The sequence below is a fragment of the Hibiscus syriacus genome, unplaced genomic scaffold (assembly GCF_006381635.1).
Source record: "Hibiscus syriacus cultivar Baekdansim isolate YM2019G1 unplaced genomic scaffold, ASM638163v2 tig00110607_pilon, whole genome shotgun sequence".
Taxonomy (NCBI): Eukaryota; Viridiplantae; Streptophyta; class Magnoliopsida; order Malvales; family Malvaceae; genus Hibiscus; species Hibiscus syriacus.
Window position 1 is genome coordinate 146,123 of NW_024062799.1, and position 142,020 is coordinate 288,142.

The following is a 142,020-nucleotide window of genomic DNA, read 5'->3' on the forward strand; positions in this document are numbered from 1 at the left end:
ATCGAACTTCAGGTTGAGCAGAGAATTCAGACGGGTTCCTTCCTCTGCCTCTTCCTCGTCCTCTTTGTGAGGAAGAACCAACTCTTTCAGATGGTGCAGGCTCACCAACAATCAATGGACAATCCCGGATAAAATGTCCGGCATCTCCGCATCGAAAACAAGTCCCAGCAGCCATCCGACAAGCCCCAGAATGGTTTTTCCCACAGTGCTGACACTGTCTCGCTTGACTCGGAGTAGATCTCTCAGCACCAGATCCCACTGACTGCGTCTGTCTAGGTCTTGCCTGACTTGCTCCCCTAGCAGACGATGCAACTGATTCTGATCTAGCTTGTGATCGAAATCCTGAGTCTCTTCCTCTTTTTGATGGTACTGAGCTAGAAGAAGCACCTATTCTCTTTGATATCTGAACTCTAAAATCCCCGAATCTCTCATTCTGAGCTCTTTCAAGAGCCTTGGCGCGATTGATCACCTCTTGGAACGAGGACAAATTCAACACTATCAGCATCTCTTTCAATCTAGGGCGTAAGCCCTCCACAAACCATTCGCAAGCCTCTTTTTCGGTAGGCACAAGCTCGGATGCAAACCTACTCAGCTTGTTGAACTCACATTCATACTCATATACAGAGCAGTTCATCTGTTTCAAATTCAAAAACTCCTGCTTCATCTGCCGAATGAACTGTTCTCCTATGTACTTGTTTTTAAATTCATCTAAGAATAAAGACCAAGTCAATTGGTCACTGGGCATCCTCATGGTGACGTTCGTCCACCATATTCTCGCCTGACCCCTCAACAATGAGACAGCTCCATCTAACTTCTCCACTTCAGAACAGTGGAGACCATCCAACATGATTTTTAAATCATTTAACCAAAGATCTGCCGCAACCGGACCTTCTTCGATTTCTCCCTTAAATTCGGGAGCTCCTAAACCTCTCAACTCTTTTGCTACATTCATCCTTTGAGTTGGTGGAGCAGGAGATTGAAGACGCGTTAGAATAGCATCTAACGTTCTGAAGAACATATCTTGATCTTGCACAGGCACTCCTTGAGATGCTTGTTCTTCACCTTACCTGGCCAGGGCAGGTGAATTACTGCTTTCAGTATGCCTATCTTCTCCCGCTTCACTTCGGGAGCTATTATGTCTGGACATCTAATAAGAATAAACACATTGTTCTATTAGCAAAACAGCATACTCATACTATACCAGATCAGAAGTTCTCACTATTTGTTGGCATGTATTCCATTTAAAGACTCTATAGACTCTGGTTTATGCCTAGAATCGGCTAAACCATAGCTCTGATACCATTAAATGTAACACCCCCAACCCGTATCCGACCCGGATACTAGTCCGAGGTGTCACATTATTTTTTTTAAAACACTTTTCTTACCAAAATCATAACATTTGAACTTATATTACGAAAAAACGATTATATACATATATTAATACACTTTACTAAAATACTCAGAGCATACACAACTTAACACTTTAATTACATGTCAACATCCATTTTTATAACAAAATGACCTACTGATTAAGTTGCTTCTGATCTGATAGTTGCAGGAGTAATGTTGTCCAGCTGCTTAACCTCGATCGTCTACTTTATCGGATCCTACGTGTGAAACACTCACACGCTAACTCATCGACTTAGTGAGGCAATAATATAATAATAATATCAATAAATATAAAGTAATTACCAAAATAAGAGGGGTTGCAGTAATAAGATGTATGTAAACAATGCAATAACCAAAACCATGTTTCTTACATATATACTTATCAAATTCACATTCATAAATTCGCCTTAGTAAGTTCATTAGCCCATGGTACTATACAGAGAACCTAAGGTATGTGAGTATTGTGAGGTTGTGCACTATGTTGTCACCACAGCTCATATAATTGCACCTAAGTACCACGTAGAATTGCACCGGAGTACCGCGTAGAATTGTACTGTAGTGCCATATAATAATGTCCATAAGGACCACATATCATTCCTTAATAATCATATACATATGCCAAGGATCAAGTATGTGTCTCACCAGACTTCAATCACGTTCCAAAGAATACATATATGTCCCGAAGGACCACATATCATTCCTTAAGAATCATATACATATACCAAGGATCAAGTATGTGTCTCACCAGACCTCACACATGTTCCAAAGAATACATATATGTCCCGAAGGACCACATATCATTCCTTAAGAATCATATACATATGCCAAGGATCAAGTATGTGTCTCACCAGACTTCACACATGTTCCAAAGAATACATATATGTCCCGAAGGACCACATAGACCCTCTACCCTTGGCATGCCAACTATACCTATAGTTCTCATTTACATAACATGGGCTTTCACAATTTATCTAATTCATATCACGTAGACATATTATTTCCATACCTTTATCATATAACTCATATAACTTTTCTTTCATATTCATGTCCCATAATGCATATGGTATGAATTCATGTCATATATCATCATATGAACTACGATCATGTATCAAAATATTGAATCTAGACTTATCACAAGTCTAGAACTGAATAAAATACATATTCATGCTATGCATATGCACTCACCTAGATTTCTTTGTCTTTCCCTCGATTGATCCTACTTGTCGATGGTTCCGGAACTCGATTAGGCTCAATATCTACATAAGCAAAATTTTCAAGATGATTATCAGATGCCTAAGTCTTGAAATTAACCTCTAATAGCCTACCAATTTAAGAAATTGATAGTTTAGTCTCTCTTCTTTCTTTTTTTTTTTTATTATGGGGGAATCGGTTCCCCCCTGGGGTATCGATTCCCCTCTAGCATTCTGGAAATTCATATTCGTTTGAGGGGGTATCGATTCCCCTTGAATGGGTATCGATTCCCCTAGCCCATAAATCCTATTTTGAGCTCGAAAATCACTTCATTTCAGCTTAAACCTTCATATTTTACTTCCTTTAATATTCCTAACTTCCATATATATATTTAAACTCATTTCTATTCCATAATCACTTCTTTAAACCCAAAATTCCATCATTTACATGGCATTCAAGAATCACACTAAATTTTCAAGGTGTTCTAATTCCAATTCTAACACTTCATATCCATTAATTAACTTGATGACAAGTCAAATCTCACTTCCAATTCTTATTATGAACTCTAATCTAAGATTTCACTTTTCTACTTCATTTCTTTAATTCTTCATATACTTCTCCTCTTGAGGTTTTAAAACAATTTAAACCTCCTTTAAGCTTAACTATTGCCTAATGGTCATGAATCAACCATAAATTCATCAAGAAATTCACTAACAAGAAAATCTTACCTTAGCTTGGGTCTCACGTATGAAGAAGAAGAAAGAAGAAGATGACTCTGGAAGCTTGTTTTAATTTCCTACTCTTCCACGTGCTTAATATAATACTAACCCCAAAATTATATTACTATAAAAAGACCATTCTGTCCTTCTAATATTTCTTCTTTATAATTCAATCCTACACAAAATAACTCAAATAAGTCATTGAACTCTTCCATCATTCTACTTAAATCATCAAATACTGAAACTTTACAAATTGATCACTAACCCGACATGGAGGATGTTACAATATATATCCCTTGTGTCCCCTTATGAGCCTATAGTATTTTTCTTCTGATTCAACCCTAACCAAGGATCACCCTCCAAACTGGGGGGCAAGGTGAAAGAAATCTGCTCACATGAGTGAAGACATCAATCCAAGAAGATGCCAAAAGGTGAACCAAGTGTCAAGTGCGAAGATCCAATCAAGAACAAAAAAGAAGAAGAAAAAAGAGAAAAACAAAGAAAAAAGCAAAAAGAAAATAAAAAACAAAAAGAAAATAAAAAAGCAAAAATAAAGAAAAAAGAAAACAAGACGCTTATACAAAGATTCTCTTGATTCAAATGACGCATCGAGATTCAAATTATGAGATTGATCAAGCATAATCATTCAGAATCACTTCACTCGAAGTTCATGTAGCATCTAGAGAAAATCAAGAGAAACACATATGAGCATATTCAAATTGAGCAAGACATGATTGAAGGCATCAGAATGAATTGATCCTTGGTTCAATACCCTGAAACACTTGTTTGGGCCTATTTATCATTTTCTTTCATAACCATGAACCATGGCCTACGTTACGTGCCTTAAAAGTCCCTTCTAATCATATATGGACTTCTAAACAGAAGACACTATCTTCAGATTTCATCTCGCCCATCAGGATTAATCTTTATTTGCAAAAAGTTTTCTAAAATCTTTAATGCATGATAGAGAAAAAACAAAGGAGGGTTCAAGACGTAGATTCTGATTACGCCTTGAAACCAAAAGAGGATTCGAGTTGAAAACCTAAAAAGGCAGCTTGAATATACAAATTCCTTGAGAAGGCATCACACAATCTGAGTGTGACCATGAAAGCTGGGAGTCGGAGAACACTTCCAGTAAAGGAGCATGCGAGCTACCCCATGAAACCATTGAGAATCAAATAAACAAAAATGTCAAACCGTTGACCAAACATAATAACCTGAGACTTTTTTTTCCTTGTTTAACCATTTCCCAAAGATAGCTTTGATCTTGGCACTTGTCAAATAACTATAATTTATTGAAGGATTAACAATGTAATTAATTTTTTGATATCCAATGAACTCTAGTTTTATGATTCGTCTCAATTATAAAATCGTGAAAGGGGCAATATTTTCAAAACTTTTGATTAAACATTTTTCGAAACTCTTTTAATTGATATTTTCAGAACTTTAAAAATAAAAGAGAAAGAAAAACATTTTTTTCTTCAAAAAGGACAACCTCTCTAGAGTGGATCTTAGTAAATGACACGTGACTCTCAGACACAAAACTCATGCTTAGAATCAATGATGAAGCAAGAAATGAGGAGCAATTGGGGCATCTTTGAAGATTCAATATTGAATATTGGGGCATCTTTGGAGATTCGACATCCTGATGCGAATTATCAGATCTTCTGAAGGCCTTTCCTCCACATGCAGACACAAGCAGACAAAGAATGAGGCTACATCCAGGAGATAAAAAAGAATTAATTCATGTTGCATGCATCTTAGACATCATATTTATCATTTTTAACATACATAATTTGTTTTGCAGTTTTTTGAGTCAAGTGTCAACTTCAAGACGAAAGATATTCGATTCAAAAGCACATTCAAAAGTTGATGGTGGTTGCTCGACCTCACAGCGAAGGGGTGACTGTCTGACGACAAAACAACTTTTCGAGTCTCGTTCAGAGTCAATTTCAACTTCACAACGAAGGATATTGAACTCGAAGCGACACAATTTGTTTGAAATTGAATTTCAACTCCACAACGGAGGACATCCAACTCAAAATCAACTTTCTCAAGATTGGATTTCAAGTTCACGGCCCAACTTCACGACGAAGGGGCCATCCACGATTTCAACTCCACGAATGAGGATATCGTGCCCACAAATCCACGATTTCAACTTCACGGCGAATGATATCATGCCCATCTACACAAGATTGGATTTTAACTCCACGACGAAGGATATCCAATTCAAAGCACAACTTCACGGCGAAGGGGCTTCCCAATTTCATTCAGAGCCAATTTCAACTTCACGGCGAAGGATATTGGACTCGAAACAATACAAGCTTGGATTTCAACTTCACGATGAAGGATATTTAAGTCAAGGCTCAACTTCACAACGAAGGGGCCATTCACGATTTCAACTTCACAAATAAGGATATTGTGCCCGATGAAGTGATTTAGCGTCTCAACAAACATGCCATCCACAGATTTGACTTCCTTAAGTCAACGATTAGAGCTTCTGAAAGGATTTCTTTAACATGCAGGAGCAAATAGATTATCGATCGCCTTTGAGATTTTTTCTCTCGAAACAAGGGGTCGTCTCGCTTGAGACTAATTTACTCAAAATAAAGTTTTGTCTCTCTTGAGACAGTTTCTATTGAAAAAATTTTGTCTCTCTTGAGACAGTTTCCCTTGAAACAAAATCTTTGAATATGTTTTCTTTGAAACAAATTTCGTCTCCATTAAGACAATTTCTTTTGGAACTAAGCTTTGTCTCTATTGAGACAGTTTCTCTTGAAACATATTTTGTCTCTCTTGAGACAGTTTCCCTTGAAACAAAGTTTTGTCTCTCTTGAGACAGTTTCTCTTGAAACACCAACCTTTGAATATGTTTCTCTTTAAACAAAATTTTGCCTCCCTGTGGACAGTTTCTCTTGTAACACAAAAAACCTTTGTAATAGTTTCTCTTGAAACAAACAAAAACCTTTGAAAATGTTTCTCTTGAAATACAAAAGACCTTCGAGTTCGACTACGCTAAGCTCCAAGGCACATTATTTGCAGCATAGCTTAAGGCGAGAAGGATTATCTGCCAACCAAAGACCTTCGAGTTCGATTATATTCAACTCAGAGGTAAATCAAATTTACAACATAGCTCGAGGCGAGAAAGACTATCTGTCAACAAAAACTGACGAGTTCGATTTCATTCAGCTCGATGACAGTGAGGAACTAATTTCTGGAAGAATTTTCAAGCCGAAATCTTTAAACCGAGAAGAAGACAAAGGCCTAATTCCAAGAAGCACCGGACAAAAATTGATTGTCTTTTTTCGTCTTTGTTCTATTCTTGTTAACACAAAAATATGCAAAGAGGGACAGCTGTAGATCATAATTTTTATTCGGGCCCAGCACCCAACACCCATTAAAGAAAAAATAAAAAAAACAAATCAACCCACCACCTCATTTCCACATTTCTCACAAACACTACTCAATAACCCACTACCCCACTAACTAAAAAACAAATTCCTATTTTATTTTTTCCTTTTTAAGTGGGCCATCAGGAAGCAAAAAAGGGGGAAAGGATACTCATTCATCTCTCTCTAACATGCGCACCCATCCATCCTCTCCAGGAACTCAAAAACAAACATACTCATCTTCTGTGTTTGCAGTTTCAGGTTTAGCTATGCTTTAGCTGGAAGGGAAGCATGGATTCGATTGAAGAGAGTGGCGATTTCAGATGTTGGACGAATTGATTCCATATGCTTTAGGGCTGGTTTTCAAGAATCTTTCGCTCCAGGAAATATTTATTGTTGTCCCGATGGTGTGTAATCGTGGGGGGGGTTCTTCATTGATAAATTAATTGGGGGTCCTTCACGGCAGTGTGAGGTTTTCAATCAAGCTCAGTCCAAGTACAAGTGCCCTTCTTGTCTTCTTCCTTATTGTTCTCTTCCATGTCTCAAGACACGTAAAGAAACTTGTGTGAAACCGGAATCCACGCAAGACAAATCAGGAATGTCTAGCGTGAACTCAGGTTCCGATGATGTTGCAACAAGTAGTGTCAAGCCGGAGTCCACCATCGACGCTGTGACCCCCAGTGTCAAGCCAGAATTATCTGAAGGAAGAGGCAGTGCTAATCCAGAATTTCAATTGGAAAGGAAACTAGAAGTTGATGACCCAAGTGAAGTGCTACAAATAATGCAGATGCATGCTATTGTAGCTTCTTCCGATGAAGTCCGTGAAGCCTTGAAGGTGATAAGATTTCATCTGCGATCAATCCGTGACCGCGTACGATGAGGAACTGGCCTGCTGTTTTAGCTCGGTCAGCGATTGATGCTTCTACTTGTTCCATCATTTCGGCAACCCCATGACGGGATTCGAGGCCCCAGAGTTTTACGGATCTGCAACCTTGGTGGCCGGCTGTGTAAAGAAGGCCAATTTGCTTTATGAAAACACGCTCAAATATGATCACAGTTTGATTTTATTGATTCTTCTGGGTAAGTTTCCCCCCATAGTCCTTCAAATATTTTAGTTAAATTCTTCTTCTGATCCCTATTTTTGATGTACCACATAACATAGTTCATTTATTTATAATTTAATTTTGATGTTTAACTTTGATTATTGTCAATCTGATCTCTAATTCATTTTTATTTATGATTTGATTTAATATTTTGATTTAATTATTATTCTATTTCCACTAACATTTTTTTCCTTTCGCAGGTTTTTTTTCGGTTTATTTTATTATTTATTATTTTATTATTTTCTTGTGATTTGTTTAATATTTCTTATTTCTTATCTAACATTTTTTACTTTTCAGAGAATTGTTTTTAATCGATCAAAGGTAAGCAATTTAAATTAAATTTTAAATTTTAAATTTAAATTATAATTTTTGCAATTAAAAACAAATGATAAATTAATTGGTACCGAAAGGGCGGCTCAAGGGTTCTAATCCTTCATTGACCGTAATCGACTCCCGAACCCGACATTTCTGGTAAAACGCAGATCAGGTAAAATAGTGTCTGACCTACCTAAATGTTTTTAAAATGGTCGGTGGCGACTCTAAGACAATCAATTTAAGTCGAAGTCTAATTTCGGAACCCAACCGAAAGACGGCCGCGACACGCACAATTCATGTTAGGTCAGCATATTATTGAATTACTGTTCTGGTTATAGATATTAAATGTGATTTATTTTTTAAAAGTAATTTTGATTTTAAATTATGGTGTCAAGATTATCTTAAGAAAGATTACGATATGATCGTTATATTTACGATGAATATATATGCTGGCTGCTGGATCGATAGCCTAGATGCCGACCACCTATGTCATGGCACAATTAAAGTAATAATATCCAACTTTGGGCACCAGCTTTACTTTTTCTGTTGGTTTTACTTACACATATTCCTTTAATGCTTCCAGTCAGTTGCCTTCAATGCACCCCCAACTTCCTCCTTTATTCCAACGTCCACTCCATTAACTATCCCCCACCTTTTTTAACCTCTCCATAATTCACTCTTTTTTAAACCCTTTTCAACAAGTCTTTCTATACCCCCATGACCCTTCTCCTCAAGTTTTCTTTGTTTTGAAACCAAGGGAGAAAGGGATTAACATGGATGGACTTGGGAGCAACTTGAAGGTGCTAGAGACTTCAAGGAGAATTAGATACTTCGATGGATTGTTAAGGCTTATGGGGTTAATCCTTACGTTGGTAGCAGCAATTTTGACGGGCGTGGATGAGGAGACTAAGACTTTTCCTGTAAGTATCACAAAGACCTTGCCCACTTTGCATGTCCCCGTGACTGCCAAGTGGCACTACATGTCTGCCTTTGTGTGAGTTTTCTCAGTTTCAGTTGGATTGGTGATGTATCATGCATTCATGTATGTATGTCCTGCTTACGTAGATACTCACCTATATATCTTTTTGTTAGGTATTTCCTCGTATCAAATGCAATAGCATTTTCATACGCAGCGGCATCTCTGGTAGCATCGGTGGCGGTTCAGACATCGAAAGACAAGACCGGAACCGTTCTGGTGGTTCTAGACATGACCATAATGGGGTTGCTCTTCTCTGCTAACGGTGCAGCAATTGCTGTTGGGGTGTTAGGCCAATATGGAAACTCGCATGTGCAGTGGAGGAGGGTATGCAATATGTTGGGTGGATTCTGTCACCAAATGACTTCTGCTATAATCTTACCTTTGGTTGCATCATTGATTTTCTTTTGGCTGACAGCTCTCGCCATTCTCAACCTTCACAAGAAATCAAGGTAGATGATGGGAATGAAGAAGGTGGATGGGGAGCCGTTGGTGGTATTAATGTTTAGCATCTATTTGTAGCTTTAGTACATGCGCAATTTAATTAGCTTTTGGATGGTATTAAATTTGAAGCCAGTCGGGTTGGTGTATCTAATTTGTCTTTACAGCGAACAATGAATATTCTAGTTGCAAATCTAGAATTAGGGTTTGGTTATATCAATATTGGAACAATGTGCCTGGTAATCCTATGGTTAAAGGCAGCCAAAATACAGATGTAGGCCATTTTCAAAAGAAAAATCAGAACAAATACAAAACTAGAGGTATAGTTGTGAATAGCTATACACTAACCAGTTGAATCCTAAGGAGCATGTTTGTGGATCAAAGAATAATGCACCCGCATCGGTTCAGCTTCTGCATGTCCTCTATGCTCTTAACTGCTGTTCATGAAAAGACAAGAAGAGTGATGAAAATAAAGAAATGTTGTGGTTTCAAGAAAGAGAAGTCCACGAAACTGTCCTTCGTTTAGATCTAGAAGGCTTCACTAGCACGTGCATGGTGATAACATCATCCGGGAGGTCACCCATTGTTATGGTGCAATCAGCCAGGGTCTGGTTGTTTTCCAGAACTTTACCAGCATGTATGAGTTTCAAATCGTTTAATGATCTTGGTGTGACCGTATTGCCTGAAAATAAATGATCAGAGCAGGATCAGCCATGAGCCATTACGAACCTTCAAAAATGACTTACCCCATACATATTTTCATATCAAACTGATGAGCACTTAAGATCTTTAATCCAGTTAAGGAGAAAGAAAAGAGAAAGAATATAGAACCTTGGGGCCAGTCTGCAACAATCTTTTGCTTAAGAGTTGAAACAGTCATAGACGACTTGTAAGTACCGTGCGCTATATCTTTCCCGTCATACAACCGGAATCTAAGCTCAATAAACTCCTCGCCCTCGCCCATTCTACAACTTATTGCTCTCCGTTCCCTAGCTTGCAGTGCAACGTCATTAAAAATTATAATAACATCAACATTCAGAATCATGCATTTTCAAATATAAGAAGATGAAATATATATTCATATTCGATCACTTGTTCAATTACAACACAGAAAATCATTCACAAAGAAAGACACATACACCAATTCAGAATGTATTATATTAAACTAACCTCATTTAATTCTGAACCTGATCAGAAAGCCATTGATGGGAAAATCGGTGAGAAAAAAATGAATCAGGAAAAAAGAAAGAAAAAGGAAAAACTTTTTTCGAGTGTCACGTCGTTGTTCGATAGAAAAACAATTTCGTCTTTTCAGTTCATTGTTTGATAGTTAACAACGGTTTTCTTTTCCCGAAATTCTGTTATAAGTTGCCAAAATCAAAATAGATAGAGACACCGAGCGAAGCTCCTGAAAGTTTCCCATGTCAAACCAACGGATGCGACGGAATGACCAATGTACCCCTATACATATGACGTTTTATGGGTGGTTTTTCGTATAGTTGAAGTAGTTGGCAACTACTAGAGACAAAGGAGGAGGTTGTTGCTTTGAACAAAAAGGGATCAAGGAAGAGGTCGTCGCTGATAAATACTCCTTTGCTTCTAACACGGTTTTCTTTCATTGAAAATAACTTTTAGAAAACCAACCGGGATTGGTTCATGTGGTAAGAAACTTGATTCTGCTTAAGCAAAATCTCAAGTTCGAGTCGTTGTGTATACAGAAAATCTTTGCTGTGAGACTTACCTACCAAAGTCAGGTGTGTGACGCAGGGTCGGTTCAGATTAGTCAAGGCAAAGCCTTGTGTCACGAGGCTAGATTGTCGGCTAGCTGGTCGTTGCGGGCCTTAGATGCCTCGCTCGGTCGATCCTCAGTGCACCCTCGGTGTGCGTAGGCCTCGACACTATGTGCCCTCGATGTGTACTGCCCTCGCCCCCAAATGGTCCCCTTTGTGCGTTCATCTCGGTTCTAGGCGCACACCCGATGTGTGTTAGCCCTACCCCGAGTGCGTCCCGTTGCTTGTTAGCTAGAGCCCTCGGCTGAGCTACAAGTAAAACCCTTTACTTTAGTTGAAACTCTACTATTTGAGTCCTATTCAAACAAGAACTATGCTACTTGACTTTATTTTCCAAGTAATGGTCGGCCTTGCTAGGTGGACAGGCCCTAATTCGGTGCTGACCTCGACCCTCAGTGCACCTTGGTGTGCACAGGCCTCGGCCCTATGTGCCCCCGATATGTGATGCCCTTGCCCCCAAGTGGACCACTTTGTGTGTTCATCTTAGTTTTAGGCTCACACTTGGTGTGCGTTGGCTCTGACCTTGAGTATGTCCCATTGCTTGTTGGCTAGAGCCCTCGGATGACCTTGTCGTGCGTTGGTCTCAGCTCTAGGTTCACCTTGGTGTGTGGTGGTCACAACCCTAGGTGACCCTTGCTGTTTGATGGTCGTGCTTGTGGGTAGTTTTGGGCGAGCATGTGTGTTCGGCGCTATATGTGCCTTGTCTTGGCGTGGCCCTTATGGGCTGCTTGGGCGGTGTCTGTCGCATCATGGTGGGTGTTGGTCTCGACACCACAGTGGGAGAAGCCTACTTTGTTTTGGTTGAGGTCCCACATATAGTCTGTTTTGGGCCGACCTCGCCTATAAGTTCTCGTCTTATGACATTCTCCCCTCTTGTTCTAGTGAAGCCTTCGTCGCTAGGTTTTCTTTGGTTTGCTTTGTGACTTTAAAAGTAGTTCCCAAAGTGGTGTTCACCTTTTTTAGAGCATTCTCGGCATATTGAATAACTGTTAAGGTCTTGGTCTCTTCTTGATCACTTTGTATCAATGAGACACTGCCTTGCCATCGGGAATCCATGATGCTCATGACAATTTCATAGGAAATGATAGAGGCTTTGATCTGGATAAGGAAGTTCAACCCGATGACAAAATCGAAGTGATCCATGGAGATTATCATGAAGTCTACGTTGTCCTTCCATCCTCCAATCTTCAATTCTACATTCTGCGTTATTCCAACAATTGGGACTTCGTCAGTGTTGACATCTTGATTGATCCCTTTGATGGTTCAATTTTGAGTCTAAGATCGTCGGTGACCCTTTTTTATATGAATAAATCAGTTGCCCCTGTATCCACGAGGGCAACTCCAGATTGTCCAACAAGATTGATGTTCACGTACATTAACCATTACTTTCGGCTTTAATGTTGTGTGACTTGGAGTGGGTAATTTTGTACCCTTTGTGGTCTCCTCCCTCGGTGATCTTTTCGTCGCTTGTAATTTACCTTTGGCTTAACACTTGTAATTGAGCTAAGTTTACATACTTTTTCCTCTGAATTTTCTTCTTCTTCGGAAACAGGTGCGAGTTTCAATGTAGGGTCAATCTCTTGCAAAGTGTCATTGCTCATGGCAATTGAAACAACAGATTGATTGGATGTCCCATTCTCTTTTGACTTGTTGCGTCGATATATTCTGCCTTTTGTAGGCTCCTCATCATCACTTGATAGGGTTTGTTTTTTGCCTTTATCTTGGTTTACTTTACTAGGACCCTCGGCTTTTGATTTGGGAGGCTTGGGTTTCTTAACACGAAGTTCGATGAGGGATTCAGTGGTTGTCAAGGCTTTAGACAGTTTTTAGCACCCCTTCTTTCCAACTCGTTTTTGGCACATGGCTTTAATCTGTCCATGAAGGTGAAGAACCTGTCCTCTTCGGTTAGACTTGGGACTTGTAAGATTAACTCGACAAATTGTTGAACATGCTCCTTTAGAGATCCTTCTTACCTAAGAAACCTTAGTTTTGATCGTGCCTCATTCTCAGCATGGTAAGGGTAAAATTGCTCTTTGAACTCAGCTTGGAATTCTGCCCAGGTTCCAATGGTAGTGTCATCTTGTTTCATCTCAGTGCATTTACGTCGCCACCATAAGAGTATTAAATCAGTTAGGTAAACAGAAGTAATGTTTACTTTCTCAATATCATTCTCAATTCCCATGGCTCGAAAGTATTGATCCATGTTCCATATAAAATTTTCAAAGTCTTTGGCCAACCTAGTCCCTTTAAACATTTCTGGTTTAGGAACTTCGGCCTGACCTTTGAGGGCGTTGGTTAGGATGCCACCAGCCACGATAGCCTTGCACAAGGCCACCTCGATCTTAAGTTGCTCGATCTTCTTCTTTAGGTTTTCAACCTCGGTTCCAAAACCCTGATTTTTAAGTTCTTTGACCTCTTGTGTTAAGGCCAGGATTTGGGCTTCTAATGCATCATCTTGTTGGGAACTCTTTGCATCTAATACGTTGAGTGCAGTCTGCACATCCTCTTGGATGTTCTCCAAGGCTTCAAGCTTCTTGAGATCTAGTGATCCCAGCTTCTCAAGATCGATGGTTTGTAACTGTAACACCCCCAACCCGTATCTGACCTGTATCTGGGTCTGAGGTGTCACATTTACTTATCAAAACATTTTTCCTCATAAATTAGTAAAATCTAAATCCAAAATTCAAGAAAGTAAATGATTTTCATTAGCTATAACCTTTAGTCTTACAAAGCCCACCAGAACATATTCAATACAATTGATTGAGTACATGCCAACTACAATTAATATAACAATATACGTAGATTTCCATATACATTTCTGATCTGAACTTCGTAAAGGAGATACTGACCTGTCTTGCCCTCTTAACTTTTTTTTAGCTTTCCGGAACCTACGTGTGAAACACTCACACGCTAAGTCAATGACTTAGTGAGGCAATAAACATATAATGTAAACATTAACTAGTAATCATACATAAACAATTACTACTATCATTCCATACAACTCATATACTTTTACATGTAACAAATACATACCTACACATATATGTCATTATTATTCATATCTCTTATCTCATGTTCCTATGATTTCTTATATATATATTATATGTCTTATAGACTTGTTATTTTATCATCATGTTATGTAAAACATATATCCTATTATAAAACCCATACACACAAGAAACTATATCATCATCATTATTCTTATCACTATCATTGATTCCTTTTTATCATATGATCTTATAATTACCATTTGAAAAATCATATCTCACACATATCATTTCACAAGAGAATAAACATATCATCATATCAAGTTTATTAATATTATCTCTTATTTAGCCCATGTACATTATTGAGAACTATGGATATGTGAGTCTATAGATGTTGTGCACTAATGCTGTCACCACAGCTCGTATAAATGCACTAAAGTGCCACGTAGAATTACACCGAAGTACCGCGTAGAATTGCACCGGAGTGCCATATAAAATGTCCCTAAGGACCACGTAGAAAATTCCTTAAGAATCATATACATATACAAAGGATCAAATATGTGTCTCAAAAGACATCACACATGTTCCAAGGAATACATATATGTCCCGAAGGACCGCGTAGACCCTCGACTCTTGGCATGCCAACTATACCTCTAGCTCTTAAGACACCTAACATGGATATTGTCATTTATGTCATTTCACATATTCATATATACACATAGTTCACTTACACGTACAACATTTTCATATGATTCACATTTACATGTCACATAGCTTATATACTTTCTCACGTAGTCACATAGATCCATGTCATATAACATATATCCAAAGTGCATATAATCACGTATATCATATCGTATAGCTTAGATCATTTCTCAGGTATTCATGTAAACATACATATCATATCTTGTTCACATATGATCATATATACTTCATATAACACATAGAAACACCTAGAACACTTTCACATAGCTTATATCAATTTTCAGAGTCCTTTCATATTACTTGATAACATATATCATATATGTATATAATAACTTATATCATATCATCTACCTTATGCTCCATTTCTTTGTATTCCCTTAGATTATATAAATTATGTTGTATTTCTAAACATATATCATTTAATATTATTTTTATTTATGTATTAATTTAATCTATTTACTTAATTCAATTTCATATATTCATTATAATCTTTTCATATAACTCCATAGATATTTAGCATATAACTTATCTTACATATTCGTATCGTCCCTTTATATTCAAGTTTCCTAATTGATATATTATTCACATTTCATTCTATAATTCAATCTTATTTAGTTCCCTTAACTCTCATTAAATCAAAAAGCTCTATTATACAAATTCTCATAATGGATCATACCACTATGTACTTGTCCAACTCATGTTTCCATTATGCATTTATTGTTACCCATGTTTACCTAGTTCCTATCACTTCTCATGAACTCACTTTCATCATATTTCCTATTATTACATATTTTATCTCATAACCATGTATTCGCATAGTCTTATATTTCATTATCATATGACTTATATTTGTTCTTCTATGACTCTTCATAAACATCTATTTCCATTTCCATACATCTCTTGATTTATCTTTTATATTCCTATAATTTCATAACTTATTTTATATTTTATCATTAACACTTAATAGTGTTTTTACATAAACCACATAGCACATACAAAAACATATCAATTCATATAATCAAACATACATACACTTCATATTGTTAATATACTTATAATCAAGACTTAATGAGCTATTATTATAGGAAATAGACTTTTCACAAGTCCAATTTCCATATAATCTTATACAAATAAGATTCACTCACCTTGGTCTCACTAAGTTCCAATCCACTTTTAAGATTTCATCTCTTTCGATCGAATCTTAACTCGATAATCGTTTAGGAACTTGTTCATGTTCGATATCTACATAATCAAACATTGATACATATCAGTATCCCATTGATATACTCAAATCTATCATTTCTTAGACCAAAAGAAATGTTTATTTCAATTTCCCCTTGAAGTGCATCGATACTTTCTACAGTGCATCGATGCATTCTTTAACATGTACATCGATGCACTACCCATGCATCGATACACAAATCACCTTCGATGTTTTCATTTTAAGGGGGTGCATCGATGCACTCCTTATGTATCGATGCACTAACTGCATTCGATGTTTCCATTTTAATGGGTGCATCGATGCACTTCCTGTGCATCGATACACACTGAACAATTTCTGGAAATACCCTTGATGCATCGACACACATAGCCCATAATTCATTTTTATGCCGAAAATCCACTATTTTTAGCTTAATAACTTCATATATCATCCCCTTTCTTATTCTTAACTTACATACTCATATTCAAACTCATCTCTATTCATTAATCACCTCTTTAACATCAAAATCCTATTCTCCATATGTAATTCAAGAATTACACTAAATTTTCAACATGTTCCAAATTCAATTCTATTGCTTCTAACTTCTTAATTAGACCCTTGACAAGTCAAATCCATCTTTAGAACTTCAAAAACCTTTCTATAACAAAAGTTCATTTCTACACCCTTCATATAATTTCCTTTTTAATTCCCTATTCTTGATGTTTAAAGCTTATATAAGCTTTCCTTAAGCTTATATAATACTCAAAGAATCAAAATCAACTTATAAATCCAAGAATTAAACAGCTGAAATTAAACTCACCTTTAACAGAGGCTTATGGGGAGAAGAAGAAGCTGAAGAAAAAGACTCTGGATACATCACGTTTTTATATCCCTTAAAAAGGGAATAAAAATCTTCTATTAGAAAAGACCATAATACCCTTGTTACTTTCCAACTTTACTATTAAATCCAACATCAAAATTCTTCAATTAAATCCATGAACTTTTAACTTATTTTGAAATTGAGCACATAGTTTTCAAAATTTGCAATTTAGTCACTGACCCTGATTTGGGATATTACAAATCTCTCATCCTTTAAAGAAAATTCGTCCTCGAATTTTCACTGAACATATCAATAAGAACATATCTTCTAATGTTCTCATGCTACCTCCTTTACTTAATCTTTCCTTCCTTTATTTCTTCAATTGTCTTTTTTCCTTTATACATTCATCTAATGTCACTTATCATATAAACAGTAACTAGTAACTTTAATCCATTTCTGTCTTTTCCCTCCTTCTATTATGCATTTTCCTTCGACTATTTCTGAAATTTCATATAATGTCACTAATCACGTAGACAGTAACATTTATCTCTAATTACCTTATTACCATAACCAAACTCTTTTTTTAAATATGATTCAACATACACTTTAAAGAATCTTTTCACATCACCTTGAACACTTTTCTTACTTCCATATCAAAATTATCATCTACACTTCCATATAACCTTTATCATATCTGATCCTTTAACTCATCCCTTTCATTTCTTTATTCCATTATTCCTTTATTTATTCCTTATACCCAAATCATATATTTCCTTTCATGTTCACATACTCTTTTTCCTATCACTTATACTCATCTCTGATTACCGATCTTTATCATATATTCCTCAGCGATATCTTACTCAACTTTTCGAACTCATAATCTTACTCATACACAGTACTACTCCATTGTTCCAAACTTAAACGTTATAACTTCCTTTATCTTATAAACTGATCGCCGATATAGTCATTCTTAAATTTTGTATTACTCTGTAACTTCCCTTAAACATACGAATCCTTGCCTCTTTCGCTATATCACATAATCTTGTTAGCCAACACTAACTCTTACCATCTGAAATGCAACCTCTTATCATATCCACACTTTTGCTTATACATAACACTATCCCTTCGTTTCAAACTCATAAGCTATAACTTTATACATATCTTATACGCTTGCCACTGATACACTTATTCTTGAACTCTTTTACCAATTCTCACTGCATCCTTTGATCTTTTAACGCTCTTATGATGACACTTATTCACCATATTCTATATTATCCACAAAATAACAAAACTACTCCGTATCACTTCTCTGATTCAAAACAATAAAGATCTCCTATCACTATTATAATATGATTTCAACTTTCTAAAATCAGCCTTTGATCTTACGAGGCATTTCCTGAGGTATCCGCTCTTCATCCTGCCTGGCCAGGGCAGGTGAATTGTTATCACCATCAGGTCTACCTCTCACTTTTCTTCAAAATTTTCACAACCGAATTTATACTATATCATACAAATCTTATTCTATTAGCAAGACAGCATACTCCTTACACTATCATATCAGAAATTTTTCATTCTATATTGGCATGTACATATTTTTAAAACTCTTTTACCTTCGGTTTAAGCCTAGAATTGGCTAAACTTTAGCTCTGATACCATTAAATGTAACACCCCTAACTCGTATCCGACCCAGATCTGGGTCCGAGGTATCGCATTTACTTATCAAAATAGTTTTCCTCATAAATTAGTAAAATCTAAATCCAAAATTCAAGAAAGTAAATGATTTTCATTAGCTATAACCTTTAGTCTTACAAAGCCCACCAGAGCATATTCAATACAATTGATTGAGTACATGCCAACTACAATTAATATAACAATATACGTAGATTTCCATATACTTTTCTAATATAAACTTCATAAAGGAGATACTGACATGTCTTGCCCTCTTAACTTTTCTTTTAGCTTTCTGGAACCTACGTGTGAAACACTCACACGCTAAGTCAATGAATTAGTGAGGCAATAAACATATAATGTAAACATTAACTAGTAATCATACATAAACAATTACTACTATCATTCCATACAACTTATATAATTTTACATGTAACAAATACATACATACACATATGTCATTATTATTCATATCTCTTATCTCATGTTCCTATGATTTCTTATGTCTATATTATATCTCTTATAGACTTGTTATTATATCATCATGTTATGTAAAACATATATCCTATTATAAAACCCATACACACAAGCAACTATATCATCATCAATTTCTTATCACTATCATTGATTCATTTTTATCATATGATCTTATAATTACCATTTGAAAAATCATATATCACAGATATCATTTCACAAGAGAACAAACATATCATCATATCAAGTTTATTAATATTATCTCTTATTTTGCCCATGTACATTATTGAGAACTATGGATATGTGAGTCTATAGTAGTTGTGCACTAATGTTGTCACCACAGCTCGTATAAATACACCGAAGTGCCACGTAGAATTGCACCGAAGTGCCACGTAGAATTGCACCGAAGTGCCGCGTAGAATTGCACCGAAGTGCCATATAAAATGTCCCTAAGGACCACGTAGAAAATTCCTTAAAAATCATATACATATACAAAGGATCAAGTATGTGTCTCAAACGACATCACACATGTTCCAAGGAATACATATATGTCCCGAAGGACCGCGTAGACCCTCGACTCTTGTCATGCCAACTATACCTCTAGCTCTCAAGACACATAACATGGCCATTGTCATTTATGTCATTTCACATATTTATATATACACATAGTTCACTTACGCGTAGAACATTTTCATATGATTCACATTTACATGTCACATAGCTTATATACTTTCTCACGTAGTCACATAGATACATGTTATATAACATATATCCAAAGTGCATATAATCACGTATATCATATCATATAACTTAGATCATTTCTCAGGTATTCATGTAAACATACATATCATATCTTGTTCACATATGATCATATATACTTCATATAACACATAGAAACACCTAGAACACTTTCACATAGCTTATATAAATTTTCAGAGTCCTTTCATATTACTTGATAACATATATCATATATGTATATAATAACTTATATCATATCATCTACCTTATGCTCCATTTTTTTGTATTCCCTTAGATTATATAAATTATATCGTATTTCTAAACATATATCATTTAATAGTATTTTTATTTATGTATCAATTTAATCTATTTACTTAATTCAATTTCATATATTCATTATAATTGATATACTTTTCCCATTTCATTCTATAATTCAATCTTATTTAGTTCCCTTAACTCTCATTAAATCAAAAAGCTCTATTATACTAATTCTCATAATGGATCATACCACTATGTACTTGTCCAACTCATGTTTCCATTATGCATATACTGTTACCCATGTTTACCTAGTTCCTATCACTTCTCATGAACTCACTTTCATCATATTTTCCTATTATTACATATTTTATCTCATAACCATGTATTCACATAGTCTTATATTTCATTATCACATTACTTATATTGTTATCCTATGACTCTTAATAAACATCTATTTTATTTCCATACATCTCTTTACTTATCTTCTATATTCCTATAATTTCATAACTTAGTTTATATTTTCTCATTAACACTTAATAGTGTTTTTACATAAACCACATAGCACATACAAAAACATATCAATTCATATAATCAAACATACATACACTTATTGTTAACATACTTATAATCAAGACTTAATGAGCTATTACTATAGGAAATAGACTTATCACAAGTCCAATTTCCATATATCTTATACAAATAAGATGCACTCACCTTGGCCTCACTAAGTTCCAATCCACTTTTATGATTTCATCTCTTTCGATCAAATCTTAACTCGATAATCATTCCGGAACTTGTTCATGTTCGATATCTACATAATCAGATAATAATACATATCAGTATCCCATTGATATACTCTAATCTATCATTTCTTAGACCAAAAGAAATGTCTATTTCAATTTCCCCTTGAAGTGCATCGATACATTCTACAGTGCATCGATGCATTCTGTAACATGTGCATTGATGCACTACCCATGCATCGATACACAAATCACCTTCGATGTTTTCATTTTAAGGGGGTGCATCGATGCATTCCTTATGCATCGATGCACTAACTGCATTCGATGTTTCCATTTTTAATGGGTCACTGAACAATTTCTGGAAATACCCTTGATGCATCGGTACACATTGAATGTGCATCGATGCACATAGCCTAGAATTCATTTTTATGCCTAAAATCCACTCTTTTCAGCTTAATAACTTCATATATCATCCCCTTTCTTATTATTAACTTACATACTCATATTCAAACTCATTTCTATTCATTAATAACCTCTTTAACATTAAAATCCTATCTCTATATGTAATTCAAGAATTACACTAAATTTTCAACATGTTCCAAATTCAATTATATTGCTTCTAAATTCTTAATTAGACCCTGATAAGTCAAATCCATCTTTAGAACTTCAAAAACTTTTCTATAACAAAAGTTCATTTCTACACCCTTCATATAATTTACTTTTTAATTCTCTATTCTTGATGTTTAAAGCTTATATAAGCTTTCCTTAAGCTTATATAATACTCAAAGAATCAAAATCAGCTTATAAATCCAAGAATTAAACAGTTGAAATTAAACTCACCTTTAACAGAGGCTTACGGGGAGAAGAAGAAGCTGATGAAGAAGACTCTGGATACATTTCCTCATTTCCCACGTTTTTATATCCCTTAAAAAGAGAATAAAAATCTTCTGTTAGAAAAGACCATAATACCCTTGTTACTTTCCAAATTTACTATTAAATCCAACATCAAAATCCTTCAATTAAATCCATGAACTTTTAACTTATTTTGAAATCGAGAACATAGTTTTCAAAATTTGTAATTTAGTCACTGACCCTGATTTGGGATATTACAGTAACAGATCAAAAACCTCCTTGGTCTCTCTCGTAGAGTCCTCAAGTCTAATGATCTTACTTTGGAGCGATGCGAGCATGTCCTTTGATGTTCCTCGCTTCTTCTCTGTGTTGCAAGTCTTGATACCCTCGGATATTGCTGCCTCATCACGTTGTGAAGCCATCTCGTCTAGTCACAAACTTGGCTCTGATACCACTTGTCACGGGGCTATACTGTAGGCTAGCTGGTCCATGCGACCTTTAGATGCCTCGCTCGATTGCTCGACGTTTAAGTAAATCTAAACTCCTCGGTTAATGTTGGTATAGCGATAAGCACGATGGAAAATCATAAAAAAACATAAGTAAGCGTGTGTGGGGAAATATTTGGCATGAATACCTGAGTTTATTCACACAAAACTCTCTATGTCCAATGGAGGTGAGGATGCCTCCTTTTATAATTAAGTCCACTTGCATCTCATGACTACTCCTAGTCTAACTACAAGTAAAACTCTTTACTTTAGTTGAAACTCTAATATTTGAGTCCTATTCAAACAAGGATTATACTACTTGGCTTTATTTTCCAAGTAATGGTCGGCCTTGCCAGGTGGACAGACCCTAAGTCGATACTGACCTCAATCCTCAGTGCACCCCTCGGTGTACGCAGGACTCGACTCTGTGTGCACCGATGTGTATTGCCCTCGCCCCCAAATGGTCCCCTTTGTGCGTTTATCTCTGTTCTAGACACACACCCGGTGTGCGTTAGCCCCTACCCCGAGTGCGTCCCGTTGCTTGTTAGCTAGAGCCCTCGGCTGACCTTGTCATGTGTTGGCCTAGGCTCTAGGTGCACCTTGGTGTGAGGTGGTCACGACCCTAGGTGACCCTTGATGTTTGATGGTCGTGTTCTAGTTGCGGTCCCATGAGTAGTTTGTTGTGGGCAGACCTCGCCCCCAAATTCGCGGCCCGTGACACTTGAAATCGGGAGGGCAATAAAAAATATATATTTTAGAAAAGAATTTATGAAAATAATATCTTGAAAAAACTGAATACGGTATTTTTATAATGTTTGGATGGTTGTAAAATATTTTCTGTTAATAAATATTCTTTAAAATATTTTCAAAAGTTGCTTTCAATGAAATAAATACACGTCAATAATTTTTTATTTAGTTTATTTTATTGTTATAAAATAGTATTTAACAAAAAAATGAAGTGTATCTAACAATTTTTTTGAATAATTTTATAACATTTTATTTTTTATAATTGCATCATATTAAAATTTAATATATGAAAAGACCTTGTTCTTATGTTATAAATACATATTTTATTAATTACCGCTATGATTATTTTTATTGATATTTTTAATATCTTATAGTTTAAATTTTATTGTAAAATAAGTATTTAAATTATACTTTTTTTATTTTAGGTGTCTAACATTTTCTTTTATTAAATTATATATCTAATGGTTTATTATGTTTTCATTTCTAGGTGGCCTGTTAAGAAAATTCCTCCTCCTCCATTGAAGTGTTTTGGAATTAGTTTTTTGATTCCACTTTTGAATAGAAAACTTTTCATAAACGAAAAGTTTGAGACTATCTTTTTTGAGACTTAGGGTTTTTTATTTTTATAAAAAAATTGAGAATAAAAAATGCGTAAATCAAATTTGATGCATCCGGAATAGACGAATTTTTAAAATTGAAGCGTTTGACAGTTAATAATTTCTGTTTTCTAAAAAAAAAAATTCATAATTTTCCGTTTCTTTTCTATTTGTTACTCTTGAAATTTCTGATTTTAAAATTTTGAAAGTTTCAATCCCATCTCAAATTATAATTATCATTTTAAATTATTCATTATAATTTTCAATATTCTAATTTCATCCTCAAATTATGAATTTCTTTTTAAATTAATTATTAAATTTTTAAATAATATAATTTCATCTCAGACTATTGATATATACTAATCACATCATGTATATCCTTTTAACTCTTAAAAATAGTAGGTACTTAGCAAAATGAAGCGTGACGATAGTAGAGAGAAGTGAAGGGGTCCATCCTCTCTTCTGTATGAGACTCCATAGAGACTGAATATTAAAGGGGTGATGATGAGTTCCAATAAATACATGTATTCCAATCCTTTCCACCGCCACTGATTCTGTCGTCTGCCTTGGTTGACACCACCATTCATATGCTTGTCTCCATAAACAATGGAGGAATCTATTCAACACACCATATCCCCTCCTCTCCTGCTGGACCGATACGATAGTGCAATATCTATAACATTTATAGCCTGTAAATAGTCTGTTCAATATTATTCCATTTATCATGCCAAGTTTATCTTACCATCATTCCCTCTTTATATAGAAGCAAACTTTGTTTACATCGTGTATAACTTTTTAAGTTTATTTTTTTAAGATTGTTGGTGGAATAAAAATATATGATTGAGATTAACAATGATAAGATATTAACAGAAAAAAGTAAAATAGTATCGATTATCTATTTTCACTCAGACTGCCGGAAGTCTTCCACGGAAGCTACTCTCAACCTGACGTTGGGGGCAACCTACTACCCTACCTCCCCTTACCCCATTGCATATGAAAATTGGGTTTTGTTGTTGTTGTAACTATTTTCACTCATTCAAAAATATTAAAAGAGTATAAAACTAAAAAACTTACACTAAGTAAAAATATATCCTAACATGTTGTACGCATCAATTTTTTTAACCTGAGAATAAAAATTTTAAGTTTCATACTTTTAAAAAAATGTTAGGGGAGTCTTTGAAAAGATTTGTGAAATGTTAGGAGTCGCCACCAATCATTTTTAAGGTGTGATTAGAACACCTAAAATCGGAGAATTTTAATAAAACATTTTAAAAATACCATATTTGGGTCTGCGAAAACCAGAAATCAAGTTCGGGGGCATAATTACATATGAGGAAGGATTATCTCGACTTATGCATGCACTTAATGAACTTTTAGGTTAATAAGGAAATTTTAAATTCTCAAGAATAACTTTGAATTCTATAATGGCTAAGAGAATTAAAATTATGCTCTAAAATCCTAAAAATTCACAAATTAATCTATATAAAAGTTCGAAGGGGAAGTCTTTCATGGGTGATTTCAAATATTCCTCAATGTATAGAAGAATATTAAAATTTGAACCATTCAAGAAGACACCTCGATTTTCATGAATCATGTCAAAACTCGAAACTTACAACTCTTTAAAATATCTCGAAATTTTATAACGTCTAAGAAAATTTAGAAATGTTCTTCAAAGTCCGAAAATTCCTATGATATCGTTTTTTTATGAAAAAAATCAAAGATACATTCTCATTAAATGGCATCGTAATCTTCCAAAGTCTAAAAAGATAGTGAATGCCCAATTACTTTGAGAAGATATAATGTGATGAGGATATAAAAAATGTGTGACATGTTTCTTTAATCTTGGTGTAACAAAATAACCGTGCACCACACACAAAGGGTTCACTAACCCGTTCTAAATTCTAGAAACTTATGTTCTCTAGTCCTAACATTGAGTACTAAATATTCTAACTAAGTTTCATTCTAGTGCCTAAAATAAAGTAAACAGGAAGGTACAAACTAAAAATAAATTTAAAAGCTCTAACTCATTCAACATCTAGAACAAGAAAGACCCTCTTTTTTATATTTAAATTTTATTGAGTAAAAATATTAATAATAGGACGATTTTTAGTATATGTATCAACAAACTCGAAAAGATCAATTTGCCTAACATCTAAGGCAAATCGAGTTCCCTTTGAATGCTGTTTTTTTTTATAGAAAATAATATGAAATGTATGATGTAAAAAAAACAAAATCGAGAGAGTTTAGTTTACTTAATGTCCAAGACAAAAGAAATTCTACTAGACTCACTCTTGTTTTCACCTCAAATCAAAGAAAATGTAAATCGGCTTATTCATTTTTCAAACATAAAAATATATATATTAATAACGGTATATACGTAGAAAATAGAGTCATGGTTTTAAAATACAAAAAAAAAATATTAATTATAGATACAAAATGAAAACTAAATTAAAGCTTCGAATTCAATATAGATACATGCACATACTACAAATAATGCTGACATAAATGGAATGTTTATGCAACATAATCACCATATATAAATGAATAAACAAATCATTTATTGGGCATATTTATGCTTTCACCACTCATTTAAAATTTATGAAGTCAAACAACCATTTAATAAATATTTTAAGTGCACAAGCACCATTGAAGGCATGTAATATATATGAAGAAAAAAATATATTCATAATAGGCTTACCAAACCAACAAGGAATATACCATTTATACATATCATATATATACAAATTAACCAACTCTATAAGGAAATATTAAACTATCATAAGCAACGAACGTACATTTAGGAACTAATAACTACCAAAAAGGGAAAATAGCAAGATTAGATATATGTTTAAAATAAATAAAAAAAAACCAAAATAGGTGACTAAAATATAATTTTATGCAAAAGTTAGAGTGACCCTGATGTAGTTTTCTACTCTTAACCAAGCCTATCAAGAAACAAAAGAAACAGGTCAATTTGCACAATGACGACGCTAAATCTAAAATAATTCAAACGACCGGAAATTTGGGGATTATTTTGTGAAAGTTGAGCGACTTAAAAGGGGTTAGACCCTAAACTCTTACTATATAACCTAACCTCTCTTTTTTTATTCATTGTCAACTTGAAACCTCTGTTTTGAAAATCGGACCGGATCGATCGGTTTAATCGGGAACCGTTGCTTAGTCCGGTTTAATCTAAACTGATTGAACCGTTATTAGTGAATCGGTCAGAACCGTTGAACCGTTCGAACCGAACCGACTGAAAACCAGAAAAAATCAAGAAAAACCGGGATTTTTGTTTTTTTTTAAAAAAAAAAATTAAATCAAACAACGTCGTTTGTTAAACGAGCCAAGTCAAACTCGAGTATTGCTGAGCTCGACTCGAATTTGAAAACTTTAAAAGTAAGCTCAACTCAAACTCACAAGCTAAAAATTATCAAGTTCAACTCAAACTCGAAATATAATATTAAAACTTGAACTCAAAAAAAAAAAATAGAAGCTCGATTGAAACTTAAAATTCGAGCTTGATTGAAGTGAAAGAATAGTTATATAATTATAGTTATATAATTTTGTTATGATTTTTTTAACCCCAATTTTTTTTTATTATAGTTATATAATTATATTTATTATTTAATATATTTTATCTTAAATATTATATTGTAGTTAATTTGAATCATTTTGTTTCACTTGATTTTGTGATTTTTAACTTATATATATTATGACTTACTTTGAATATAACTTGTGATATAAAAAATTATTTTTTATTAAATATTTTTGATATTTTTATTTAATTTTTTAAATAATTATGAAGTCGTCCGATTCTTTCGACCGATCGAACCGGTTGAATCAATGAACCGGTAGCATGATCGGTTCGCTAACCGATCCGGTTCTGAAAATCATGCCTGAAACACAAAAAAATCTCTTCTTCTCTCAACCTCTCTTTTGCTGTGAGTCACTGTGACTCAAAACCAGACGCCGGCCACCATTCCCTGGTGGCCGTAGACCCTCCGATCGCCACCTACAGTGGCCATATCGACCGAAACTCAACCAAAAGAACCTAAAAGCTTCGATTTAACTCCTTAATCTCATATCTAAAGCCAAAATCAAGAAATAAAATCCCTAAACCCTCTAAATCCTGACGAACGTTTCAAATTCTAGACATCCGAAGACGGACACAAGACAAAAAGGTAAACGGTCTATCTCTTTTTCTTCCTCCGGTTGTTCTTTTGTTTTTGAACATAAAAAATGCTTTAAAATTAAATAGAAGAACTAATGTGAAAACGAAATAACCTTGAGATTTTTTTTATTGCTTTCTATTATTTTTTTTTTTGGAAAATGAGGGACAAGAGGTTTTTTTTTTACAAACTGTTGATTCGGTTTTTATAGAACCATTTTCGATTTTTTTACACAAGTACGAAACAATGCCTAATCTACGTGTTTTCTATCATTTTCTCTGTTGCCCGTGCATGGTGGTTGTGGAGTCGTACGAGCGGTAAGGGAGGAGCGTGGCTTTGGTAAGTGGGAGCATTAAATGTCTTGGATTTGATGAGATTTAATCCGACTGGGCTTGACGACACAGCTGGATGGTCTGCGGCGACGACTACTTGGCTTCTTAAAATGTATGGTGGCTAATCCTAAAATTAGGGTTAGGATAAGCTTACATTTGTCATAACCATTTTTATTTAAAATTATAAATTAAAAAATAATTATGATTTCATTTTGAAAATTAGAATTTTTGATAAAATTTGATTTAGTTCGATTTAGAGTCGTCATCTATCATTTAGGATAGATAGGTCGGATACTTAAAAATGTCTTTCAAATAATTTTAAGAAAAATCAATATTTTAGACAAAAATTGGTTTGTGTGTTATTATAAATTCATTTTTAAGGGCAGAGAGTCGGTTATGCGTGTGAAAGGATTAACACCCTCACAACACTCAAAATTGGTATATGGTAGCTTATACGTTGTTGTTACAGTGAAAATAACAAATTCGAGTAAAAATTAAAATATGATCATTTATATTAAAATTGATTAATTTATATCGTTTCACAAAATTACACAAAAATGGATTCGATTTATTTCAAGTTCACTTGTTTGTTCGAATGACGTATTGAATTTTGCTACCTCGATAGATTTCACTTTTCAAACTCATTCTACAAAAAATGTTCTTAAATATCGATACGAGTACAAAACATAAATATATTATAAAATAAAAGGAGTATTTTATAATAATTAAAAAAATTACTCTAAAAGAAAATGAAATGAAATAAATTATATACATAAATACATAAAGTTCAAAGCATATTACACAAACAAATAAAAGGACAAGAAATAAAACTATAAAAATATAGAGACTAGATTAATAATAAATTAAACTAAAATTTAACCTTAAAAACTAAAGTTATAATGCAAATAAAATACTAGTTAACAATTTACAAATTGCAAAACAAAGTCATTAAACTAAATTAATATTAGGGTTAATTAATGATACAATTAATTTAGGGATTAAAAAGAAACCTAGAAAATAATTTAGGGATCAAATCTAAATAAAATACAACCATTAAGCAAAGTGATCAAATTGAAAGAAAATATAGTAATATGGATTAAACATGTACATAATCCATAAAAATATAACGTAGTGACTAAAATACAATGCGTGTGAAACTTAGAGACCAAATTAAAAGATCACACAACCTCAAATTGAAGACTAAAATGAATTAAATGGAACCTAGAATGGCCCCTTACATGATTAACGGAAAGGCCCAAGACTTAGTTGCCCTAATTCCCAAAACTAAGTCATTTTGAAAGGCCTTTAAATACCTCATTATAAAGTTTTGAGAGCCCTAGCGTCTCTCATTTTCTTTTTTTTTCTCAAAAAGAATTTGAGAGAATTCTCTAAAAGCTTCTCCCCTGGCCTCTCACCGATGTATGGCCATCATTCTCATATCCGATGACCATTGCTGGCCATCGTCGTCGGTGGCCAAAAAATCCAAAACGAACAAAAAATGTTGTTTTTTCTCTCATAAACCTGAATCTTAGGCCACTTTTACCTAAACTGGACTCCAAAAGCCTAGACCTAACAAATAAAATTGAATAGTTTACTTTCTTTGATCGTCGAACCTACCGTCCAATGAAGCTCTCATCAAGATATATGTTTTCTGGCCCCGAGATAAAGCTTCTCACCGAATAATCTTTTATTTGAAGTCTAGAAGGTAAGGTTTTTATTTTTTTTAGTTTTGGTTCTTCTTCTTTTTTCGGTTGGAATCTCTTATCTTTTCTCCATTTTTTTAGGTTCGATTTCTCCCCATTTTCTTGTTGCTTGTTTGGTGTTTTAAAACCAATTGCTTGTTTGGTGAGAGAGAGATATCATGGGAACGGTTTTGACAGTGGAGTGGGTGCATTTTGTTCTTATTTAAAAAAAAAATTAATTTTGGTTTGGTTGGTTTGATTTTCTACTTTACAGATTTGATGATTTGGAAGAGTGGTTAAAACAGTGGTAAGCGTGATGTAGAGCTCCGATAGCAGTGATGGCGTGCTCTGACGATGACGATATAAACCTGAAGATTTAGGGTTAGGTGATTTGGGCTAGGGTTTTGTTTGTAATTGGGATTGGCTTTAGGTTTGTAAAATAACAATAATATAGGTTCGGGTAAAATATGGTGATTACAACTACCCCTCTCTGCTCATTGCTGTGAAACTGGAATGGAGTAGACATAAAGCACCATTTTTACCCGACATGAACTGTTGGAATTCTCGAGCTGCAAGTTCTTCTCATTATGAACTCTTCACTCTTTTTGGACGAATTTTTCTCATTATGAACTCTCTTTTGGGAATGCTGATCCACCTCCTTCTATGATGGAACTGATCGAAATGATGATGTTGATCCCACTTCTTCTGTGGTGGAATCGAGCGAAATGATGATAATGATTCAACACCATATGTGATGGATGAGTGAAAGTTGAATAATTTCTTTTCATTACGAACTTCTTCATTTTGGAAATGATGATCTAACTCCTTCCGCGATGTAATCGAGAAAATTTTGAGCAAGTTCTTCTCATTACGAACTTTCTCTCTCATCAGATGAGTTCTCTCATTATGAACTCTCCACTGGCAATGTTGATCCACCTCTTTCTGTGATGGAATTAGGCAAAGATTGAAAATTTTCTTCTCATTATGAATTCTCCACTGGAAATGTTGATCCACCTCCTTCTGTGATGAAATCGGGCAAAGATTGAACAAGTTCTTCTCATTATGAGCTTCTTCTCTCTCATTGGATGGGTTCTTCTCATTATAAACCTTTCCATTAGAATGTTTGAAGTATTTTCACTTTGAAGAATCTTTAACCTGCAAAAGATTATCAAATGTCATTGATATGTATTCAAATTACTAGAAGGTAGTGAAACGAAAGTCACTAATTCTTTGTTGAGATCCACTTCTTTCGACAATGAAAGGGAGGATTGAATCTTTGCTAAAATCCTCTTTTTTCCCCCACAAAGTCAAGAAATGAAGTCTTTGTTGACATTTTTGAATTCCTGTCAAACATTCGAGACTTAATATCAAAATGAATGTGTGTGCTCCTACTTTGCAAATACCTAAATATGTATGCATGATGTCATTTTAGAGTTGCAGATGCTACCGTCTTGTTAATTTTTGCTTATTTATCTGTATTGAGTCTTCATCTTTATTGAGTCATTATCTTGTCGAATCGTTCTTCTTGCCTCTGTCTTATGTCAGTGGAAAGACTCATCTTCGATGTCTTCTTGATTTGAATATTGTTACCGGCATAATTTACGCTTTTGGAAATGCCCCCAAACAATATTGCCTTTAGCATACCAGTCATTTGCCCCCAGTTTTTATTTTAAGCTTCTATGTCTGAGAGACCTTTCTAAGATATGATTCTAGGGAAAATTATCTTGCTTGAAAATATTTTCCTTCTTTTCAAAAGTTTGTTGAAGAAACAAAATTGTACATCTTCTTAGGCTCATAATTGAAGCAAATCTCAAAACATGAGTTCACTAAATATCAAAAGAATTCATTGCTCTTTAAATTTCAAAGTTGTAAACCTTTGAAAAAGTGTCAGGATTGATGGGTTGGTTTCAGATTAGCTTTCTATTTTCAGGATTGATGGGTTGGTTTCAGATTAGCTTTCTATTTTCTAAGGTTTCAATTATCGAGTCCTTCTTCTTTTCTCTGTCCTTGTGAATGTTGTACATGCCCCTCATTTTTGGCTTGGCATTTAATCGGATGAAAAAAAAATGTTGCAACTATCATATTCAATTCTTAGACATTTTAGAACACTTATATTTCAGTTCTATGAAATCTTCCATTTGTTCAAGTTTCATATACTCCTTCAATAGAGTTAGCACATAAATATTGGTCTAAAATCAAAATTCCCAAGTTTTTTTGAAATTAACTATAACAAATGTTTATCAATTCCCTTAGTCCACCTTTCATTGAGACTCTTCTCAATTCACATTTACTTTAGGCCTTACTGGCTTTTTAAAAATTATACTTCGTTAAGTTTGGTATTCTTGTATTCACTTTGATTTTGCTGGGAGATTCATAAAGTTAAGGATTTTGACATAGCCTATTACTTTAGTGGAATACCCCTATTTAGAGGATTCAAGTGTCAAAAAGTCTTTGACTTGATAACTTGAACGAAACTCACTTCGTAAAGCTCGAACATTACCTCCATAGCTGCTTCAGACATTACCTCTGAAGATTAATAGCTTAAGACTTTCAGCGTAGTGCCTCTAGCAAAGTTAAAATTGACTTTCATTATTTCCTTGAGTTTTTTATTTTAAGATTTCTTAAGCTCGTCAAGAGGAATATATTATAGTCTGGATGTTAGTGAAAGTCATGAATGTTCATCCTTAGAGCTCAATTTCCAAGAAAATGACTTAAACTAAATTCATTTACTCCGCCATTCCATATGAAAAGACTATGGTCATCATCGAACGTCATCAACGGAAATTAAAATTTACTCATTACTTTAATTCTCATGAGAACATTTAATCCAATTGATATTTAAAGAATTTCTAGATTAAAATGTATGCATTACTCATAACCTTATAAGGTAGAATTTTATTTAAAGTGTTTGAAAATCAAGTGACTTACACTATTTTTTAAAAAGGAAAAAGAAAGTAAGAAAATCAAATTCAAACAAGAAAATAAACTTGCAAGTGCAATAAGGATTTCTAGTTGATGCAATGGTTTCTTTTCGGTTCGCATTAGAATGCCCATCATTCATCGAAAACCCATGCCCCTGAATCAATCAAATTTTGGACCTTACGTTTTATTGCCCCACAATTCTCAATAGTGTCTCGTGCTTCCTATGTGGTAGCTACACACTACATTAACATCATAGTCTTCTAGAAATGGGGTTTCCTTTAGCTTAGACTATACTTGAGTCACCAAGTTCCTCTAAACCAATATTAGGATAAATTCCTCATATGCCATGAGATTGGACTAATATGAGTCTTTTCTCGTATCATCATATGGTATATGGTCCCATGATTAGCTTAATAAGATCCCAATATGTTGACCTCAGCTCTTGTTTCAACATCAGCTTTGTCATTTCCCCTTATCTTGCCATGCTTGACAGTTTTTTCGATCATTTCTCCACTTATGATGATGTCAGAGAAACTCTTAGTGGCAACTCCTATCATGTGATCGATATATGAGGACTTTAATGTATTGATAAACATGATGGAAAACTATCTTTCAATCAATAGTGGATACACTTGGGATGTAATATCTCTCCATCATTTTACGTACTGTCAGAAGTTCTCGTTGTACTTCATCTTCATCTTTTGCAATGTTGTTTGATTAGGGGCCATATCATTCAGGTGTTTGTATTGGCTTAAGAAGGCTTGAGCTAAATCTTTCTAAGAACTGATTTGAGCATGACTTAGCTGGTTAAACCACTTAGAAACGAGTCCAGTTAGACTATCTTGAAAACAATAGATCATCAACTTATCATTCTTCAAGAAACCAATCATTTTCCTACAAAACATGGTGATATGGGACGAAGAGCAGGTGGTCCCATCATACTTTTCAAAGTTAGGAACTTTGAACATTGGCGGAAGAATTAGATCGGTAACCAGAATTAGCTCTCTAACATCAAACCCATATAAATACTCAATAATTTCCCTTGATTTTATCTTTGCCTCCATATTTTTCAATTGTTGGGAGAGGTCATCCTTAACTCTTTCCTTTTCATATATTTTATTTAGATTGGGGACCTCATTGTTAGCATGAAAAACACTTGGTTTCAGTAATAAAGAAAACTTGAGGTCTAGATTCGTGATGGACTAGGGCGGGCATATGAATAGGTGTAGAGCTCAAGGGATGAATAGGGTTTTCAGTAGCACCATTCCTAGTGATAACGTGTTTCATGAACATCTCATCCATCTTATTCAATAAATCTAGTTTAGAGCTAGCAATATCAGTCTTAATTTTGGCTAATTGATTTCTTATCTCTTTTTGTAATTCATTTTACTCTTTCTCAACTTTATCTAGTATGTCTTCCATCTTTCTTTTACTGTACGAGTGCAAATTATTCTTGCTACTAGTAGGGCTTAGGATCACTGCGATCGAAAACCTTATTTTATCGTTCGATGTTATATTAAATGAATGAATGTTATATTACTTCAATAAATGTAAGTACATATAATTGCAAATGGAAAGATGCAAGGATGAGAATGCAAATATAAATATAAATGGTGTTGATCCTAACGATGAATATCATATAAAAAGTTTCATTTGAGATCAAAGTCTTCACTTTACAAAGTATCCCATTTTACAAACATGCATTCGCTTAGGCGCTTAGTCTAAAGTAGGTCGATGTTTCGGCGTGGATGTCATCCTCAGAAACTCAGTCTTTCAAGTGTTCTATAATACTTGGGCTTATGTAGAGGCTCTATTCAAAATATGGCCTATCTCGGATGATGCCCTCGTGATGCCCTCTAATCTTGGATGACATTCTATCAGTCAACTTTGATGCTTGATTCTCTAGACGAGCTCCTCATTGTTCTCTTTGAGCTTCTCTTAGCCATCGGTGCATGCCTGTGTATATGACAACTTGATTGAATTTTTTTTTCTCCCTTTGAAATATTTCCACTTAGACACTCAATTTCATATTGACATCTTTATATTATGTAATGATGATGTGATGCAAAAGTGAAAATGACTTGAAAATAAGAAATAAGTTAGTGCATGTAAGATAATCGAAAAAGATAAAAGGTAGTGCATGTAAGATAATCGAAAAAGATAAAAAAGACTATTCAGAGATGAATATAGTACCTACCTCGTCATGGTATCTACCTAACATATTTTATTGAAATGTGTCATACCTAAACATGCTTTATATCCTCATGCTTTTATTTCAAGCAATCAATCCTAACTGCATTGTATCTAGTTCACATGATTTCAGTCGGAAAAAAATTTATTCTATGAATTTAAAGAAAAAATAAATGTTTAGAGTCGCTCCTCCTTATGACCACCTAGTTTAGTACCTACTGACGAATAGAAGTTTGTCATGGCTCTACCTAGGGTGACCAATTTACTTTTCACTATATGCATTATTTTGGCTCTACAAGAAAAGGAACTTGTATTGCCCTTGATATTGGTACCCCCTTGAGTTGCCAAACCCTCGTTCCTCACCTACAGGCTTCAAACGGATTAAGTTCAATTCGAGGAGATCCATTTCCCTATACCCATACGAGAAGATAAATTCCCATGAGGTATAAGACGTGTATCCTACAGGTAAATTGCTATAGCTCATAATGGGAATAAATTTACCACAAAAGCATAGCATTCACCTCTACTTAATTGAGAAGAAGCTCATGTATAGAGCTTATGTCATGTCAGTGCACGTGATGTGTGTGAAGATAAACTCACAAACCTTTGACAGAAACAAAACAAAGATAAATAGTTTCAAAAATTAAAAAAAAAATCAATAAAGTTGTAAACATTAAGTCAAACATCAGTACAACTATTTACATAAATAATGAATAATAAATTAACTAATGTTTAATGAGAAGGATCATAAAATAATTTTAGACTCGAATGCACAATTCCCACCACTGCGACAACGCAAGCGATTAACGACATGACTCTTTAAATTGTCCCCAGTGGATTCACCAAGCTGTCATAACCATTTTTCTTTAAAATTATAAATTAAAAAATAATTACTACTTTATTTTAAAAATTGAGATTTTTTATAAAATGTCATTTAGTTCAATTTGAAGTCGCCATCGATCATTTGGGACAAGTAGGTCGAATATCTAAAAATGTTTTTCAAAATGATTTTAAGAAAAATCAATTTTTAGACAAAAATTGGTCTGAGTGTTACCGGAAATTTATTTTTTAAGGGCATGGAGTCGGTTATGTGTGTGAAAGGATTAGAACTCCCACAACACCCAAAATTGGCACATGGTCGCTTATACGTTGTTGTTTCAGTGGAAATTGCAAATTCGATTAAAAAATTAAAATATAATCCTTTATATTAAAATTGATTAATTTATATCGTTTCACAAAATTACACAAAAATGGACTCGATTTATTTCAAGTTCATTTTTTCGTTAGAATGTCGTATTAAATTGTGCTACCTCGATAGGTTTCACTTTTCACGCTCATTCCATAAAAGACATTCTTGAATATCAATACGAGTACAACAATGAATATGTTATCAAATAAAATGAGTATTTTATAATAATTAAAAAATTAATCTAAAATAAAATGAAATAAAATAAATTATATACATAAATACATAAAGTTCAAAGCATATTACACAAACATATAAAAGGACTAGAAATGAAACAATAAAAATATAGGGACTAGATAAAAAATGAATTAAACTAAAAGTTAACCTTAAAATCTAAGGTTATAATGCAAATAAAATACAAGTTAATAATTTACAAATTGCAAAATAAATTTATTAAACTAAATTAGTATTAGGGTTAATTAATGATACAATTAATTTAGTGATCAAATCTAAATAAAATATAACCATTAAGAAAAGTGATCAAATTGAAAGAAAATATAGTAACATGGGCTAGACATGTACATAATCCATAAAATAAAAGCAATAACTAAAATACAAAGCGCGTGAAAATTGGAGACCAAATTAAAAGATCAAACAACCTCAAATTGAGAGCTAAATTGAATTAAATGGAACCTGGAATGGCCCCTTACATGATTAACTCGAATGCCCAAGACTCAGTTGCCCTAATTCCCGAAACTAAGTCGTTTCGGGATGCCTTTAAATACCTCATTATAAAGTTTTAAGAACCCTAGCATCTATCATTTCTTCTTTTTCTCAAAACGAATTTGAGAGAATTCTCTAAAAGCTTCTCCCTTGACCTCTCACCGGTGTATGACCACGATTCTCAATGCCGACCATCGTCGACCATTTTCACCGGTTGCCGAAAAATCCTAAACGAACCCAAAATGTTCCTTTTTCTCTCCTAAACCCGAATCTTAGGCCACTTTTACCTAAGCCTAGACCTAACAAATAAAACCGAATAGTTTACCTTCTTTGACCACCTAACCTACCATCTAATGGAGCTCTCATCGAGATATATGTTTTCCGACCACGAGATAAAGCTTTTCACCGAACAGATCTTTTATTTGAAGTCTAGAAGGCAAGATTTTGATTTTTTTTAGTTTCAGTACTTCTCTTTTTTCTTGGTTCAAATCTCTTATCCTTTCTCGTTTTTTCAGGTTCAGTTTCTCCCCTTTCTTGTGTTGCTTGTTTGGTGTTTTAAAACCAGTTGCTTGTTTGGCAGAGGCATGGTTTTGACAGTGTGGCGGATAGATTTTTTCTTCTTTAAAAAAATAATTTTGATTTGGTTGGCTTAATTTTACTGATTTACAGATTTGATGATGAGAGAGAGTGGTTTAAACAGTGGCGAGTGTGATGTAGAGCCTCGGCAGAGGCGACGGCATGCTTTGACGATAGCGGCGGGAACATGAAGGCTTAGGGTTAGGTGATTTGGGCTAGGGTTTTGGTTTGTAATTGAGCTTGGCTTTGGGTTTGTAAAATAATAATAATGATAATAATAATAATAATAATAATGATGATAATAATAATAATATAAGGCGAGTAAAATATGATGGTTATACACGCGTGTATACACACACGAGAATGTTGTCTATAAATCTAGAAAATATTTGAGTACACTCAGATATTTATTTATATCCAACACTTATCTCGAATCTAATAAACAAAAGTGGAAAACGAAGAATAATGACATATACATAGATCTATGGCTTTCTAAAATCATTAATTGTCATCGAGGTTTTTGAAAAAAAAATTCTTCAAAACCAAGTATTTTGTTGTCATATTTGAGATCTGGGACAAATTAGGATTATATCAGGAGACAAACTTTATATTTAACAATTTATATTATAATTTAAGATATAAAATTTTAAAGTTTTAAAGAAAAATTAAATCATTAATAAAAAATAAATAAATTATATAAACATTTAAAAATTTTATAATATGGTTTCGTGCCCCACACCCGCTCCCCTGATCAAACCATGACTGGGGTGGAGTTTTATATCATTGATATCAACATGACAACTAGTTGTCTAGCTTTGCGGAACCAAAGGCAACAAAAAGATATAGAATTTGATACCTTTCTTTATCTAAGATTAAAGTTTAAAGAATCAATAATTAAAAAACTTAAACTCCATCCACTTTCCCTTTCTTTCAACCTAATTTTCGCTTAATATTTTTTGTATCGTGTTTTTTATAATTTTTGTTTAGTCGGTGACATCCAGTGGCGGAAGATAAAGAAGACTAGAGGGGACTATGACCGCCCTAAATTTTATAAATTTTAAAAAATAAAATTTAGGCCTTAAAATTTTAAAATATTTAATATGGTCCCCATAAAATTTTTAGAAATCTATATTGAATTTTATTTTATTTTTTGAATATTTTTAATTAAATCTCAACCATAATTTTTAAAAATTCTAATTAAGCCTTTTAAAATTTCAAAATTTTAATTATATTATACTCCATTTTTAAAAAAATTGTAAATTGTTCTCTTCAAAACTTTTTAAAAAGTTTAAACTTCTATTTTTTAAAAAAATTTAAGTTAGTCCCCTCAAACTTAGTCCCCTCAAACTATATCACCAAGTTATGTCACTGGTGAAATCACTAATCTTAAAGTTGGTTACCGACCGTTGGTGACTATTAGTTCTATTGTTTTTTATATTATGTATTTTTTTTTCTTGAGTTTTTTTAATTTTAAATAAGAATCTCTCTCCTTGGACACTTTTTTTCTCTGCTATTGTGGCTTGGACACTTTTTTTCTCTGCTATTGTGGTGCGATCCTTATATATTTTGATATGTTTTTCGCATAATTTTGGGGTCGTTTTGGTTTTTGTACAAAAACTATCACTGCATTTATTTTTTGATTGGTTTGTTGGTCGTCATGTACAGTCAGATCATCTCTTTTGGTAAAAGTTTGTTTACCGATGTAATCAGAATTGTGTAGTGAAATAGCCTGTTATACTATTTGGTTCGCTCACCCTCCTTTATCACTTCGTAAAACGTCTCATTCGATGGAGACAAGGATTTTTTATGAAGGATATTTGGTTTTGATGTTGGTCGTCCTTCTTAATGAAATGTTTTATTTTTCTTCGTATTTTAGTGACTATTATCTCTATATTTCAATGTGTTGTAATTTTGATTCTTTTTATTATTAATGAAATTAAGTTGCCATTGTTAAAAAAAAGTTAAAAAGAAGTTAAAAAGAATCAAAAGGAATGATAGTATACTCAGTGATAAAAAATTATTGTTTTGAAAATTTTGAGTTTAAATAATTATGTTTATGATTTATATATATATATATCAGTAAAATAAGAAATTTTAAGTAAATATTATTTCATAATCATTCCCAGCTTATTAAAAAAATTAAAGAAGTAAAGGTTGCCGACCCTTTTTAGCTGTTCGTAGGATGCGTATAAATTGAAAATGGGGAATTTTAGCCTTTATCACGCATTTTGAGACATCTCCCACATCAGTGGACGTGGAGCATTAACTTAAAAATGCCTTGCATATAAAGTCGACTTCACTAATTTAAGAATAGAAAAACATATTGCAAGCTAATTGAAAGCTACACTTACAAGGCATAGAAACCTACACACACAGCACTTTGACACAATTTTATTCATATTTTTTTCAGTGTGCTTAGTTTGAGATAGACTGATAGGGCCTGACCAAAGGTATAAGCCCTCCACTTAGATGGAGGGACATGACTTCATTGGTGGAACCCACCAGTTTTCCGCCGATGAAGACGGCCGGAAGCGGAGCGTTACACCCCAACCTCATGACCGCCCTCTCCATTTCCCTGCCTTCCGGGTCTTGGTCGAGCTCGTGGACTGTCGGTGTTACCCCGATCTCTTGGAATAGAATCTTGAGAGCATAACACAGGCAACATGAACTCTTGCTGAATATCACTAAACCATTCTCCGAGACCAACCTCATCACCTTTTCCATGTTGGAAAATCCTGATTCACACAATGCTAATTTGCTTAAAGAAAATGTTTCTAGTTGAAGTCCCCTGGTTACCTGACAATTTCCTGTTATCGATATCGGAGTGCAGTGGATACAATGGTGGTGGGAGGAGGAGGCGGAGTGGGGGATGAGAGAAAATTGTTCAAAGCATGAGGTTGCTGGAAAATTAAGCTCCATGCTAGAGTATTTATAGGGACAAGACTCGTTATTTTCAACTAGGAGTGAACAAAACTCGACTCAACTTGAAAGATCAATTTTTTCGACTCAACTCGAATTGACTTCCAGTTGTAGTTTCATAAACTCGACTCGAAAAAATTTTAAGTTCAAATCGAGTTGTAAAATACAACTCGAATAACTCAAAGATTTAGAAATTAATGGATTGGTTTTCAAGTTTAAATTTAGAGTCTTGACTCTATATGATATATGTATATCACATATGAAAAAATATGTATATATTGTATATGATTATAAAAAATCATTTAAATTGGAATCAAATAATAACATAATATTATAAATATTTACATTTAAATTTAAACATAAATTAAATAATTTGACTAGACTCGACTCAAAAAAATTTCAAATCAACTCTGAGTTGTAAAATAAGATTCTTCAACTAGAATAACTCAAAAAAAAAGTACGACTAGATCGAACGCTGAAGCCAATTCAACAAAAGGAAACGTGCTTTACCTGGATGCTAAAACCAATTAAATTACTTTATAGGATTGGGACTACTTATTTTCATGGGGGCTCAATGCAACACTTTTGGGCCTTCGGTGCTTCTTTCTTTCTATTTTGCGCCCACCAACTTGCATGATTCTTCCCCACATGCATTTAGGCTCACTTTCCCTTCATGCATTATATATATATATATAGCACCATCACATGCGCTAGTGAGCCTCGAAACACACGTGGGCAATGAGAACAACTCTTCCTTCATCGATTTGGGACAGGATTCTCCATTCTCATTGCTATCTCTTACTGCAAAAGAATATAAGTAATCGGCTTTAATAATATTAATGATTCTTCATTACCAGAAACAACAGTCAACCGCATTTCTGCTTCGTGGAAACTTTATTCCCTTCTATTCTATTCTCGAGTGGGATCGATCATAAGTTTTATTTAAGGCCATGCCTTTATGTTTGTTTCCGATAGAAAAGAATCCTACGAAGTCAAATGCTTCATCACTTATCATCATTCTCTGTTTAATTAATAGGTTTAGGTTATTCTCATGAAGTTCTTGTTATTTCATACACTATATTGAAGGAACTCAACAAAAAAGAAGCAAAGCCAATGGAGTAGGCAATAAAGTTGTTTCCTTTTTATTTAGTTTTTACATGGTTATTGCTAGAACCATAAGGCCTTTGCATTTATGAGCATTTGTTTGAGTGATCCATCTACATGAAGCGATATGACATCTTTCGCTGAACCTACGAATCTTCCACCGATGAACACAGCTGGGACGAGGGATCACACCCAAGCCCTCGTAGAGCCCACTTCATTTCTCGCTCACTAGGATGGTGGTCGAACTCATGGATCGCCGGGCTAGCACCGAGCTCGTAAAATAGTGTCTTGATGCTATAACACATGTAACAAGAGCTCTTTGTGAATATCACAGCAGCCTTCTTGGATGCCAAATCTCTTACCTTGTCCTGTACCTCAAGCCAAATATTAAGAAAGATGAAACAGGGAAATAAGTGAGCAGGCTTATGTGTGTGCGCTGAGGCATAGCTCTGGTGGAGTTTGAGATTGCATCATGTCTTATTTATAAGGCTTGTGAGAAAGGGGCCATCAATGACTAAAATCTGATATGTTATTATGCTTCTCATGCAACTACATCATAACCAGCTTATATAGCAGCTATGGCTTTAAGCTTACTCAATCTCTTAACTTCCTATAACAACATTCATAACAGAATCCAAAACAATCATAACAACTCACACGAACTCACACCACACTCAATGCACACATTAGTAGTGCATGTTCTAGAATCCACTGCATATTCTAGAATGCATATTCCAATATTCTCCCTACTCTTTTCCTTCTTCTTGAGCAAATGAGAAAACGAACACTTGGATCGGAAATGTCGATGCTTCCTTCCGTTCGACTTGAATCGGAAGTGTCGATACTTTCTTCCGTTCAACTTGAATCGGAAGTGTCGATGCTTCCTTCCGTTCGATTTGAATCGAAAGTGTCGATGCTTCATTCCGTTCGATTTGAATCGGAAGTGACGATACTTCCTTCCGTTCGATTTGAATCGTCGGTGCACCTTGAAGGCTGAACGTGCTCGACACACACATGAATCCTCATCCTAATACTCATGTTTCCCACCTACTTGTTGACTTCAACACCGATGACGCGTTTCGTGACATTCCAAACCCGACCAGTGCTGCCGTGGTAAAACTTATGGGGCATACCCTTATGAACGGCGCCGTTTCCCTTGACGTCGACATAGTCGCCGATCTTGTAAGTCTTGAGATAAGTGGACAAGGGAATGTAATCCTTCTTTCTGAAGGGTCTGGAGAATGAATCCTTTGTTTCAGAGCGGGCACCATGACCGGCTGCATTTCCATGAAGTAGAAGGAACCTCTTTCATCTAAAAGAAACTCAATAGTTCCTACACCAATGTAACCAATAGAAGCTGCAGCAGCAACTGTTGCATCACCCATGGCCTCCCGTAACTCTGGTGTCAATGCTGGAGAAGGTGCCTCTTCTAGAAGTTTTTGATTTCGTCTCCGGATGTTGTAATCATGCTCACCCAAGTGAACAACATTACCATATTTATCTGCGAGAACCTGGAACTCAATATGCCTAGGGATGGCAAAAAAACCCAAACCCGACGGGGAAAATCGAAAACCGAATTAAACGGGGACGGGAAAAAATTGTTTATGCTAAACGGGGACGAAGACGGGGAAAAACCGTTTATGCTAAACGGAGACAGGTTTGGTAATCCCCGCCCCGATTACACGATTACCCGACCCGATAAATATTAAAAATAATTATTATATATATATAATATTAATAAATTTAATTTAAATTAAAAAAATATATGTAATATTTATATATTTAATTTAAATATATATATACCGACCTGATACCCGTTTAAATAATCGTTTATGCTAAACGGGGATACCCGTTTTCCCGCGGTTTTCTTCGATTACCCGATGGGGATCCCCCTTTAAATCCCCACGGTTTTTTAAGCGAGGACAGGTATGAGTTTTTTAATCGGGGACGGGGACACCAATACTCGGCCCGAATCCGGCCCGTTGCCATCCCTAAATATGCCTTGGATTCTGAATGTACTTCTCCAAATAAATTCCAGCATTTCCAAATGCAGCAACAGCTTCACTTTTGGCTTGTTGCAATAACTTCAAAAACTCATCAGGTTCTTTAGCAAGACGCATCAGAGGAAAATAAGAGGGTTGTAGAAAATTGGTGCATGCATCAAAGGAAAGTGGCAATCCAATGGAAGAAGCAACAATAGTTGAACTGATTTAGATCTACAAAAAAATGAAAATAACAGCAGCGGATGAAGAAAAACAAAGACGTCAGGATCTTTGGCGAATGATACCATATGAGAAAGGGGCCATCAATGACTAAAATCTGATATGTTATTATGCTTCTCATGCAACTACATCATAACCAGCTTATATAGCAACTATGACTTCAAGCTTACTCAATCTCTTAACTTCCTATAACAAAATTTATAACAAAATTCAAAACAATCATAACAACTCACACCACACTCAATGCACACATTAGCAGTGCATGTTCTAGAATGCAATGCATATTCTAGAATGCATATTCCAATAAGGCTTGGGGAGGGAGAGTTGGATACTGCATTAATTATTTAATGCAAATATATATATATATATATAAAGTAACATAAAAAGGAAAGAAGTTCCTTAAGATATTTGAACAATGTCAGATATATAATTAATAAGTTAACCTTTAAACAATGTCAACTATGAAATATAAAAGCACTTTCGGTACTGGTTGGTAACCATGGCAAGAGTAATAAATATAAAATATTAGGAATAATGAGACTTTAATGGGATCAAAAAAATAAAATATTAGTAATAATACATTAGATTGATTGTTTTTCTCAGTGTAGTCTATTCTGAATGCCAATGATGGGGACCAGAATAAGCTACTTTTCTCCTCGAGCCTGAGATATCGATATCATCTGCACATTGTTTAATCAGCATGACAGTAACACTGATAGTAACTGAGAAGACGCTAATTCTTAGCAAACTAGTCTTGTTTTCATGCATTATGGCATTTTAAGTTTAAATGATGGAATTAGTTGCAAGAGCAAGACATATTTTAAAACTGTCTTCTTTTGGAGTTTCATGCTACTTTTTTTTATAGGTTATAGTGGTGAAATTAGCTTGATGACGAGGGATAAATAAGAGTTTATCCAATTCATTGCAACTTTATACATTGGTCCCTTCGGTCCACATTTCAAAACTCATGTTTATATATATATATATTTCAATATACAGTTTATGTATGTCTATTTTAATATTAAATCTTACTAAACTTATAAAATATAAGTTATAAATAGAATCTCTAAACCTTAAAATAGACAAACTTGAAGTATCATGTAATTTTTCACATATATATAATGTTTTATTTGATATATGGATTGTGTCAAATTTAATTTATATGATATAATTATTTTAATTATACATTTTAAAATATAAAATCATATATCTTAAATAAAATTCCTAAACTTAAAATACACATATTTATATAATCTAAAGGGTAAACAACTTATAAATTAGATAATATTTTATTATGTATGAGAGAGAAAACAAAAATAGTTTAAGACGACAACAAATTTAAGAAAAGATAAATGTCATGAAGAAAGTTACGATTACTTTTATTGCAAAAGTGATGACTCATAGCCATATATCTCCTATATATGGGGAGGATTCCTTATATTAATGTAAAATTAAGTGAGTTTTGTATATTTTAATAAATTTTTTAATTAATACATTAATATTTAAATCTCAAATTCTATTTATAAATATCAAATTTTGTGTAAATTGAAAATATATGACAACTTAATTTATGTAATTATGTAAAAACTTTGTAACCATTAAATATATATTAATAAATATATAATTTTATGTCGATATGGTAGAGATATAAGATTGATTCAAATATTTAAATACATAATAAGTACAATGGTTATTGATAAATTTAATTATTAAAATATCAATCATAAAAAAAATATAGAGGTGTTCAAAATTCACTTAATTTTACCAAATAGATGAGATATATAAAATACTAAATTAAATATTAAAATCAAACTCTCACATATATATATATATATATATATATATATATATATATATATATATATATATATATATATATATATATAAATTCATTTTATCATCTTCAAGAATCCTTATTGCTACCATATGTATACATATATTAAAAAAATGGATTAAGCTTGTGTTGAAAGTGGGGAGGGGAGAATATTTTGAGACCTAACAATGTCCTAAAAAATTGGGGGATAAATAGAATTGACCTTGCAGATATGGCAAAGGCCAAATACTTGAGCAACACTTCGAATGAAAATAGGAGAGAATATAAGACAGGCTAGCTATCTGCTTGGTGCCTCCATAACCACCCGAATCTCCATTTTGGCATTAAATAGTATGCATCTTCTTCCACCTTTGTTCTACGTCATCTCTTCAGCTTTTTAACATGCAATAATCCATCTTTGTTTTTAGAATCTGCACGTGACACGGTCTCCTCGCCCACTTCAACCTCCGATTCTTGCGATCAACGGCCGATGTAGTTTACTCTCAAAGGTGGACACATGCTCATTGTAAAATTATTTCTTTATTTAATTGATTATATTCTCCTTAAATTTTTATTTGTTTATACATCAATGACTTTATACAAAAATTTTATATTATTAATATATGTGTGCTCACCGTAAAATAATATTTCTATGCACCAATCCCACTATACAAATGGATATTCATCACTAACATTCTTCTTTTAAGGAAAAACTAAAACTTCAACATCATGTAGTTATATAGATCATGATTACTCTATAATCAAATACGATGAGATTCAAATGATAAAAACTTATATTTATACATTAATCTCAACCTATATTCCTACACAAATGAAGTTTTAGTTTAACGATCAACTATAATTCAAATTCAAGTCTCACCTTATAAATTATATGTAAATTCTAGATGAATGTATATTAATTTGAAATTGAGTGGTTGAAAGAGATTTTACAATTTTGGAAGAGTATATTTTTTTTAAGAAACTAAGTAAAAAATATAAATTATGATAATACTTTTATTTTGATAAAAGAAATTTCACAAAAAAAAAATAGTTTATAACGAAGACATGAGGAGGAGGGTGGCAAATGTAGGGAGTTGAGAGAGTTGGAAATGTATATATCTGGTGGCGGATCGAGAAATATTTTTCAGGGTAGGTACATATGTATTAATAACAAAAAAATTCATATAGGGTAAGTACAAACAAAATTTCAGGGTGGACACCTTCAGTAAAATAAACAATTAACATAAAAAATTCAGGTTCCAGAGTATGTGCCCACCCTGAACAGTACAAATATCCTGATGGAAGCATAGGTGAGCACTCAATATACTTAATAATTCACACGATATATTAATATGAACTAAGATACAAATATAAACACTAACTTCGGCTAGTTTACAAACATCACTATAGCTTTGCTAAGCTTTACTCACTATCTCTCGTTTTTTTTTTCTTTCACTCATACATTCATTCAAAGCTTCAAAGTATATATATATATATATATATATATATGAATAGATAAACCACCTACATTTATCGCCATTTACTTCTCTTAATTGTTAAGTAATAATTTTTAAGTAATAAAGCATTAAGGATGTTGTCATTTCATCTTAACTTCTTTCAATTTAATTCTTCGGGTGGATATGTCCATATCTAAGCAATTCTTTTTTTTCCATAATAAAATTGTTACCTACCTTCTTATTAATTAAGAATTTCACAAGCTACTGCCACATGTTTCCTTGAGAATTCCAACTAACTTTAAGAAGCCTTCAAATGATGTCAGTTTCCTTTGATTTGTTGTTTGTTGTTCCCTTTCTTTCTTTTTAATTAACTTGTTTCTTAATTTCTTGTCAAGTATTTTGATGACATATAAAAATTTGGTTTGATTCTAACACTCCTACTCAAACCCGATTCTTTATTTCAAACTTTTCTTTGAGTCTGTGGAATACATCTCCTTTCAATGGCTTCGTAAAAATGTCTACTGATTAATTTTCAGTTCTGTAGTAGATTAATTCCACATTTTTGTTCTTTAGCTACTATCGTATAAAATGATACTTTGTATCGATTTGCTTGCTTTGACTATGGGAGACTGGATTCTTGGCAAGATATACTGTATAATTATTGTCAACATAAATTGTAGTTGGTTCTTCTTGTTCTAAGTTTAAGTCGATCAAAATATTCTTCAACCACATTGTTTGACAAGTGCACGTTGATGCAGCTATATACTCTGTTTCACACGTTGAAAAATCTATCGTTTGTTGCTTCTTTGAAGACCATGAAAATACTACAGATCCGAGATGAAATAGATATCCAAAAGTCCTTTTTCGATCATCCAAATCTCCCCATAATCACTATTAGAATAACCAACTAACCTTGTGTTTTCTGACTGTGTGTAGAATAAACTATGATATGTCGTACCTTTGAAATATCTCAAAATTCTCTTTGCTGCAATCCAATGGTCTTCTCTATGAATATGCTTACCAGTCCCCAATGTATGTTATGTCTTGTAATGTGATAGTCAGATACCTTAAACTTTCAACGATGTTTTTAAACAACGTTAAATTCACATGCTCTCTTATTGAATCAACACTTAATTCCATGTCTGATTCTGCTAGAGTGGATATTGACTTGTAATTTTCCATTATGAATTTACTAAAAAATTTGATCCACGCGTTTCTCTTGTGAAATGAATATTCCATCTTGAATTTTCTTCACCTCGACCCTAAGGAAGTATGACTTTTCACCAAAATTTTTCATTTCAAATTCTTGAAATCATTAAACAGACTTGAATTATTTCCCGTGAAAATCATGTCGTTCACATATAAGGACACGATCATGATATCATTTTCTTTATTTTTCTCTGTATATAAAGCATGCTTGTATGGACTATTCATGAACCTATTTCTCTGAAAGTATTCATATATTATCATGTTTCACGCTTTTAGAGCTTGCTTTAATCTATATAGAGCTTTCTTTAATCGATAAACTTTATCTTCATGATTTTTTTAGTATATTCATGTGGTTACTCGATATAAACTTCTTCTTCTAGGTAGCCATTTAAAAATGTTGGCTTCACATCTATATGATAAATCTTCTATTTGTTTTATATTGTTACTGTTGTGAGAAGTCTGATAGTCTTGATCACTTCCAGTAGAGCAAATACTTCATCATAGTTTATTCCTTGACTTTGTTTATATCCTTTGATAACTAGTCTCGCCTTGTATTTCTCAACTTTATCTTCTTTGTTGGTATTCATCTTATAAACCCCCTTAACTCTCATTGGGTAGTGACCTTCTGGTCATTTTGTTAGCTCTTAGGTATCATTTCTTTTTATTATTGTAGTTTATTCATCCATAACATTCTTCCATTTATCATCTTCAATTGCTTCTTCATATGTTATAATATCACTATTTGCAAGTAAGTAGATAAGTGAAACATTTTGTAATTCATAACCATTATACCTTTCTAGTATTCTTCTCTCTCTCGTAGATCTTCGAACTTTAGTGAGAGGTGCTTCAAAATTTTCTAGTCTGTTGCTACCACCACTAGTGGTGCTTGATGATGGTGGTGCATTTTGTTGAGGACCTTGACCATCATCTTGTTCATCTTGATTAATAAGATCATCATCAACTTTATCTTCATTAAAAAATAGTTCTTCAAACTTATTTTCTTTCATGCTCTATCTCTAGTATTCTATTTCATCGAACTCAACATCTTTTGAAATTATTACCTTATTTGTGAGAGGATTATAAACCAGGTAAGTTTTGCTTCTTTCATAATAACAAATAAAAATACATTTCTCTCCTCTATCATCAAATTTTTGTTTGTTTGTTTAGGAACATGTGTGTATGCGATGTACTCAAAAATCTTGAGGAGTCCAACTCCCGTTTTCTGACCGCTTCATACTTCATTTGGAGTCATGTACTTTACACTATTTGTTAGACATCAGTTCAATAGGTAAAATGCATAACGAACAGCTTCAACCCATAAATTTCTCTATAGGTGCTAAACTTTTATCATGCTCCTCGCAATGTCAAGAATTGTATGATTATTTCTTTCTGCAATCCCATTTTGTTGAGGCATATATTTATCTTTCAGTTGATGGATGATGCCACACTCTTTAACGAAGTCTTCAAATAAATTTGATGTATACTCACATCTTCTATCTGATTTGAGTGTTTTCAAATATTGATCGATTTTGTTTTCTGCCATTGCTTTGAATTCTTTGAATTTCTCTAATGCTTTTGATTTTTCTTTGAAAATATAACTCAACCTCTTTTCTCTAAAATCATCAATAAAAGTTAGACAGTACCTATTTCCACCAAGTAATGGTATGTCAAAAGGATTGACCATGTTAGTGTGTACTATCTCCAACAGTCTTCGAGCTCACCAAGATCTGTTAACTTTAAAACTTTGTATGTTTTACTTTACTTAAATGTAGACCTCGTATAGTTGATTTTGAGGGTTGATCACTAACATTCCTTTTACCGTATTTGCTTTCAATAACAACTTCAAGCCCAAAAATCTAAGATGTACATATCATAGATGCCACAACCATGAATCATCTTTGAGTGATGTCTTCATGCACTTGAATTCTTTTAACTTGATGTCTATGATAAAGACACAAGTTTGAGTCATATCAACTTTGCAATTAATTCTATATCTCTATTTTTTATAACAAGGGAATAATTATTCATGTCCACTTTGCATCATTTCTCTAGAAGTTAACCAAGGCTGATGATGTTGCTTTTCAATGCTAGTTCATAATAAACATATGAGATGTACTTCTTTTCACCATTATTTTGTGAAATCATGACTTCTCCTTTGCTTTTGAATCCTGTGTGTGAGTTGTCTCCAAATGTTACTCGACTATGGACAATTTCATCCAATTTCATAAGCAATTCCTTTTGGCCACGTATGGTTGCTGGAAAAATTATTGAGATACCAAATGTTTTTCTTGGAATTTTTATTTTCTTTGTAAGTGAAGAATACATGAGATTTTTCATCTTTTTCTTCTTCAACTGCTGTTACATTATTTTTTTTCTTCTTGTTTCGGAGTTGATCTACACTCATAACTTAAATGACCATACTTGTTGTATTTATAACATTTTACATGTGATCTATTTCCCTGTCTCATCCTCGACCTCTAAATCCTCGTCCACGTGTCATATGATCAACCATCGCGTCCATGTGTTCCTCGCTTGTCTATGAATCTTCCACGATAACCACTTCATTTCCTTTACCTCGTGTGTAGCTACTACTGGCTTCACTTTCGTTGATGTTCATCTTGCTTTGCAAAGCTTGCTCCAAAATTTCAAAATCTTCATTTTGCTTCATCTTGTGCTCATGGGCTTGGAGTGAACCCACAAACATGTCAATAAATATTTGGGATAAATCTTTTGATTTTTCAATTACTACAACCACGTACGTAGTTAAATTTTCGTGTCAACGATCACAAAAGCTTTTCCATTACTCTGACTTCATCGAGTGATTCACAATTTTTCTTCATTTCATTTACAACTGTTTTTTCACGACTAATATAAACATCGAAACTTTCTGTATTTTTCATTTTTAGAATTTTAAATTCAGTCATAAGTGATTTTAAACATACATTTTATTTTTTCAGCAACTTAAAGAGATTTTTGCAAAATCTCCCACGTCTGCTTTGTGGTCTTTGCATCTAATCCTTGAACAATAAAAAATAATATCCTTTTGTCTTTCTAACGATATTCCTTTAGTGCATTTTTCTCTTCATTGATAAAGGATGCTTTTGCTGCTACATTTTCAGGTTCGACATAACCTTCCTCAACAATATCCCAACAATCTTGAGAACCAAGTAAGGCTTTCATTTGGATACTCCAAATTCTATACTTCACCTTTGTCAACCTCTGGATTTGTAGTTGAATCATTTAGGTCATCTTCATTGTTTTGTAAACTTGAACCAAACTCTAATATCACTTGTTAGAAGCATAGGAGAGCACTCGATGTACTTAATAATTCACATGATAAATTAATGCGAACTAAGATACAAATATAAACATTAGCTTCGGCTAGTTTAAAAACACCACTATAGTTTTACTATGTTTTTCTCACTATCTCTTTTTTTTTTCTTTCACTTACACATTCATTCTAAGCTTCAAAGTACACACACATATATAGGAATACATAAACCGCCTAAATCTACCATCATTTACTTCTCTTAATTGTTAAGCAATAAAGTATTAAAGTTTTCATCGTTTCATCTTAATTGTTTCCAATTTAATATTACAGGTGGATATGTAACACCCCCAACCCGTACCCTACCCGGATACGAGTCCGAAGTGTCACATTAACTTTTCAAACATTTATTCGTATAAAATAGTGAGTAATTTAAAAACTTTTATAACATTTAACTTATTCAAAACGTTTACAAAATATATCAGAGTTCATACAATTTATATCTTTAGACTACATGCCAACTGCACTATATATACAGTACATATATTTTCTGATCTGACATTTGGTAAGGAGAACTGACCTATCTTGCTCCGCATTACTCTTTACTCTTCTCGAAACCTACGTGTGAAACAATCACACGCTAAGTCGAAGACTTAGTGAGGCATAAAAACTTATAATGCACTTTATAACATATATCAATACAGGCATGTTCTGTTCTATCATGTTATACCAAATTACATGCTTTCTTCGTATCATATAAAATCATATCAGATTAATTACAGTAAATACATACATACACATAACTCATCATTAACAGTTTATCATGTAATCACATACTTTTATGCTTAACCTTTTCAATCAAACACTATACACACACAACATCATATCATTTCTATAACATTTATTATACCACTAACATATATTTGTTCATATCTCTGGATTAGCCCATGTACATATGTGAGAACTATAGATATGTGGGTTTATGGAGGTTGTGCACTAATGCTGTCACCACAGCTCATATAAATGCACCGAAGTGCCACATAGAATTGCACCGTAGTGCCGCGTAGAATTGCACCGTAGTGCCATTTAATAATGTCCATAAGGACCACATATCATTCCTTAAGAATCATATACATATACTAGGGATCAAGTATGCGTCTCACCAGACTTCACACATGTTCCAAAGAATACATATATGTCCCGAAGGATCACAATGTCCCGAAGGACCACATATCATTCCTTAAGAATCATATACATATGCCAAGGATCAAGTATGTGTCTCACCAGACTTCACACATGTTCCAAAGAATACATATATGTCCCGAAGGACCACAATGTCCCGAATGACCACATATCATTCCTTAAGAATCATATACATATACTAGGGATCAAGTATGTGACTCACTAGACTTCACACATGTTCCAAAGGATACATATATATCCCGAAGGACCACATAGACCCTCGACTCTTGGCATGCCAACTATACCCCTAGCTCTCATGACACATAACATGGGCATTGTCATTTAACAGTTCACATTACTTGTCATTTCTCTTCTGTCACATACCATATGTATGTGTAACCATGTATTCCATATCATATCACATGTTCATATAATCTCATAGCTTCTTTCACATATTTCATATAGTCACTTGGCTTATTTCATTTCACATTGGGCATGTCTCATAGCATATATCACACATGCATATAATCATGTAACATATATAATAACCTATATCCATTTCATGTATCCATGCACATATCAAAATCATAAATCAAATAACATTGTATTATTACATACTTTGTTCCATAGCCATATATTTATATATCTTATACTTACCTAGTTTACTCTATTTCACACATAGTCACATAATCACGTAATATACTTACGCATAGATCATTTTCATACCTAAATCATATAACACCCAATTATTCCTCATAAAGTTATATATTATTCATATATATCATATTATCCTATAAGTAAATACTTACCTTATGGTTTGGTATCATCATTTATACTCAATTCCCTTCACTAATATATTATTCTCATATTACTCTATAGTCTAATCTTATTTAACTCATCACCTTTCTCATGTAGTCATATAAATCTATTATATAAATTCTTATAATTGATCACTTATACTATTAACATGTATGGCCACTTATCATATAACCTATTTCACATTCTCATGCAATCGTATAGACCATTCATATTAATTCCTATACTTATCACAATACATGTATTCACACAATCATTTAACACATATTGTAATATATATCACATATACCCAAATCAAACATATGCCTATGATCATAAATTAATGCATTATAATATAGGAAATAGTCTCGTCGCAAGTCTTATTTCCATTAAACATCATAAACTAACTTGTATGCACTCACCTGGCCTCACTAGTCCATTTCAATCTCTTATCTTCTATTTTTATCGATCTTACTTGTCAATGATTCCGGAACTCGTTTAGGCTCTGAATCTACATAATTATACATTTTAAGACAATTATTAGATACCTACACCTTGTAATCGGATACTAGGAACTTAAACGAACTTATTAAACCCATATTCACAATTTTCCTTTAGGGGGAATCGGTTCCCTCCTGTGGGGGTATCGGTTCCCCCATGACATTCTGGAAATTTTATTCGCTTGAAGGGGTATCGGTTCCCCTTGAATGGGTACCGATTCCCCTAGCCCAGAATTACATTTTTTGAATTCAAAAATTCCTTCATTTTCAGCTCCATACCTCATACTTCACTTCCATTAATATTCCTAACTTTCATACACATAATTAAACTCGTTTCTACTCCATAATCACTTCCTTAAACTCAAAATCCTATCTTTTTACATGATATTCAAGAATCATACTCAAATACCAACATGTTCTAACTTTAATTCTATCACCTTATACTTCTTAATTATCTTGATAACAAGTCAAATCCAACTTCAAATTCTTATTATGACCTCTAATCCAATATTTCATTCAATGGCTTCTAACCTTTAATCTCCTTTAAATTACAATTCTTTGAGTTTCTACAACTCTTTTTCCTTCTATAATCTTTCTTAAGGCTTCCATAATTAAAACCATGCTTGAATTTGAAGGATTAATCAAGAGAAATTAAACTCACCTTAGCTTGGCTCTTCACATTGAAGAAGAAATAAGAATCAAGAGTTATCTAGAAACTCTTGTTTCTTTCACTTGGATATTATAATACCCATTATCTATTATTTAATTATTACCTTTGCTCAATGACCCTTTTACCCTTTTAGTTCTCATTCACTTAATAATTCATCCTACCCAACATCTTTAATTAATTCCTTCACTTTTCGATTAATTGAATTTGATCACTGACATTTTAAAATGTTACACTTTAATCACTAACTCGGTATGGAGGATGTTACAGGATATGTCCATATCCAAGTAGTTCTTTTCTTGTTGTAATAAAATTGTTACCTACCTCTGTATCAATTAAGAATTTCAAAAGTTACTGCCACATGATTCCTTAATATTTCCAACCAACATTAAGAAGCCTTTAAATGATGTCAGTTGCCCTTTGATTTGTTGTTTTTTCTTGTATTTTTTTCTTCTTAATTAACTTTCTTTTTAATTTCTTGCCAAATATTTTGTTGATATATAAAAATCTAGTTTGATTTTAAACATCTACTGTTATAATTCAAACTTAATTTGGATGGAAAAAGTAAAAGTTTCATGAAATTTACGTAGTGGTGAAGATGGCCAATATGATCCAATAGCAAATTCTGAGATTGACAAAGTTAAATTATGGTAACTTGAGCATTCAAATGAAGACGCTACTTGGTTCCCAAGATTGTTGGGATATTATGGAAAAAGATTACGCCGAGCCTGAGAATGCAGTAGCAGAAACAACTATGTCAAATGAAGAGAAGACAGCACTGAAATAATCACATAAAAATGACTATAGGGAATTGTTTTTAATTTTTCAAGGAGTAGATGAATCTACATTTGAAAAAATTTCAGACGCGAAGACCGCAAAACAAGCATGGGAGATTTTACAAAAATCTCTTCTAGATGTCAAAAAAGAAAAAAAAGTATGTTTACAATCGCTTAGAGCTGAATTTGAAATTTTAAAAATGAAAAATACAGAAAGAATAGATGATTGTGTTAGTCGTGTAAAGAAATAGTAAATGAAATGAAAAGAAATAGAGAATCACTTAATGAAGACAGAGTAATGGGGAAAATTTTACGGTCATTGATACGAACATTTGATTATGTGGTAATGTAAATCAAAGAATTGAAATATTTGTCTCAAATTTTGATTGATGGGCTCGTAGGTTCACTCCAACCCTATGAGTAGAAGATGAAGAAAAATGAATATTATAAAAATTTAGAGCAAGCTTTGCATAGCAAGATAAATATCAATAAAAGAAAAACTAGCAACAGCCACAAACGAAGTAGAGAAAATCGTGGTGGTTATCGTGGAAAATATAGAGGTGCACTAGGAGTACATGGACGTGGTGGGAATTCATATGACACCACTTAAACAAATGAAAACAACTAGACATCAAGTCGTGGAAGAGGATTTAGAGGCTGAGGATTAGATCGAGGTCAATATCAATAAGGAAATAAATCTCATGTACAATTTTATAACTGCAAAAAGTTAGGTCATTTTAGTTACGAGTGTAGATCAACTCCCGAACAAGGAGAAAGAAATTATGTCGCAGCAGCTGAAGAAGATAATGTTAAAAAATCCCATGTTTTATTGACTCATAAAGAAAATAAAGAATTCAAGAAAAATATTTGATATCTCGAAATATGTGTCAGTAACCACATGTGTGGTCAAAATGAACAGTTTGGGAAGTTAGATGAAACTGTCCATGTATGAGTAACTTTTGGTGATGATTTGTATAAGAAGTCAAAGGCAAAGGCGAAGTTATGATCGTAGAAAAGAACAGTGAAAGAAATACACCTCAAATGTATGTTATGAACCGACTTTGAAAAGCAACATCATCAACCTTTGTCAACTCCTGTGAAAAGGATATGAAGTTCAGATGAAGAATCACTCACTTGCCATAAAAAATAAAGATATAGAATTAATCAATAAAGTTGATATGACTAAAAATCGTCTTTTTACCATTGACATCGAATCAAGAGAAGTCAAGTGCATGAAGACTGCAATCAAAGATGATTCATGGTTATGTCATTTGAGATATGGACATCTTGGTTTTTCGGGCCTGAAGTTGTTATCGAAAGTAAATATGGTGAAAATACCGCTAGAAATCAACCCTCCATATAAATTATGTGAGGCTTGCATTAAAGGGTAAGGAGTATGATAAAGGGTAAACATCTATCGAGAAATTTCTGGGCCGAAGCTATTCGATGTGAAATCTACTTGCTAAACAGATGTCTAATAAATCGTGTGAAGTATATGACACCAAATAAAGCATGGAGCAGTCATAAACCAGGGGTTGGACATCTCAAAATTTTTGGGAACATCACATATACACATGTTTCTGAGCAAATAAGAAAGAAGCTTGATGACAAATGAGAGAAATGTATTTTCATCGATTATGATAAAAGAAGCAAAGCTTACAGACTCTATAACCCTGTTACCAAGAAGGTAATAATTTCAAGAGATGTCGAGTTTGACGAGACAAAATACTAAAGATGGAGCAAAGAAGACAATAAAGTTGAAGGACTATTTTTTGATGAAGATAAAAATGATGTTGATCTTATCAATCAAGATGAACAAAATAATGATTAAGATAATAAAAAAATTCAACTACATCACCATCAACAATAAGCAATACTGGTAGTAATGGACAAGAAAGACCAGAAGTACCTCCCATAGAAGTTCGAAGATCTACGAGGGAGAAAAAATTCCAGAAAGGTACAACAATTACGAATTAAATAATGTTTCACTTTTCTACTTATTTGCAAACAATGATCCAATAACATATGAAGAAGCAATTAAAGATGAAAAATTGGAAAAATACAATAGTTGAAGAAATTGCATCGATATAAAGAAATGATACGTGAGAGCTAACAACCCGACCAGAAGGTCACAACCCAACTGGAGTCAAGTGAGTTTATAAGACAAAGACCAACAAAGAAGGTAAAGTGGAGTAATACAAAGCAAGATTAGTTGCCAAAGGCTACAAACAAAGGCAAGAGATAAACTATGATGAAGTATTTGCTCCAGTAGCTAGGATCAAGACTATTAGACTTCTCACAGTAGTAGCAACACAAAACAAATGGAAAATTTATCAGATAGATATGAAGTCAGCATTTTTGAATGGCTACTTGGAAGAAGAAGTTTATATCGAACAACCACATGTGTATACTAAAAAAGGGCATGAAGATAAATTTTACCGCTTAAAGAAAGCCTTGTATGGATTGAAGCAAGCTCCAATAGTGTGGAACACGAGAATAGATGAATACCTCCAGAGAAATAAGTTTATGAAGAGTCCATACGAGCATGCCTTATATACAAAGAAAAATGAAGATGATGATATTATGATCGTGTGCTTACATGTGGACGACATGATTTTCACCAGAAATAATCCATGTATGTTTAAAGATTTCAAGAAAGCTATGACTAAAGAATTTGAAATGACAAATATTGGTGAAATTTCATACTTCCTTGGAGTTGAGGTGAAGCATATACAAGATGGAATATTTGTTTCACAAAAGAAGCATGCAGAGAAATTTTTGAGTAAATTTAGAAGGGAAGATTACAAGTCGGTAGTTACTCCATCAGAACTGGGCATGAAATTAAGTGTTAATTTAACAAGAGAACCAGTAAATTCAACCTTGTTTAAAAGCCTCGTTGAAAGTTTAAGGTATCTAACTATCACATGACCATATATTACATATGTTATGGGATTGGTAAGTAGATGTGTGGAGAAGCCAAAACAATATCATTGGATTGTAGCAAAGAGAATTTTAAGATATGTAAAAGGTATGACTGATCATGGTCTGTTCTACACACATTCAAAAAATTCAAAGTTGGTTGGTTATTCCACATTGAAAGAGCACATCTGGATATATATTCCACATTGGCTCTGCAATATTTTCATGGTCTTCAAAGAAGCAACAAACAATAGCTCTCTCGACATGTGAAGCATAATATATAGTTACTGCAGTGTGCGCTTGCCAAACATCGTGGTTGAAGAATATTTTGAACGAGTTAAACTTGACACAAGAAGAACCAACTAAAATTTATGTAGACAACAAACCAACAATTTCTCTTGCCAAGAATCACGTCTCTCATAGCCGAAGCAAGCATATTGATACAAAGTATCATTTTATACAAGAGCAGGTGAAGAACAAAAATGTGGAATTAACCTACTATCGAACCAAAGATCAATTAACATATATTTTTACGAAGCCATTGAAAGCAAACATATTTCATAGACTCAAAGAAAATCTCATAATGGAAAATCAAGTTTGAGGTGGAGTGTTAGAATTCAAACTTAATTTGAATGACAAAACTAGAAGTTTCATGAAATAACCAATATGGCAATATATCAACACATGTGGCACCAACTAAAATATGTTAAAAAAATGAAAATATGGCAAATCACCACTTGGATGATAGGTGGCAGTAGCTTAAATAAATTAAGCAAAAGAGAAATAGTGATAAGGTAAATATGTATGGATAAACCTCCACTTGTAGAATTGAAGAAGGATTGGAACAACTTTGGGATGCAAATGGATAGGATTCAAACATGGCAAATGGATAGGATTCAAACATGGAAAATGGACAACAAACAAGTTATAGAGTTTTACCATGACAAGGAATTTAAGGCGGTAAGTTGGAGGCATTTGAGTCGGTTTATTACTTATATATATGTATGTACGCGCGCGCATGCATGCGTGCGTGTGTGTGGTTTGTTAGTTTTAGATGAGATATAACGTGAGTGAAAAAATATTCGAAAGATTGGAGAGAGCTTAGCAAAGTTTTGGTTATGGTTGTATGTGTCGTGTTTGTAAACTAGTAGTAACTAGTGTAGCGTTTGTGTTTGTACTCGTGTGTTTCGTATCAATAATATTGTAAAGTTACAAGATATATTGAGTGCCCACCAACGCTTCCAACATTTTACATTGTAGTTAAATAAAATTTATATTATATGTTAATATTTAATTTAGTTGAAGAGTTTTTTATTTAACGAGATAATATTTTTTGCTTCTTTTGATAAATCTTAGATAAAATATCTATTCAAAAATTTTCATTCAATTGATAATAAACGTTTATACCTTTATCGGTATTCAAACATAAGATCTTTAGAGAGAATAATAGATCTTTTAACTCCTAAAATCACTTAATTGGTGCATATAATAGTTGGATTCAAAATAATTACGAAATTATAGTTATCTTTTCAATGTTCTCATCTTAGAGTTTTTGCGCAAAAGCAGGCTATGTTCTACTTTGTCTTTTCTAGGGCATAAATACTTAAAAGAAAGAAGGAAACTAGCTGTGGATTGGCCCAAAGGCCGGATAACATATTAACTGACACTTTGTGTTGAAATGGCTACTTTAGCTAATAATTGAACAGAACTAATATTTAACCAAATTACGTGAACTTTTAAAATGTATTATTAAATATTTATGAAAATAATTAATTAAATCAGATTATTTTTAGTATTTTTTTTGTTTTTAATATTCGGAGTGATTATAAGATAATATATGTTCAAAATTTCTTTCTTAGTCATTGACAATACGCACACACTCTACGAACATAGTTATTCAAACTTGAAACCTCTAAAGAAAACAATACTCTCTTTTACTTGTAATGTTCAATTTTTTACCCTAGTAAACATTGGTACATATATAGACAACATTTTTAACAAAATTATTATATTACAATTACTAAATTAAAACAAAAACATGATAAAAATGTAATTCAAAAGAAATTTTGACCTTCGCTGCGAATTTTGGTGACATGCACTGAGTTTAAGCTTCTAAATCAAGATTTTTAATAACTTAGTTTTCTCAACAACGGTAATTAATAAGATGAACATCCGTTTTGTCATGTGTCTTTGCATCTTCTTATCACACTACTACTACTAGGAAAACCAAATGTTATCGAAAATTTTCTGATTTGCTTCCAAAAACAAAAGCATTGTAGGCAAAGCGTGCAACTTGTGATCAATATCTTTACATTTTCTTTTACAGATGAGTCCACCAAAGTTGACATTCCCCAACGACTATAGTTTCGTTATCACATATGCACTTCTTGTTCTCCTTGTCACTGTCGATCTCTCTTTCATGCAAAACAAAGAAGTTTCAAGTTTGAATCTCTTTATACATGAGACGAATGCATACTTTTATGTTAGGTGACGAATTTATAAAGTTTTAGGGATATCAATAAATTATCATGTGTCCCTCTCGATTCATCAATGGATGAGTGTAAATGAACACACGGGAGAAAAGTATAGATGTATGCAGTGGTTAATCTAAAAATATTTTTGAAAATGATCACACTTATGTTAATAACACAAATTTTTTAAATGAGATAAAGACAAATAAAATTTTAAGTTGAACACCATCAATAAAATAAATAATTAACGATCCGCCATCGGATGCGTGTGTATAATGGTTTAATTTGTTTAAGTGACCCTGGCCTTTGGCTTTATCTCGGGCCAGGGTTACGCAAGCCCTATTTACCTTTTTCTTTGTGGAAGGCATTCTTGCCTGGTACTGATATACGTGGTGATATCTGCTACTCAAAGATTATATATACGCACAATTCCTTTTGCACGAAGCAAAAAAATAAAGTGAGAATATTTTTAAGCTATCACCAGACAAAGAAGAAAAAGCAGATGCATCTTACTTGTGATTCATATTGGTGGGATCGAAAGTTCCAGCAAAGCATGCAGACAGATGCTATTGAAATGGAATATATTCTGACTGGATAAATTAATACTAAAAACTACGCAGAGAGTTGATGATAATATGATCCCACATCAGACAGACGATTAGATGAAATCCAATACCTTGATACGTGTATAGTTCCTAATCTTTCCCATGGAAGGTTAAGCGACATTTAAAATACATAAATGATCACTAATACGTGTATAGTTCCTGATCTTTTCGATGGAAGGTTAAGCGAATCCTAATCACGTTCTGAAATAGTATTACTACTAAACTTTTTGCCACATATGGGTCTACGGATGCAATAGTCTATGGACTTTAGGGGTGCACATATGGCTGTTTTTTCTATATATATCGTACTAACAACATCTTATTTCCATTTTGCAACCCGAATCATAGGGTTGATTAGCATTTATGAATATGGGAATATGCAATAGTTTATAGCACTAACAATGGTGTTACATTTGCAAGAATATCAATATCCTTATTTTCCAGGAAACTAATTGCATGCAATTAATTATTTCATTATCATGTTGATAAGGAGAAGTAGATAATATTGCGGGTCCTCATAGCATATCTTTTCTTTCCAATTCTCTCCTCAGCTTTCGGTTTCTTGAGTTGAACTCATGGGAATCTTGTTATTGAAAATAAAGGTTCCATTCAATTGGATAAATCCTACTTCCTTTTCCACTTCAACTTAGATGCCCCCAGAAGATAAATAGATAGATACATACGTAGATGGTAGCTACAATTGCCACATAAAGCTGGACCCAAAAAATGGTAGTGACAAGGCACATTATACTTTCAAAGAAATAATTCAATTTCAAACTGATATGAAAACTATAAATATCTATATATATATCTTATTACCTATGCATGGTGGCAACGTAGGAACTAGGATAGTAGTGCAGTCATTTTAAAGGTATAATGACATAAAATGATCCTAACATTTGATGAAATAATCACTTTTAACTCTTATTTTTTAGAGCATTTTGATCTTAATGTTTCATTTCGGATAAAAAAAAAAGCCACTCCATTGAAGAAAATTGTTAGTCTTAAACTATCAATGCTCAAAAATTGAGGAGATTTTAAACTTAAATGAAACGTTGGGTCAAAATGTTCCAAAAAAAGAATAAGGACTAAAGTGACTATTTAGTCGAATATTATGCGTTTTTACCCTAAAATGAAACATTGGAGACAAAAATACACCAAAAATAGAGAGAAAAATATTTGTTAGCATGATGAGTCAGCATCAATGTTGTTAGTACCGCAGCGTGTATGAGCTTAGATTGCATGGGTCATCAGTTGCATAGTTAGAAGTTTCTTGAAGTTGTTATAGCAGTTAAGGTTGTTAGGATGTTAGCATGGTTAGTTGAATAGTTAAGGTTGTTACATTAGTCAAGAGAAGTTGTATATAAACAGCAGCAATCTTGTATTCAATGGAGAGTTCTAGTATTCAACATACAAGTATTGTTCATTTGTTTTCTGCATTCTCAATATGGCATCATTCGCCAAACGGTCCTGACTTTGTTTTTCTTTCGCTGCATGGAGTTCGTTAGCTCTATCGTGACTGCTTCTGTCGTCGTTGATGTTGTTTCCCTCGAAAGGTCACTGATTCCTGCAAATGGCGACGACGATCCCCAATAATCCGAGTTGCGATCAGTACGTGTACTTAGCCAAGCTATCTGAGCAAGCCGAGCGCTACGAGGAGATGGTTCAGTTCATGCAAAAGTTGGTCCTCGGCTCAACTCCATTAGGGGAACTAACCGTCGAGGAAAGGAATCTTCTCTCTGTCGCCTTAAAAAACGTGATTGGATCTCTACATGCCGCGTGGAGAATAGTCTCTTCGATCGAGCAGAAAGAAGAAGGTCGGAAGAACGAGGAACACGTTCTGCTCGTCAAGGAGTATAAATCGAAGATTGAATCTGAGTTGTCGGATGTTTGCGCTAGTATCTTGACTTTATTGGAATCAAATATGATCCCTTCTGCTACTGCCAGTGCCAATGAGTCGAAGGTTTTCTATTTCAAGATGAAAGGAGATTATCATCGTTATTTGGCGAAGTTTAAGGCTGGTGATGAGAGGAAAGTTGCTGCTAAGGATACTATGTTGTCTTACAAGGCAGCTCAGGATATTGCGTTGGCGGGTCTAGCACCAACGCACCTGATTAGATTGGGGCTAGCTCTGAATTTCTCGGAGTTCTACTATAAGATTCTCAATCAGTCTGATAAAGCATGTAGCATGGCTAAACAGGCATTCGAGGAAGCCATTGTTGAGCTTAACACACTGGGAGAAGAGTCATACAACGACAACACTCTCATAATGCAACTGCTAAGGGATAATCTTACTCTCTGGACTTCGGATGTGCAGGACCAGTTAGATGAGCCGTAGCAGGCGTGTTAAACCGGCAGTGGTCTTATTCTTTATCTGAAGGAGATCGTAGTTTACTGCATCACCTGTTTTTTTTTAATTTGGTAAAGCAAAATGGATATAATTACTTGGGGTGAATTTGTAATAAGTATGATAATATAGTCCTTTAAAAAAAAGGAAAAAAATATATGTCAAGGAACCTTGTATAATAGGATGAAGAAGAAAGAAATGAAGGTGAACAAGAAGAACGAAAGGAAGCATCGGCACTTTCGATTCAAGTGAACGGAAGGAAGCATCGGCACTTTCGATTCAAGTCGAACGGAAGGAAGCATCGACACTTTCGATTCAAATCGAACGGAAAGAGGCATCGGCACTTTTGATTCAAGTGTTCATTTTTTTGTCAAGAAGGTTGAGATAGTAGGGAGAATGTTAGAAATTAGTTGTAATTAGTTTTTAGAGCTTGTTGTGTACTTGCTTGTACTCTAGTATAGCTAGTAATAGTGTGTTCAAGGTCAGAAGAACAGAATAAGAAGAAGAAGTAGAGGGAATGTTAGCATGATGAGTCAGCATCAATGTTATTAGTACTGCAGCGTGTATGAGCTTAGATTGCATGGGATCATCAGTTGAATAGTTAGAAGTTTCTTGAAGTTGTTATAGCAGTCAAGGTTGTTAGGATGTTAGCATGGTTAGTTGAATAGTTAAGGTTGTTACATTAGTCAAGTGAAGCTGTATATAAACAGTAGCGATCTTGTATTCAATGGAGAGTTCTAGTATTCAATATACAAGTATTGTTCATTTGTTTTCTGCATTCTCAATAATATTATTTAATTAAATGTAAAGAGTATTTTTGTTACATTACATTATGTATTTTTTTAAATGTGTTTATTGTCACATGTTGTATATTAGCATATTGTTGTGTATGCAACTTGCTATTTACTCAATTCAGGGAAATATAGACAAATGTCTTTATCAAATAGTCATCAAGGGTAATAAAGAGAAATGGTAATATTATGGATTTCTTTGTTTTATTCCTTTTCTATATCTAATATCTCTTCATGGATGCTATAAATAGGCCTCCAGGGTGGTTAGGTTCCTCATTAGGCTCAAACAGATTACTAAACATTCAAAGTCCCCCTCCAAGAAGCTCCACAAGCACACACTCACAATTCAAACTACTTTTCTCTGCTGCATCAAACAATGGAAGTGGTTACAAGGATGGTTGCCGAAAGACCGGTGGTGATCTTCAGCCGGACCACATGTTGCATGAGCCATACCATCAAGACTCTGATAAGTGGGTTCGGGGCAAACCCGATGGTTTACGAGCTCGACGAACTCCAAGACGGGAAACAAGTTGAAAGGGAGCTGCAGCAGATGGGATGCAAGCCCAGTGTACCGGCTGTTTTCATAGGGCAGCAACTCATTGGAGGTCCTAATCAAATCATGACACTCCAAGTGAAGAACCAGCTTGTCCCATTGCTCATAAGGGCAGGGGCTATATGGATTTGACGCAGGCATGCCTCAATTTTCTATGAACAAAAATAAAATGAGGCGGGTTTGTCTGTTTTTCTTTCTGGTTTTTGTGGTATGTACCATGCTGTTTTTGCAGAGCGTATCCTTGTACACCGTTTTTGGGGCTGGCCAGGGTCATATATAGTCATAGTATATATTTTCCTTGTACTAAAACTCAGGAGGAACTTGTATCATAACTTGGTCATGTAATATTATCCCTTTTCTATGCTAAATAAAGGTATATCTGCTATTATATGCTGATATAAGCTCTTCAATTGTATGCAATGGTGAGAAAGCAAATACATTGGAGGCTCAATCCCGGCTGAATCGATCTCGAATCCGAGTATGGCTCAAAAGAACTGATCAGGCCATAGCATTAGCTGAGCATTTTGAAGGGTTCTTCCTATTTTGTCTGATACTGCTAACTAACATTTAGTTGTGTTCTGTCAGACTTTGTTTTGCCCCCTCGAAGCAGGGCGGTCATCTGCAAGCTGAAGCCCGCACCAATGCTATGCTATAAAACTACAACCTTTCTTAGCATATGAAAATTGTGATTAGAATTTGATGCTGGTTTTATCCTTAAAATGTTGACAGACACAATGATGCAATAGAGAACCGAAATCAAATGCTTCTAAATTAAATTGTATCTTTAAATGCACATCTGTTGGTGGAGATTATTCTCAGAAATCACAAACCAAATAAAATATATGGGATGAGGAAATTAATATGTAATATTGGAAACGAATCACCTCATCACATAAAAGATGAATACAACACTCAATGTCTTTAAACATCCCATATCCATGTGTCCCAAGATTAATGGAGATGGAAACAAAGAATAATTTATCTCAAGCTTGAATCTGTGAAAGATGAGTCATTTGTCATCTTGTTTAGAGTAATTATACACAGGGTTTTAAATTGCTGTCGCCGTCACGTTTTCGGTCATGTCACGTTTACCGCAATTGCGGCCATAGCGGGCGGGTATATATGAAGACAGCACTACCTCTATTTCATGGGTGCTATCGCGGTCGCGGACCGCTATTTAAAACCCTGATTATACATACGAAGAAAGTCAATGACATGGTAAAAAAATATTTTTTTTTCCGTTTTATACATCATTTTTTATGGCTACCATGATACAGAGTAACGCCAACGCCTATGGGACAAGAATCGAGATTCCGAATTCGCTTTGCCCCCCTTACAGGTTTCAGGTTGTTGATCATGAACAAGGAATGGAGCTGTCCTAGTTTCTTGGTGAGTAATTTGATTAGCTTGATCTCTGCATGGGATCTGACAAACTCCTGTTTCATTGTCGCATGATCTTTTTCCAGGTCGGTTAGCCCCATTCGCATCCTGGCGACTTCGAGTTTCAGCTCTTGGTTCTCTCTTCTCACCGATGCAGAGTTGTTTCTTGGTGAGATGGCGCCACTTCCTACACCACTGCTCAGACATTGAGGGAACGATTGACCATTGGTTGCACCAAAGAACTGATAGTGGCCTCCGCTCATTGCACTTTTTGAAGCCTGATTTGCTTTAAATGTAACACTTGGACAGCCATTTGCACTGGTAACCTTTCGTTCTGCGCCGCATGGCTACAGGCTTCTTGAGATAGTCTCTGTCAGTCTATGGTTTTGCATAGTCTATGACGTTCGAAATCCTCTATGTTTGGGTGAACCTGTAAATTGCGACAGAAAAGGAATCCAAGAGCCTGCAAATGAAATATGAAACGTTTGAAGATAACTTATATATGGAGCTACCCTCACTTTGAGGAAAATATCGACAGCTTCGTATAATCCATCGGTAACGACACAAGCATGGTCCGGAAGTGATTCTGCAAGTTCTACAAATTTCGATGGCCTTCTGCAAGATAAGTTTCAACTTTCAAGTAACTTGATACTTTGAGGACTGAACTTTGTTCGGGAGATCTTGGGCTGTCAAAATCATGTGCCATATCACCTTCATCTCTCAAGAGATTATTCTCCTCCTCATCATCATCCAAGTTTCAAAAGATCGAGACGATCCTTAGGATCGACTCTGTATCGTATGTGTCCGTATGATTGTTTTCGTGCGAAGTGGCCGGTATTAGGATGTCTTCAAGAATTGCATGGTCTAACTGCAGATCAATCCGCCTCTCCAAATCAGATTTGCAAGAAGTGGATGTTGGGTGTGGGTCCCATTATGTGGGAAAACCCATCACCCGTGAACCCATAAAATATGGGTGTTGTGTCTGTTTAAAAAAAAAAAGCTAACTTTTGGCGCAGCATAAAACAATCAAAAAATTATATTTGAGAGTGAGGGGGAAGCTTCATATTGGAGAGAAAATAGAGGAGAAAATATATTTTTTTGTTTGGTATAGCATTGATCAACTCTTCGATTAGAGGTTTATTTTGTTGTGAAAGATGATTATCGGATAGAGCAAAATCGCAACTGATAATTTGATAAAATAAAAAATGAAGATAAAAGAGACACAAAATTTACTTGGAAAACACCTAAATAATATAGGGTAAAAACCACGGGCAACGGTAGAATAATTTCACTATGAGAAAATAGGAATTACAACTTTTCTCAATCTACCAAGGAGAAAACAATGATAATTCTCTCTTGATAAAAAATGAGAAAACAACTCTCAAGAAACTCTCTAAATTCTCTAGTATTGGGAGAAAGCTAGAATGATTTGGGATGATTTTGAAGCTAAATGAGCTAGGGTATTTATAGTTGAAGCTTAAGGACTAATTTGTAAATACCCTAAATTACAATGACTAAATGTAATTTCACCATTGCCCAAAAAATCAACAAAACTTTCTGTGCATTTAATGCACCACCGAAAGTGGTCTTGTCTTTTAACAATCTCTCACTTGAAGATTTGATTGGAACAATCATGTCTTCACACTATTCATTCTATCTTGTACCATCATGTTGCTTACGTTTCTGACAGGCCACAAGAGGATCGACACCAAGTAAATTATCGGTATTGATCGCATTCATCATGAAATATGCTATATTGTCTTTGGTATGGATTTTCTGTATATCTATCGTTCCTTCTTCCACCTTTTCACAAATGAAATGGTACTGAACACGTATGTGCTTTGTCCTTGAATGAAATGCTGGATTCCTTGCTAGATGCAAGGCGCTTTGACTGTCACAAAACAGATATACATACTCTTGATTGTGCCCAAGCTCCTCCAATAGCATATTCAACCAAATTGCTTCTTTACTGGCTTGTGTAGCTGCTACATATTCTGCTTCTGTTGTGGATGTAGCCACAACTGAATACAATTTTGAAACCCATCTTACAGCTCCAACAGCAATTTTGAACACATATCTTGTAGTAGATTTTCTTTTATCCAGATCCCCTGCATAGTCAGAATCTACATACCCATTGATTAGTAAGTTTGATCCTCCGTAACATAATGCAACATTTGAGGTCCCTTTGATGTATCTCAGGATCCTCTTTACTGTATTCCAATGCTCTTTGCCTGGATTCACCATATACCGACTAACCACTCTCACTGCTTGTGCAATGTTTGGTTTTTTGCATATCATAGCGAACATTAAACTTCCCACTGCTGATGCATACTGTACTCGAGACATCTCCATCCTCTCTTCTTCACTGCTAGGACTCATACCGGAGGATAATTTTAAGTTAATAGGAAGAGTGGTAGAAATTGGCTTACAATCTTGCATGCTGAATCGTGACAAGATCTTCTTCAAGCAATTCTTTTGTGAAAGTCAAAACTTCCTATTACTTCTGTCTCGGTGAATTTGCATCCCTAGAATCTTGTTTGCTGATCCCAAGTCCTTCATTTCAAATTCCCTAGCCAGTTATGTCTTCAATTCTTCAATATGATCTTTGTTGGGTTCTGCAACCAACATGTCACCCACATACAACAGCAATATAACAAAATCACATTCACCAGACCTCTTGAAATAAACACAAGGGTCTACATTAAGTCTGTTGTATCCAATGCACATAATGAAGGAATCAAATCTCTTATATAAACATCTCGGCACCTGTTTTAGACCGTACAGAGATTTGTTCAACCTGCAAACCAAGTTCTTATTTTCTTTTTCTTCAAAACCTTCAGGCTGGAGCATATAAATCTCTTCTTTAAGATTTCCATGAAAAAAAGTTATTTTAACATCTAGCTGCTCTAGATGTAAATTCAATGTAGCACACATTGCCAAAACTACTCGAATTGTTGTTAGTCGAACCACGGGAGAAAAGATTTCATTGAAATCAATACCTTCTTTTTGAGCATATCCTTTGACCACCAGTCTTGCACAATACCTCTCAATTTGATCGTCACCATTTTGCTTGATTTTGAAGACCCATTTGTTACCAATTGGCTTCCTTCCTTGTGGTAGTGGCACAAGATCCCATGTATTATTTTTATGAAGGGCTTCAATTTCTTCTTGCATCGCCATCATCCATAGTGAAGCATCTGAGCTATTTATTGCCTACTAGTATGTTGATGGTTCAACGTCCTCTGTTAAAAGGCAGTATGTAATATTACCTTCTATAACATAATATGAATGCTAATTGGGACGTCTTCTCACACGATCTGATTGACGAGTTGTTGGAGCTTCAGAACTCTTTGGTTCTTGTTCATCATGTGCTGGTTCTGCTTCAGAAGAATCTCCTTGTTCAAACTCCTTTTCCACATGTATTTGTGTAGTCTCTGACTTTTCAGTGATGTCATCGTCTTCTATTCTTTGTAGTTTATCTTCTACAAATATAACATCCCTACTGATGATCACTTTACGGGCAGTGGGATCCCACAAACGATACCCCTTTACTCCATCAGCATACCCCAAGAATTTGCATTTCCTGGATTTTGGGTCCAGCTTTGAAATTTCTTGGGAGTTGTACACCACGTACACAACACTTCCAAATACATGGAGGTTTGAATAATCAGCTGGTTTACCAGTCCACATCTCCATTGGTGTCTTCAGCTCTATTGCAGTTGATAGAGCTCGATTCACCAAATAACAGGCGGTATTGACTACTTCTGCCCATAATGATTTTTCTAGGCATGCATCCCTCAACATTGCTCTTGTTCTTTCTAACAAGGTTCTGTTCATCCGCTCTGCCACTCCATTTTGTTGAGAAGTGTTCGTCACTGTGAACTGTCTTTTGATGCCTTATTTCTTGCAAAAATCATCAAATTCTTCACTTGTGTATTCTCCTCAATTATCTATTCTGAAACACTTGATCTTATTTCCAGAATCAAGTTCCACTCGCGCTTTGAAGTTTTTGAAAGTTGAAAACACGTCTGACTTCTTCTTAATAGGGTACACCCAACATCTCCTGGAGTAGTCATCAATAAATGAGACAAAATATTTTGCTCCGCCTAGGGATGTAATTGGTGCTTACGTCAGAGTGAACCAATTCTAGAACACTTTTGCCTCTAGAATTTGATGTGTTGAATTTCAGCCGGTGCTGCTTACTTGTTATGCAATGCTCACAAAAAGTAAGTGATACCTTTGTTAAGCCTGGAAGTAGCTTTTGCTCCACAAGGACTTTCATTCCTTGTTCTGACATATGTCCAAGTTTCTGATGCCATAACATTACAGAATCTGAACTACATGAGGCAAAAAAGGCTTCTGCTTCTAGCAAAGTCTCTCCCTTTAGCATGTACAAGTTTGATGTTATCTTTTCGCCTTTCATCACCACAAGCGCTCCACGGAACACCTTCATGATTCCTCTCTGTGTTTCAATCTTGCTTGGATTATTATCTAATAATTCGTAGGATAATAAATTTTTCTTCAGGCCTTTCACGTGCCGCACATCTCGAACAACTTTAATTATTCTATCATACATCTTCAATTTGATGGTTCCAACGCCAACGATCTCTAAGGCATAATCATTGCAACTATACACAGATCCTCCTGAGACAGGTTCATAATGATGAAATCATTCTCTTCTTGAGGTCATGTGATATGTTGCTCCCGAATCAATGAGTCATATATCTGCAAATCATTTTCTACCTTCCACGGTGGTTGACGCTTCACAGCATAGAGCATCTCCATCATCTGAAGTGTTTGCGGTATTGCCTTGTGGATTGGAGTTTTTATTTAGACTCCAACAATCCTTCTTTAAGTGACCCTTCTTTCCACAGTTGTAACACTTTAAATTCTTCTTGCTCCTCGACTTCGATCTACCATGTTAGTGACTGCTGCTTTGGCCACGTTCTGTTGATCTCCCTCTCATCGTTGTCAACGCTTCTGCTTGTTGCAGATTTACTTGTTTGTCTTCCTTGTTATTGCGCCAATTTTCTTCTTGTAGAACAACATCTGCAACGTCATCGAAGACTAGACTGGTGACATTACTGTTTGTCAAGTTGATGATGAGTTGATCATACGAATCCGGTAGACTTTGAAGTAGAAGTTCAACACGTTCTTGTTCTCTTATTTTACAGCTTAAGGATGTAAGTTGAGAAAATAAAGTGTTCAGTGTATTTAAGTGTTCTGTCACTGAAGTAGATTTTGTCATACGGAGAGTGTACAATTTTCTCTTAAGGAAAATTTTATTGTGCAGCGATGTGGCCTCGCACAATTTGGTGAGATGATCTCAGATCTCCTTAGTTGTCTTCTTCTCCTCGATGCTTGACAATACTTCATCTGTTAATGCTAGATGAAAGTTTACCATAACATTACCGTCCATCTCGATCCATTTGTTGTCATCTGTGAAATCTATTGGCCTTTCACTGATAGCTGCTAGACAACCGTCTTTTCTCAGGATGGCCTTCATCTTCAATTTCCACAATGAGAAATTTCTTCCATTGAACTTTTCAATATCAAATTTTGTTGCCATAGCTTCTATTACGGATAGCTCCCACTATTTCACTATCGTGAATAGTTCTCTGGAACCTTCAAAGAATGGGTAATACCTTCTTACTTTCTTATGTTGGAGGATCCACCTTTTGGTGGCAACCAAAAAGACAATAAGCAGATATTACACACTCAAATCTGGTTCTAATACCAATTGTTGCGGAAGACGGCTATCGGATAAAGCAAAATCGCAACTGATAATTTGAGAAAATAAAAAATGAAGATAAAAGAGACACAAAATTTACGTGGAAAACCTCTAAATAATATAGAGTAAAAACCATGGGCAACGGTAGAATAATTTCACTATGAGAAAATAGGAATTACAACTTCTCTCAATCTACTAAGAAGAAAACAATAATAATTCTCTCTTGATAAAAAAATGAGAAAACAACTCTCTAGAAACTCTCTAAATTCTCTAGTATTAGGAGAAAGCTAGAATGATTTGGGATGGTTTTGAAGCTAAATGAGCTAGGGTATTTATAGTTGAAGCTTAAGGACTAATTTGTAAATACCCTAAATTACAATGACTAAATGTAATTTCACAATTGCCCAAAAAATCAACAAAACTTTCAGTGCATTTAATGCACCACCGAAAGTGGTATTGTCTTTTAACATATTCGTTGTTTAATTGAGCTAAATTTTAGACAGTAGCTAGACGACTTGATGTTCTTAAGTTTGTACGTTCGTATTTTTCATTTGAGTCCTATAACAACGGAAACAATTTACAGCAGTTTCGCTTTTGGGTGATGTTCTCCACTTTTCTCTCTATTGCTAAAGATTACATGTTGGTAGCCTTGTTGCAGTTGAATGCTTGTTGTAGGCTTAATTTTGTTATCTTGTAGCTGAAAATTTTATGATAGTGAAGCTTTTAATCGGAATCTAAAGTCACGTGGTTTTTATTTTTGATTTAGAGGGGTTTTTCACATAAAAATATCGGTGTACCTATTTATTTGCGTTGTAGTTATATTGGTTGATTTGTGGTTCATTAGTGTTCATAGAGAATATATTTTATATTATTGTTGTTTCTGTAATTTTTTTACAGGAGTTATAGGGAGAAAAAGAATACTGATTGTGCTTTGCTTAATTCCGATTGTTCAGTTTCTTCCCGTAGATGCTAATGAGACTATTATGGTTTTGAGTAAACTGGAGAGAAATGTCATGGGAACATGACTCTTCCTTGATTGAGTTGGTAGTAAGCTAATAATTGCTTCAACGATTCCCCTTTGCTTTATTCGCAGCTCCAGATCCAACAGGCTACCCTTCACCAAGTGAGGGTCCCTGACAGTCAAATCTTGAAATGAATCTTGAGCATAATTCATCGAAATTTTGATGATCATATCCTGGTTTAGACCCTTTCACTTCACTGCTAATAAAACTCGTTGGAAGAAATCTAGACTAATAACCGCCAAAAACTTTACCCACCAATTAGATGGCGTTTCCATCACCGTGTTCGGCATAGCTTTGGATGGAAAGTTGTGATCAAGTTTCATTAAGCCGCGTCACAATCGATCATTCAGGAGAAAGTCGACTAGTTGTAATGATGAGATTTTTAAAAATGAAATGTTTGGAGTCGCTACCAATCGTTTTTAAGATACAACTAGAACACAAAAATCAGGTAATTTTAATAAAATATTTTTAATTTACTAAAATATCAAATTTTAGTCTGCGAAATCAGAAACTAAGTTCGGGAGTTGATTACGCGTGAGGAATGATTAACATCCTCACAGTACCCAAAATTAATACCTAATCTCTTATACGTTTTCGTTACAATGAAAATTGTAAATTCGGGTAAAAAATTAAAATATAATCCTTTATATTAAAATTTATTAATTTATTTCATTTCACAAAATTGCACAAAAAATGACTTGATTTATTTTAAGTTCATTTTTCGTTCTAATGTCGTATTGTATTATACTATTTTTAGCAAGTTGTACTTTTCACGGCATTCTATGAATAAATGTTCTTTAACATAGGTGTAAGAAAACTCATAACAAGTAATAATGTAAAAATTTAACAAGCAAATATTTTATAAAATAAATTTGCCAAAATAAATAAAGAAATAAGAAGTTTAATTCTATGTAATTATATAAGGGTATAAGAATATCGAATGGATAGATAATTATGAAAACATATGTTATAATATCTATATATATAAAACACAAAAATAGACAAAGTATCAAATAATAATTACACATATACTAATATAAAAGTATAAGGACTAACATACAATGAACAAATAAAATAGGGACCAAATCAGTATAAATAAAGAAACAAGGAAGCCAATAGACAATAATCCATATTTTTCAAGCTAAAATAATTATTAAATTACATATTAAAGAAAATTGTAGGGACCTAATTCGAAACAAATAAAAATAATACAATGATCAAATTAAAACCATAAAAATAATGTATTCAAAATTAAAATAATAAGGAAAACGGACACATAAGGACCTAAATGGGAAAATACTGGTAAACTAGAGGGATCAAATCCCAATTTAACCTAAAAGTCTAAATGGATTGCATAACATATAATAAATGGTAAATTTAAATAACCAGGACATAAAAATCTGAAGAAAAAAAACGTGAGATCAGTGACCGAAGTGTAAAATCAATCTAAAGGTTCAGAGGTACGAAATTTTTTCTATCTTTTCTATTAAGAGCAATTACAAAGGGGATAAAAGGGAATAAATAGATTTAATGGCCTATAATTGATTTAAAAAAACAGAATCAGACATTATTTAATGACTGAAATGGAAATTTGAGGCTAGATTTGGAGGACTAAAACTTCATTAACCCTAAAATTAAAATTTAAACCAATCTTGGCCATTTTGACGCTTGATCTGGAAACCTAAAGTTTTAGGTTTTATGATTTGCTCTCATATTCTTCTCTCGCTCGTTTCATGTCGTCGGATGCCAAATTGGGACACAATTAGACCACTTCCGCTCATGATGGCCCGCCTCTACTCGTGGAGGTCACATACGCTTAAATCAAACCCGGATTCAAACTAAACCGCTCTAATCGAAGCTAGAATACCGGGAAAAAAAGAAAATACTAAACTCTTACTACCTTTGTATTTCTATGACCCAACGACTTCCTAACTCTTGCGAACGCACCCCGACTATGGATGATTCTTATGACTAAAGTAAAGATCCAGACCCTTCTATTTCCACTTTTTTCCCCTTTATTTTTTCTAAAAAATGAAAATAAAATATTGGGATTCTCGGAAGAAGGATGAAACCTTTTTTGGAATGCTCTTGTTTTGTATTGCTTTCAATCTTGGAAAAGGTTTTTTTTTTTTTACATATTTCCGAGAGATTTTTATAGACCCTCCCTCTGATTTTTTTATAAAGTATAAAAAAATGGCTAATCTCTTCTGACCGTTATTATTCTTCTGAGTATGGGGCTTGGTCAGATCAGTAGGGGAGGAGCATGGCCATGGCAGGGAGTTGATGAAGTCCTCACCGCATTAAATACCCCCATTTTCCTTGATTCGGGTTGGATTTGATCTGATTTCTGTCTTTCACTGTGTTGCTGAGGTGATGGTGGTGGAACATTGTCACATTCAATAACGAAATCTCTGACGTTTATCCCGTAACAGAACTTGGCAGCTAGCTCGAATCCCTCCAGTCCACCCTGAATAGAAGAGAGACTCATGCATGAAATCTTCGCATCCTTCGTATCAATCAATAGCTTCCTGATATTTCCGCTCCAAAAAAAACTAGAGGGAACTGAAAAGAAAAACCGCAACTGACTAAAGCATCTATTACAATGGTGCAAAATCGATATGTTGGGAGTGCACTTATAGGCATTCCGACAACCGCTATAGAATAATATAGAAAAATAGATGTGTAGAAGTATCCATAAAAATAATTTAGATATTTGTAATATTTAATATTATATCTAAATTTATTTATTAGAATAATCTATATATTAGTAATGTAAAATAGCTAAGATATTGATATGTGTCAACAATCTAATAACTATTAAAGTCCATAAACAAGGGTGAGTTTTACTATTGTAATAAGGTAAAAGAGAGGGAAAAAAGTGTCGAAAGTGTGAATTAGATAAAGATAACATGGAGGTAGAAAAGAAAAAAAAATAGTGGTAAGTGTGTAACATTGTAATTGTATTAAAGGTTAAAAAACATAACCAAATAAACTAAAAATAAAATATAGATATAAATAGATCTGATCGTGTCTGTAAACAAACCACAAAAAGAGATGAAACTATTGAAAGATCACTGACAAATTACAAATCAAAATTGAGCGACGTGAAAATTCTATCCATTAACGCATATCGTGTATCCAAATTCAATTCGATAGTCCAAAGTAGATAAGATCACCATGATAACAAATAAAACGTCATCTTAATTAGTTGTGGCGATGCCATCCAACCCTGAAAAAAAAAAGAATAAAAGAAATAAACGGCCAAAGAACCGAAAAATATGCTATAAAGATAGAGAAAAACATGTTATGTAAGTAGAAGACGTGTCATAAATATAGAATTATTAAAATTAAAAATACAATATGATAAAGCAAAAGGAAAATAATGTATACCGAAAGTCGGTGATCAAAATCAAAATTCATGTCATCGTCAATCACATAGATCAAGAAGAAAAAAAGACAAACGAGAGCTAAAAAAAGAAGAAAAAATATAAGAAAAACGCTAATTCATAATGATATTAATTTTTTTAAAAATCTTTCAATTTAATCTCATTTTACCAGTGTTAAATGAATTTCTGTATGGAAGAGACTCTTTAAGATACCTGTAATAAAACGGACTCGAGATTGATTAACGTTGTCAAAAGTCTTATGAATTAAATCCAACATATCCCCATGATTTCTTCAGAATCTTGACCAACCCGTGACCGGAGAAGTAAAACACCAGCGAATCTCCCGGTTGGCAGTCCTTCACCAGCCATCGCAACGAATCCTCGTCGTTGTTTCGGCACTTGGATTCGTCTTTCCATTGACTTTTCCTCTATAAAAGAACTGCTCTCTGGGCCGGAAGCTGAGAATAGTTGTTTCTGCATTCAATGTCAGCACCTTTCCTTGATCTCGCCATAATTCTTGGCCTGCATCGAGAGCAAGGCTGGCTGTCAACATCTCAAGAAAATTAAAGACTGCGTTTTACAAATGTTATTTGTTAAGTTTGATTCAGCAATCCTTAGTGTGAAATGACTCACCTGTGGTTTTTATAGCCAACAAACAATTATGTGTTTAGAAAATAGATCCCTTGTAATCCAACAATCCCTTTATATCACAACATTAACAAAAAATACTTAAAAAATAAAAGAGAGAAAAACACAATAATTTAACGTGAAAAACTCTCAAATGGAGAAAAACCACAAGTGTTAGCAAAAGACAACCAAGAGAAAAAATATTTACTATGTGGAAAATTATTACAACCACACTACAAAATATTTAACTCTCACACATGCCCAAAAGCTAAAGTACACCCCAAGAGAATTTCCCTTTAATTTCTCTACTAGTATAGCTAATAGCTTTCTAGTACACCACTTGTATTTTGGTGATTGACATACATTTAACCAAAGGGAAATGTTCTATTTATAGGCTAAGAATTTTTCCATCCTTTGTTCATTTCCAATGTGGGATTTGGACAATTTTTGCCAAAAAACTAACAAATCTCCACCTTGGCAAAAATTCCATACAATTCTTCACCATAAAAACAACAGCTACCTCAATAACACCATCAGCTATGATAGTCACAATTCTAAAAACAAGAATTGTCATACTCCACCATAAGAGTATACACACTTGGAATTCACTAACTCCAAGAATTTTTACCTCGACTAGTTCATGTCGAAAAACTGCTAATAAGTTATGGTGCAACTTCCAATATTGACTTTCTAGGAAGTTCATTAGCCATCGACATCAATTCCACCACACACCTTGCATCAACTGTCAACCAATGCCCATGTGTAAATGTGGACATGCTACCTTTTCATACATCATTTTCCATGGCAACTCAATTGGTAGCTATCATGCCATGAGGATATATATCTTACTTTAAAAAACAAATTCATCGTCTTCATTTTCAAAGACGACTACATTAGTAGCATCACTTTTGGAGCCATTAGCTGAATTAGCTCCACCGTTTTTGCAATCCTTCTTTAGATGTCCAGGTTGCCCACATCCACAGCAGATAATTTTCTTTTTTGGAGCCTTTATACTTCTTCCTATTTCCACAAACCGACAATGCTCCACTTTCAGAAGATTTGTTCTCTCCATTTTTCAGCCTTCTTTCTTCCGAAATCAGCTTACTTGTCACTTCTGAAAAATTCACATTCTCTTTCCCGTACATTAAAACGGTTTGCATGTGCTCATAGGAAGATGGAAGAGACCAAATAAGTCTCAATGCTTTATCTTCATCATCAATCTCCACTCCAATAGATTCCAATTCAGAAAGAATCCCATTGAGTGCACTAAGGTGGTCAGAAATTTTTGTACCTTCTTCCATTTGCAATTTGTGAAATTTCTCCTTCAAATATAACCTATTTGAAAGACTTTTAGCTTGGTACATTTCCTCAAGCTTTTCCCAAAGCTCCTTTGTTGATGACCATCTAGCAACATTAGCAAGAATATTTTTTGCTAGACAGAGACAAATCTGACTTGCTGCTCTCATGTCTAACTCCTCCCATTCTTCTTCACTCATCTTGGATTTTCCCTTGTCTCCACTGCTGTCACTAGGTTTATCTGGTTCCTTTCCTTCGGACAAAGAAGTTGGCTTTCCCTTTAAGGCCTTATACAATCCAGACTGGATTAGTATATCCTTGACTTGTACTTGCCACAACCCAAAATTAATTCTCCCATCAAATTTCTCAATATCAAATCTGAAACTCATTTTTGCTCAACAATGCTCCAGTGATCTCACACGTGAATAATGAGTGAACAATTGTGTCTACAAAATGCACTAAGAAAGTTTCCAGGAAAGATTGGGGGGACACAAATGGTACCGCTTAAGTCCCAACCTCCTTAGGCGATTATAGCCTTTGTGACAAAACTTTCTTGGCTGCACTTACTTACACAATACCACACTCAATAAACACAATAACGTATTTAAAGGACCTCCAGTTAGACCACAACAATTTCTAAAAAATCTTTTCTGATGTAGAAGATCGGACAAAGCCGCAACCACAGAGCATACTAAGAATTTTAAAGAAATTCTTACCCCGCCTTGAAGTTTATCTTTTACCAAACCATTGACTCCGATACCAATTGTTGAGAAAATAGATCCCTTGTAATCCAACAATCCCTTTATATCACAACATTAACAAAAAATACTTGAAAAATAAAAGAGAGAAAAACACAATAATTTAACGTGAAAAACTCTCAAATGGAGAAAAACCACAAGCGTTAGCAAAAGACAACCAAGAGAAAAAATATTTACTATGTAGAAAATTATTACAACCACACTACAAAATATTTAACTCTCACACATGCCCAAAAGCTAAAGTACACCCCAAGAGAATTTCCCTTTAAATTCTCTACTAGTATAGCTAATAGCTTTCTAATACACCACTTATATTTTGGTGATTGACATACATTTAACCAAAGGGAAATGTTCTATTTATAGGCTAAGAATTTTTCCATCCTTTGTTCATTTTCAATGTGGGATTTGGCCAATTTTTGCCAAAAAACTAACATTATGAAGACTAATGTAAAGAAATATATTCGTTACTTTGTCCACTTATTTTGTATAATTGAAAGTGCTCATGAAAAACAAATTAATTTACTTAAGCATACCCTTCCTTTCATTTTATTAATTAAATATCAGTTAATGATTTTTTATTCCCATTATTTTATATAAATAAATTAAAAAAAAGAAGCAGATTCAGTTTCATTGTTGTCCTGGTTGTTGTCTTCTAGATTTCTAGTCAAATCAACTTTGTCGCTATATCGATCCCTTTAAGCTTCTTGGACTGCAATTTGTGTGTATAAAGAATTGATTTGGTTTTTGAGTATTGTTTCACCACAAGGAAGCATATGTGATCACATGATTTATCCTCGTACGAATCATAGATCAATTGTGCATTGAAATTGAATGTGACGTTCTTTAATATGAAACATGTCAAACATATATATATATATATATAATAAAATTAAAATTAAAAATATTTGATCACACGCCGGTAGAGTGCAATCTATACAGATGAGATGAACAAATACATGTTTGGACCAAGCAATGAATATAAAGATATTCATAATTAGTTGAAAGCCACGTACATTGCTTATTACATAGAAAAATCTAAATGAAAATAGTAAAAGTATGTTAGGCATACAATTACTAGATTATTTACCAGATGATCCAACCTTTTATTTTTCCTCCAATGTTGATCATGGACAAACAAACATCTCGCAGCTCTGAATCAGGTGGTGATATGTATGTATTTGTTGCATCTTATTTGTTTACAGAAACAGATGCTTTTTGTAAACGTCAAACTCAGCTGTAGACGAGAGAAGAGCAGTCTGCGTATCCCATAACCATAAGAAGATCAAGCCACGGATATTGATAAATAATGTACAGGATGAATAAAATTTGGTTAGAATCAATTGGCCACTTCTAAATAAGTATTAACTTGAACAAGAAAGAAATAAAACAGACCTGTGAGAAACTAGAATCGAAGAGTCTCCTTAAGATTCTTGTGTTAGCAAGGCATCCAGATTGATTAAAGTTTTCAATGGTTTCACGAATTAAGTCAAACAAATCGCCGTATGTCGGACCGGGCAATTTCTTCAGAATCTCGGCCAATATATAGGTCAGAACACCGTTCATCTTCCCGGATGTGAAGGCCTGAAGCACCAGTTCATGTGTCATAATATACAATCAATAATGTGCAGTTGAAAAATGAAAATTTTATCGCTTACAGAGGTATCAGCAGCAGCTTGATTATCTAGACAAGCACTGATAGAAATTTCTAATCCACCATTTGTACCTTTATACACACCCGAGGGAGGACTGCTGTCTTCCCATTTTCTCCTGTAAATAAAAATACAATGACTATATTCACAGTTTATGTATACTATAAGGACTAATAATAAAATTGGACATAATAATAATGATAAAGAAAGGAATAATCAACAGGTTGTTTTGAGTAGTGATTCTCCCTTTCAATCTGGAAAATTAAGTGTTCATTGCATTCACTAATTCATTCAACTTAGAGAATAGAATATGCATGTCTTATCTTTATATCACATAATAATATATTTATCGTAAAGTTTGATAGAATAAAGGGTAAACTTACAGTACACTGTTATAAACTTTGTGAAGATCTAGAATGGTTCCACTATGACAAGCATCAACAATGGCGTGAAGAGTAACGCCATGAGTGAGCGGACGAACGATGAGGTTATTCAGATCATTATCCACGATCATGCCCGCTTCTTTGAAATCAAGGGGACATATGGTTTCGTCGAATCCGTCGACCTCGTCGTTGTTAAAATCCGGCACCCGTAAGCCATGTCCGGAGTAAAAGAACACCAACGAATCTCCCGGTTGGCAGTCCTTCACCAGCCATCGCAATGAATCCTCGATGTTCTTCCTCGTCGGTATGAATTGTCGGTTCGTCTCCTCTTCTGCAATTCTCAATTAAATCAAAATTAGAAACATGGAATTGATGGGAATTTTACCGTCAGATAATGATGAAGAATACCAGTAAGGACACGAATGCAGTCTCCAGCGTAGCCAAATTTAGTGATCAACAAGTCTCTCATGTTCTTGACGTCGTTAGTGGTCCCTTTAAGCCTGTACCGCTTCCAGTTATTGTAAGTGATTCCGCAAAGCACTGCACGCTTGTTGGATCTGGCCGTCGAGGGCGGGAGATTCAGGGAAAGCCTTACGGTACTTTGTTTCGTCTTTCCTCTGATTTTGTTTCTACAAAAGGTTCGCATGCGGCTTCGAAGCCCCCCTTGGTACTGGCTCCGTTGTTCATCAGCTGGAAGTGGGAAATAGTTGTTGTTTCTATCAGTGCCTTTGGACCTTGATTTTGCTTTCCCCAAGAATCGTTGCCTGCATCGACAGCTACCGCCCTTGTTTCTTCCCATTTCCATCGTTGTCGAAGAACTGGAAGATGTTGGCTAAATGGGAAAAAATGATAGTTATTGCTGCTTGTAATTCATGGATTGTAGGTAACAGATCTTTGGGTTTTTATAGCATCAACAATCAAGATTTACTTAAACAAAACCATTTATTTATTTATTGTCGAATATTACAATATTTATAAAGCATTTACCCTTTTGTTTTACTATATTAAAGAGATTGTTTCAAATGTATTTTACAAAGTATCGTTTAATTGATTCGATCATCGAAAGAATAACGGTAGAAACATTTTTGTACGCTTGATGCCTGCCTAGCCGGAATCTACGCTCAAAATGAATTCATTCCTTATTTCATTACATTCCATGCTTCCCTCAAGCTCACCCTTGTTGCCGACTCAATATGACATATAAAAAGATAGATTGATAAATAGATAATAAAATTGATCAAATTAAAATTTTATATTTTTATTGATAACATGTTCTTTTAATTAATTATTGGTATTCGATTTATACATCGATTAATCTAGATCATATATTGCAGAGGCGATGACGACCCTCCCAATCCAATTTATATCATTCAAAAATATCAGGATTCGAACTGTTTTTAATCTCTATAATTTTATAAATTAATTATTTTAAATATTTTTAAAAAAATTCTCTTAACATAAAATTTTATAAATTTTACGTTTATCTATATTTGACATGATTGACAAATTTGAAATAAAAAATCCTTAACATTTTATGTTACAGTATAGTCATTTGTATTTATATAAATCTTTTATCTAAATTTAATAGCTTAGTTGAAGTCATTCTATATATCATTCTTTTCTTAAGTATATTTTAATATAAATTCAAATATATTTTGATAATCAATTTGTCTATTTATGTTATTTAATAATTAATTATGATTATAGTTCTACGATTATAGTTATACAAATATATTATTCGGTTGTTTTTATATAAAAATAGTGTGTTTTGAAAAATAAAGTTATCGTTAGTCATTTTAAGTTAAATGTTAACATTAAAACAGATCAAAATTGATAGTTTAGGTACTAAACGCGTTAAGTTTTTAATAATGAAATATTAAAAAGAAATAAAAATTAAACATTAAGTGTGATTTAATAAAGCGGTTGGTATTTCATCCCCATTGCAAGCCGAACTCTAGGGGATTTTTAAAGGACTTTAACTAGCGTGGTCCCAAAGACTTGAGCGTCTTCAATGCCAAACGGACTGTGCAGAAGCTCTTACACTTGTGACTTCTCCAACAGCCGACTCCAACCCCGTTTCACTTGTCCGCTCTATCGCAAGTCTTGTTTCAAAACAATGGAAGATTGAATTCATTCTCATACGTCGTGAAGCCAATGCTGTAGCAGACTTCCTTGCAAAATCTACCATCGTTACAAATGAACAACCATGCATAGACATAGAACCTCCCTAAGAGATTATATCTCATCTTGCTCGTGACCTTCACGGTCCTGCTTTTATTTGCATTTAGTATTTCATTGTAATAGTCTTCTTTTAATTAAAAAAAAACATTGAGTGTGATTTTAAAAAACAAAAATTTATGTACTAAAACAGACAAAAACTAATAGTTTAAATGATAAACATCTAATTTATCCTTTATTTAAATTAGTCAACGTTTATTTTTTTGGTTACAATTAGTCAATGTTTATCGGTAAAAAGAATCCCTTACCACAAATAAGAACCTTGCAAGCATATGTCAATTGAAGGGTTTTTTATACCATGTTTGTCTATTATACCCTCCAATTCTTTTTAGTTCAGTAATTAAAGTATTTTTAAATATACAATTAAGATTTATCATTTTTATCTAAATATCTAAACTAATTTTTGATTAAAATAAATATTTAAAGCATGTCAAATTTTCCGTCTGAGCATATAGTTGATATATGAGATTTCACGTATATAGAAGAAAATAAAATATATTTTTAAGTATATACTTTGATTAAAAATAATAACGAAATAATTATGCATTATATTTTAAATATTTAAATAAAAATATACTTTAAATATTTGTTTTTAATTAGATTTTATATTTGTACTAATCAAATTAAAACTTAATCCACGTCAATTAAAGATTCTTTCTCACGTTCCAGTTTGATTATTATATAAAACAATTTTAAAAGTAATGGTGTATGCAGCCCTTTTTCTCTTTCTAGAAGTTTGACATTTTTTTGTCAAATAAAGCTTAATCGTTCTTTAAGTAGGCTGTAGCTATTCAGACCCAAGTAAAAAGTAGGCTATAGTGGAGCAGCTTCAATAGGTTACACGGCTTTTGAGAGCGGCAAAAATAAATAAATAAAAGGAATTCTCTCCGAATCAATATACAGAATATGGATCAAAAACATCTTTATTTTAAAATATCTCTATTTTTACTCTAAAGTTATATTACCAGTAATTCTAATTTATTTACAATATTTAATTATTATAATATTAATTTTATAAATATAAAATAAAACATATATATTTTTAATAAATATCAAGATAAAAAGCATAAATAAAATATTCATAAACAACATTGCGAAAATACAAAAAAATTAAAAAAATTACAATTCATAATAATAATACGAAAAAATATAAGTTACATAATTATATATTTTAATTCTCCGAATTAAAATATTTATTCCACAAATGTTCAATTAGTGCATTTCGTAGAGTAAAATGAGCATTTGCATCTTTGATTTGTCTAAACCATATAAAGAATTCTTAAAATTGAGTCTCCTCATCTTCAACAAATTCGACATTCTGAAGCGGCGCATCTCTTCCTTCTACAATTGGAGAATTAAGATCCCGTTCATCCTCGATTATCATATTATGCATTATTATGCAAGCAGTCATAATATTTTTCAAAATATTTTTACTCCAAAAACGTGTTGGATTTGCTAAAAGCCTACAATTGCAAATCGACTTTGAAAAACTTCAAATGCACGTTCGACATCCTTTCGACATGCTTCTTGTTTAAATATTTCTTTTTGGGACCAATTGGCTCATGTATAGTTTGCACAATAGTCACCCATTTGGGGTATATACCATCTGCTAGATAGTACCCCATATTGTACTCTTTTCCATAAATGACATAATGTGCGGGAGGAGCAATACCTCTAGCAAGGTTAGAGAAAAGGTTAGACGTCTTCAACACATTAATATCTAATTTCAATGTATTTTTATCTATCTTGCAATTTAATCTACTTAAATTTATTATATTATGTTTAATTTTTATTTTATTGTGTAAAAATTACAATAAAAACATAAAAAGATAGAATAATAGAAAATAATGTAATAAAGAAAAGGAAAATAAAAAGAAAATAACAAAAAAAGTAAAAAAAATAACAAAAATCAAAAAACAGAAAAATAGCAAATATATATATATAATATGTAGCGCAACTACATTGCAACGCCAGTTGTAGTGTGCAACTGTAGCTGTCGCCACCATCCAGCATTAAAGTGGCAATAGGCTAGAATTGAAATTCATCTCCAAAGTGGAAATTGCAGCCACTCCAATAATGCGCTGGAGTTGGTCTAAGACTATAAAAATATATATTAATTTCTAAAAGTATGTCATCATAAAAATAATCATATATTACATGAATCAAATAATTGAGAGGTGTAATGATAATTTTAAACAGAGTAATGAACCACGGACGGAAAATGACATCTAAGAGAAAAAAAGAGTCCGAAGATGATCCTTTTAGTCTTACATAATGATTTATATAAAGATTCTCAATATTGGTGTCAAATTTATAATTATGATGACTACTCATAAGTTTGACTATAATAGATCATATGAACTTATAAGAGATATGTCAAAGGGTTACGATTGATCGAAGGATATGAGTCCAGAGACTTTGATCAGCCAAAAGATTTCAATACACAAAAATGGTGACTATTGAAGTTTAACTTAGGACGGAAATTCATAAGAATATAACAAGTTGGTTAACTGAATCTAAATTAAATGAAATATTCTTCTTTTAAAAAATAAATTGTATTGTATTATAAAAATACTTTTACATTCTCATGTCTTTGTATAATTTTTAAAAAATATAATTTAAAAAAATTGAACACGAGATATGTGGATTTATGTACTACTACACTCTCTTTCCCTGCGGGTCGCGTAAATGAATTTGGCAATCACTCGGTAAAACCCAACCATTGCGAACAAGATAGCTAGCTCAACCCACTTGGCGTATCCCATTTCCAAATGCCATGTTTCCTTCAAAATCTCTTCACCACTAATGATTAATGACCCTTTTCCACCTTGTACATTAGGGAATGTCGTGCCTTCATACTCGTTCTTGAACAATGCCTGGTAAGCATACTTATGGAAAGCAATGTGGTACAAGGGATATTTCAACAACGGCTTCGGAAGATCGGTCGGTAACCGGAAGAATACGCCGACCAAAACCATTAGACCTTGAATCCTGGCACCTATGATTCCCATCAGGAAATTGGGCACCAAACTGGCCACAATCATCATTAGGCTTTCCGCCAACATCATGGAAACAAATAGTACGGTCACAAAGAAGAAGAAATGTTCGTATCGTTTGTGAAGTCCGGGAGGGAAATAAGTAATTGCTCCTGGAATGAGTGCTACCAGTGCCAAGAATGGAAGAGCCGATAATGTGTTTCTGACCACAAATGCAGTCACTCCATAGTGCCCGTTTAATCTTTCTCCTTCGGATACCTGACCGAAGAAATAAAATAAAAGTTGATCATCTGGTTCATTAACGTTGTATATAATACGTGACATCGGTTCACAAATCTTCATGTCCTCAACAAAAGAAGGGAATCCACCAATGGTCATGAAAGTTAGAAACTATACCACAAACATCGTCTGAGAACCTCTAGCCTGCATAAAACAGCTAGGAATTGTTAGAACTGGTTTACTTTTAAATGTTCATATGATGATTAGCAGTGTTGAATTCTATCCATATGTTCGATTACGAACCTGAACCGATGCATAGTCCATCCCGATTCCGCTAAACAAGTCTACATATTTTAGACAACATGAGAGAGCAGTTTGTTCAGCCAAGTCTACATATAAAAAGTGTTATATACTAGGAAAAAGGAGAACATACTTCATTTGCTGCAGAAACAGGACCAAAATACACAGTTTTGCCTGCGGACAGAAGGCAAAGATTGGAAAAGAGTTGAAACACTTCAAAGGTAGGTTGATGAATGGATGTGATGATCGTTCTTCGTTATCGTCTTTCTGATTCAGGATTGCGATTCTGCTCATAACATAATAAGAAGCAGCACTGTCGAGACCACTAGTGGATTCATCAAGGAACAAAGGCTTGTGGGGTGAGAGTATCTCAATGCAAATGCTAACTCTCCTCTTTTCGCCACCACTCAGCCCTTTAGTTCCTCGCCCACCTATCCAAATATCCATGGCGTCCTACAAACCCATTTCTCTTATTGTCATCTCGGCTCTCGCTTTCTTATCTGATTTCATCATCGAATCCGGCAACTGGAGCTGAGCCGAGTAGTAAACAGCTTCTCTCACAGTCAATGTTGCGATCAATGCATCTTCTTGGGTTACATATGGCTGCAGCAGTAAATTTAATTAGCATGAAAAAAGGGGGTAAGCTTTCTTAATGAAATTCATTTTTAAGGTTAATTTCTCCTTACTGATGTTCCATAAGCCAAGGCTTGTTTGCGTCCATTGATGGGAATATCTCCATCTTGTCTTGTGTTGGGACTCGGTCTCCCTGCAAATGAATATTTTCAATCATGATGAACTTCCATGTAACATATATTATATGTGCTTAAACAATAACCTGCTAAGGTATCAAGAAGTGTGGCATTTCCACAACCCGAAGGACCCATTATTGCCAAGAGCTCACCAGGGAGGGCATAACCGGTTAAGCCCCGAAGGATCGATATTCCTCCGGCAACCGTGACCCACAAATTGTTCCAAGTCAAGGAATCACCATCCTCCTGTGGTGTTGGATTAAGGTTTTCAACTTCCAAGGCAGCATGGGGTTCTGCTATATTCAGCACTGGTTCTGAATTTTCAAAGGTAGTTGCCATACCTAAGATAAAAAAAAAATGAACTCGGATCTCTAATTGCTACTAGGAATTAGCTTCTCCTTGGTGTACTTTAAAGAGCAAACCAGAAATATATACTGTATTTAGAAAGGGATCTTCCACTAGAGGTGCAAGAGTAAAAGTTTTGTTTTAAATATCTATATTTCATATGTGGATTTATGAATTTTCATCTCTAAAAACAAAAATTTAGACAAAAATATAAATATATATGTGTGTGAAAATATTTTAAAATATCTCTTAAATATCTTGATTATATAAGTTTTAAAATGCATTGAATGAATTTGTATATTATATGAATTTATTATAAACTTAATTTTAAATACTTAATAAAGATACATAATTTGTTCTTAAGAATTGTTTTATTCCCCGAATTTTCTAATCATGCTTTAAGGTGGTGTTAATATTTAGTAATCCTTTGCTAATTGGTTGACAACGGCATGATTGAAAGAGAACGACATCGACATGCATCTCCCATTGATGTTTGTGTCAATCATGTGAACACAACATTAATGTAACATGTCTATAGGTCTTTATCCGTTATACTTGTCGTTATTTTATATCAATTCTATTTTTGTTATTCGAAAATGAACGAGGGAGGAATAACAAAATTATTATTATGAAGAAGAAGATAATATAGAAGCAATTTTCGCCGATGATTAGGGATGGAGTTAAGAGAGATAGTTAAGACATCCGTCTTTAAAAATTCATACATTTTAAAATTTTCAATATTTTTTATTAATAATATATTTGTGTTCATAAAATTTTATAAATTTACTTTGAACATTTTACGTATCTATCTACTAATAATGATTTGGTCTCCTGTAGTTGCTACATATTTTGTAATTTTAGTCAAAATCAACGGGGTCTGAGCTTTGACTGAGGTTACTGTAAAATAATTTTTCGTATGAATTCGATGTTAAAAAGAGAAAGTGTTGTATTAATAAGATTGAGGGTTAGGGATGACAAATGGGCAAGGTGAGTGTCGATACCTTTCTTCTATTTTCATATTCACTTAATATTTTCATATCTATCACCTACTTAATATTCATGATCGATAAAATTTTTAAATCCATACCCGTTCGAGCGCATACAATCCATCCCCACATCCACTACCCAGCTGGATACACACCATATATCTCGTACTCTCCTATACCCACCAACACTCGTTTGATAGCAACCTCACATATTACATAAACAACAGTCTTCGATTCTAAAAATGTTTATATCTTAACACTTGGTTAAATTACAAGTTATGTCTTATATAATCTTAAAATTTATACAATAATCTATGAAATTATACATAAATTCATAATGATTCAAAATTTATTTGGTGAATGGTTAGTGGGTGGGTGGATGCGATATGGGTAATGTCTCAAACACATCACCTATCCACTACCCATAGCATGTATAACTTTTTACATCCACATCCATCCACTACCCATTAAACTTATATTCATCCCCACTCCAATTGAAGCGGATGCCAAACAAAATTCACGAAATTGTATCCGTCTACCATCAGGGTCTGTTCTAATATAAAAAAAAGTTTATTTACTTGGTATACTATTTGGCAACTATGAAATAAAAGGCAAGTAGCGCAAATCTAAAATAAAATCATATGGACTGTCGCATACAGGTATGACTTTATTTTATACGTAATGTGAACATGGAAATGATTAAAACGTAACCAATCCATGCATGCCTGATTATTCCACGTTCTAGGCTCCATGTGATCAATTACTTCAATTCCTAATCCATTATGTTCCATCCTGGTTGGCAGGCGACTGTTGGACTCACACCCATCTCTTAAATGACAAACACTTGTGCTAAATAATCTCATAAGCAGGGAGAAACAGCCTATTGAATTGAACCATTTGGGTTTCCCAAATATTTTATTTGTTCAGACATGTTTAACCAGTTTTTGTATATTTTCTATAACCATACGTTCAATAAAATAAAAATATTTACGACTTCGAAATCTTAATATACATATAATATTCGCATCAGATGGGTATGCTATATTTTTATATTCTTTCTGAACTTGTAATATTTATATTTCGAGAGTAAATATAGTTTCCCAACCAAACCAGCAATAAATGTTACAAGCATGAAACATAACATCCTTGACCTGTTTTGGTACTTGTTTGGGTGCGTTTGGTTCACGGGATGTAAGATTACCAGTGAGAATAAAAGATTATCAGAGAATAAGATTACTGTGAATGTTGTATTTTGTATTTAGTTGGTTTAGCACGAATGTAAGATTACCGTGTTTGGTTAAAGGAATAAAAGATTATTGGAATATATATTTGACCAAATTGTCCTTATTATATATTTGTATAATATTACAAATTGTAAAATATTTATATATTTTCTTTAAAAAATTAAATTCATAATATTTATATAATTTTTTTTACAAAAATAAAAATAAAAATTTAACCTTCGTAATTTAACCTTCGTAGAATTTTTATTATTCAATGACAGAAGAATGATATTTTTGAAAAAAAAAATAAAAATTTAAGGACATTTTAGTCCAAAACGCCGGTAATATTACAATACCTAAGGGAAGGGAGGTAATGACATTCCCGGTAATATACCCCAAAAAATCTACTATTGGTAATAAAATATTACCGGGAATGAGATTCCCGACCAACCAAACATGGGAATGTGGGATTCCCATCCCATAAAAATCCCACAATCCTTGAACCAAACACCCCTTAGAATTTAATTGAAGTTGCCTTATTTAAACTTCGGTCTGATTTTCTTTTCAACCCCTTTGTTCTTTCTACTTTTAAAACTTTAATATCTATTTTTATTCCACAAATGTATTGTCGCTATTTCTTTATTCGGTATTTTGTGCCTAATTGATACAATTGTCAATGAAAGTTAGCTTGTGTAGCATCTCTATTTTTTAAAATAAAAAATTTGATTTTAGGGCTATAAGATTTATAGTTTGCATAATTATATTTAGAATTAATAATTATAATACACAATTCTAAAAAAAATTAATAATTAAGATATATGTGAATTTAGAGCGGAATAAATTTAAATGTGACATGCATTGAATGTACACATGGTTTCCAAGATCTCAATTATTAAAAGTAAAGAGATTAAATTTTAAATAATCTAAATAATACAAACACTGAGAGAGGAATTATACCTTAAATTTTTATGCAAAAGAGTTGGTCCTTTTTAGAGACAGCCTAACTTCACCGTTTCCTCAATAAATAAATAAAATAATAATAAAACTTTAGTATTATGACTATTTTTTAAATATTTATTATTATGATTATTTCTTTTGAAAATATTATTATTATGATTATTTTTTTTTTGAAAATATTATTATGATGATTATAGGTGCACAGCACGGGGACGTTGACAACTGATCTCCCCGCAATCATTCAGCTCTTTTCTCTTCCTTTCTGATTCTCTCTTTATTCCTCTGTAGACCCAAAGGTCGTTCCTTTATTCCGATCAGAGAAAACCCAGAGTGAATAAACCCTCGAAACTCCCTTCTTTCCCCCCTAACAAGGCGATGGTTGAAACGCGACGGAGCTCTTCCTCTTCCAAACGACCCCTTTCCTCTCCCGCTACATCGCTTCCTACCCCTAGTAAACGATCCAAGGTCTTAACTTTGTTTTCCCTTTTCTGATAATCTATAAATTTTAATTCTTTAGCGTTTTCAATTTGCTTGCGTGTCAAAATTCCTTTTTTTCATCTTCAGATTTGAATCTGGGACTGATTTTTTTCCCTTTAGGCATCTGAGCCGGCGTCGTCTTCCACCAATGGAGCGGCGTGGTTGGTGCAGGGTTTACGGTTCGGGTTAAGAAGCCAACGAAACCTGCTAAATCAGGTTCTAAAGTCCCGTGGGGAAAGCTTCTTTCTCAGTACTCTCAGGTATGTTCTCTGAAATTCTGTTATTATTGCCTTTTGGTTCATGATCTCTGTGCTAAATAGGGTAAGATTAGTAATGCATATTGAGGCTCTATGTCTTTCAGCCAATAAATTGATATCATACTACAAAATTATTGTTTTGTTCCTAGAATTGTTAATGAAGGATCATAGAATTTTTGGCTCGTGAATTTTGGATGTCAATGAAATCTTACTACGTAATTTGAGTAATTTGGTTTTCAATCATAGAGTGGAATCTTGGAGTTCATAATAGTATAGGTCAAACCGAAATCCTATTTTTAAGACACTTAAATTCAAATGCATTGGATTTTTTCATCGATAAAAGGATCTCAAATCATTTAGGTGAATGGGATGTTGACTTGATGTCCTGAAAAACATTACCAAACAAGCTGTTATTTTGGCAATTATGCTTGGATTCTTAAAACAGTGGTCTAACCTTGTAGTTCATCTCACTTTAGGTTCATTAGATCCGTCGGGAACTCTATTGATGTAGTCGGGCTAGTTAAATGGAAGTTTTTCTTAAGATGAATATTGCAAATTTGAGAGAGCAGTTTCAGTTATTGTGCATATTAAGTTGTTGGAAAAATCCCTCTGTGCACGATTTGATTGTTACACTTTTAGGCTGTCTGTAAGTTGGCCTGCTTTCATAGTGTGTTCTATTTTGGTTTGTCATTTTCGTTGCAACAATTGGAGTGGATGAACCAGGCCATTTGTCCTCTATCTCTTTTCTATTCAAAAAGATTGAAGTAAAATTTTATTTTACATAGTAAACAGTCTTTTTGATTTGGCCTTTTGGGTATCTTCCAATGGTGATTCTCATCATCATATAATTTAATCCATTGGTTATGTATTGGTGGAGAGGTAACTTTACTCATTCTGCTTGAATGCCTTGGTGCCAATCTTAGACTTGGCATACCACCAAGTTGCTAGTCATTTTGCTTCTTTATATAGGTTTCAATTCTTTATGGTAATTTCATGTGAACCTATATGCTTCCGGTTCTTATTAATGTTCAATTTGTCCCCAGAACCCTCACGTGGTCATGTGTGGCACTATATTCACTGCTGGCCAAAGCCGTCAGTGTAATTTATGTCTTAAAGATCCCAATATTAGCACTGTTTTGTGCAAAGTGAAGCACATAGAGGTATGGATCTTTGCAAATAATTTGCTCATAGTTTTTCAATTTTCATGGGTTTTTGAGAGACTGATGATATTAATTTTTTCCTAGTGTAGAGTGACGGCAGTTCAATTGCATTACTAGAAATTACAGGAGGAAAAGGCTCTGTCCAGGTTAATGGGAAGACTTATCGCAAAAATGCTAGTTTAATTCTAAATGCAGGAGATGAATTGATTTCACTAGTAAAGGGAATCACGCATATGTATCCTTTTATTGTTTTACAACTTTTGGTATTCTATGCTCTATGAGAACATTTTTGGTACTGTCTTCAGCATGTTCCATTATTCAGCTATTAATTTTTTCCTAGTGTAGAGTGACGGCAGTTCAATTGCATTACTAGAAATTACAGGAGGAAAAGGCTCTGTCCAGGTTAATGGGAAGACTTATCGCAAAAATGCTAGTTTAATTCTAAATGCAGGAGATGAATTGATTTTCACTAGTAAAGGGAATCACGCATATGTATCCTTTTATTGTTTTTACAACTTTTGGTATTCTATGCTCTTATGAGAACATTTGTGGTACTGTCTTTCAGCATGTTCCATTATTCAGCATTGAGTTTATTTTGATGTTTGTTCCATCTTAGCAACCTTTTAATTCCTTAATGAAAACATAGATTTTTCAACAGCTCACCAATGATAACTTGGCTGCCCCAGGCATACCTTCTACTTTAAACGTTTTAGAAGCTCAGACAGCTCCTATAAAAGAGATTATCGAAGCACGATCAGGTGACCCATCTACTGTTGCTGGTGCCGCAACAATATTGGCCTCTTTGTCAACAAAAGAAAATTCAGAGATGTCTACCTTACCTTCTGGTTGTGAGGTGTCAGATGACCGTGTTCCAGAAGTGGATATGAAGGATAGTGCTAGTAATACCGATCCAGCAGCAGCTTCTTCAAGGGAGAAAACCGTTCCTCCTACACCTGACACAGCCAATGGAAACTCTAATCTTGATAGACTTGGATTGGATGATAGTATGGATGCTGACAATACAAAGGTCCCTGGGGCAAGCTACTCTTTAAGGCCATTATTGCGTATTCTTGCTGGTACATCTACGGACTTAGATTTTAGTGGCAGCATTGCTAAAATTCTTGACGAGCGAAGGGAAATTAGAGAAATGCTTAAGGAATTTGAACCTCCTTCAGCTTTGATATCAACTAAATGGAAAGCGTTTAGAGATAGTTTACAGGAAGGCATTCTCAATCCAGACGATATAGATGTCTCATTTGAAAATTTTCCATATTATTTGAGGTAAATTTTGTGCGCTTGCTCTGAATTGTGTTCTTCACTTCTGTCTTATTCAGAATCTCATTATTATCATTCCTTATGTCTATATATTGGGAAACCTAATTTGTATTATTGCTTTTAGTTATTTTGCGAATCTAGTTTGCACAATTTTGCAAGTTTGTATGCAGTGAATATTGATCATCCAACATTGCATACTGCAGAGAATAGAATTCTTTTTCTGTCACTCAGCATTATCTGTCTCTGTTTATGTTATACCTAATTCATTTCCTATTTATCCAATTTGGAGTGTGGGGAATTTGATTAATCTTACTGAAAATTTCCATTGTGACAGTGATACGACAAAGAAAGTTTTGATAGCCTCAACTTATGTGCATTTAAAGTGTAATAAATTTGTGAAGTACGCTTCAGATCTTTCTACCATGAGTCCTCGTATATTGTTATCTGGTCCTTCAGGTTTGACTTCTGTTTTCTATTAATTGGCTCTGTAAACAATATTTAATTCTTCGTATTTGGTCGCTATACTCTCTGATCTGAGTTTTCAATTAATTGCCTTTGAATATGTTATAGGTTCAGAAATATATCAGGAGACATTGGCGAAGGCACTTGCTAAACATTTTGGTGCTAGACTGCTGATTGTTGATTCTCTTCTGTTGCCAGGGGTATGCTTCTTTCACCTTTCAGCTTGTTTAGATTCTTTGAAAAAAATCATGTTATGAAAACAAGATCTGTGTTCTGAGTCTCGTGTTGTGGTTGCACAAATTTCTAAATGTCTGAACTTTTTTTATAGCATCTATCTTCAATTATTTTCCTTCCCAATGTATCCAGGGATCAACATCAAAAGAAGCTGATCCTGTGAAAGAACCTTCAAGAGCTGAGAGGGCTTATGCATATGCCAAAAGAGCTGCACAGGCTGCTGCTTCGCAGCAGAAGAGACCTACTTCTAGTGTCCAAGTTGATATAACAGGGGGTTCTTCACTGGGCTCCCAAGCTTTGCCAAAGCAGGAAGTATCTACTGCAACATCTAAAAACTATACATTTAAGAAAGGTATTTCACTTCCTTGAGATAGAAGAGTTGCCTTTGTTTTTCTGTAATGCCATAGCTTTTTTTTAAAGCTAATTTGGGGACCTGAAATTACTTGATTTAAATTTTTCAGGTGATAGGGTTAAGTTTGTAGGTGCCATGTCACCTTCCGGACTTTCCTCTCTACAACCTGCTTTAAGGTATCTTCTTATTCTCCACAGTTTAGCTGGCCAAATGGGTGTTTCCTCTTCCATACCAAGATCCCGTTTTATATTTTTTGACATTAGGTTAGGAGTTGTATCTTATTTTGGTTCTGTCCTTTCTTGCTTATATTTGACATCGAATTTGATTGCAGTTCTTTATACCATTGCTAGTCATCCGAGATTTTCATATTTGTTTTAAGAACTGCCGCTAGTGTTGGCATGGTATATAGGACATGCAATTTTCTCAAGAGGCGGACTTCATTTGTCTTATTGAGTATGTTCTGCAGAAAGTTTAAGTAGTATAATATTTCTGTTCTGTGTAGGGGTCCAACCGTTGGGTTTCGGGGGAAAGTTCTCCTTGCATTTGAAGAAAATGGTTCCTCAAAAATTGGGGTTAGATTTGACAGATCTATTCTGGAGGGAAATGACCTTGGTGGGCTTTGTGAAGAAGATCATGGTTTCTTCTGTGCTGGTGATCACTTTATCTCATTTCTTGCATTAATTTCAAACTTCTTTTATGATACATTGTGAACTTTCTATCCAACCTTACTGATTATGTTTTCAATCTATAGCTAGCTCACTTCGTTTGGATAGTTGTGGAGGTGATGATGTTGACAAGCTAGCTGTTAATGAACTTTTTGAGGTACATATCTTTTTGGTTAATGCATCAGAGCTTTTGCTTTATGGTATTCATGTTTTATAACCATTTAGCTCTGAATTGTCTCACTTTTATAGGTTGCAGTGAATGAAAGCAAGAGTTGTCCCTTGATATTGTTTGTGAAAGAAATAGAGAAGTCCATGGATGGGAATTCAGATTTATACACTTCCCTGAAGAGTAAGGTTGAGAATCTGCCAGCTAATGTTGTCATGATTGGTTCTCATACCCAGTTGGATAATCGCAAGGAGAAAGTAAGCAACCTACATTTTGTTCAACTCTGTCTTTCTTTGATGCTTTATGAATTATTTTTAACCTTTTGATGTCTGCAATTTGGTTTTCTTCAGTCTCATCCTGGCAGCCTCTTGTTCACAAAATTTGGATCCAATCAGACTGCCTTACTTGATCTTGCATTTCCAGTATGTCAAGCAACTACGTCTTTCTTTTGCCTTTTACTTTTAAAAAAAAATGTTGGATTAATTTTAATGACTTAGCTGAGTTTTATTCTAGTGTCTAAATTTCTTTGTAAGCCTGACTGTTTTCGTGGTTTCTAACTCTCTAGTTGTGTTAGCTTTTGGAAGGACCATGTCTGACTATTTGCTAACATTTCAATGTTTATACTTTGAATTTGAATGCCTTTTTCTCAAACAGTGGCATGATTACCATCATTAAAAGTTTTAGGTATAATCCTTGCTTGAATTTAACATGACTTAATGCTCATGCCATTATATAGCTTTCTTATATTGCAATTCAAATGAGAGCTAGTATTTAACATGGTTCCTAAAAAAGTGACTTGGTGCAAGTGAGGATCATCCTTAGTAAAAATGTCCTCAAACGTGTTGCCATGCTTGGTGCATTCTGATCTAGTATTTGCCTTGCCTTTTTCAGATAAACACCTAATGCAGTTATCATTCCTTTTATAGGATAATTTTGGCAGGCTTCATGACAGGAGCAAAGAAACACCTAAAACCATGAAACAAGTTTCTCGGCTTTTCCCTAACAAAGTGACAATCCAATTGCCTCAGGTACTTCTGTCAGTTTCTGCATCGGTTATCCTGTTATGAGTACTGTATTTAATTTAATATTCCTGAATCACGTCAGGATGAAGCTTTACTTTTGGATTGGAAGCAGCAACTGGAACGCGACATTGAAACCCTTAAAGCACAGTCAAATATTGCTAGCATTCGCTCAGTGAGTAAAATTGAACTCTTGATTTGTTTTTCCAGTTTTTGCACTTCCTCTCTATGCATGCCAGTCTGAGCTTCTGTTCATATAATACATTGCCCAGAAGTGGCTTCCTTTCATGAACTTGGTAAAACTTCTAATAAGTGTAGGATAATTTATTTGCTGTGATGAGAAACTGAAAGAAGCTTGAAGAGGGTTAAAATTAAAAATGCATGTATCCCAACCCCTTCTCTCTCCCCCAAACAGATAGAAGCTGCCTTCTGATCCCTTTTTATATATAGAAATTAAAAAAAGCAGTTCATTTATTTGAACGTTTGAGGTACTAGTCCCTATTTGCAAATTTTCGTAACAGTTTTCTGTTATCAGGTTCTGAGTCGAAATGGTTTGGATTGCCCTGATATTGAAACACTTTGCATTAAAGATCAAAACTATTATTATATAAAAAATTTGAGGGGTATTTTAAATATATATATATATATATATATATATATATATATATATTGATTACTTTTTAAAGGTTGTCAATGAGTAAAACGTTTCCCTGAAATTCAAGAAACTGGAGTAAGGTTTTGGAAGGAGATGATACAAAAATCTTGTACTGTGTTTTTACTTCAATTTACTATTTTTTCACCTTTTATTATTGTAGGCGTGGAGAAAGTGGTTGGCTGGGCGCTTAGTCACCACTTAATGAATTCTTCTGAAGCTTTGATCAAAGATGCTAAACTAATAGTTTCAACTGAAAGGTCCTCTTTTATATTCATTTACTGCAGCCTGGATCTCTGAAATGTTAGGATATAATATTATTTGAACTGAAATGTCTCCATTTTGTTCTTATGCTAAGCTTCTCTCTGATTTTCTGTTGCAGCATCAAATATGGGCTGAACATTTTGCAAGGCATTCAAAACGAAAGTAAAAGCTTGAAGAAATCACTGAAGGTACTATTGTCTTCTTTCTCGTGGGTTGTGTGTGTGGCCATTTCCCACGATAGAATTATCCATAATCTTTCTGGTTGTAAGCCTACTATGTTATTGAACAAGATTTAATTTTTCTTCTTTCCAGGATGTGGTCACTGATAATGAATTTGAAAAGAAACTTCTTGCGGATGTTATTCCCCCAACTGATATTGGGGTTAGTTTTGATGATATTGGAGCCCTTGAGAATGTCAAAGACACCTTGAAGGAATTGGTGATGCTTCCCCTTCAAAGGCCTGAATTGTTTTGCAAGGGGCAGTTGACAAAGGTTCTTTCTATATGTAGTTTTGCTTATTGTATGTTATTTGGAATGGTGCATTTTCGAAGTAAATCCTAATGATGTATTATTTTTTATATTATTGCTTTGCAGCCGTGCAAAGGAATCTTACTCTTTGGGCCTCCTGGTACTGGCAAAACAATGCTTGCCAAGGCTGTTGCAACTGAAGCTGGTGCAAACTTTATTAACATATCAATGTCAGGCATTACTTCAAAGGTATTATAAGTGCATAAAACTGTGGCATGTACTTCTTCTGTTGGATAGCTTTTCCTTGTGATATATGTGACATATTTATTTGACTTGCAGTGGTTTGGTGAAGGAGAGAAGTATGTTAAAGCTGTTTTCTCTCTTGCCAGTAAAATTGCACCTAGTGTTATTTTTGTTGATGAGGTTTGGCCAACTTAAGATATTATTCTCCTTTTCTTTTTGGTATTTTGTGTTTCTTTCCTTCATTGTTACACATTTCCTTCTGTTTATATGGGACATTTAGTTTTATTGACTTGGGTTGTTATTTTAGGTTGATAGTATGTTAGGAAGACGGGAGAATCCAGGTGAACATGAAGCTATGCGAAAAATGAAGAATGAATTTATGGTAAATTGGGATGGTCTTCGTACCAAAGATAAAGAAAGAGTATTAGTTCTTGCTGCTACAAACCGGCCATTTGACCTTGATGAGGCAGTCATCCGGAGGCTTCCTAGAAGGCAACTTTTTTGTGTTGTTTCTTTGAGTTGCTGTAGTCTGACCTCATGCTAAGCACCAATGACTTTCCTGTCAAATTTTGTGCAGATTGATGGTTAATTTGCCAGATGTTCCAAACAGAGAGAAGATTCTAATAGTTATATTAGCCAAAGAGGAATTGTCACCCAATGTTGATTTGGAAGCTATTGCAAATATGACTGATGGTTATTCTGGAAGTGACCTTAAGGGTTTATCTTTTCATCCTTTTTAATTGATTCTCTTATCTTTGGAACTGTAAAGCAGTTTTGTGAGCTAGAGAATGATTGGAGTTGGTCAACTGCAATACACATTCTTATACCGATTTGAGCAAGTTAGGTTGATGTCACTTTTATCGACGTTTATTTTCTTATGTAATTTTCTCATCGCAGAACCTTTGTGTGACTGCTGCACATTGTCCCATAAGAGAAATTTTGGAAAAGGAAAAGAAGGTCAGTTTGTTATTTTAGCTTATTCATTATTGTGATAAGTTTTCAGCTACTTGCATATCATATCATGTTGGTTTTATTACTTTTGTAAATGGTGCTAAGAAGTGGTGCATATGTCATGGACATGGGCATTACACGCCCTGATACTATATTTATGATAGTGGTGGCTACTAGTAATACATATTTTGACTACCCTGGTCTTGTATGCCAAGAAGATGAATTTTTTCTAACATCTGGGGTTAAGAGTTTACAGGGGAAAGAAACAATCTCTTATTATGTTGTTTAAGAATTATGCATTTTAAATAAAAATGAATAAAGTAGCAATTCCAATGTAACAGCTGCAGTTTTAAGTACTAATTCAAAGGTATCGAATGCAATTTGAAGTGAGGAATTCTTCTGTTACATGTGTGTTCATGTTTTGGACAGACTGAAGATAATGATACTTGGGTGGGTTTGACTGATAACTATACCCCATCTATGGCATACTCATATTTTACACGGAAGTTTACATTTTGTATAAAACTACCGACTGATATATATCATGCAATTGCAGGAGAGAGCACTGGCGGTGACTGAGAATAGACCTGCACCGACATTGTATAGCAGCACTGACGTTCGTCCTTTGAAAATGGATGATTTTAAATATGCACATGAGCAGGTACCATGCTTTTCTCTTTATCATTATGGTTGTAGAGCTTCTAATTACCAAATGCTATCCACTGAAATCCGAAATGGGTTTATCTCTGGGTGGCGCATGTATTTGTTGAATTGAAGTTGGTATTATGTTTTGATAGGAATAATGTATGTGTTACTTATTGAGGGGGATTGGGTAATGAATGCAGGTATGTGCGAGTGTGTCATCAGAGTCCACAAATATGAATGAGCTGCTTCAATGGAATGATTTATACGGAGAAGGCGGATCAAGAAAGAAAAAACCTCTAAGCTACTTCATGTAGAGGGGATACCGTTGTGAATAGGCAATAGGCATCATCATTTCTTTTTCATTTCATTCTTCATTGTCGCCTATACAAAGGTGGCGAAGTTCAGAGAGAGGGACCCTGTTCATGGAAATTTCATTGCAGGTTCCTCCTCCCTTTGTATTATAGTATATATCTATATAGGTTTTTCTAAATTCAGTCTTTTATTGTCAGCATATTTAATATATTTTTCAAGTAGATAACTTTATTAAAAGCAATTTCCCCGTCACTACTTGCCTATTTTTATCTTTCAGCGTCAGCATGACCTCTGCTACGAATAAAGTGAAATGAGCGACTTTGTATAATTTTTTTTCAATTTTCATTTTCTTAAATTAAAAAAGAAAGAAGTACTGAACGCCTTCTCTAATTGAGGGCTTTAAAAATCCATGTTATCATGAAGATTTTTCAAGGGTTTTATCAGTTTCTTTTGGTTTTGAAATAAAAATATTTCGGGATTGTATCATTGCAAAATCAACTTGCAATAGCTTGGCGAGTTCAACAGTATGGAGCTAGTGAATTGGATTGAGCGGAGCATCCTCTTCGTATTTTCCAAAGTATTGGAGAAAACTTGGATTTGATGTTTGGCACATTGGGATAGTTTTTCACAGGAGAGCAGAAGGTTGGTGCACGAGGCTGTTCGGGCTTTGGCTTCGGGGGATTTCCATTTGGCGTGTTGGTTAGATGGGAACCTCCGCCAGCGCACAAGTGAAGAGACAACTCAGGTCTGGTTACTTGCGGTGGGAATCATTCGGAATGATTCCGGTGAGGCAATTGACATATGTTCTATTCTTGACGCTGAATTATGAGGTATCTATGAGGGGGGAGTGAATTTTGAAAACGCTATTGCTCGAGGCATAATAAATAAGCTCTTACGGCGCATAAACGAAACGAGCATCGGTTGGTGAAGGGCTTTTATCTCTAGCTAATCACATTGTTAATCTCGTGGATCTTAACTGCAGTATTGACTTTCGATATGTTCCGCGTGAGTGTAATCGGGTAGCTGATGGTTTGGCAAAGTTAGCATAGGATTTTTCCAACAAGACCTGCTGCTATTGCTGGGTGCCTTCGTCAGGATCTCACTCCTCCAGCTTAGTCTACGGCAATCTCTCTTTGTTTCATTCAAAAAAAAAAAAAAAAAGTCAAACCACAGCAGAAGAAGAGAGATTTCTTCATATTTTGAGTTTTTGTAGCACAGATTCTGAAATATGCGAATCAATTGAATTCTATAACTTAATGCAAAAATATTACCAAAAATTTTAATTGGTTATATTATCATTTTAAGGTGTATATTTTAGATGATTCTTTATATTTTTAATTGGTAATTTTTTTTTATAATTTTAGTTGATTGTCCTCTTAAAATTTCTTAAATTTTCTTAAATTGATCCTTTAATTTAAAATTTAGTGTATTGTAGGGCGTTATTAAATAAAAAATCTCATTAATTATTTTTTTTAACAGTAACCCTCCCCAGATTTTTTTAGAAAAATGACCCCAAAATGCCCACGTAGTACTACCTCACGTCATACAAAACGCGTGATAATGTCACGCGTCTTACAAGACGCGAGGTACATCTGACGTGAATGCACTTTCGCATAACGCTATTTAATATTAGTATTAATGACCTCGCATTATGCAGAACTCGAGGTTTATGAGATATCGAACCGTCACGACAGAATTTATCACGAGTGGTATTCTACGTACCTCGCATATTGGAAAACACGAGGTATGTTGTTTGCCAGCCCAATTCACAAATTCTTATAGGCATGTTCGAATCGTATTTTCGGGTATTTAATCTCAAAATTTTCGTAATTTATAAGATTACTGGCATAATATTGGAATTTATTTTTCAGTTGAGGCCAATCTCGAGACATACGAAATATTGTAAGCGGGTTAAAAATTACATTGAAAATGGTTCCAAAGCTTGTTTTGTGCATGAAGAAAATGCTAAAATAGATTGATAGACATATTTGAGGGATTTTTTCGGGTATTTAATATGAAAATTTTCGTAATTTATAATATTAGAGGCGTAGTATTGTAACTTATCTTTCAATTGAAAGTAATGGCGGCACATACGAGACATTGTAAGCAATGTAAAAATCGCGTTCAAAATGGTTCCAAAGATTGGTTTTCTACATGAAGAAGCTAACATGGCTTCACATGCATGTTCGGGGCGAGGTAAAAGTCATATTGTTGAAGGACAACTTAAACAAATTAATAATTACAACTTAATTAATAATTTAAACAAATATTAACATTATATTTGATTTGATGATATATAAATTGTTCGATACGAGGGTGTGATCGATTAGGACATTTATTCTTCAAGTGACCGAGATTTATAAAATATTGCATAGCTTCGATTGTCCGGTTCTTTCTCGATGTTCGACCAAATCCTCATCACAGTAAATTCTCGTTGATTGTGGACGACCCTTTCTGTCATGTCGTAGTGTAAAATCTGGAATTATTGTAGGTTCATCATTAACTTCATCTTGATCTTTTTCAATTCCAAAGGGAGGAAACTTGTACTAATACACATTGAATACTGTTTCAAGTAAGTATATAGGATCAATGAATTGCATGTAGTCAACCTATACAGAAGAACAAACAACAATGACGTGTGGACAGGGGTGTTTGAATGTTTGGAATACTCTACAGTCTCAGGTTCTATCACGTAGATTAACAACGTATGCGTTGTGATGTATGCCTTCCAATGACCTCGAATATTCTAAAACACAAAATTTATTTTGTTCGCGAGAGATGCATGTCACATTCATTTTGAGTGTTGCAGAAAGATTTGTAATCTTATGTGGAGGCCTGTCGATTTGACAATGGAAGTGATATGCAAAGGTCGTATTCCCTTCAGTGACGAATTGATCACCTCACCAAGTTTATTGTCATGTGAACATATCGTTTACCTCCATCGAATGATCAAATCAATTTACGCCTTGAGATATTAGCAAGGTAGTTGTATCCTTATTGATTCCTAAGTCTCAATTCTTGAAACAACTCCTCAACCTTGCGTACGGAATGCGAGTGGCCTAGCTATTAAAAATGCAATAATTAATTATAAATAATAAATGAAGAGATATCTAAATCCCAAAAGAGTTAAAGACGTAACCATTTAAAGAACAATTACGCTTTCATTATCGTTCATAAACTTTTGCAAATAATTTGTAGCAATATGGAGTAAACAATATCGGTGATAAATATATGGAGGTTCCCAAGTCGGTCTCATATGATCTATTGTGTATCTGATCCCTGTGCCTCTGTTAGAAATAAGACATATCTGACCAGAATGCTCACGCAAAACATGTGATAGAGTATATTTGTGCAAGTACTTGAGGAAAATTTTCCAAAACTCTATGTATTCATTTTCGACTATTACGAAGGCGATGGGAATAGTTTTCCTATTACCGTCTTGTGTAATCGCCAATAATAGTATTTATGTGTATTTGTCGTACAACAAAGTGTCGTCGATTTGAACCATAGGCTTCTAGTGGCAAAATGCATTAATACGCTGCAGAAATGTTTAAAATAGCCCGTAAAATTGGCACATACCTTGTATGACACGATCGTTTTCGCACGCCAGCACAATTTGAAGTTTCACAATCGTTCCCGATATGTGTTTCTACATAATTTCAGCTATGGCCATAACTTTTTGTACGATTCTTCCCATTGACCAAACACTTTTTGTTGAGCATGATACTTAGAATACTATGATTTATAGTAGTTAACTGTGTTGTCGTATTAGAATGTAATCACATCAATACAACTGGAAACTGATATACATGGATTTGTTTTGACTAGTGGTATAAAGGCATCATAAAGCACGTGAACATTTAAGTTTGGATGATCCTAATTGAGCTTGTTGACAATGAATAAATGAGGTCGCTCGTATGTGCTCAACTTCTATAGATTGTTCATCCTCTTCAATCGTGATACACAAACCCTTCAATTACATCCCTCGTGCTTGTGGACACATTCAACCACGTACTTGTTTACATTTTTTCACAGTTAACGTAACAGAGTTACGTATATTGTAGGTCTTAATTGCAGTCACAGTGAATTTTTTATTCTGAATGTCATTCAAATATAGAGCTCACCATCACCATATTAGTTGTATTGATCAAGCTGTGGAAGTTGCGAAAAATCCAGAGCATTGAAAGGTTCTATATCAATGTTGTGAAGTGGGATGGTGGCTAGTAATCATCATTCGCTCCCTCTAGAATGCCAAGGTCCTCCGGTTCTTCAATGAAGGATCATACCTCATCACCATCTAGGCCTATCTCCCTTACCAGTTTTTCGTCAGAAATATCCGCCTCAAATCGAAATAGTTCATCGTCTTCAACTACGGGGATAACGTGAGTAGCAGTTGTGTGTCGATCATGAGAACGCTCACGAGAATGCTTGAGAACCGTACAACCACTATCAAATTTGACAGTACCAACAAAAGAATGTCTCCATATAAATACTGAGAAATTATTGAATGGGTTAAACACTTCATGTTCTTGCAACCTCATTTCCCTTTAAGAAGATGATGCAGCTACGCCACTATTGTATGAATTGTAAATTGAAAGTTGCGTTGGTGGCAGATTCAAGTCAAAGTTCAAGCTAGCGACACAAGAATGCCTTGGAATCAAAGACAATGATGCACCAAAATCATTGCCCCAACTTTATATACTTAATAAGTTGAAGTCGTTACATAAATTAGTTATCGGAGTATGAACATTAGGATCGAAGTCAAAATTTACCCGTTTCTAATTTGGGACACTTACTGTAGTAACATTATTAGCATCAAAAAAATTTGCATATATCTCAAGTGGCATTCTTAATGAATAATTCATGTGGTAATTGACCATCATGTTCACATCACCATCATCTTCAACATTGTATATTGAGTATGTTAGTGGTTCTAATGACGTCGGTAGTCGATACTTCAACAGTTCAAGTTTTTCTCTCGACCAAGTGAAATGTTGTTCTTGGCTTCTTTTATTAACTTCTTATAAGTTAATTTCTTCGACAATGTTATTGTCATAGTATGTGCGGACTGAAAGTCTATGCTGAGAGATTCATCACACATAATTTTTTCATCATAGTATACCAAAGCAGTAACACCTCCTCTTCTCGACATGTTTTAAAAATATCCACGATCATGCAAAAAGAAAAAAAATATGAGCGAAACTGTAATGGCTTTAAATTGTGTAATAATTGAAAAACGTCAAATAAACTTGCTTGAAATAAGATTTCGAATGAAAGTCTCGTTCTTCAGTAGAATATAGTCTTGATGTGATGTAGAAGGGACATGGGTCTGTAAAAAATATATTCTTGAAGTGATCTGGCATGGAACTCGCGTTTTGCAAAATACGAGTTCTGTAGATATTTCTGACGTGACAACAACTTATTAGACTTGATAGTTTAACTTGTGAGACAATTAGCACCTTACTAAACCTAATTCTTTCAGATGAATTCTAGTTTAAAAAGGTAGTCTATTCCAGTGGTATAGTTTAAAGAAGCACTACAAATGATTTATCCCTTCTCAGAACAATTCTAGTTTAAAAAATACACTCTTTCTGGTGGCATTATTTTCGTCTACCACGTTAAGATAGGCACCATAAGTGCTTTGACAACATCGTACATATTAGAATATTGTTCGTGGTCAAGACAAACCTATACGAAGCGAGGTTCTTCCATTGGAAACTTTGTTGAGCTTTTTCTTTTTCATTTTGTATCAACGATATCAAGAACACAAGGCATCCTCTTCTGGTGGCATCTAGATTTCCTCTTAGGCCTCTCGAGAAACTTTTTGCTCCATCAATTAGGTCCAATCGAACACCTTTTGAAAAATGATTTTGATCTTTTTTTCTTTGTATTCTGTACTGACGATACCAAGAACACAATTTTTAGATGGTAATTTTTGGAGTTGTTTAAGCCAATATAAGTTATTTACAAAAATATATTCTTTAGTTTTTCAATTTCTTTTCGTTTGAAAGCATTTTAAACACATTGTACCATACTTACAATTTCTCATATGTCCATACTAGTTTCAATCGAAAGATAATAACGCCTCTATGGTCAAACATTTCACAAATATTTTAAAATAATGTTATTTTAGAAATTAATTTATTGGGTTCTTTCTAAAATAAATGTCTTTATTATACGAATTATGATCTCGTGTTTTGCATAAAGCGAGGTCCATTACGTCACATTTATCCGATTCAAATTCAACGTACCTTATGTCTTGTGTCTCGCTACTTACTTTCTGATGCGTTGGATATTATTTGATTAAAAGGGTTGCGCCTTTTTAACGTACCTCGCGTGCTGGGTAAAGCGAGTTCTATAGATGCCTCACTTCGGGACGGGTGCGAGGACGATTAGAAATTGAGACCACTTTGGATGGATTCCTAAACCTACTTCAAAGCAAAATGGCAAAGAAAATATGTTTTAATATTGTCGAATTATTTCTTAGATAAGTATTATAAATTTTTTATGCATGTCGCTTCTTATTCTATCGTAGATTTCGTCAACACACAATTGAGTTGCAAGAGTTTTCGTGAACCTGCGGATCAGAATTAACTTTTCATAACGTTTATATGAATTTTTTTTGCGTTATACCGTGAAATTAAGCCGAGAAAACTTTTCACAAAAGATGTCTTGCTGCTAATAATCATGAAGTTTTATATAGAGAATGCATGCATAATTATTTTAGTGGAAGAAATTCAAAGTTCGGTTTATATTGTTTGAAGCAAACAACTAATAAGGGTAATCAACGCCATATGTGTCTATGGTCTTATTCTAATTTGTTATTGAGGCGAATTAATGGATGAATGAATGACTTAAAATCGTGAGAGCTCTCGATCTCTCAAATAAAATCGTAAGGCGGATTAAGGTAATATCAACTTTTAGGGCATTTTGTCACTTTAGTCCTCCCTATACTAACCCCAAATCAAATTACCCTTTTTACTCCATAATACGCTCAACCTAGGCCCAAATTATTCCCTACTTGGACAAGGTTTTCTCACAAGTTTATTGGGTTAATTTACTCTCTCGAATTAGCTCAAAAATTTTAACCTAAAAATTAGGGTTTTACAACCACCCTCTCAACCATATTTGAGAAATGATGCGGGTCCATGGGATTTATTTCTAAATGCTCAATCATATAGTATTTTGGTGTGCATTTTGAGCCATGACGTCAATGACGGAGTCTAATACTTTAAATATTCCATCATTATCATCTGAATGTGCAAATCAAAGTGGTGGACTAATGTACACTTCACAAGTTTAACAAGAAGCAAACATTAAAAAATATTGTAAGGGTGAAGGTGAAGACAAATGTGGACGACCATAAAGAAATCGACGAGCCTCATGTCATTAGCATTCAATCACTCCTCGACATCGCCAATAATTAAGAAAATATAAGTAAATTTTATTATTATTAGTGATTGTATTTAGTAAAATAAATTTTAATTATTAGTTTGTAATAAAATATTTATAAAACAAATAAAACTATTAAATTTCTCAAAATTTCATATTTATTTGTAATTGATATACATATAAAATTAAATTTATCTTTTAAATGATATAAATATGAAAACATTATTTTTCTTAAAATTGTAGGACTGGTCATGCCCACATGATGAGTTCCAATTAGATTTAAAAAAAAATTCTATTGCCAACGTTCATTTAACGATTACTTTTTAAAATCAAATAAAACTCGTTATGTGAGTATGATGAATTCTATAAAAAAATGAAAAAAATATAATTATTTTATATTATTTTAAATTACAAAAAATATACATTTTATTTTATTAAAACTCATCCCATGAACATAACAAATTTTAAAAAATATATTAAAATAATTAGATCGTGCGAGATTCACAGACTTTGATCTATTAAATATAATATATAAGTAAACTCGTCATATTATGAACGCGACGAGTTCATTTTATATTATAATAAATTTAGTATTATGAAAATAATATTTTAATTGATTTATTGAGTCAATAATTAATCCGTTTGGATTATTGGACAATTTTATTTGCGTCATGGGGCCATGAAATCAATATATGGATTTATCCGTGTTAATAGAAATACATGTCTTCCCAGTCAGATCGACCGGAGTTGAGCCAAAAAGTAAAACAACACCCAATTCGATTCTAAAAAGCTGAGATCATTTTGTAAATTCTACGATTGCAATTGTGGTAACCTGAATCACCAAAGCAATCGGCTGTGCCATTCCATGTCACACAAGGCTCTGGACTCGCGCCATTCAATAGGCTCCTGCACTTTCCTCCTACATTCATGGAGACCTTTCAACCTCGACTCCTCCTCCTCCGATCTCCCAAAACGCTCCTCCACTAGTGGTTTCCTTTCCAAGCGTCCTTGCCTTTCCGATCGAACCACTTCTTTCTCCATCGACCTCTCCAAACTAACCCTCCACGACGACAACAACCCAATCGGAGCCAACCCCAAAAGAAGTAGCTTCAAGCTGTTCGCAAGAAAACGCCGCCGCCGTGGATCTAAGTCGGTATCGGGTCGGAGTTCAGATCGAAGCGGGACTCGAAGGTGTTGTTCCGTGGGGGCGTCGGCGGCGTACGGGACATGCTCTGATTTTCCGATGGCAATTGGGACGGACTCGAGTGGGGAGCAGTTTGGGAATGTTGGAGATGCATATTGGACATCGGATGTAAGCGAGGCCCGGAATCCCAGACGAGAAAGAGGGGATAATGGGAGTGGAGAGAAGGAGAGTTTAGGCGGCGTTGGGGCGCAACTTGGGTGCTTTGATGCCCGGGGGAATGAATCTGGGTATGGGAGTGAGCCTGGGTATCGTGGGGATGGGGAGTTTGGGTATGGGGATGGGGTTGATGAGGAAGAAGAGGACACTCCCTTGTTGTTTTGTGGAGATCATTTTGGAGGTATCTCTAATTCTTCTTGTTATTTGACAACTTTGATGCTTATATTTTACTTCTTTATCTGTTTCTGGGATTTGCTTTGTTTGTTAATGTTTTTCCTTGTGTCGTGTGATAAAAAATTAGTAATTTAATTACTTCTATAAGTAATACTTAAGCATGCTAATTTGAGAAAGTATACATTCGGGTTTAACTTATTTGACTGAAAATGTTAAATTTTGCTAAAATTGAACTGGATTTTGCACATCCTTACTTGCTTCATGAACTGAGGACTGAGGTTTTTAGTAAGATGAAAGGATACTGTTGAATAAGTTTTGAGTTGTAAAACTCGTACAAGAAGCATTTAGATCAACTATAATGGATCTATGTTTTTCATGTCTTGATTAAGTTGATATCATTGTGGTTCTCAATTCTCCTCTGCTGCTTATTATTAGGAATATGTTTTGCTTAATTCTCCTTAGCCTTACTTTTTTTACATGCATTTTGTTTGGATTTGCATGTTGTTTCATGAACTGAACGTATCATTTCCCTTGCACCAGATACTAAAATGGAGATTGTTTGGGAGAACACGTTCTCTGATCAGAAAGTTCATCATAGATGCCGTCGCAAAAAGAATGATTATAGAATGGTTGATTCCCCAAGGTAAATTGATTTAATCCAGTTATTGAATAATGACATACTCCCTTATATTAGTTTGATCATAGTTTATACATCCTGAAGGATTTGTTAGCTTCTCGATTGCTGCATAAGAGTAATTATAATGCATCAATAACCTTAGAGACCTTGAGTTGTCGAAGAAGAGTGGTGACATTGTGCAGAGATGCTTTTATAGATTAAAGCGTTAAGAGAAATTGGATATTAACTAACATTGTATCGTGTTTGTGGTAAGAAAGTAATGTGAAATGTACTAATACAAAATCAAGTTTTGTTCTCAACTTGTGATGTTCCTTTTCTGAAAGATACCAGTTACCCATTTGCCTTTGATTGGAGAACCAAATTCTTTGAAAAGTAAAAGGTTCGGCAAATTATTGAGGAGTCACAGTCAGGCCCAATGTCGATTCAGATTTTATACAACATTAAAAAGGGTTTTCATTTAAAGTCCAACCCTCTACCGATGTCGGGCATCTTCTTCGACTTCCATTATCCATAATGCATAGAATATGAACTCAAAAGGAATTTGACTTAATTAATAGTAGGGAGGTCAACTGCTTCCAGGCAAGCCAGTTCTATTCATTTGGTTCCTGCAGAGAGCCAAGACCCATCCAAATCCATGGTTTTTGAAGCAGACAAATAAAGTTGCGTAGTCATATACTCCAATATACAAGGGCGGACAGGTTCAGTGCGAGCATTGATTAGATCAAAATGAAAGCTCTAATTAACCATGCATGCATGATTAGATGTTGAAAGATAAGAATCAAGCCCTCCTTGATGGCGTGGGACCCGTTGTATTCTCAAAGTTTCAGCGTCCAACGTTCCTTGTTTTCGACCACAAAAAAGGAACCCGTCTCCAAAGACCAGAACATGGCTCCCCAAAACCACGCACTTCCTACGATCCAATTTTATTTTATTTTATTTTTTCTGGCTCCTAGTATTTGAAGTTATTTTATTGCTTCGACATGTGTTAGGCATAATTCAAAGGAAGATGAATTGTGGGGAACCTTCTATGCTCAATCATTCACAATATACAAATTGAAACAAATCCCCATTATGTTGAGAATATGAAAAACTCAGTTCCACCCGCCGCGAAGTGCCAACAACTATACCTCCACATGCTTATATTTCTTGCCAAACTACTTATAATCTAACCCCCGCTGTAATACCGATGTCGGGCTACATTTCAACATCTGTCTTCGACTAAATCCATAATCTATGCATAGAATATGAACTCAAAAAGGAATTTGACTTTAATTAATAGTAGGGAGGTCAACTGCTTCCAGGCAAAGCCATGTTCTATTCATTTGGTTCCTGCAGAGAGCCAAGACCCATCCAAATCCATGGTTTTTGAAGCAGACAAATAAAGTTGCGTAGTCATATACTCCAATATACAAGGGCGGACAGGTTCAGTGCGAGCATTGATTAGATCAAAATGAAAGCTCTAATTAACCATGCATGCATGATTAGATGTTGAAAGAATAAGAATCAAGCCCTCCTTGATGGCGTTGGGGACCCGTTGTATTCTCAAAGTTTCAGCGTCCAACGTTCCTTGTTTTCGACCACAAAAAAGGAACCCGTCTCCAAAGACCCAGACATGGCTCCCCAAAACCACGCACTTCCTCTACGATCCAATTTTATTTTATTTTATTTTTTGTCTGGCTCCTAGTATTTGAAGTTATTTTATTGCTTCGACATGTGTTAGGCATAATTCAAAAGGAAGATGAATTGTGGGGAACCTTCTATGCTCAATCATTTCACAATATACAAAATTGAAACGATACCAAATCCCACGTTATTATTATATTGTTAGAGAATATGAAAACTCAGTTCCACCCGCCGCGAAGTGCCAACAACTATACCTCCACATGCTTATATTTCTTGCCAAACTACTTATAATCTAACCCCCGCTGTAATAACTCATTATTAAAATATAAAAGATTATCCCACTGGGTCCAATGCATTTCCTACAAAAATGTGGATCGTAATTGTCTCCGTTAATTTAAGACTGCAAACGCTATTATCATGATTTAATCCAATCCAAAGACAAGTGTCGCTGAATTTAGCCAATTGCCTGATGGCTTGATGTTGGTGGAAGGATGCAAATTTAATTGGAGGCCGTGGAATACGGCACAGTATCATTTTATGTAAATGCTTTAAACGAATCAAATTTAAGAAATATGTAAACGACATGATGGATGTATTTGAACTGCTAAACGATTCTCAGCATTAGTTAACTAAATCATTATTATCAGCTAACCAACACTATTTTATTGGATGCCGACTCAAACCATATTTCTAATACCCACAGCTGTGTTTGCAATTAGTTTATTTTATAATCAACCAAATAATATGGCAATAGCGACTTGTCGTTTAAAATATTATTACTGAATTTTTTACCCCATGGTAACTCTGATTCGTTTCCATAATATCAAGTAACAAAATCCTAGGATTAAAAAGTCAATTGTAAGCCAAATTAATCTCCGTTCACTAAGGTAAAAATTAGTATTTACAGTTCGGGTTGGCGGTTGACTAGTATAGGGATTTAATTTCGTTATTGACGGGTTCAGTGTCGAGGATGAAGGCGGTGACAGTGGCAATGGGTGGGCGAGTGGAAAAAACGTGGGACATCCCCGCCATTGCCCAACACGTTGCTTAAGATGAATGCTCCAACCAAACGACGTGCGATTCAAGCCCTGTCTCTTTGGTCCCACACAGAACAGGCACGGATTTGGGATCCAAGCATCGAGGAAACTGACCAAGTATACCATTTCCCACCTTTAACTTCACTTTAAAGTTATGTTCAAAGGATTTTATACACAAAACAAGGAATGCTGGAGAGATAGGTTTGGTTTACTAATGAACCTGTTCAGCATCTTTTGCCTTATATTTAGTTTTAGTCATCGAAGGATTATTTTTAAAAACACTTTTATTTATTTTAAATTCTACTTTCATTAAATTAAAACGTGTGTTAATTTATCGTAGTATTTATGAACTAAAACATTAAGAATAAAAATAAATAATGCACATATACATTTACAAAAATGATAATCGGTGCACTAGACACTCAAATAACAAGTCTTTTTTAGAACTAATCCTAATCCTAATCCTAAACATTCACTTTTACTTTATCACACCATTTTTTTTATAATTATTGTCTAAAATAAACCATACTTAACAATTTTAATCATCAATTAAGCATACACACTAACCTCGATATAATCTTATTCTATAAAATTTATAATTTCTCAGATTATGTTTAAATAACTTAAAGACTTTAAATGTAACAATCGAGTCTATATAATTTGACTTCATAAATTGAAATATAATAACTAAATAGATTTGTTCTTTATCTGTATGCTTTCAACTCAAGTCCTCCCATCATCATCTTAATAAGAGTGACTCTTGAATTATCACAATATTCATTTTGATTGAATCTAATTATCACAATATTGTAGGTGGTTATAGAAAATTGTTTTAATTGGAATCAAATATTACTACAATGTTATAAATATTTATAATTAAATTTAAAATAGAAATTCCATCAACTAGACTTGAAAAAATTCAAATAAAATATGACTTATAAATATGACTCATCAACTCAAAATATTTTGACACGATTCGATCAGATATTCACTCCGATCCCTACCTTTAAATAAAATAATATGATTCATAATTTTTACCATGCACCTGGATTTAGACGGAAAAGAAATGATAGGTGATGTATGTTTGTAGAAACTAGGCCTATGGTTAAAGGTTTCAAATGAAAATAAGTGACTAAATTATATCATAAAATATGATTTGGTGTTTAAAGAATTTTTTGTCGAAAAGATATATCTAATGTTTCTAACGTTATATTTGTAGGTGTCTAGACTTTAACCGACGTTAAAAATCTTTGAGAGCGACATGTGTCACGTTATGATAATTATGAGAATTTTTATTTAAAATAAAAATATTTTTTTTTAAACTAATTTTTTTAAATTTTAAAAAAACCCAAAACTTTTAAAACCTTAATTTTAATCCCTTGACCACCGTCGGCTGCCACCAACTCCGTTAATCAGCTGAACACCCAAGGATGTGTGACCGACCAACCACTCACGACCAAAATCCTTGTACTTTTGCAACTGATCGAACACCTAAAAATGGTGTAAATGAAATATTTTATTTTAGGGTTTTGAATTCCTAAAAATCTTTTAGATCGATCGTGATAATTAATCATTTGATCAAATGTAGGGATCAACTGTTTGTCGTTTATTTAGTCGTGGTAGAGACTGTAACAATCAAACGTTAAATTTTTGTTTAATGATATTAACGATTTGAGACAAATAAAATAACAAATTATAATTAAAAATACAAAAATATCTCAAAAAATATTTTATAGAACAAATCGATACAAATAATATAATTAGTGGCAATAGCCTAAACAAATCCCTAACCAAAAAAAGTGAAAAATAGAATTTTAAAAAGCTTTTAGAAATTCTCCAACTGATGACGGTCGTTTACTTTCCAATTCAAACTGAAAAAAAAAGAGCCACCGGACAGGGCATTTCCGTAATACCACCCGTTCCAGAGCCCTTTATTTATATTTAATCTCCTCTTGACTTCTTACATCAAATCCCCTTCCTCCCCATCGCCACTCTGCCTCAAACACGTCGGCGACTTGGGCTACCCACGATTTGCCTAAGAGATTCATTTAGAAATTTATCCTTTTTTTATCTTATAATTTGAGTTTAGTTTTTTTTTTGTTTCGAAATCGAAGGCCGATGGGGTCGGAGCTCATATACAGAGGACATGAGACCCAGCCTGCTTCTGATTCATATTCACCTAAACCGGACAAACCATGGTCCTCCGTCACACGCGCCGCCCGTTACTTGCTCCGTGAGCAGCGCCTCCTCTTCGTGCTATTCGGCATTGCCATAGCCACCCTGATCTTCACCATCTTCCCAACCTCACGTGCTCCGCTCGTTCCCCACACTAACACCCCGATCCTCGATTCCATCAACTACTTCCCCATCGAAACCCAGAACAAGTTCTCCTACCAACACCGTCTGGGTTTCGGATCGGGCAATCCGACCGGTAAGATTCCTTTGGGGCTGAAGCGTAAGGGTCTGAGGATCGTCGTAACGGGTGGAGCCGGATTCGTAGGGTCACACCTGGTGGACCGTTTGATAGCAAGAGGAGACAGCGTGATCGTGGTCGATAATTTCTTCACCGGAAGGAAAGAGAACGTCATGCACCATTTCGGGAATCCGAACTTCGAGCTCATCCGACACGACGTCGTTGAGCCTCTGCTCTTGGAAGTTGATCAGATCTACCATCTCGCTTGCCCTGCTTCTCCTGTTCATTACAAATTCAATCCCGTCAAAACTATCATATCCTTTTTTTCACTATTTATTTTACTCAATATTTAATTTTCAAATTCCTATATGTTTTTGCATTATTCGATCTTGTTTTGTCCTTAATTCGAATGTGGTTTTTACAAGACAAATGTGGTGGGAACACTGAACATGTTAGGTCTGGCAAAAAGAGTCGGTTCCAGGTTCTTGTTAACTAGTACCAGTGAAGTCTACGGAGATCCTCTGCAACATCCTCAGAAGGAAACTTACTGGGGCAACGTTAACCCCATCGGTTAGTTTTTTGGAACTGAGTTTGGTTCGGTTTACACAACTTTTTGTTTCTGAAGTTGTAAAGAGTATTACCGGCATCGGCGCTGTAGAAATTTTTAGATCTTGTGGAGCATTTCACGCGAAACCCGTGATCAGTGGCCTTTGGCCCAACAAATTCTGCTTTTTATCCCACGTTTTTCACATCTGCTATCACTTCTTTTTCCTTTTTCTGGGTTTTGGAACGGTGAGAAAAGAAAACCGACAATATGCGGGTGGTGCTGTTTGTTGTGACTGTAAATTTGGAGTTTAGTATCGATTTAGATTTGTTTGGTCCTGCTTAAGTTCTGGAATTGTTTACATTTTTAATCTGCTTTTCTGGAACCAACCAAATAAATTGATTTGAATGTTCAATGACAGGTGTCCGAAGCTGTTACGATGAGGGAAAGCGTACTGCTGAAACGTTGACAATGGATTATCACAGAGGAGCCGGCGTTGAGGTTTACCTAACATACTTCTTAAGCTTAATTAATTAAAAAGATTAGATATTTTATTCTCGCCGACACAGTATGATCTCTACTATTCCCGTGTTTTATATTGATTTTTTTACTGTTTCAGGTTAGGATTGCCAGAATCTTTAACACTTACGGACCTCGTATGTGCATCGATGACGGTCGCGTCGTTAGCAACTTTGTTGCTCAGGTACCCTTTTTATTCCTTTCGGCAATTTAGTTAAAAGAAAGTATTGGATTGTTCAAGTGTAGTTGTTTATCTGACTAACTAAATAATATTTCATATTTGCAGGCTTTAAGGAAGGAGCCATTGACTGTGTATGGTGATGGGAAGCAGACAAGGAGTTTCCAATATGTTTCTGATCTGGTAAAACTATGTTTATTGTCTGAATTTGGGGTAGGCTAGATTTGTGAGGTATTGTATCCGGGTCCGGTATTATCTGGTTGAAACTAAATCTCTGGGCTGAAACAGGTGGAGGGTCTGATGCGTTTGATGGAAGGAGAACACGTTGGACCTTTTAACCTTGGAAACCCAGGTGAATTCACCATGCTTGAGCTTGCTGAGGTAAATCATTTTCTTTTTCCCCTGCCTAAATTAATATTTACTACATTCAATGGAAAGTCAGGGGGGTTATTACGTTATAGGTGGTACAAGAAACGATTGACCCGAATGCGAAGATAGAGTTCAGGCCAAACACAGAAGATGATCCACACAAGAGGAAGCCTGATATCGGAAGAGCCAAGGAGTTGCTCGGTTGGGAACCCAAGGTGTCGCTCCGAAAGGGTCTACCTCTCATGGTTTCGGATTTTCGGCAACGTATCTTTGGTGATCACAAGGAGGGCGGCACCACCACCAAGAATGCTGCCTCATCAGCTTAAGGTTGCATATATATACTCTCTCACAGAAACATGGATTGCAGAAAAAGAGCTTTCCCCCATTGAAACAATTAAGGTCATACTTCTGAGGAAGCAGCAGGAACGGGAAGTCTCTTTATAGTAGATGTGGGATGGAGTTTTTTTTTTTACATTTATTTGTTTGCTATCTTTGTAGTTTTCGATGTCTCTTCCCCTTTTGAAAACTTAATTTTACAGTGAGCTTTACGGATCTAAAAAAGTTGCAGTATTTTACCCTACCTTTTAATTAAAGATGCTTATGTTTAGAATCTGCACAAAGGACGTGACAACATATAATCGAAGATGATGCATGTTAACTTTGAAAATCAAGTCTCCTCTTAGTGATTATGTATATTTTTATCAAGTTTTTTTCTTAAAATTTTACAAGTTATCATTAAGTTTCATTTTTTAATTTACTATAATATATATATATGTTTGTGTGTGTGTATTCCTCATATTTTTCTGAAGTTATCATTCAATATGCTTAGATGATTATTGAGATGGATTGCTATATATATAATATTTAAAAGGGTACACTACAAAAATGATCACTAAAGTTTAATTAAGTTTCTGTTTTTTTCATTGAAGTTTCAAAAGTAATAAATTTGTCATTAACATTGTCGATTTGTAATAAATTGATCACTTGTTGTTAACAGCTATTACTTGGGTGACAAAATGTTGATGTGACGAGGCACGTTAAGCCGGTGACTTCGAACATTTTATCACACATTTGACTCCCCAAAACATTTTACCAACGTTTTCCTTCTTTCTCTTTCTCATTCTTCACTCACCATGCAACCACCACCATGAATATGAGTATTACAAAACTTACTACTGCAACAGCTGATGATCGGTGACCCTTTGAAGTTGTGAGTACAGTTTTAATTACGCTGGTCGTAATGGGAATCTCGTCATTCAGCTTCTTAATTTCTATCATGGTAGAGAATGATGGATTGAAGAGGTAAACTTCTTCATTTCTATACATTTACTACACTCTCTTATCTTTTATATCACCGATTCCCTTTCTTTTCCTCTCTGGTACTTTTACTTGAACTTTGTCCATAGCTTATTTCATAATTGTAACACCCCAAATACCAATTTAGTCATTTTATATCGACCCATTAATTTATTTAATAGATTTATTATATCATGAAGGTCCACTAGTTCAAAATTTAGTTTAATTAGGTATGAAATCAACCTTGTAGAAGATAAAAAGGGGATTTTTAAGCTTAGAATAAAATGAGAGGGGCCTAACGGGTAATTTCCTTATCGAGGCAAATATGACTGATTTTTTGGGAGGATTTTATACTTCTTGCCTTGACCTTTTTGGGCAATGTGCCAAACCATCTTTTCTTCTCTCATTTCCCAAAACTTTCGTTTCTTCTCTTCTTATTCTATTTTTCTTTCTTCTATTTTTCTTTCTTGTCCCAAGTTAGAGAACTTGGATAAAAGGTTCTATCTTTCTTCTTCATCAACACCCATCCGAAATCTAGAGGTAAGATTCACGATATAGAGTTTTTGAGATTCATGAAAAGCTCACCATGTCTATAAATGGTGATATTGAGCTCTCATGGAGTTTTGGGAGGGTTTTAGCCCCAAAGGCTTCCTCTATTGATTTTTATTAGTTTTTTTATGTGGTTTAGTTTTTGGTTAACAACAATTATTCTTCTTTTTCATGTTAGAATTGTTGGTTGGCTTTTGGGTGATGAAAAAGTGGTGCAAAGACCCCCTCATTGAGCTAGGTTAAGAAAATGTTGATCATTATGTAAGATATAGACGTCTGTGGGTTGCTAGGAGTTGAGGTAACACACTATAACTCTTTCTTACTACTTGTAGTGCATAACATTTAGTATAGCTTTCTTGTATGAGTATAGTGAAACATGTGGGGGTTGGGTTCTTGATTTGTTATTATAGAAATTTTGGATGTTACTTTAGTGTAAAAATGATGCATAATGACCCCTAATAACTTACATAAGCTTTAATAATCAACTTAGTCCTTAACATAAGTGTTTAGGGTGAGTTTGAGGGTGTTTCTCGAGCCAAATAGGGTATTTTGGGGTTGCAACATCGATAATGTATGAATAGTATCGATATTATTCATATTTTGGGTGAAATTAAGCTATTTTATAAGGGAAGTAACGATATTGTTGATGGGAGTACCGATACTCTTCCTTTGAAAAACACAAAAGGTGATTTTTGGGTCTTTTTTTAAGTGAATTTTGGTATCGATACTCAAGGGAGTATTAATACTACCTGAAAGAGTATCAATACTACGTGAAAGAGTATCAATACTACATTAAGGGTATCGATACTAAGAGTATTTTAGAAGACTTACGAGGTCATTTTTGGTACCGGTACTTAGGGAGAGTATGATTGTTTAGTGGACTTTTAGATGTCTAATAAACTCGAGAGTGAGAAGTTTGATAGTTATTGAGGTTAAACATTCTAGCTCAAGTGTGGGAAATTCGTAAAATGCCTTTAGAGGACTGAAATTACCAATTTGCCTATAGTTGTGAATAGTGCCCTATAAGGGTCCAAAATTTCCTCTAAAAGTGTAAGACCTTAAGAAATGGGGTAATATATTTTTTATTGCTCGTTAACCTTGGATTGAAGTTGAAATACCCTCGAATAGATAAAATGACCAAAATATCCCTGATTCATAATAAGTGATAAGAAAAAGCCTAAGAGCACAATATTAAAAAGGTGTTAAGACTCTAGTAATTAATGAAGTACTCTTTTCATAAGCCTTAAACATCTGGTATACTTGTGAATGGGGTAAATTACTAGAATACCCTTGGAGATGGTCTAAGATTTTTGAATTGCCCTTTTGGGCCTTAGTGAATGAAATCATTAATACGAGTAATAAATGAGTTACATATTGGTTGAATAATGATATCAGACATTTAGCTCTATAATGAGATCTTGTTCATGAAGACTTAGTAAGAATAGTACAAATGACTAATATTAGGGTTTTTAGCTTGGTAGTATCGATACTCTATTCACAAAATATCGATATTGTTTGTCAAGTATCGATACCAAAGGGCGAGGTATTGATACTAACATTAAGTCACAGATTTCAATAGCCATTTTTTGTATCGGTACCCATAATGATATTGATACCTAGTAGAGAAGTATTGATACTCCAAGTAAAAGTATCAATGCTCTGAAGCCTCCTCAGGTTAAAGAATACAGTTTTGATATTGGTACCAAGGGTGGGTATTTGTAACACCCTTAACTCGTATACGTGTAATGATACGAGTTAAAGATGTCACTCTAATTATTCAAAATATTTTTGTAACCCAAACCGGGTAAAATTTTTGTTTCTTTCAAATATTGCCAATTCTTAACCTTTATTATAAAATAAGTAATTAGAAAAAATCAAGATAAAATTTCGATTTCTATTTCAAATCTGGTTTTAGGCAATAACAGATAGTTATGCTCTATTTTATATAATAAATAAAATTGTCTATAACTGTCTGATTAAAATCCAATCAATCAATATTTAAAACATAGTTTAATATCAAAATATTTATTCATACTATTAATGATATTAATTACTAACCATATTTATAAATTTACAAATATTTCTTACTCGTATACATACCAGCTAGAAAATTTGGAACACAATAGGATGTCATCACTGTTAGCAATAAATATTCCTTGGTGATTGATGCTAAGCTCATCTCCTTACTCCTTTCGCTTTCTTTTTACCTACGCGTGAAAATCATCACACAATAAGTATACACTTAGTAAGACAATCATAGAAATGTTCAAGGCAATGCAATACATAATTGTAACAATAATAATATTTAATGCATCATGATCACTTTACCTGTATTTTCAATCATGCTACTAATATTAACATGAAATGAATCACATATAAAATTTCTTACCAATATACTTGCCTTTTATTTCATAAGCTCTTAAGCTTATTTACATGCTTTTCATTTATTACCCAATAAACCATAGCCCAAAATATAAACCTATGAGGATCCCGATATTCGAGCCAAATATATGCACAGTAGTGGTAAACTTGCACTAAGCTTACGCTCTAGTATTGATCCGGATATGACACATAGAGTCATGCCCACCACCTATACTAGGTTTACACTCTAGTGTTGATCCGGATATGACACATAAGGTTGTGCCCACCACCTGCACTAAGTGTCCTTGTATACTATAATGCTGAAACATGCAGTTGTCGGACTCCTATGACATGTCATCAATACCACTGACCCTCATACTTGGGCATATAGTCTATATTTATTCAATCCATCCATAGCAAAATATATTAATATAATTTCACATTAGGCAGTTCATACCCGAAATGTCATATATATATATATATATATAATAACTAATGATCGATGCATTTCTTAATCAACCTTTTCCATATTAAGAATATGTCAAATATATAATAAATGACATAAATATCATGCCAATATAGATAAGGTAGACTTATCACAAGTCATACCCGATGATTTAGAAAGCATCCATGTATAATGTTATGCATGCCTTGCCCTCGCTTTGACATTATAAACAAGTCAAAATATAAGCTTACTAAGCTTCAACTTAATCATTTACTTTTGATTTGGTTAAATTTCAAAATTTATCACAATTTCATATCTTGACAGTTTGCACTACCTTGAAATAAATATTATTATGTATTAATCTACACCTTTAAAAATTATTTCGTTTATACCAATGGAAATTAGACTCGAATAAAAATCTAACCATATAAGGAACTCCTTCTAGTTCAATTTATAGTGAATTTTCAAAGTTGACTTGCAAAAGCTGTTTTGAGCATAATCTGCTGCCCTGTTTTCTTACCTATCATCGATTAAAAATTAATATCTTTTTGTTTATACCTTGAAATCAATATCCGTTGTTTTTTTTAAAAACTAGACAGATATATTAATCCAACGATATAAATATCATCCTCTAATAATTTCTTTAGAGTTATGATTTTCTTAACTTACTGTTCAAAACACAACTCTAGGCAGATTTCACCAATTTGCAATTTTAGCTTATTCACTAATTCTATTACCTCACCAAATGAATATATATGCAATAATCACAAAACACGTGAAATTTAGGAGTCACTCCTTACCATAGTAACTCCGTCACTGACTTATCGTAAGCCAATGTTCGTTCAATAACATAAGTACAAATTAAATATGCACTCACCTGGTCTCCTTATATTAGATCATGTTTGATCTTGATTTGAAGCACACAATCTGAATGAGCATCATTTACAAAACATATACAATTATAAACCACATATTAGAATCGTACTTACATAGGCAGACATTAGAAAATAAATTCCTAAAAGTCTTTCGATGCTCATTCGATACACTTTTTATGCCACAACATACTTTTTGACCTTAACACTTCTAATTGGCCATTTAAGTTCCTTTTGTTCCAAATTTCACATAACATTTTCACTTAAGTTCCCAACTTTTCCGTATTTGTGATTTTATCCTCAACTTTTTCCAACTTTCCAAAATGGCCTAATTTCACATCCTAACATCAATTTCAACACTATAACACACATTAATCTCATAGTTTTCCATAATTTCTGAATAGGTCCCTCAACTTTCACAAAATTATAAGAGGATCCCTATAACTTTCTAAGGCTTATAAAATTCTTCCTACATTGTTTCCAGCCCTTACATAATTTTTCCATAATTTTTCTCATCCTTAAACACCATGGTCGAATTATTCAAGGTTAGGGTTCCATGATTTTCACTTGATTTCAATTGATTTAGGCATGATATTAACCTCAAATAAACATTTCCAAGCTTCTACAATTAAACCCCTAACCTAATTTCATCAAAGCACACACTTCCCCAAATTAGGGTTTAGGTTAAGAATCATTAATAACATTTCTAGGAGATTTCGGTCATCATACAAGCTTGAAAATGATTCTACAACCTCAATAACCTCAAAACCCATCATTAATTCATAAAACCCTAACATGAAAACAAACCCTAAAATTTGAGAATTTAACACCCAAACATGATTAACCTTCAATAATGGTACCAAATGATAGAGCACTTCGAATAGAACAATTTTCTATTTTACGGTTTAACCCAAAAACCAAAGGAAATTGCTCAAAAATAAAAATAAAATTTCTCTTACCTAGGGCTATGAGGAGCACGAAATGGGGGTTGAAGAATGCATTATTTTCATGAAATTTCTAGTTAATTTCATGTGCATTTGTCATTTAATAAGCTTAAATGAATTTAAAATTCATTTAATTGGGAAATGACAATTTTACCATTAATGAAACTTGATAATTACATCCATACCAAGCCACATGTTACTTATCATCTTTCCAAATTCAAATATGAATAATTATTATTCCCTTTACAATTTTCCCATGCATTTTTCCAAAATTTTCAATCTTTCCATTTTCATCCAACAGTCCAAATTGAACATGAAAATAAATTCTCAAATCCAATGATCCATATTATATTCCATCATTTTATAATATGGAAATAATATTTCTAAGCTTAATTTAATATCATTCAAATTTTCTCAAAATCCTTATTCGATCTGATTTACTGATTTTTTACCGAACTTTAACACTTTCTTGCTTTTAACACAAATTTCGGATCAAAAATTTGATTACAACCAAAACATCATTCACTGGGGTGAAATATTCATTTATGGGATCAAAAACCTGAAAATTAAACTTTTGGTCCTTGAACTTTTGAAAATTACCTTTTTTGGTCTATAAACTTTCTAAACTTTATACTTTGGCCACTAATTTTTCAAATTTTACATTTTGGTCACTAACCAAAATTTTGGGGTGTTACAGTATTGATATTGTAGGGTTGATATCGATACTAAATAGCTTAGTATCGATACCATCGTATAGAATTGGGCAAGAAACCCAACTTTAACGTATGGGCTCGAGCAGGGGGTCTAGGATCACTGAAACTCCTCTAATGAACTTATAAGTAAGAAAAACTAATGAATACAATAAAAGCTTAAGAATCTTATTTATAAGATGCCATACGACTTACTCTTACATAACGTTCTAGGAAAAAAAAAGACCAAGATAGTAGCAAGTGAAGGGATAACCTCACCCAATTGTGTTTAGCTATGATAGTGAGTAGTTGAGCCACCTTGTTTGTCATTGCATGGCATTGATTGATGTGTGTTGCCTATGGGAACCCTATCATGTTTGTGTGTACGATCGTCTTGTTTGTTTGAATATCTGGATATGTCTTAGTCAGTACTAAGGCACTTTAGTTGCGGGCGTGAGGCTCGAACACTCATGAGGAGTGAGTTAGCCGGGTGTTGTTTTCCGATGTATAAATTTTAGAATCTCACCCTAGGTAGGCTAGAGGGGGTGTCCTGAGATGCAACGAAACCCTCCGACCACACCATGATGCCTACCTTAGTATATGTGTTTGATGATTGTGTGTTGCATGTGATGATATATAATAGCATGATACTATGGTTAAACACAAGATTATGTATACTTATTGCGAGGCCCTTAGTAGTAGACTAAGGGAAGCATGATACTCAAATAATTATGATAGTAGATGTACCTTGAATAGATGCCTTAGTAGAATTGATGACATAGTGGTATTACTTCTATGACTATACTTGTTAGCATGCTTATTTTATGAATGCATGTAGTATAGTAGAGGTATTGCGTGGTACGAGGCTTGCGAGCTCAGCGTTCAAAATGTGTTTTCGTTCGCAAGTTTTAGGTTTCATGAAGTGCAAGTGGACAACTATATAATCGGATGAGACTCCGCGAAGTACCAGAGTACAGTGATGAGGACTTAGTGGGCATGTGGAGGCCATGATTTAAAATGAGTCAACTTGTAATATTTTAATTATTATTTTATTTATGTTATGGTTAAAATATAGATTTGGTCACTTTTGTTTCAATTTTATAAATGTATGATCACTCAATGTAAAAAATTTAATATGTCGTCACTGTTGTTTCATTTTAATTAAGATGTGGTCACTGGGATGTTAACCTCTGTTAGTTTGATGATGTAACACGTTAGTAAAAGGGTTTATTTTTACTTGAACCCCTAAACTTTAGATAAAATATTAATTATGGACCATTTTATAAATTTAAAGTAATTTAGGGACAAAGTTCTAATTTACCCTTTTTATATGTTTTCTTCTACAAACCCCATCTTCTTCCCTCTTCTCTACAACAGTGACCCTCGCAGACCTAAACCCACACCGTTCAGAGTATTTACCACTGATGAACGGTAGTTGGCGGCGTGGATTTAAACCTGCAAGGGTCACGACTGGAGAGAAGAGGGAAGAAGATGGGGTTGGGAGAAGAAAACATATAAAAAGGGTAAATTAGAGCTTTGTCCCTAAATTACTTTGAATTTATAAAATAGTTCATAATTAGTATTTTATCTAAAGTTCAAGGGTTAAAGTAAAAATTAAACCCTGTTACTCACGTTCCACGTCGTCAAACTAGCGGAGGTTAATGTCCCAGTGACCATGTCTTAATTAAAAGGAAAAAAAAGTGACCACATATTAACATTTTTTGATCGAGTGATCGTACATTTATAAAATTGAAACAAAAGTGACCAACTCTATAGTTTACCCTTATTTTATCTACCGGGTTTTTAAATTGGAGCTTTGCTTTTGTAAATGGTTATGGTTTCATACATTGTGTAAATATCTTTAAAGTGAGTGTGATTTAAAAAAAAATGGTTAGTCATCTCAATGATTTTGTATTACACTCGAATCCATGGAATTTGAGTGTTACAATAACAGTTGGAGAGGCCATGCCTCACCAACTGAGTTCGCATCTGTCTCAACATGGATGAAAGGAGGTGAACTATGACTCATTCGATGATCTAAAATAAACGCAACATATTCTTTATAATCCGCAGAAACTTTTACTGTATATAGAAAATACTAAACATATTAACAGGCAATGCCTTCTGCCACAAAATTACTTGCAGTAGTCCAACTCACCTAACCACATTAAATATAAGTTAAGATGCATGGAGATTTATATTTATTTCCCGTATTATCGATAAAGCAAGAAAATTACAAGTTTAAATTCCGATTATCAGGAAATTTCAATGCTAATAATGAGTCATCAAGGGCCAAAAAGGAATAGCTCATACACCTGCACAAATGCCGCACCAGCTAAAGCTAATATTCATAGCCTGTTATAAGAGGTGATAACAAGGACATGTGTAAACTGTTTAACCTGGTTGTAAATTACTAGAAAAACATAATCAAGCAGAAGTTAATGCACCTTTAACATAAGTATAAAAAGAGATGGAGCAAAGAGGAAGACATTCATCTTTATTGAAACTGCAACACTACACATAAAAAAGAGAAAAAGTAGGATCAACTTCTTTTCTATTCCTTCTTAAAAGGGAATAATTAAAATTGCTTTGATAAAGTAAGCATACTACCTAAAAATAATCAACCTGAATTGCCACCACCCAAAAAGAATGGATGCCATTGCAAAACAGTCATTGAACAAACGAAGCACAAATATTGAGTGAACTCTCTCTAAAAGAAAAAGCAAGCTAAGAGTCCACTAAGAAAGCTGCAAGATATTTTAAGAACAGTGAATTGTTAATAAAAAAGAAAGCACTGATACACGCTCTTATAAAGAATATGTTGCTTTTATTCTAAATCGTCGAATGGGTCATAGTTCACCTCCTTTTATCGATGTTTAGAAAGATGAGAGCTCAGCTGTTGTGGCCTGGCCTCTGTAACTGTTATGAAAGAAACTATGGACATAGTTCAAGTAAAGCTGAAGGATGACAAAGAAGTACCAGAGAGGAAGAGAGAGAACCAGTGATACAAAAGATGATAGAGTGCAACAAATGTATAAAATTGAAAAAGCATACCTGTTCAACCCACCATCCCTACCTCGATAAAAATAATCAAGGATGAAAAGATGAAGGATTATATTCGCATTATGACCAGCTCAGTTAAAGATGGACTTGCAATGCAACTACAAAGAGTCACTAATCGTCGGGTGTTGCACCTATGAGTTTTGTAATGCTTCTCTTCATGGTGAGTGAAGAAGAAGCGGAGATAAAAAAACGTCGATCAAACATTTTGATCAGTCAAATGTGTGATAAAACGTTCCAGGTCACATGTTTAATGAGTCATGTCAACATTTTTAATAGTTCAAAGTTTTCTTGTCGAACGTTGTCTTTCAATTTCTTAAAAAAATATTCTTAATCTTATGTAATCTTATCGAACTAAATTCTAATCATGTTGTATTATTCGTTATCATTTTAATAGTTCAAATTTTCTTTGTTGACTTTATATCGTAATGTTAAATGTTTGTTCTTATAATTTATTTGTCTTAAAATTTTGATATATTCAGTAATTTTATACTTTTGTGTTTATTTGTGAATCAAAATGATCTATTTGATTCAAATTGAATATAATTTAAATAGTTTATATATGTGTGTATATATATATATATTATTTTAATAATATAAATATTATTTCATAAATAGAAAATAGGTAATTTGCATAGATTAAACACGGACGTGAAATTTATTTTTAAAATCAAACCTCCGTCTGGTCCAACTTAGCCCATGAGCAGATGAGCTAATAATGGGCCAAAAGAAAGCTTGTTTTTTTACAATCATTTAATCATCTAAAGCTAAAACATCTCAATTATATATTCAGGAACCCTAAACAAATTCTATCGAACCCAAACAGTTGGGGAAATTTTGAATCACATCTTGCAATATGATCAGTTCTTGAATAGTTTCTCCCTTCAATGGCTTTGCAATATACAGGGTCAGAGACCAACTGTAGTTAACACAATGAGGTTACATTGCCGAGTGATGTCGCGTGTAAGGTCCCTTCAATCTGCTCAAATGCCCCCCGTTTGATTGTGTCCTGCCAATGGCCGTCGCTCCTTCGTCGAATGGTTCAAGAAATTGCTCTAGCGTAGTGCTATGCCTGTCGAGCCAAGCTCTGATATCCGCAAAGACGATCTCGACGTTTTCATCGGACTCTCCCGCCGTCAGCCCGTGCCACATCCCTGGATACAATCTTATGGTCTTGTCCTCGCTTCTTGCTTTCGCGTACAACGCCTTGCTTACTTCTGGGTCTGTCACCGTATCGGCGTCGCCGTGCAGAACAAAGAAGGGGAGCGTCACCTGCCAAAAAACCCAACCCCAAGAATCATATAAGACCGATGATACAACATGTTGAGGCACATATAGGGGAAAGATTTTGAAACCTCATTTAAGCTAGCTTCAATGCTCATGCTGGCTCTAAGCATTTCCAGCGCTGTTTTTAGTCTGGGTTTACCTTGGTATATCAGCTTATTGTTCCTTATCTGCACCAATCATTAAAAATGGATGAATCCAATACGACCAGTCCAAGATTTAAACAAAGAACAATATATACTCACCTCTTCTCGTTTAACAGGGTCTTTGAATGCTGAGTCGATTACATCTCTTGTGGGTACAATCTTCCATTTAGGTATAAACAGTTCCATTTTAGTCAATATATTTACGACCACTGGATGTGGCTTCACATTCTCTGATATCTTACACATAGGTGCAACAAGAACAGCACCATTCCAAAAGGAAGAGTCTTTTTTATGGAGCAGTAGGGCCACTGCACCTCCCATTGACTCTCCGTATAAAAATCTGCTCTTTTCCCTGTATCTTTCCTCAGCTGAAGAATAAACCATAGCGACAGATTAAGGATTTGGGTCATGGATAAGTGATTCGTAGTGTTTAAGAAACATACCGCAGACAGATTTGAAGTATTCATCGCAGTCTTTAACGATGTTTTCAAAATTCTTAATGTAACACCGAGCACCCTGGGATTTTCCATGTCCTTCATAATCAATCCCAAACACGGCATATCCTGCTTTGGCTAGCCTGGTTCCACATTCTGTTAAAATGCCAGAATTGAAAATGTTGGCTTTATTAGGCTTTGCGTATAATTGAAAGAAGTCATGCCAATGTTGATAAGATAAACTTATTTTTGTCTTGTTATATACATTATCTTTGAGGTTACACTTGCACCTATGCATTAGAATGGCGACAAAATTGTAAAAAGGAAGATAATGGCAGACAATATGTAATGGGAAGCTTATACTTTTTTTTTAATTAATATCGGATTACCTTTCATGAATCCACTGCATTCCATGCCATAACCTGCAACCACAATATTGATGTTAATAAAGAATTTAAATTACGACGACGGTCATATTTATCGTGATTATAAACATGATGAGTGTTATTGCAGTAACTGTATCGGACGGTAATAAAATCGCTGTATAGCGGTGGTTATTTCAATTTAGAATTGTTATTTAAATCCCCATTGCTATTAGCGAGTGGTTGTTGAAAGAGAGGGGGCGTACCGTGGCAAAGGAAAACAAGAGCCGTAGGAGAAGAGAAAGGCAACCATCTGCAAGTAAATAACAAAACTCCTCTTGAGTTCTTTATATGCTCCTACAACCCCCACGCAATTATGAAGAGTTAAAAAAGAAAACAAATGAACATCAACAGGCAAGGAGATGGGAATAAATACAGACGAAGAAGAAGCCATTTACCTCTTGGTATTCGATTCTCATACTCATTTCTCCTTGTTTGTTGTTTTCCACACAAGAAAAAAAACTCAGAAAAAGAGGACACGGTCAACGGAAGCAGATAAGGATGATGAGAATGAAGAAAGAAACAAATGAGTTTGGAGAAATCAAAAGATTATAAAGGAAGGAGAGGAGAGGAAGCAAAGGGAAAGAACTATGAGCGAGACAGCGTTACTGGATTGGAGGGAGAGGTTGTTTTGTCGCGTTTCGTCTGGTTTATACAGCTTCCGCTCACCACACAATCTCTAACGCCTGCTCTTCTCTCACCTTTTTTACGTTCATGGTTTTTTACGTTACTATACCGAATGACAGTATTTCCGTTTCATGTTCCCAAATTCCAAGAGATAAAGTAAAATGAAATGATGTCATAGAAATTAATATATATTTATTTGACCTTCATCCACACCGCTCGCTTGATTTTATGGATCTTATTCAGTTTAGGAAGAAATGGTCATCCAACTCAGTTGGTAGAGCAGAAAGTTCTTAACCTTGAGGTTATGGGATCGAGTCTTACGGAGACCATTTCATAATTCGGAGGTCTCTTACGGAAGCTGCTCTCAACCTGGTATTAGGACATTCTACTATCTTACCTCTCCCTTACCCCATACATAGGGAAAAAAGGACAGTCATTTATTCAGTTTAGGAAGATTTTTCAATAACATTCTTAATTGGATTATTTAATTAACATTTTCTTTATTTTATTTATAAAATATATTTAAAATTAATAGATTCCTTAAGTTTAGTGACGGACGAGGTCCAAGGTCTCAATACTTTCTTCGCTGCAAGTAGCACATTATTTTCAGTTATATTTGATTAATAAAATAATGTTACATATCATCATTTTATTAATCAAATATTAATAAAAAAAATATTCAAAAATGATATATTAATTATTTAAAAAAAGAAAAATAAAAAAGAGGGAATATTCGAATATCTCCCGAAATCTATCAAATTTATTAATGTAATACATAGACTTTCAAAACATTCAATATATATATTCTATAGTTTACTTTCATGTTTACTTTGGCCCTTAAGATTAACATCAATAAATAATATCATCAAAGACCAACAACCAATTGGTCTAGTGGGATGAGGTAGTAGGTCCCTTAAGCAAGGTTAGGGGTTCGAATCCTGGTGTTTGTGAATGGAGCAAACTGGGTTGGGAGGGTCGCCCTCGCCTCTGCAGTACCCGATTTAGATTAATCAGTTAATAGATCAGATACCAATAATTAATTTTAAAAAATATCATCAAAGGAAACGTAAATATTATCTTTAGTGGTCTTAAAAATTAAGGTTTGGATATTTTCCTCAATATAAATAAGAGAAAATAACCTCAGTGACCAAAAATGCCTTATAATATACGATTTTAACCAACTTTTTTTGGATTTGCCAAAATGACCAACTAAATCGCAATGCGATTGATAATTCGCAACGCGATCTCCGGTATCGTAAATCAGTTTCCAGATTCGCAATGCGATTCTGACTATCGCATTGCGATTTTCCAAATTCGCGTTGCGATTTTTTGACTATCGCAATGCGAATATGTAAATCGCAATGCGATTATGACTATCGCAACGCGATTCTGACTATCGCAACGAGATTCTGACTATCGCAATGCGATTCTGACTATCGCAACGCGATGCTGACTATCGCAATGCGATTTTCAAAGCGCCATTATTATCGCAACGCGTATTTTTTTTCAAATTCCAAACACGAATATTAATATATCGGAACACTGAACCATCCACAATATATCACGTAATCGCAACTCATAACCTAAAACCCTAAATCACAACTCAGTCTCATCTCCATATCTCACTCTCTAAGACGACATCCGTCCCCATCTCCGACGAAATCAGTCCCCATCTCCGGCGAAATCCGTCTATCTCCATCTCTCAGAGCCACCCTCACAATCATTCACGGTCAGAAATGGAAAATCAACCAAATCAACCACCGATGGTTAGTTTTTTTAATTATTTTTATTTTGAAATTTTTTGCATTATTATTAGGTTTTTCATATTGAAATTGATGATAAGTTTACTGGTAATTTCAATAATAGATTAACCATTTCATTTAGATTGCTTATTAAATCCATTCGATTGCTGCCAATACTGCTAAACTGTTTAGTCTTTAAACCCTGTGAATTTAGTATTTGTCTTTGTTTTGTCTTTTGGTTGAAGTAATACAATCCATTCAAGTTTCAATTTTAGTATTTGAAACCGAGAATCGCAACGCGAAATGAAAATCGCAACGACAGAATCGCAATGCGATTTTAGTTTCGCGTTGCGATAGTCATTTTCGTGTTGCGATTTTCATTTTCATGTTGCGATTTTAAGTTTCAGAAACTTTTCTTCTTCTGCAAATTGAAACTTGAATGAATTTCATTACTTCAACAAAAAAACAAAGACAAATACTAAATTCACAGTGTTACAAATTTAAGTTTGAAGAATAAACTACTACTCTTTATGTTTATTGTTCTTGGTATATCTTCACAGTGTAGTTTTTGGTATATCTAACTTGGTATGTTTATAGTTTTTGTAGAACTTTTATTCGGCTCAATTGACCTTAAGAAATAAATTAAGCCTGGCCAAAACAATTGCGTCGAAGCTTTCACCTGTACAAAGAAAAATATTTGAGGATACTTGCTTCGGGCCATGGCTGAAAGTACAACATCCGGGTGGAGATGCTATGTTAACCAATCTGTTTCTTCAAACCATGACTAGCGATCTACCAGAGACTATACAACGTCGTGATGAAGAGATATGGTTTGATTTTCCACCGGCGTATACGTGTTTTGGGCGAGAGGAGTTTTGCTTAATCACTGGTCTACGCTTCGGACACGATGATGTAGGTCGGTACACTAGACATATTACCCGCCTATCATGGTTATCCCGGGTTTTTCCTGAGCTGTCAATGGAGAAGCTGAATTTAAACGTGGAAGACTTGACGAGATTATTGAATAAGAAAGATGGTTTTACTCGGATAGATGACGTCGATGTTGTCCGAGTATGCCTTCTAATACTTTTGCATGTCGGCTTTTTAGGCAGAGAGGTCAGACAACCTATTCCTAATAATCTAATTAAATTGGTAGATGACCTAAATGCATGGAACCTGTTTCCATGGGGTTCGTATCTATGGAAAGCTACATGGAATAAGTTGTCGTCTGCCTTTGATGATCGAAAAAGTTTGCGTGGCGATGGTTCCAAATACACTTTGTCAGGCTTTATTTGAGCCTTTAAGGTAAGAATTTTTATATAATGTTTCCAAAATTATAATTAATTATTTAACAATTACTAATGTTTGTTATTATATTGTTTGTAGATTTGGATATTTGAGACCTTTCCCGCCATGCAGACATATGCATTAAAAACTTCTAATGATATTCCTAGGGCTATTTCCTGGAAGAGGAAACGGACCTTGCAGCAATGGGAAGATTTACTATCGTATACGACAATAAATAATGTAAGTTAACACAAATACTACCATATGTTTATAAACAAGTTATTACTAGTACAAGTTTAACTTTGTTTGAGCTTTTATATTGTTAGGAGGCCAACACTCCATTACATAGGCTGACACCCACGGAAGCTGAGCTTGCCACTGATTGGTGGCAAGCTAGTAAGCATTTTTTTGAACGCACGGATGATGAACAGCCTCCACTTCGAGAGCCATCACCTGATCGACTTGACTATACACCTCCACAACGAGAGCCATCACCTATTCTGTCACATCATCGAGCCTCTTCTCCACCATCACCTTATGATAGGCGACCGACAAAGATGCCACGACGTTTATATCCTTGTTCTCCACCTCCACCTCTACGAGATGAGTTAGGGGAGTTACGTGATGAGGTCAATGCCTTGCGTGAGGAGGTTGGTACTTTACGCGATGACAATGGTGCATGGTGTGTTGAGGTGTCTACTTTACGTGGTGAGGTAGCCGCTCTACGTGAGATGGTAGTATCGTTGTAGAATGAGGTTCATACTCTATGCAACGAGGTAAGTTTAATATTTTTCATATTTAACTTGATGATAAATTTACTCGTAATTTCACTTAGATTAACCATTTCACTTAGATTAATCATTTCACTTAGATTGGTTAGTAAATTTATTCGGTTACTGCAAATACTCCTAAACTGTTTATTCTTTAACCCTGTGAAGTTAGTATTTGTTTTTGGTTATCTTTTGGTTGAAGTAATTCAATCCATTCAAGTTTTAATTTGCAGAAGAAGAATAGTTTACTTTCGCAACGCGAATTTAACTATCGCAACGAAAGAATTGCAATGCGAAATGAAAATCGCATTGTGATTCTCTCGTTGCGATAGTCAAATTCGCGTTGCGATAGTCATTTTCGCGTTGCGATAGTCATTCGTGTTGCGATTTTAAGTTTCAGATTCTATTCTTCTTCTGCAAATTGAAACTTGAATGAATTGCATTACTTCAACCAAAAGACAAAGACAAATACTAACTTCACAGTGTTGAAAATTTAAGTTTCAAGAATAAACTACTACTCTTTATGTTGTCATTTAACTTGTACTAAACCTATATGTTGTCCTTTTAAATGTTTATATAAGTGATTACTTCTGGAATTATCTGATGCATTTTGTGAACAATGATAGAATAATGACTTGGGTGATTACCGTGCAAGTTTGAAATATATTTGTTTTTGTTTTCACTGTTTAATATCAAGTCTGTTTATTTAATGATTTATGTATTAATTTATTTTTAGCGGCCCGCTAAGGTGGATGCTCTACGTTGGGTTTTTCTTGCAAGACGGAGTTCACGTATCAGACGGCGTGCACGTGTCATTACGTCTCCGTTCACCCCAATAGTGCAAATAATCCATAAGAAAAAGCCCGACTCACCTGTCATCGTTCAAGAGGCCTCCCCTATCGTTCAAGAGGCCCCTATCATCCCTCAAGAGTCCCCTCCCACCGTTCAAGAGGCCACTATCATCGTTGAAGAGGTCACTCCCAATATTCTAGAGCCCGATTCACACGGCGTAATATATCGAATTATTGAGAAACCCCCTCACGTGCCGGACATGATGGATGACTGTTGGCTTTCGTATAAGTTACCGGCCAGTACTATTCCGGCAGATGAAGTGGAGAGGAAACAACTACCGGAAACAACTACCGGAAACAATTCTGGATAATACCCTTTGGGCTAAGACCGCAGTTGATTTTTATCTACATGAGCGGAGCCAAGGGTTTTACGCTGACATATACAAACTCAACGATGATATGTATTTGTTGATTGAACGGTCTTGGTGGGGTGTGTTATTAGGGGTTGAAGACAATGGCTATTTCGATGGGGGGTATGTCTTATATTTTTTATTATATTTCATTTTGATTACTTTTTTTTAAATTTATGTAATTCACTAATATATGTCTCTTTTTGTAAAACAGCATATTGATGCATGGGTGTCACGTCTTTTAATATGCGATATACAATTATGCCGACGTCTTTTCACGTAGTTCACTTGAAGAATCAAAGACATGAATCATATGTGTTGGCTAATAGACAAGCTAAACTTTATCCTGTATGGTGGGAGGTCGATAAGGTTAGTAATTATTTGTTTAAATATTTTAAAGGTGTTCATAAATAAGTGTGCAATTTGAATTATTATATTTCGATGAAGGTGTTTATCCCTGTTTTGGAACATACTCATTGGCTTCTCGTCGAGCTTCATCTCCTATCCCTAAAGATAATAGTATATGACAGCATGATAAATTACATATCATTGTCTGATTTGAGAGATATTATTAAGGGATGGAGATCTCATTTGGCTAAATTCTTGGATGCGATTAATTATTGGACTTATTCTAGAAACAAGAAGCCAAAGAAGTTCAATGTTACAGTTATCAGAGACGAGACCGCGCCATAACAAACGCCGGAAGCCAGAGGGGATTGTGGTCCTCTCGTATGCATGTGCTTGGAGCGTTTGACGAAAGGAAGTACACAGTTTCTACCTCCCACCGATAGAGATAGAGGTACAGTAGGCTTGTGGTTTCGGTATTTTAAGGCTAGAGCGATATATGCGAGACGCTGCCTACCTGCATCCGTGTTATGAAAGTGTCCATAAACAATTTCTAAGTCAAATACAAGTGTTGTTAAGTACATAGAATTCAATAATAATTTATTGTTTGTTGGTTTTAGATGTGTAGAAAGTGTTATTTGAGCAAATGTTTGGTTTCTGCAGGTTAATCCTGAAGTGAGCTGCGTGAAATTGATGTATGGGTGCATAAATAATTGTATGGGGTACACTTTTTTTGATTGTTTAATTGATTCTTAAAAGTCTGATTTGTTTAATTGATGAGGAAAGTAAGAATTATTATCATTTTTTGCTTGTTTAATTGATTTATAAAAATTGATTTGTAAAAGTTGATTTGTTTAATATTGATGTGTAAATAATTCTTATTTGTGCTTGTTTAATTGATTGAAATGTAAAAGTTGATTCGTTGATTTCAATCTGCATCATATTGAAGGCAAAAGACATATTGGAGGTACACTTTCGCAATGCTAAACTCAAAATCGCAATGCGAAAGACAAAATCGCAACGCGAAAGTCAATTCGCATTGCGATAGTCTAATACGCTTTGCGATTTTCTCGTTGCGATAGTCAAATACCCGTTGTGATACTCAAATTCTCCTTGCGATAGTCAAATACCCGTTGCGAATATCAAATTCGCGTTGCGTATATCAAATTCGCGTTGCGAATATCAAATTCGCGTTGCGATAGTCAAATTTGCGTTGCGATAGACAAATTCGCGTTGCGATAGTCATATTCGTGTTGCGATATTCAAATTCGCGTTGCGATTTTTGAGTTGCGATAATCAAATTCGCATTGCGATAGTCAAATTCGCGTTACGATAGTCAAATTCGCGTTGCGATATTCAAATGAATGTGTAATAAGTGATAACAACTGAACATATCATAGCAATGTTCAAACTCAAGTTACTAATACATGCCTAACTGAAAATGTTAAAAGTTTACACATAAAATACACGTAATAGTCAAATTCGCGTTGCGATATTCAAATGAATGTGTAATAAGTGATAACAACTGAACATATCATAGCAATGTTCAAACTCAAGTTACTAATTCATGCCTAACTGAAAATGTTAAAAGTTTACACATAATACAACGTTTGCATTTAAAAATCACCTAAGTTAATAGTCCCAAAAGGTGATGCCGGTTGTGATTGTGATTTTGATTTTGATTGCGATTTTGATTGCCTTTTTCTTGACACCATATGAGCTTTGGATTTTGATGAGGATCCATATTTTGGTAGAGGAAAAGATGATTGTGATGGCACTGGTGATCCACATGTCAACCTTGTATGACCACTTTCCTTGCACCGACTACATGTCGATATCTTCTTCTCTTCACCCTTAGAGGGTATACGATCGTGACTTTTTGGTCAGCCAGGTAGCCTTCTTTCCATGGCTGGTGGCAAAATTGTTTGTAAGCCATCTGGTATATTCAACTCAGAAGGATGTGGAATAGGGTAGATAATCTCGGCATAAGTCTGTCGATATACTTATGTAGTGTAGCAATCCATAGCGTATGCGCTTGAATCATCTTGGTTTAGATGAAGAGCAACTTTTATAACATGCCCACACGGATAACCAGATGTTTGTCATTTCATACAACTACACGTCTTTGCATTTAGATCGACAAGCCCATTTAAGTTATTATCCAGTACTTCAAACAAAGTGTTTGAACATGGTTCAACTCTCCATGACGTTGACTTCACAACACGTCAATGTTCCTATAAATTTAAATAAATAATACTTAGTAAAATATATGATAAGTTACGAATTTAAAGAAATAATACCTACATGGTTTCTTTTCTTGTAGTACCACTGTTGAATAGAGGCTCGAAAAAACTCCATTAACATAGTAATGGGTAATTTTCGGGAATGACGACTTAGAGCGTTGATTGATTCTGCACTATTAGACGTCATGAAACCATATCTTGCTCCAGGTTGATGTACTCTTGACCAACTTTCAAACCCGACATCTTCTAGTGTTTGAGCACACTGAGGCAAAACACGTCTTAAATAATTTATATGCTTATTAAAATCCACTTCCCGATAAGCTTTTACAGCCTTCTAGTATGTCCATTTGTGATTTTTTATACCAGCAGACCTTGATTTTAGATTTCTATATAAATGAACACCACAAAGTCCATGAAAAGCATCTGGGAAACATATTCTAACAGCGTTGTCAATTGAGTTTGCCCTATCGGATATGATTGTCAGATTGCTAATAGGACCTATGCAATCCCTAAGATGCCCCATAAACCATGTCCATGAATCAGAGGTTTCAGATTTACCAACCCCGTAAGCTATTGGTAGTATCCCATTGTTAGCATCCATGGCTACTGCTAATAAGTTTACTCCAAGGTATCAACCTTTTAAATGTGCTCCGTCAACTATAATAACTGGGCGCATGCAAGGAATAAACGAACAAATCTACAAAATCATATACACAAGAAATATAATCATTTAAATGTGAAATGCATGTAACTAACAAAAATGAGTCAACAAAATTATATTGATTTACTAACCGCAGCACCAATGGCGATAAACAACAACTCAAAGCGTCCATCTCTATCTGTTTTGATATGAGTTACCGACCCAGGATTTTTCAGCTTTAAATTGTGACAATAAGCCGGCAGTTGGGCAAACGATGCTTCTGGCGACCCCCTCAACAATTCCAAGGCATAACATTTGGCTCTCCAAGCTTGAGAATATGAGATACTAATCTTGAACCGAGCATTCATGTTAGTCGTAATTTCATGTCCCCGATATACCCTGTCATTTAAAAACATTAACTCAGCCAGAAAACCACCCAACACCTTTTTGTTTGCCTGTCTATGGTGAGGAAAAACTTGGGTTCTGAACATGTATGTTTATCAATAAACTTACTAACTTGAAACATTTCGCAATCTTTTATCCTCTTTGCAATCATACGCCACGTACAGTTTTTGTCAATCATACACCTTGTTTCGAAACGATCTTTGCTTGATTTGTTAACTTTTAGTTGATAGCCATATTCCACACATTTCGTATACAAAGCTATCTTCAAGTCTTCCTTTGTATCAAAACAATCATCTTTCTTGATACGAATAATTTTTGTGTAACAATCAACTGTTATTTTTACCAACTCTTCTTCCGGTATCTGAAGTAATTCTGGCATATTCCAGTTATACTCCCGTGGTATTTTCTTCGGGGACTTTTCTTTGGGGATTTCTTCTTCTTCTTTTTCTTCTTCAGGGTTATATGAATTACAGAATGGATGATCATTCACAGTCGTAACTTCCTCCTCATTATCATCAACAACATCTTTCTCGGCAGCGACTGTTTCATCATCAAAATTCGGGTATTGACCAATATCAAAATCATTACACGCAGGGTCTGTTTCTTCTTCTGAAACATCATCAAAATCCGAGTATTGACCAAGATCAAAGTCCGGGTATTTACCAAGATCAAATTTCGAATACCGACTAGTACTCATAATTTTTTCTGTTGGCTCGTCATCGTCTAACTGGTTAATACGAAAACCGAAATTTGGTGCTGAAAGTTAATTGGGATTTGGATTAGGGAAAGGTTGTGGGTTTTGAGATTGTGTTTGATATTGGAAATATAGTGAAACAAAATTTGCTTGGTGATGAAATTGTGGTAGAACCATTAAATTTTGAGCACCATAAACTGGGGTTGAAAAACTTAGTTGATTACTACCCACTACTGACCCAACTTCACTACTTCTAGGTTCAACAACATATAATGTAACATCATCTTGCGAAACACTATTGTAAGCAATGAATCGTTCAACATCTTCATTGTCGGTTAACAAATAAACTTTACATTTTCTCTGATAAGATAGCCTAAATCCACTTAAGGGATCTAAATTCAATTTATTTGCAACACGTAACATTAGAGTTTCATAAGTTAACTTTTTTAATGACAATTTTAGTTGAAGATTCATGGGTAAAGGCATATATTGTAAAACACCATGAACATTCTCCCATGACCCTCCAAAACACAAATCTATCCAAACATGATCAACATTAGATGATTTCATTATTGTAAATTAATTTACTAAACAAATGAGCTGCGAAACTAAAACCTGTTGCCGGATGTCGTTAGATATAGGAACGGATGTCGCCGGAGAGAGTGATAGATGGAGATGGAATGAGTTGCGATTTAAGGATTTAGGTTATGAGTTGCTTCTGTTGCGTAGTTATATACCCAAAACATTTGTGTTGCGAAACTAAAACCTGTTGCGAATTTGAAATTCAGTGTTGCGACAGTCAGAATCGCGTTGCGATAGTCAAAATCTCGTTGCGATAGTCAGAATCGCATTGCGATAGTCATAATCGCATTACGATTTACATATTCGCATTGCGATTTACATATTCGCATTGCGATTTACATATTCGCATTACGAATTTGGAAAATCGCAATGCGATAGTCAGAATCGCGTTGCGAATATGGAAACTGATTTGCGATACCGGAGATCGCGTTGCGAATTATCGATCGCATTGCGATTTAGTTGGTCATTTTGGCAAATCCAAAAAAAAGTTGGTTAAAATCGTATATTATAAGGCATTTTTTGTCACTGAGGTTATTTTCTCTATAAATAATAGGATATTATTTTATTTTATTTTCAATAAAATTAGATTAGTCGGTCATTAGATCAGATACCAATGATTAATTCAAAAAATAACATCAAAGGAAACGTAAATATTATCTTTAGTGGTCTTAAAAATTAAGGTTTGGATATTTTCCTCAATATAAATAATAGGATAGTATTTTATTTCAATTTCAATAAAATAATAGGGTAAAGTTCCTAAGTGTTCTCTCGACTATAGAGCGAAGTTTTGTAGAGTCTGTTGACTATTAAAAGTTACATAATGATCATTTGACTATATGGTGTTGCTTTGTTGAGATCCCCGACTATTAAAAGTTACAAAATGATCTCCCAACTATTTAGTATGTTTTAAACTCATCATTTTATGTTAAAAAAATGGGTAAAGTATAGTAATGGTCACTGAACATTTCTGAAATTTGCATTTAGGTCCCCCAACATTTAAAACTTGCAATACAGTCCCCCAACATTTATTCTGTTTGCAATATGGTCCCCCAACTTAAACCACAGTTAGAAAATTAGGTTAAATTATATAAACGATCATTGAACTTTTCAGTCACTTGAATTTCGGTCCCCCAACTTTTAAAACTTGCAAAACAGTCATCAATTTCATTCTAAACCCCAATTTCCAAAGTAATTCAATTTTATTCTAAACCCTAAATTCTAAAATACTTCAATTAAATTCTAAAATACTTCAATTTAAGGTAATATAGGCTTGAAGAAAGAGTTCAAGGCACAGACACAACGAATAAAAATATATTTATATAAATGTATATTTATATTTAGATGTATAAATAAAAAATATATTCATATATTAATGTATGAATCATTTATATTTTTTGAATATTTTATTTTTAATAAGAAATTAAAATTATTAATTATATTAGAAATACTCAACTTAAGATTATATATATAATCATGAATTATAAATATGAAAAATATAATTATTAAATTTAGTTTAAAATATATAAATCTTAAATTTATTCTTTTAAAATATTGTATCAACTAATATTTAAAAAATATATTAAATCTATCAAACAATTTATCAAATATAATATTTTTTATTGTAAAAAATATAATATTTTCCCATCATTTATTGCTTTCAAATTTTTTGCCGAAGTTCAAATCTCATTATTTCCATTTTACATTATATTCTTTTTTTTCTGGCATTGGTCATACTATTAGTATATGTATTATTGTATATCTCTTAACACAAACGATGGTGTTAGCTTAGTGGCTCCACCCTATATCTTTCATTTGCGTGACTCAGGTTTGAGTTTGCCCAAGACCCAAATTTTACTTCTTTGTAACTTAATTTTCTTCTAATTAGGAGGTGACATATGTCACCAATAACACATATCATGATCAT

The 142,020-nt window shown here is 34.2% G+C and overlaps 11 protein-coding genes and 3 pseudogenes across 12 annotated transcripts; 7 read left to right on the forward strand and 7 right to left on the reverse strand.

The window, feature by feature from the left end:
- Positions 1-7,112: 7,112 nt before the first annotated feature.
- LOC120135367 lies at positions 7,113-7,707 on the forward strand (the record flags this gene model as incomplete). Its single annotated transcript, XM_039151646.1, has 1 exon — positions 7,113-7,707. A coding segment is annotated over one exon (456 nt), but the record flags the coding sequence as incomplete, so codon positions are not given.
- Positions 7,708-8,686: 979 nt separating this feature from the next.
- LOC120135291 (CASP-like protein 1E1) lies at positions 8,687-9,684 on the forward strand. The gene is made up of 2 exons (XM_039151575.1): positions 8,687-9,026; positions 9,199-9,684. The coding sequence occupies exons 1-2, from the start codon at positions 8,880-8,882 to the stop codon at positions 9,343-9,345; spliced, it is 294 nt and encodes a 97-aa protein (XP_039007506.1). The 5' UTR covers positions 8,687-8,879; the 3' UTR covers positions 9,346-9,684.
- Positions 9,685-10,011: 327 nt separating this feature from the next.
- On the reverse strand, positions 10,012-10,506 carry LOC120135368 (membrane-anchored ubiquitin-fold protein 3-like). The gene is made up of 2 exons (XM_039151647.1): positions 10,355-10,506; positions 10,012-10,205 (listed from the first exon to the last, which is right to left on the reverse strand). The coding sequence occupies exons 1-2, from the start codon at positions 10,485-10,487 to the stop codon at positions 10,012-10,014; spliced, it is 327 nt and encodes a 108-aa protein (XP_039007578.1). The 5' UTR covers positions 10,488-10,506.
- A 29,248-nt stretch (positions 10,507-39,754) lies between these two features.
- Positions 39,755-40,251, reverse strand: LOC120135289 (monothiol glutaredoxin-S9-like). The gene has a single exon (XM_039151574.1). It carries the CDS (start codon positions 40,089-40,091, stop codon positions 39,783-39,785), a length of 309 nt encoding a protein of 102 aa, XP_039007505.1. The 5' UTR covers positions 40,092-40,251; the 3' UTR covers positions 39,755-39,782.
- A 1,150-nt stretch (positions 40,252-41,401) lies between these two features.
- Positions 41,402-57,249, reverse strand: LOC120135369 (annotated as a pseudogene).
- Positions 57,250-62,847: 5,598 nt separating this feature from the next.
- On the forward strand, positions 62,848-63,654 carry LOC120135271 (14-3-3-like protein GF14 kappa). Its single transcript, XM_039151558.1, has one exon. The coding sequence runs from the start codon at positions 62,848-62,850 to the stop codon at positions 63,610-63,612; it is 765 nt and encodes a 254-aa protein (XP_039007489.1). The 3' UTR covers positions 63,613-63,654.
- Positions 63,655-64,703: 1,049 nt separating this feature from the next.
- On the forward strand, positions 64,704-65,353 carry LOC120135266 (monothiol glutaredoxin-S6-like). The gene has a single exon (XM_039151557.1). The coding sequence runs from the start codon at positions 64,789-64,791 to the stop codon at positions 65,095-65,097; it is 309 nt and encodes a 102-aa protein (XP_039007488.1). The 5' UTR covers positions 64,704-64,788; the 3' UTR covers positions 65,098-65,353.
- Positions 65,354-66,228: 875 nt separating this feature from the next.
- Positions 66,229-73,409, reverse strand: LOC120135370 (annotated as a pseudogene).
- Positions 73,410-78,037: 4,628 nt separating this feature from the next.
- LOC120135371 lies at positions 78,038-88,038 on the reverse strand (annotated as a pseudogene).
- LOC120135297 (metacaspase-1-like) lies at positions 80,362-82,002 on the reverse strand. The gene is made up of 5 exons (XM_039151582.1): positions 81,606-82,002; positions 81,198-81,528; positions 80,821-80,932; positions 80,558-80,746; positions 80,362-80,421 (listed from the first exon to the last, which is right to left on the reverse strand). The coding sequence occupies exons 1-5, from the start codon at positions 82,000-82,002 to the stop codon at positions 80,362-80,364; spliced, it is 1,089 nt and encodes a 362-aa protein (XP_039007513.1).
- Positions 88,039-93,002: 4,964 nt separating the features above from the next.
- Positions 93,003-100,882, forward strand: LOC120135372. Its single transcript, XM_039151648.1, has 25 exons — positions 93,003-93,104; positions 93,194-93,367; positions 93,450-93,596; positions 93,751-94,385; positions 94,714-94,835; positions 94,950-95,041; positions 95,208-95,427; positions 95,537-95,603; positions 95,930-96,078; positions 96,179-96,249; positions 96,342-96,515; positions 96,609-96,680; positions 97,185-97,286; positions 97,363-97,452; positions 97,813-97,873; positions 98,078-98,189; positions 98,312-98,381; positions 98,506-98,685; positions 98,788-98,910; positions 99,001-99,084; positions 99,212-99,396; positions 99,482-99,620; positions 99,802-99,861; positions 100,412-100,516; positions 100,701-100,882. The coding sequence occupies exons 1-25, from the start codon at positions 93,003-93,005 to the stop codon at positions 100,812-100,814; spliced, it is 3,450 nt and encodes a 1,149-aa protein (XP_039007579.1). The 3' UTR covers positions 100,815-100,882.
- Positions 100,883-108,944: 8,062 nt separating this feature from the next.
- Positions 108,945-110,693, forward strand: LOC120135327. 2 transcript variants are annotated; one of them, XM_039151609.1, is made up of 2 exons: positions 108,945-109,745; positions 110,270-110,693. In XM_039151609.1, the coding sequence occupies exons 1-2, from the start codon at positions 109,070-109,072 to the stop codon at positions 110,383-110,385; spliced, it is 792 nt and encodes a 263-aa protein (XP_039007540.1). In that variant the 5' UTR covers positions 108,945-109,069; the 3' UTR covers positions 110,386-110,693. The 2 variants fall into 2 exon arrangements, with proteins under 2 accessions (XP_039007540.1, XP_039007541.1); XM_039151610.1 differs by having other exon boundaries at positions 110,279-110,693.
- Positions 110,694-115,001: 4,308 nt separating this feature from the next.
- LOC120135358 (UDP-glucuronic acid decarboxylase 2-like) lies at positions 115,002-117,619 on the forward strand. The gene is made up of 7 exons (XM_039151636.1): positions 115,002-115,762; positions 115,871-116,018; positions 116,414-116,493; positions 116,612-116,695; positions 116,798-116,872; positions 116,978-117,070; positions 117,151-117,619. The coding sequence occupies exons 1-7, from the start codon at positions 115,154-115,156 to the stop codon at positions 117,382-117,384; spliced, it is 1,323 nt and encodes a 440-aa protein (XP_039007567.1). The 5' UTR covers positions 115,002-115,153; the 3' UTR covers positions 117,385-117,619.
- Positions 117,620-127,911: 10,292 nt separating this feature from the next.
- On the reverse strand, positions 127,912-130,229 carry LOC120135359 (caffeoylshikimate esterase-like). Its single transcript, XM_039151637.1, has 7 exons — positions 129,959-130,229; positions 129,767-129,857; positions 129,528-129,560; positions 129,148-129,294; positions 128,804-129,072; positions 128,630-128,728; positions 127,912-128,546 (listed from the first exon to the last, which is right to left on the reverse strand). Exons 1-7 carry the CDS (start codon positions 129,983-129,985, stop codon positions 128,214-128,216), a joined length of 999 nt encoding a protein of 332 aa, XP_039007568.1. The 5' UTR covers positions 129,986-130,229; the 3' UTR covers positions 127,912-128,213.
- Between the last annotated feature and the right edge of the window lie 11,791 nt (positions 130,230-142,020).

Coding starts and splice junctions, on each gene's coding strand:
- LOC120135297 (XM_039151582.1), bottom strand. CDS start 82,002: ATGGAAATGGGAAGAAACAAGGGCGGTAGCTGTCGATGCAGGCAACGA. Junction 81,529..81,605: donor CTGCATTCGTGTCCTTACTG/GTATTCTTCATC, acceptor TGAGAATTGCAG/AAGAGGAGACGAACCGACAA. Junction 80,933..81,197: donor AAAGTTTATAACAGTGTACT/GTAAGTTTACCC, acceptor TTTTATTTACAG/GAGAAAATGGGAAGACAGCA.
- LOC120135266 (XM_039151557.1), top strand. CDS start 64,789: ATGGAAGTGGTTACAAGGATGGTTGCCGAAAGACCGGTGGTGATCTTC.
- LOC120135358 (XM_039151636.1), top strand. CDS start 115,154: ATGGGGTCGGAGCTCATATACAGAGGACATGAGACCCAGCCTGCTTCT. Junction 116,696..116,797: donor TTAGCAACTTTGTTGCTCAG/GTACCCTTTTTA, acceptor TCATATTTGCAG/GCTTTAAGGAAGGAGCCATT. Junction 117,071..117,150: donor CCATGCTTGAGCTTGCTGAG/GTAAATCATTTT, acceptor ATTACGTTATAG/GTGGTACAAGAAACGATTGA.
- LOC120135291 (XM_039151575.1), top strand. CDS start 8,880: ATGGATGGACTTGGGAGCAACTTGAAGGTGCTAGAGACTTCAAGGAGA. Junction 9,027..9,198: donor AGGAGACTAAGACTTTTCCT/GTAAGTATCACA, acceptor TCTTTTTGTTAG/GTATTTCCTCGTATCAAATG.
- LOC120135359 (XM_039151637.1), bottom strand. CDS start 129,985: ATGAGTATGAGAATCGAATACCAAGAG. Junction 129,295..129,527: donor ATGCAGTGGATTCATGAAAG/GTAATCCGATAT, acceptor GCATTTTAACAG/AATGTGGAACCAGGCTAGCC. Junction 129,073..129,147: donor ATACTTCAAATCTGTCTGCG/GTATGTTTCTTA, acceptor TTTATTCTTCAG/CTGAGGAAAGATACAGGGAA.
- LOC120135327 (XM_039151609.1), top strand. CDS start 109,070: ATGTCACACAAGGCTCTGGACTCGCGCCATTCAATAGGCTCCTGCACT. Junction 109,746..110,269: donor TTGTGGAGATCATTTTGGAG/GTATCTCTAATT, acceptor GTATCATTTCCC/TTGCACCAGATACTAAAATG.
- LOC120135372 (XM_039151648.1), top strand. CDS start 93,003: ATGTGTGGCACTATATTCACTGCTGGCCAAAGCCGTCAGTGTAATTTA. Junction 96,516..96,608: donor TGGATAATCGCAAGGAGAAA/GTAAGCAACCTA, acceptor GGTTTTCTTCAG/TCTCATCCTGGCAGCCTCTT. Junction 99,085..99,211: donor GTGTTATTTTTGTTGATGAG/GTTTGGCCAACT, acceptor TTGTTATTTTAG/GTTGATAGTATGTTAGGAAG.
- LOC120135271 (XM_039151558.1), top strand. CDS start 62,848: ATGGCGACGACGATCCCCAATAATCCGAGTTGCGATCAGTACGTGTAC.
- LOC120135289 (XM_039151574.1), bottom strand. CDS start 40,091: ATGGAAAAGGTGATGAGGTTGGTCTCGGAGAATGGTTTAGTGATATTC.
- LOC120135368 (XM_039151647.1), bottom strand. CDS start 10,487: ATGGGCGAGGGCGAGGAGTTTATTGAGCTTAGATTCCGGTTGTATGAC. Junction 10,206..10,354: donor TGTTGCAGACTGGCCCCAAG/GTTCTATATTCT, acceptor ATTTATTTTCAG/GCAATACGGTCACACCAAGA.